The sequence below is a fragment of the Muscardinus avellanarius genome (assembly GCF_963383645.1).
Source record: "Muscardinus avellanarius genome assembly, chromosome: 3".
NCBI classification, from domain to species: Eukaryota; Metazoa; Chordata; class Mammalia; order Rodentia; family Gliridae; genus Muscardinus; species Muscardinus avellanarius.
The window spans coordinates 141,922,669-142,066,847 of record NC_137788.1 but is presented as its reverse complement, the minus strand read 5'-3'; the positions used below and the strand labels follow the sequence as shown (position 1 = coordinate 142,066,847).

At 42.6% G+C, this 144,179-nt stretch overlaps 1 protein-coding gene and 1 pseudogene across 3 annotated transcripts; one reads left to right on the top strand and one right to left on the bottom strand.

Moving 5' to 3' along the window:
* Nucleotides 1–62,917: 62,917 nt before the first annotated feature.
* Nucleotides 62,918–141,058, top strand: UBE2Q2 (ubiquitin conjugating enzyme E2 Q2; the record flags this gene model as incomplete). Of its 2 annotated transcripts, XM_080692592.1 has the most annotated exons (13): nt 62,918–63,097; nt 77,231–77,332; nt 82,518–82,622; nt 95,461–95,517; nt 101,027–101,167; nt 103,093–103,177; nt 105,331–105,391; nt 106,953–107,043; nt 119,142–119,200; nt 126,122–126,170; nt 126,592–126,687; nt 137,272–137,338; nt 141,027–141,058. In XM_080692592.1, the coding sequence occupies 13 exons, from the start codon at nt 62,918–62,920 to the stop codon at nt 141,056–141,058; spliced, it is 1,125 nt and encodes a 374-aa protein (XP_080548718.1). The 2 variants fall into 2 exon arrangements, with proteins under 2 accessions (XP_080548718.1, XP_080548719.1); XM_080692593.1 differs by lacking the exon at nt 82,518–82,622.
* LOC308261030 (MOB kinase activator 1A-like) lies at nt 72,863–76,505 on the bottom strand (annotated as a pseudogene). The gene is made up of 2 exons: nt 76,475–76,505; nt 72,863–73,494 (listed from the first exon to the last, which is right to left on the bottom strand). The product of its transcript is annotated as an MOB kinase activator 1A-like (transcript).
* Nucleotides 141,059–144,179: the final 3,121 nt, after the last annotated feature.

Below are 144,179 nucleotides of genomic sequence, written 5' to 3'. Positions count from 1 at the left end.
TAGCGACCCAGGGCAGTGCCGAGCCGCCCCTCAGCTTCCCTAGGGTGAGGGTGCAGGAGGACACAGAACCGGCACCAGGGCTCCCTGAGGCCAGAGTGGACAGTTGCTCCAGCCCGGAGAGGGTACAGAGCTGGGGGAGGTGACCGAGGAGCTCTGGCCAGCACCACTTGCCACGGCTGGCTTTCCTTTACCTGGCGGGAGCTTAGCTGTCTCTGAAACACTGTCAGATGAGTATCAGGGGGATCCTTCCTAGCCTAGGAAGCCGTGGCTCAGGACACTGGTGCTGAACCCCAGATGCACATCAAGATTCTGGGAAGCCAGGAGTGGTAGTCCACGCCTGTAATCTCAGTACTTGTGAAGCTGGACAGGAAGATGACAGGTCAAGGAGCCAACCTCGGCAACTTAGCAAGGCCCTGTTTCAAAACAAACAAAAAGGAGCTAGGGATGTGGCTCAGAGGTAGAATACCCTTGGGTTCGATCCCTAGTACTCCTCGCCCCAACTCTCCGAGGAGCTTTTAAAAAACCCCAATGTCCCGCCAGGTAGTCCCAGTACTTGGGAGGCTGAGACAGGAGGATCACAGGTTCGTAGCCAGCCGCAGCTACTTAGTGAGGCCCTCCACAACTCAGTGAGTTCTCATTTCAAAATAAATAATAAAGGACAGGGCTAGGGGTGTAGCTCAGAGGTAGAATGCTCCACCTAATATTTTATTTCTCCTACCTCAGTAGGGTGGCTGCTTGCGTGACATCAAGGACAATTTTGTGAATATCCACATGCCAGCTGATGGGAATAAGTGAGTCCAGTGGCCTCATCACACAGCTAGGAAAATATGTCCAGAGAGTCGAGGCACTAAGGCACTACTGTGCCTCCACAGTAGCTTAGCGAAGCTAAGACCAGCACCCAGCTCCCTGGCCCTGGGCATGTGTACTCTACAATGTGCACACTTGGAGGAGGTGTGTGTGAGTGTGTGTGTGTGTGTGTGTGTGTGTGTGTGTGTGTGTGTGTATGGCTGACCGCCTGGGCTACACCCGCTGGGGAAGCCAGGAGAAGTTAGCTCCAGGCCTCCCATTTCATTGATTTATTTGGCACTGGGGTTTGAACTCAGTGCCAAATAATTTGCCTCATTTTGCCTCTGAGCTACACCCCAGCTCTTTTTATTATGAAGCAGGGTCTTGCTAGGTTGCTGAAGCTATCCTCGAACCTGTGATCCTCTTGTCTCAGCCTCCCAAGTACAGTGATTGCAGGTGTGTGCCACCCTGCCGGGCTCCCTTTGAGAGCTCAGTACCAGAGGAAAAGGACGAGACAGTGGCCAAGGTCCCAAGTTCAATGCCCAGACCCTTGAGGGGAAGAGGTGGGGCAAGGTCCGGAGGGGGTGGAGGAGAAGGGCGGTCACAGCTGAGGGGGTTGGGGTGCTCCTCCAGGATGGGCCTCTGTCCTCTTGTGGGGACTCTCGTGTCTGGTCATGCTTCTCATCTGCAAGAGAACTCAGCCGTCCAAGGCTTCTGCCGTACAGCCCGAGCTGGACCTGCCAGCACCCTGCCCTGCTAAACTCATAGTTCTAGACACTGGGGAGTTCAGTGAGGAGAACAACAAGAAAATTCCTCTCTGCCACCAGGAAAAAAAGACGCTATGTCAATGAGATGAGACTGGAAACTGGTGGGCAGTTGCCTGATGTTAAAACCTTTACTTGCAGATCTTCAAGGCCCAAGTGTTATTTGAATAATGAGCAGACTGGGGAAAGAGGCTCGGGGAGAGGGGGCAGGTGCAGTGCCGATGTGGCTGGGAGGTGCGGCAGTGAGTCTGAGCCAGCGCGTCTATGGGGAGACAGGCTGGGCCAGGGGACACACCCCCACAGACCTCTTTCCTGGCAGTCACCTCACATGTTCCCCAGCACTGTACCCTTGAGTGGATCCTTACTGGTTCTGTGTGCGGTGTGTGGTTCCTCGTCTCAGACTGGGAAAGTTTCCCACAAAGGGCTGTTGAGGGATGGAAAGAGGAGAGAAGGGAAGAGCAGAACAACTCCCGGCCTCCCCACGCTACAGGGCTCATGCTTGTAGTCAAGGAGTTTTATTTATTTATATTTTCTTTTTTTTTTTAAATTGTGGCGAGTCGGGCGTAGTGGCGCACACTTGTAATCCCAGTTCTTGGGAGGCTGAGCCAGGATGATTGCTGAGGCCCTCCGCAACTTAGTGAGACCCTGTTTCAAAATAAAAAATAAAAAATAGAGCTGGGGGTATAGCTTGGAGGTGGAATGCCCCTGGGATCCATCCCTAGTAACACACACACACACACACACACACACACACACACACACACACACACTGTAGTGAAATATATATACCATAAATTTTACTGTTTGAACTACTTTAAAGTGTATGATTTGGTGTCATTAAGTGCTCATAATACTAACCAAGCATCACCATTGAGGCCCTCTGCAAAAGTTTCAGAACTTTTTTGGTCACTCCAGAAGAACCCCACACCCCCAAAATCAGCGTGCCCCCTCCCCCTCCCTGAGGCGCTGGCTGTTACTAATTTGCCTTCTGTCTCTATGGATTTGCCTCTGAGTCAAGAAGATGTGTTGATCTTTCTGTTCCACTTAAAATGCAAATAACCACAGGACCCGCAATTTGCATTTTTTAATTTCATTCAACAGCGCCCTCCCTCCTTCTCCAAGTTTAGAATTTTTTTTAATCCCTTCTTGTCGTGGGGGAAAACAATAGCCCAGAAGTTAGGAGTTCCTTCTGTCAAGCTATGCGCCATCATAAAGGTCCCTGGCTCTTGGGCTTCAACATCCATCCTGAAGTGTGGGCAGTGGGCTCTGCGGCTGGCCTCCGGGTCCCTCTGCGGCTCTGACCCTCCAGCAGTAGTGGACGCGTACTGACCAGGCCGAGTGCAGACTGGGCCTGGGGGCGGGGTGCCAGGAGGAAGCCAGGACTGAGTACACTGTTAAGGAGCCAAGGACTCAGACCTTGCCTACCTCAAGCAATGGCCTCCCTGGGCTGAGACGGAGCAGGGTGGGCCAGGGTAGAGCAGGACACAGGGTGCTTATCGGAGGGTCCCTGGGCCCCCTTGCCAGGTCTGATGGGAGCTGAGTTCTGGAATATTTCCAGGACTTGGGCTCAGTGCTGCCCATGTAAACAGGTGTGTCAGGGAAGGAAATTATAACCAAAACTGTGGCCGCCTTTCTCTTCCCCTTCTGAAAAAGGAGGGTCCCTTGCTTGTGGCCCTGTGCCCTCCTGTGTGATGAAGGGGGAGAGGTGGAGATGCCGACTGGTAGCAGCTAAGAAAGGCCAAACTGGTCCACCCGGGGAAGATGAAGGGTGATCAAAGGAGGGGCCTGGGGACGTTGGGGGCTTTCCAGGTGGGCCCGGAGTGGAGGGCGGAGTTCAGAGAGACAGGGCACACTTTTGTGCTTTGGAGAGAACAGAGAAAGAGATAACCCTGGCAGGAGATTTGGAAGGTGTTTTATTGTGTGATGTCTTGTGTAAACCTCTTCTCCACTTCCCTAAGAACCACCACTGGGGGTTTCTGTTGTAACTCAGTGCTTTTGAAGTCAGATGGATATCTTTAAAAATAATGATAATAATAATAGTGGATTGGCTTGGCTCCACTTGAATTACTGGGAGAGAAAAACAATTTAACAGGTTTTATCTGTATTCCATTAGCTAAATATTGGGTTTTCTGTTTTGTGGGCTGCCTTAACCACTTTGCGAACCCTTCTGCAGTAGAAAGAGCCTCAGAAATCGCCTCCTTGGCCTGGAGTCTCTCCTCAGTCTCCTGAATAGGAGGTGGCTCTGTTCAGAGGATAAATTCAAATTGGGTCTAGCTGAGCTGCCAGCTGGGGAGCTAGCCATCAGCAAAGGCTCTCTGCTTACCCCTCCCTCTCCCTCAGGCTCTCCCTGGCCACACTTGGGCACCTTCTCCAGCTTCCCTTGCACCTCCGGGGAAGTGTGCATGATGCCTCCCCTGCACTTTGGGCCACTGAGACAATCACACAATTCCAGCCAGGGAAAGTATTTCAGGCCCAGAAGGTAGAAGTCCTTAGTACAGCTGAGCCGTCATGGAGCGTCTCAGCGACTCCGGAGGCTAAGACAGCAAGTCCTGGATCACCAGCCTCTGTAACTTAATGAGACCCTAACTCAAAAAGTAAAAAGACAGCCAGGCGTAGTGGAGCACGCTTATAATCCCAGCATTCGGGAGGCTGAGACAGGAGGATCGCAGTTCACGGACAGCCTCAGCTACTTAGTGAGGCCCTTTGCAATTCAGTGAGACCTTGTTTCAAAATAAAGAATAAAAAATAGAGCTGGGGGTGTAGCTCAGAGGTAAAATGCCCCTGGGATCCATTCCCAGTACTGAAAAAAAAAAAAAAAAAGACAAGACAAGACTTGGGGATGTAGCTCAGTGGTAGAGCACCTTTGGGCTCAATCCCCGGTACTGCCATAAACAAAAAAACAAAAAAAGAAGTACTTGGTGCAAAAGTTCCTCCATGGATAAACTCTTCTATTCTTCCTGTAACGTGCACAACAATTCTGGGAGGTTCTGTGACTGTGTGGCCACACCTCTAGCCAGCTTGGGCCCTGCCAGAGTGGTCTCCCGAGGGGCTTATGGGGCTCATTCAGTAATGAGGGAGTGTGGGTCCTCGACTTGGCTCAGATTCAGACTCTAGGTACCTGCTTCTCTTTCCTCCAAGGCCTCTCCATGGCCCTTGACCCATCTGTGAAATGGGGCAGCAGTGTCTTCTGTGGACTGCTGGGAGCCAGAGAGAACGGATGCAAAGTGTGGCCCTAGAATAAGTGGGAACTCTCTCAATGGGACCTTGAATCCTGGCCAGAACTTGGACACGCAGAGATATTCTCCTCCTCCTCCTCCTCCCCCTCCCTCTCCCCTTCTTCCTCTCCTTCTCCTTCTCCTTCTCCTTCTCCTTCTCCTTCTCCTTCTCCTTCTCCTTCTCCTTCTCCTTCTCCTTCTCCTTCTTCTTCTTCTTCTTCTTCTTCTTCTTCTTCTCTGAGGACAGAACCCAGAGACATTCTACCACTGAGCTACACTCCAGCCCTTTTTATTTTGAGACAGGGTCTCACTAAGTTTCTGAGAATTTCTGTCAGGAAGTGATAGGTCCATTCCTCATCTCAGGAGCTCAGGATGGATGGGGTCGTTGGCTTCAGTCAAGGAAAAGAATTTCAGAATGCACCAGTCAGAGACAAAGCCAGAGACATACTTAGGAAAGGGAGTGGTACACATTCAAGGGGCACAGGGGCCATCTCAAGAGGGAGAGAGCAACTCTGACACTTTAGAGTCTTTCTTTTATAGGAGACCCTGTGAGAGGGTGGGCACAGGCAGGGATGGGGGTCCAGTGTCCTTTTATCGAATCCTCAGGTTCCTGCCATTGCGATGGTGGGTACTGGGTGATGCCTGAGCTTGACCAGACTTTTTTTGGGATCCTTTGTTTACCAAAGCCAGAGGCCACCCAAGACCCAGAACTGAAGAAACAGCATGAAACTAATGGTGCGAAACTATGGACACAAAAGAACCATTACCCTGCCTCCCAGCCAAGGACTTTACCAAATACAGCAGAAATTCAAACTTAACGATCAGCAGCTGACACAACTACTTGCATACCCTTACCCAACTTACAACTTACCAATCAGTGACTGGCATAACCACTCACACCCGCTACTTCATTCCTGACCCTATAAAAAGCCTCCAGCCTGTGCGGACTGGGCTTCTGACTCTGGCAGTTCTCTCCCCAGTCAGTCTCTCCTTCCCAGGCTTTTACCCCAAATAAAGCCTGTTCCTTGCTGTTGAAATATGTCTCTTTCCATTTTTCTCCACACCAAGCATCTCAGGAATTTCAGGTGAGGAGAGGGGCCACTGTGATTTAAAAGTGTGGGCCAACTAAGGAAGCAGGCCCTGCAAGGGTGAAAATAAAGATTATGAAGTTTCTAGATGTTAAAACTGTAATTTTTCCTTTCTTTCCAGTTTGTCTCCTTTTTACCTATTTTTAAAAAATATTTTCCTAGCCTAACTCATCGCTACATTGCTAAGGCTTTCCTCGAATCTGAAATCTTCCTGTCTCAGCCTTCCAATTACTGGGAGGACAGGTTTGCACTACCACACCCAGCCCTTGATCGTCCTAAATGCAACATTTGAGTATCTGAAACTCAAGGTCTCTCTTGCTAGGCAGTCAGCTGGGCCTTAGTTCTATGGTTTTATGCAAAATCAGGGGCTTGGGGGTGCAGGGAGACACCTAGCCCTTGGTCACCCTTCCACCTAGGTTGCTGTTGAGATGTCCATCTTTTCTGACCACCATCTCTTCTCTGATGCAGGTCGCCCTCAACACACCACGATGTTGCTGGTGAAGGGGGGAGAAAGAAGGTTTCCTTCTCCCTCAGCGGCCTCTAGTCTCCTTCTCCCCACTTTATTATACCCCACCTCCACATCAGTGAAGTGCAGAGCTATCCTGGATGAGGGAAGGGGGTGGACAGAGAACACAGAAAAACACAGGGTAACATCTCAAACTTTGCTCCTGTCACAGTGACTTATTTGTATGAATAGAAATGTCTCACTGAAGCCCGGCGTGGTGGCTCACGCTTGCAGTCCCAATACTTGGGAGGCGGAGACAGGAGGATCGCAGGTTGGAAGGCAGCCTCAGCACCTAGTGAGGCTCTCAGCAACTTAGTGAGAACTGTGTCAAAAATAAATGTTGCACTGCATGGTATCTGCACTCAGTTCTTCCTGCTGGGGTGTTCAAAGGACAGCGCAATAGGAATTCAGCATCTGGCATTGTTGGTTTTCTTCGATTTGTGCATGTTCAGCCCGGTATTCCTATTGACAGAGTATTTTTATAGTTATTAGTACTGGCTCATCTTGATATAGTCTTCAACAGTAAAAAAAAAAAAAAAAAAGCATAATTAAAAAATAAAATAAATAAATGGTTGGGGGTGTAGCTCAGAGGTATACCACACCTGGGTTCAATCCGTGGGGCGGGGGGAGGGAGGTAGAGAAGGGGAAGGATGGATTTCATGGATCCTCTGCCTCACCACAGCAGCGAGTCCTTGGGAGAGAAGGAGGGAGGCACTCAGAAAGAGATGAGCTCAGGGTTGGGAGGGGCGGGCTCTCAGAGCTTCCTTCCTGATGTGCTTCCTGTGGCCCCTTCCTAATTACTTTGCTCTTTTTAAGGCCAATTAGCTGAGAGCGGTGATGGGATCTCGCAGCAGGGCTCCCAGGCCATCTGGCTCAGAGCCTCCCGGGGTGAATGGGTTGGCAGTCGGGAAGCTCGGGGAGTGACAGATGGGTTTGGTGACATTCAGGAAGTGATGAAGGCCTGTTCAGGCCTGGGCCTGGCCGGGGCGGCAGCGTGGAGGCCAGGGGCTGGGGAGGGGTGGAAATGTGAATTAGTGACCACAGAGGTGTGTGTCGCAGCTGCTTAGGAACGTGAGGGCTCTGGAGATAAAGCCGAGAACAGATGTGTTTCCAGAAGGGCTGCTTTGTGCAGGGGGTGAAGAGGAGGAGGAGGGTCCTGGACTGCTGTGTGACGAGGCAGAGTAGAAGGAGCTCTGTTACCTGCTTGGGCACATCTCTTCTCTGAGCCTCAGGTTCCTGTCTGTGAAATGGGGTGCAGCCACCCCCCTTAAGCGTGGAGATTAAAAGACATCATGTATGTAAATTCACCCGGTCAGTGCCTGGAACAAGGTACATGCTTACCATACCGTTCCATCAGCAGGCCACTGGCCGGGGCAAGCTGAAAACCATCCAGATGGAGAGACACCAGCCTTGGGCAGGACCCTAGGGAGGAAGCAGCTCCCACACCCTCCCCTGCAGCCCTGGGAGGAAGGAAGGGGCAGAGTCGGCTTCTAAGAAGGAGGCTCCTATGGGAAAAGAGAAAAGTGCAGCAAATCATGGGTCTTGGGTATTCTGTAATGACCCAGACTATTCTTTTTTTTTTTTTTTTTGCAGTACTAGGGATGGAACCCAGGGGCATTCTACCTCCAAGCTACACCCCCAGCCCTTTTTTTTTTTTTTATTCTTTATTTTGAAACTGGGTCTCACCGAGTTGCAAAGGGCCTCACTTAGTAGCTGAGGCTGTCTGAGAACAGCAATCCTCCTGTCTCAGTCTCCCGAATGCTGGGATTACAAGCGTGCGCCACCACGCCCAGCTAGGACCCAAACTATTCTGACAGCCACGGGAGGTACTGAGAGTTTACCCTGGTGGCTGTCGCTCTGCTGCACTTCTAGTTCTTTTTACTTCTTAATTTTGAAACAGGATCTCGCTAAATTATCATGAACACGTGATCCTCTCATTTCAGCATCCCAAGAACTGGGATCACAGGCGTGAGCTACCATCGCTGATTTCTGAGGAGTTGAATAGTAAGTTATAATCTGTGTTTTAGAAGCACAGATCTGGTGATACCATAGAGAAAGGATAGGAGGGACTGAGACTAGAGCTAGAAAGGCCAGCCCTGACAAGAGGGGAAGGGGAAGGACAGGAGAGGGAAATACAGTCGGGTGTGAGGGCCCACGCCTGTGATCCCAGTACTTGAGAGGCAGAGTCAGGAGGACTATAAGTTCAAGACCAGCCTCAGCAATTTACTGAGACCCTGTTTCAAAATTTTTAAAAATAAATAAGTAAAAATAAAAAAGGGCTAGGGGTATAGCTCAGAGGTAGAATGCCCCTGAGTTCAATTCTTAGTACCAACAAAGAAAGAAAAGCTGTGATGGGTATTATGATGGGAAAGCCAGGGCTGATGGGGTCGGGGGTGGTCTGGAATGCTGCCCAAGCAGCTGGTTAGGAAGTCTGGGGTCTGGGGCTACAGAGATTGGATGTGGGGTGAGGGACCAGCGGGCCTAAACAAGGTGGCGAGTTTGCAATTGGACCTAGCGAGCCGGAGCGGGCAGGGCACCATCCAGGCCACGGCCAGCAAGATATGTCTGTCTTATCCCAGGCACATACTGTGGTTCCTCTTTGAGGCTCCCCATCCCCACCTTTCTCAGGGCACTGCTGAACGGCATCTCTCCTTGGTGCCGGCAGCACAGGTGCAGGGGTGGCCAGGCTAACTGCCCTGCGACCCAGCTCAGCCACTGTCCCTCACGCCCTGTACACCAACAGGACGGGAGTTCTCTGAAGTCCCAACTTTTCTGTCTCCTGGCCACACCCCAGAGCAGGTGTCCCCGTTGTGTCCTGATGTTGTGGCTGTGCTCCCCTCGGCCCTGCTGGGATCTTGGTGTGAGCTGTGGAGAGGACATTTAGAAATGCTACCTAGGGCTCTGTCTCACACCTTTCTGTTTTTTTTTTTTTAAAGCTCTGCCTTTTCTATTTTTGTGCGTGTGGTACTAGGAATTGAACTTGGGGAGACTCTACCTCCCAGCTACTCCCCCAGCTCTACTTTTTTTTTAGTTTTATTTTTAAACAGTCTCACTACTTGCTGAGGCTGTCTTTGAACCCGCGTTCCTCCTGTCTCATCCTCCTAACCCTTGAAATTACAAGTGTGTGCCGTCATGCCTGGCTAGGCTCTGCCTTTTCAAACTTCAATTTCTTCCTCGTTTTCATAAAAAAGCCATTTAAAGATAAATTTAGTTTTCTTTATTGTATTCCATAACTAAAATGGAACAGGATGTTTTTGATTCCCGTAATCCCTGGCTAAAGTGAGCTGTTTAAATTGAATGTGGAGACGCATGTCTATAATCCCAGTACTTGGGAAACAGCAACAGGAGGATTGCAGGTTTGATGCCAGTCTCAGCTACTTAGTGAGACCCAACAGAGCTGAGGGCCTAGCTCAGAGGTAGAATGCCCCTGGTTCAATCCCTAGAAACACACACACACACATACACACACACACACACACACACACACACACACACACAGAGCTTTGTGTGAAGACAGCGTTGGGCAGCATCAGATGCTGCCCGAGGCCTGGCAAGAGGTTATTCATGCTTTTGTTGGTGTTACTGGAAAAAACAAAAAGGCAAGCTGTTTTCTGGAAAAGGTGAAGGTCAACTAATTGGTACTCATTAAAAAGAGTATCTGGGCGCCGGGCGTGGTGGCGCACGCTTGTAATCCCCGCGCTTGGGAGGCGGAGACAGGAGGATCGCGCAGGTTCGAAGCCAGCCGCGCTGGCGTAAGAGACCCTGTTTCAAAAATATAAAATAGGTCTGGGAGTGTAGCCTGGAGGTAGAAGGGCTTTCAGGAACCCCAGTACCACCAAAAAAAAAAAAAAAAAAAAAGAGTATCTGGAAAATTACCACTAACTGGGCAACTGAATCAGAGAAAGACTAGCTGTCTTAAACACACACACACACACACACACACACACACACACACACTCATTTTCTCCTTAGTTTGTTTGTTTTACTGTACTGGGGGTTGAACTCAGGGGCATTCTACCTCCAAGCTACACCCCCAGCCCTTTTTATTTTTATTGTTTGTGGTACTGGGGATGGAACCCAGGGGCATTCTACCTCTGAGTTATACCCCCAGTCCTATTTTTTATTCTTTATTTTGAAACAGGGTCTCACAGTTTTGCAAAGAGCTTCACTAAGTAGCTGAGGCTGTCCACAAACTGCGATCCTCCTGTCTCAGCCGCCCAAATGCCGGGATTACAAGCATGTGCCACCACATCCCATTTTATTTTATTTTACTTTATTTCATTTCATTTCATTTCATTTTTATTTTTTTTGCACACCTGGGTATTGAACCCAGGGACAGTCTACCTCCAAGCTTCACCCACAGCCCTATTTGTTATTCTTTATCTTGAAACAGGGTCTCACTGAGTTGCGGAGGGCCTCGCTAAGTAGCTGAGGCTGGTCGTGAACCTGCGATCCTCCTTTCTCAGCCACCCAAGTATTGAGATTACAAGGGTGTACCACCACACCCACTTTTATTTTTTATTTGAAACAGGGTTGCTGAGGTTGGTCTTGAACCTGTGATCTGCTGTCTTGGCCTCCCAAGTACCAGGATTATAGGCATGCACCACCAAACCTGGCTTCTCTTTGGATTTTATAATCCTCATTCGACAGACATCATCCATGCCACAGGCTCCTCCTGAGCACCTTCTTGTTTATCAAACATTGTACTACCAGGCTTTGAGGACACAGAAAGGAGGACTGTATTCCACGTGGATGAGCCTGGATTTTGGGGTGTCTCAGGGTATCCAAATCCCATCTCTTTGTCACCTAGGCCTAAGCCAATCAGAGCATGGCATATCCTCCAGATTACTTCTAAACTGGTCACATGACTTTGTTCTAATTATTAGTTTATGGTTTTGACTCCAAAACATCAGGACTCCGGGACTTCTGTTCCGAAGAGCAGAGCCCTGGAATTCCAAAAGAACACAGTCAGGGCCCTGGTCAAACCCTGACTGACTGCCAGGCTTTATTGGCCAGCCTACACATTCCTTCTATTTAAACTAATTTGTAGCTAAAAGAGTTCTAACTGAAACGGGCATATATTGTGTGCCGACCGTTTATATGACACATCTCATTTAGTCCTCACAACAGCCTCTCAGTACAAAGATTGGCAGCCTCGTTTTGCAGATGCAAACACTGAAGCCATAGTTAAGTGACTTCTGTGGCTAAGCGACGTTCTTATTAATGTCATCCCATTAGTGAAGGAACTGGAGTTTGAGGAGTTTGACTCCAAAAACCATGTCCTGCCAAATAAGATTGTCTGCCACTTTGGCATGGGGGAAACTTCTTCAAATTCTTCTCTCTTAGCCAGGTGCACAGGGGCACAACTGCAATCCCAGTACTTTGGAGGCAGGGGCAGGAGGATTACAGGTTCGAGATCAGTCTCAGCAATGTCGTAAGACCCTGTTTCAAAAAAAAAGACAAAGGGCCGGAGTGTAGTTGGAAGTAGAACGTCCCTGAGTTTAAGCCCCGGTACTCTCCCCTCCGGTTCTTCTTGGGACTGGTTCTTGTTGTTATTGTTGTTTGTTCGTTTTGGGAATTGCAAAGGGGTCCAGTTGTGTCACTGGGTGGACACAGGCCTGCAGGACAGGCCATGTCATGCAGCCTTGGACTCTTGCTGATGGTTCAGGGGAGGGCCTCAGAGATGTAGAATTACAGAGCTGGGACCACAGCGTGCTAGATCCCAAGCGGCACGCGGGCCCTGGCCAGGGAAACAAAGCAGAGCCTGGGGAAAAAACATCAGCACCCTGTCCTGCAGCCAGGCTCACAGCGACGACCAACCTCCTCATCTGTGCATCCAGAGCAAGCGTGACCTTTATAAAGATTAATTCCAACCTGACATTTTGACCAAAGAAACTATTAACCCCTCCCCTACTGGGGGAAAACAGCTGGTGAGGCCTGACAGGCAGGCGACTCCATCAAGCTTCCGGCCTGTTCTCTGGCTTCACCTCCTCATCCACAACTCTGAGTTACAAACAAGGAGAAGCCGGCTGCTCTCTTCTGGGCTCATTTTTCACACTGGCTGGTTCTGCTGGAGATGTGACCAAAGCCACAGCCCCGCTGGTTGGGCGGGGGACAGGTGGTGGCCAGCCCCACGCCTGGGCTGTGAGAGAAACACCCATAGGCCCTTCGGAAGCTGATCTCACGACCTAAGAGGGAGGAACTTTATTTTGTTGACAATTGTTTTATGAGTCACTAACACGCTTTCCCTGCAGAACTAAGTGCTTACATCCCTTCACTTATCTGATCCTCTCTATAGCCCCGCAAAGAGCCAGGCGTGTGTCGCCATCCTCTCTCCACTCAGAGAGGTCAAGTCAGTGGCCTGACTCACTCAGCTGGATGGTGGTCAAGTCGATAGTTGAGCACTCTTTCCGCTACGCTTGCAAGGCTGCTTCTTTCATGAACATACAGAAAGAAATGTACAGAATCAGCTGAACTTAAAGTTTAATAGCCTGCTGGCCCGCGGGGCTGTGTGGAGGAGAGCTAGCCAGTGCTAAGGAGCCAGTGCAGCGCCTGCCCCAGCAAGTGTTAGGGACGTCCCAAGTGTCCAGGGACTCTCCCATCTGATGTGCATGGGAGTCCCCAAGGACTGGGCTCAGATGCCCACAGGCCTGGATAGATAGGTTAATATAGGTTCCTATGCGGAAATCAGGCAGCCGGATCTCAGACTTCCAGCCTCCCAAATGTCTGTTGTTCAAACCACCTCGTCTACTGCAATTTGCAAGGGCAATCTACACTGAGACACAGGCCACCAGCACAACCCCACTGCCTGCTGTCTGCCTCCGTGACCCGGAACCCTGGGGGGCCTGCGTTCTCTGAGGTCTCTCTGGCCATTCTTCCCTGGTGTGCCTTCTTCTCCCTCCATTGGTCCTCAGGCCACTGTCTTTGATTGGCTTTGCTTTTCTCTCTCTCTCTCTCTCTCTCTCTCTCTCTCTCTCTCTCTCTCTCTCTCCTCTCCTCTCCTCTCCTCTCCTCATACCTTCTGGATGAGCCTATTTCCTCCTTTGGTACCAGTTGCTATGGTAATAGTGGCTCTGTTTTTTGGGGGTAGGGGCCTCGAGGATTGAATCCAGGTGCATTCTACCTCTGAGCTACACCTCTGTGCTGAGGCTGGCCTCAAACCCGTGATCCTCCTGTTTCTGCCTCACAAGTACTAGAATTACAGGCATGCATCACCGCGCCCGACAGGCCAGACCATTTCTGAGATGGTCCTCCTTTAGCGAGTTCTAGTGAGCGCGTGTGTCTGTTGGATGCAGCTGGGGTGGTCACAGTGGGTTGGCGTCGTTGATTCCACCCCAGGGGCCATCCTGGAGCTTCTGGCCATTTAGCTTGGAATCGTTATCTCTGAAAGTCATCAAGTCCATCCTTTTGGCAGTACCGAATCTTTCTCTTCAGTTTGCAAATATGGCTACTTCTGCCTTTCTTGGGAACCTCTGCTCTGGACAGCTTGGAATCATCATTGCCCCCGAAAAGCATTTATGATCCCACTTCTGAGATATTTTTATTTTTATTTTCTTTTTGGTACTATAGACCAATCCCAAGGGCATTCTACCTCCAAACAACACCCCCCCACACCCCGGCACTTTTTGTTTTTCTTTTATTTTGAAACAGGGTCTCACTAAGTTGCTATAGCTAACCTCAAACTTGTGCTCCTCCTGTCTCAGCTTCCCAAATACTGGAATTATTGGCTGTGCCAGCACGCCTGGCATTTCTGAGATCTCTCTACTCTCTGCTCTGCCTATCCAGTCCCCTCATCCAGCAAACAGTCTGCGTGGAAGCCTGGCCTCACCGTGGCCTCCAGGGGTGGGTGCTCTCCTCTGATCCCCTATGGAATCCAGTTCCTGTTTCCCCTCATCATCCTTGTGTGCACTCCAGTCACTGAGGACCTGTGGTGTGCTGGGTGCTGGAGAGGATACGGGACTGGATAGACAGGTGGCATAAATGCAGCCTGAATGCAAAGTCCAATGTAAAAAACAAATGGCCAAGGAAAGAATGCATGGAGTCCAGGTGGGTAGGGAGCAAGAGACCTTCTCCTTCTGGAGGTGTCTTTGTTGGCTTAGGCTGCCATGGTAAAACACCATGGATGGGGTGGCTTAAATAACGGAACTTTGTTTTCTCATAGTCTGAAAGCTGGAGTAGGACTCAGGATGAAGGTGTCGGATGGGAACTCTCTCCTGGAGTTGTGGACAGCGCCTTCTCCTGTGCCCACACAGTCCTTCCTCAGCACCAAGGCCTTCTTATAAGTTGCTGAGGCTGGCCTGGAACCTGTGAGCCTCCTGTCTCAGCCTCCTAAGTACTGAGATTACAGGTGTGCGCCACCATGCCTAGCATATGTGACTTTGTGTGTGTGTGTGTGTGTGTGTGTGTGTGTGTGTGTGTGTCTGGGGATGGAACCCAGAGGCATTTGACCTCCGAGCTACACACCCTGCCCAATTTTTTATTCTTTATTTTGAAACAGGGTCTCACTGAGTTGCGGAGGGCCTAAGTAGCTGAGGCTGTCCGCGAACCACGATCCTCAGGTCTCAGCCTCCCGAATGCTGGGATTACAAGTGTGTGCCACCACGCCCGGCTCCATATGTGACTTTCATAAGGCTACAGAACTCCCTTCCTTCCTTCCTTCCTTCCTTCCTTCCTCCCTTCCTTCCTTCCTCCTCCTCCTCCTTCTCTTCCTCCTCCTCTTCTTCCTCCTCCTCCTCCTCCTTCTCTTTCTCCTCCTCTTCCTCCTCCTCCTCCTCCTTCTCCTTTTCCTCCTCCTCCTCCTTCTTCTTCTTCTTCTTCTTCTTCTTCTTCTTCTTCTTCTTCTTCTTCTTCTTCTTCTTCTTCTTCTTCTTCTTCTTCTTTACTGGGGATTGAACCCCCAGGCATTTCCACCTCTGAGCTGCACCCCTAACAGGGTCTCACTAGGTTGCTGAGAGTCTAAGTTCCTGAGGCTGGTCTTGAAACAGTGATCCTCCTGTCTCAGTCTTCCAAGAACTGGGATTACAGGTGTACACTGCCACTCCTAGTTTACAAATCCATTAATCTTATCACGTTAGAACCCACACTTTTGACTTCATTCAACTTTAATTGCTGCCTAAAAGTGCTATCTCCATATATAATCACATGAGGGATTAGGGCTTGGACATGTGAATTTGGGAGAGACATAGTTAATTTTGCGGCATTTGGACTTGGGGAGAGGAAGGAAGAGAGCTCTCAGAGGAAGGTCATGGTACAAGGAAGGATAAGCTGGGGGTGGGAGACCCTCAGGTGTGTATAAGGAAAACTGCTCCCGCTGGCTGGGGCCGAGGAGAGGTGCAGGAAGAGCGGTGCCTGTGTCAGGTGTCATGAGGTGCAAGAGGTAACGCGATACAAAGGGTCTTTGGATACAAGGACCCTCAGCGATGGGCGGGCATGAGGAGCAACCACAGCTGCAAGCCGGAGCTGGTCATGTGGCCCAGAGGAGTTCAGGCTTATGATGTTCAGAGGAGCTGTTTCCACATTGAGCTTCAAGGTAAATCCCAGAATGGGGGAGGGGGGTGCTGTGGAAAATCAAGGGCTCTCCCTCCCCACTGCCTCCCGTCCTCCAGCTGAGCCCATAACCAGAGTCCTAGAAGCGCAAGAGTCAGCCTGTTTCTGTCCCTGGCCCGAGGGGCCGTGGACAGAGTGAGCTCTGGTCCAGCTGCTCCCCAAGACCAGCGTCTGAGCAGCCGGCACCTGCTCTCCCGGCAGCCTGGTCTCCTCCTGAACTGGGGCGCGTGCCCTCAGCCTCGGGTTCAATATCTGTACAAGGGAAGCTGGACTCGTTGGACTAGGGAAAACTGGCCCAATGTCGTTAGGCACGAGCCACTAATGCCTGGCTCCAACTTTGTTCTTCAGTGTGTGGAGACTGTTTCAAAATAAGGAATGAGCTGGATAAGGTGGCACATGCCTGTGATCCCAGGACTTGGGAGACTGAGAAGGGAGGATCGCAAGTTCAAGGCCAGCCTCAGCAACTTAGTAAGGCCCTGTTTCAAAATAAAAATAGAAAGGGCCAGAGGTGTAGCTCAGAGGTAAAATGTTCCCGAGTTTAACCTCCAGCACCACTAAAGAAGAGCTGCACAAGGGCTTTCCCTGCTCTGGTCTTAACTGGCTAGAAGGGTGCACAGAACTCACTGACAGCTGTTATACTCAGAGTGAGGGTTTAGTATAGAGAAAGGACACAGAGTAAAATCAGGCAGGGGATGGAGCGTATAGAGTCCAGGAAGGTCCTAGACCTGGAGTTTCCCTGGCCCTTTCCCCAAGCAGTCAATGCCTTACTCTCCTCGCACCAATGTATGACAGTACACATGGGGTATTACCACACAGAGAGGCTTCCTTAAGCCTCAGTGTTCACAGCTTTGACTGGGACTCCATCACATAGGCCTGTGGTGCTTCAAAGTCCCCACCCTAAATCACATAGTTAGATGCCCATCATCACCCATGGCCCCCAGGAAACACAGATACTTTCTACCTCTGGGCTACACTCTCAGACCTGTTTTATATTTTATTTGGTAACAGGGTCTCACTAAGTTGCTGAGAGCCTCACTCAGTAGCTGAGGCTGGTTTTGAACCTGCGTGATCTTCTAGTCTCAGCCCCCCAAGCGCTGGGATTACAAGCGTGCGCCACCACACTCGGCTTCCGAGAGTACATCTTTCTTACACAACATGCAAGCATTCTGTGATCCTTTCTGTTTTATCTTCAAGGTAATCCTAATGGCTGGCCAGGGCTATTCTTGTTATTTTCATTTTACAGATGAGGAAACTGAGTCTCCCCTCCCCCACATGAGGTAAGACATTTGGCGAGGTTGTACACTGGATGCCTGACTTGTGTGGAAACTTTCTGCTCCCTAAGAATACTGAGTCCCAGAAGAAGTGGAAGTGAGATGTGTGTATGTGTGTGTGAATATATGTCTGGGAGTATGTGTAAGGTATATGTGGGCCTCTGTGTGTGTATAATTCTCTGTGTGTGTGTGTGTGTGTGTGTGTGTGTGTGTGTGTACCCACACTCAGGAAGAAGGTTAAAGCAAGATGGAAAATCTCAATGACTTTCTTGCTGATGGAAGGAGAAACATACCGCTTAAAGAGGGAGAGAAATGTCTAATTAAAAACAAGTGACTTATCCGGGTGTGGTGACGCACGTTTGTAATCCCAGCACTCGGGAGGCTGAGACTGGAGGATCACGGTTCGCGGACAGTCTCAGCTACTTAGTGAGGCCCTCTGCAACTTAGTGAGACCCTATTTCAAAATAAAGAATAAAATAAGGCTGGGGATGTAGCTTGAAGGTCGAATGCCCCTGGGTTCCATCCCCAGACCCACAAAAAATAAAATAAAATAAAATAAAGTGACTCGTAATTAACTAGCTCATCTATAAAGGAATATAGAATTTAAGCACAGCCGGGTGGGTGGCACATACTTGTAATCCTAGTACTTGGGAGGCTGAGACAGGAGAGTCAAAGGTTCACAGCCAGCCTCAGCTACTTAATGAGACCCTCCGCAACTTAGTGAGACCCTGTTTCCAAATAAAGAATAAAAAATAGGGGCCGGGCGTGGTGGCGCACGCTTGTAATCCCCGCGCTTGGGAGGCGGAGACAGGAGGATCTCACAGGTTTGAAGCCAGCCGCGCTGGTGTAAGAGACCCTGTTTCAAAAATATAAAATAGGCCTGGGAGTGTAGCCCTTCCAGGAACCCCAGTACCAACAACAACAACAAAAAAATAGGACTGGTGGGTAGCTCAGAGGTAGAATGCCCCTCGGCTCAATCCCCAATACTGCAAAATAGAAAACGAAGAATATAAGCAAACACAATAAAATTTGGAAAAATTTTTTTATCAGGAACCCTGATAATTTTTGTGAGAAAACCACTGATTGCAGGTAAATGGCCAAAGCTCCTGTGACCCTACGCAACAGAATTGGTGAGAAAACCCATCTTCCTTTCACTGGATATGCTACAAGCGGCACTCTCTCTCTCTTAACCAGTTAGGATTCCACGGACCTCCCTGCAGCTTCCCGATGACAAGGGAAAGCCTGGCGCGACTGTATGATAGAACGTGCCTGTCGCCAAGCCCGATGAATTGCGTCTGTCGCCGAGCCTGTCTCCTTAAACTGAAGAGAAGGAAACGGGTCTTGGCAGGTTACGGCCCTGTTTGACAAAAGCCACAAGATAAGCAAATAATTTTTATTTAAAACCAGAGAGTCCTATAATTTATTCATGAATGCCACACTTTAGATCTCCCATTTTGATTTAGTTGCCTTCTTTGAAGCAAATTTATAAGATGTGAATTATTCACACAATGTTCCCAGGCTAGTAGAAGGAGATACTTCAAATACAAAGTATCGCGCCATATACTCTAGTGAAGCGTGCAGCGCTCTAAAACCAGACCGCAGAGGCTGACGTTCTGGCTCCATCATGGAGGGCAAGCTGCTTGGCTCCTCTAATGCCTCAACTCCCCCCTCTGAAAAGCGGCGATGACAAGAATAGTCTCTGTTTCATAGAGTTCATGTGAGGATTAAATGATGTATGTAAAGCACCGTGAACACGTCGTAAGTGCCGTATACGTGCTTGATTATTGTTATTTCAACATTTCAGGTTGTAAATGTCCGCCTTGTTATTGAGCTGACAAGGATCTCTATGCTGGCGACATGTAGAAGAGCTATTGAGTCCCTTAATTTTCCATCAGTATACAGGCAAGGGTGACAGAAACAAGCATGGAGGAAACTTGGTTTTAAGACTAGATGGTTTGGGTTCTTGGGCTTTTGTCTTCAAAAAAATTTTCTAAACTCCACTGATGTGAAGATGTCTAATATCAGGTTTGGGTTTTCTGTGCTTGTGTGATGCTGGAGATTGTGCCCAGGAGCGTTTCTTCACTGTACTGTGCTCCCAGCCCTATTTCGTTTTTTTTTTTTCCTATGGAAATAGAGTCTTGCTAAGTCACTATTGCTGACCTTGAACCTGTGAACCCCCTGTCTCACTCATATCAGTTGTTTTAGTAGGCTTTTTCATCTCTGTGACCAAAATGGCCCCACAAGAACAACTCAGAGGAGGCAAGGTTCATTTGACTCACAGTTCCAGAGGTTCAGTCTATGGTTGGCCGGCTCCAAGACCACATCCCAGTGACCTACCTTCAGCCACATTCTACCTGCCCACGGTTACCACCCAGTAAGTCAATTCAAATGATGAATCCATCAATGGGTTTGTCCACCAATGTGGTTAAAGCTCTGATTCAATGATTTCACCTCTGAATATCGTTGTATTGGCAACACATGCACTTTTCTGAGGGACATTCTACATCTAAATGATACCATCTAGTTGGAAAGGACCCATGGATGCCACAAGATAGTAATTTAGACATGAGAATTAGAAGCATGAAGATAAAATATGGAATACTATACAGTGTGGAGAATAAGCTATCAGTGCAAAGGACTGTGTTGAATGAAAAGCCAGCCACTAAAGGACACACACTGTATGCATTGATTTATGTGAAAATCAGTAATAAGCAAAACTAAGGAATGTCCACACTGATCTCCATAGTGGCTGAACTACTTTGCACTCCCACCAACAGTGTAAAAGAGTTCCTCTTTCCCCACATCCTCGCCAGCAATTGTTGTTGTTTGATTTCTTTATGCTTGCCACTCTGATTGGGGTTAGATGGAATCTCAGCATAGTTTTGATTTGCATCTCCCTGATGGCTAATGATGAAGAACATCTTTTCATGTATCTATTGGCCCTTTGTATCTCTTCTTTTGTGAAATGTCTATTCATTTCAGTTGCCCATTTCTTGATTGGGTTGTTTGTTTTGCTAGTGTAGTCTTTTGAGCTCTTTGTATATTCTGGATATTAGCCCCCTATCAGAGTGGTGGCTGGTAAAGATCTTCTCCCATTCTGTAGGCTTCCTCTTTAGGTTCTTGATGGTTTCCTTGGATGTGAAGAATCTTTTTAGTTTGAAGATATTCCACTTTTTAATTCTTGCTTTAATTTCCTGCGCTTCCACCATTTAATCTGGCTATACCACTCCTGGGTATCTTTCCAAAGGGGTTGAAACCAGAGAACTATGTTAACATATGCATACCCATGTTCATAGCAGCACAGTTTGTAATAGCCAAAATATGGAACCAACCTAGATCTCCATCAACAGATGAAAGGATTGCAAAATTATGGGAAATATACACAATGGGATTCTATTTAGCTATAAAGAAAATAAAATGATAGCATTTGCAAGAAGATGGAGGGAACTGGAGAACATTATGTTAAGTGAGATTAGTCAAGCACAGAAAGAGAAGGGACATATGTTTTCTCTAATATGTTCAAGGTAGAGAGTAGTGGTAAAACCAGAGGGATTCCAGGTGATGGAGGGGAAATCTCAGCAAAGCTTGAACAGAAGGATAGGAGAGGAAGAAAGCTGAGGTTGTTCAATGGAGGAGCTACATACGAATATGTGTAAATAGCATAAATACAACATGATTAACCTGGACACTTTCTATTGGGGGGGAGGGAAAGGGAAGGAAAAGGGCATGAAGCACAATGTAAATGTACACCACTCTCAATATGTTCCACTTATAAAAAATAAAAATTAAGCCAGGCGTGGTGGCACACGCTTGTAATCCTCATGCTTGGGAGGTGGAGACAGGAGGATCACGCAGGTTCGAAGCCAGCCACGCTGGCGTAAAAGACTCTGTTTCAAAAATATAAAATAGGTCTGGGAGTGTAGCCCGGAGGTAGAAGGGCTTCCAGGAACCCCAGTACCACCAAAAAATTAAAAATTAAAAAATTAAAATTAAATAAAAAATAATAAGCAAAACTCGTCTAGGGTGATAGAAGTTAGTATAATGGTTAATTTCCAGGAGGAAGTAACTGAGAGGGGTCTGTGGAATTTTTTTGAAGATGGAAATATTTATACCTTGAGCTGGTGGTAGTTACACAAGTATGTACATATGTAAAATTACAGAGGTATGCCTAAGGTATATATGCACCTTACTTAGGTATAGTCTTAGTCCATTTGTGGTGCTGTAACGAAATACCTGAGACTGTGTGATTTATATAGAACAGACATTTATTTCTACAGTGCTGGAGGCTGGAGAATTCAAGATCAAGGTAACCTGTAGATTTGGTGTCTGATGAGGTCCCAGTCTCCGCTTCTGAGATGGTGTTTTTAAGCACCATCTGGGTAAGGGGTGAGGGAGGGGAACTGCTGCTGGGTCCTGACATAGGAGCTGGGCAGTTCCCTGTAGCCCCTTTATAAGGTGGTTAAGGCAATTCATGAGGGTTCCACCTTCAGAAATTAATCTCCCTAAGGGCCCCATCTCTTTTTTTTTTTTTTAACTAGGAATTGAACCCAAGGGTATTCTATGTCTGAGGTATATCCCTGGCCCTTTTTATTTATTTATTTATCTATTTATTTATTTATTTTGAAACAAGATCTCCCTAGATTACTGAGGGTCTCTCTAAATGGCTGAGGCTGGACTCAAGCATGTAAGTCTCCTGTCTCAGCCTCCTCCAAAAAAACCAGGATAATAGGCATGGGCCACAGTGTCCTGCTGGGTTTCACCTGTTAATGTCACACTGGGATTTAAGTATGAACGTGAATTTTATTTTTTGTTTGTTTGTTTTTGTGTGGTACTGAGCATTAAACCCAGGGTTTTATAACTTTGAGCTATGTCCCCAGCCCTTTCCATTTTCTGTTTTGAAGCAGGATCTCCCTAGCCTGCTGAGAGTCTGTCTACATCGTTGAGGCTGGCCTCAAACCTACAATATTCCTGCCTCAAGCTCCCAAGTACTGGAATTACAGGAGTGTACCACCAGGCCTTGCTCACAAACATTAATTTAGAGACACAAATATTCGATCCATAGCAAATGTACTTTACTAACAAAGAGAAGATAAACCATAGAACATCTTGTCATTTTAAGATTCTTTTAATAGTTAGAGCCCAAATTCTTCTTGATTATACACATTTTCATGAGGGTCTTTGTTAGCTGAGAAAATGTTTTAGTACTTTTTAAAAAATTTTCTCATCTGTTTCCTACAGATAAAACCAAATTTTTAACTTAGACTTTAGGTTAAGAATGAAACCCATAGCCATTTATAGCAATGTATGAATGCTATAGATACATTCATTAGCTAGCAGAATCCAACTGCAAAAATAATAATAGTAATAATAATAATAATAATAATAATAATAATTTAAGGGCACAATTTCTTCACTAACGACTTTTCCCTAAATCTGTTACTTGGACATCAATGAATCAACTAACAAGGGAAGTGCAAAAAGTCTGAGCCTTCTGTGTAATGGATGGATGTCTGTAAGGCTATTAAGTGATGTGGGCTCAGAAACGAGGAGGTAAATGGCCAGCTAATTTGAGGCTGAATGGAGTAATGAGATGATCTTGGAAATAGAAGAATCCTGCTTAATGGGACATGTCTATTTGTAATTCAATAAACCAACCGTACTTAAAGTCAAAGAGATAAAGGGCATGGGCACTCAGAACGAAATTACAGGAATGGAATTAGCAAAGAGAACTCGGAGAGGCATGGAAGTAGAGATAAGGGTCACCGCTCCCTGTCTGACATCTTTAATTCTTCATGCCTGGGCACAGTAACCCAGAGAACAGTCTTCTGACTGGAAGCTAAAGCGAGCCACCCGTGTGGGTGCAGAGATGCTGGTCAGCTCCTGAAGCGAAGGCAGATGCATGATCTAAAATATCTCTCCCGAGCCAGGCGTGGTGGGTGGCCCACGCTTGTGATCCTGGGACCTGGGAGACTGAGACAGGAGGATTGCAGTTCATGGCCACCCTCAGGTACTTAGGCCCTCTGCAACTTAGTGAGACCCTGTTTCAAAATAAAGAATTAAAAATAGGGTAAGGCTGGTGGTATAGCTCAGAGGTAGAATGCCCCTGGATTCAATCCCCAGTAATACACACAGAAAGAAAGAAAGAAAGAAAGAAAGAAAGAAAGAAAGAAAGAAAGAAAGACTGCAAACAGAGAAGAAAAAGTGAGCTGAGGGTTGGAGTTTTTCAGCCTCCCGGGTGCAGATAAGGTAAGGCCTGTTGCCCCTTTATACTTATTAACAGTGCCCTGTTTCACAGAGTGTACGGATTTGGGTACTAAATCACATGAGCACCCTACCAAAGAGAAAATTTTGCCAGAGAATCCACGTGCGGCTTTTGAGTGGATGCAGATGGCGCACCCGACGCTCCAGATGTTCTTGGACAGGGTGTCCAGGATGTCCGTTATGTCCAGGGTGCCCAGGATGTCCATGATGTCCAGCGTGGCCAGGGTGGTGGTCCAGCTGAGAAAAGCTCCGGCCTCTGGGAAGGATGGAGTGGGCTGCTCGGCTTCCGCGCTGCTCTGGTGCCACCTTCAGGTCACCTGGGGAAATACCTCTTCCCCTCCATCCAGGGCCATGGACTTGCCCAAGACATTCAGAAGCTGGGGAGCTCTGTCTGTGGGGCAGCTGGAACCCGCACTGACGCCCAGGTGTGGGCTCAGATGGAAAGCAACAAAGCCAAGTTCTTCCTCTTCCTACCCACCGCTGTCCTGCCTAATTTCATAGAAGTGAAACAGAAGCCTATTTCAGATAGAGGTTGCCGTTCTCCTCCAGTCTCTGCCTTTTCCCATCCTTAACAGATAGTTTAGGAAAATGGAGAAACAAGAGGACGTAAACTTACTAAGATCCTTACGGACTAGGCACAGGGTGTGCGCTTTACATGTTCTGCCGTCTCACACATGCGGGATGTCGATGCTCTAACATAAAGTTGAGATAAAGGATCAGAGCGGGCTGGTGCCTCTCGGTCCCTCCCCTGGTGTTGGACTGCAAGGACCTTTGGCTCTAAAGCGGGTGCCCTTTGGGGCCTCTGACTTGAGCAATGTTTGCAAAATGCAAAGAGATCCGTGCAAATCTAATATTGATTCATATAAATCGTGTCGCAAATAAAAGAATATCTTTCTCTGTTACATGGGAATTCTCCTAAGAAAACGAGTGAAGCAAGATTATGAATACAGTGTGTCTGATAAAATCTGTCAGGGCAGATAGTAGAGACCTCGTGGATCCCAGGTAGTGGAGACCAGAAACCACTACGCTGCGTAGTCCCAGGATTTGGGAGTCTGAAACAAGAGGATCGCAGATTAGCAGCCAGCTTCATCTACTTGGTGAGGCTCCTGCAACTCAGAGATACCTTGTTCCAAAATAAAGACTAAAATTGGGGCTAGGGGTGTAGCTCAAAGGTAGAATGCCCTGAGTTTAATCCCCAGTGCCACAAAAATAAATAAATGAATAAATGAAGTCCTTCACAAACATTCCCTTGAATTCCTTTGCCGCCAACACTAATTCCCAAGCCCGAGCTCCAGGAGGACTAGACTAAAGGATCTGAAAGGAACAGAAGTCGGCTCGGCTTTGAATTTTAGGACAAATTCTGCCAGTGACTTGCTGAGCACTCTTGGGCAAGTCATCTATACTGTCTGGACTAGAATGAGGATTTTCTTTAGTTCTTGCAATTGTTTGCTTGTTTTATGATGGCACTGGGGATTGTATCCAGGGACATTCTACCACTGACCTACAACCCAGCCCTTTTAAAAATTAAATGATAATTTTAAAATTATTATTATTATTATTATTATTATTATTATTAATTTATTTTTTTTGGTGGTACTGGGGTTCCTGGAAGCCCTTCTATCTCCGGGCTACACTCCCAGACCTATTTTTACATTTTTATTTGGAAACAGGGTCTCCTAAGCCAGCGCGCGCGGCTAGCTTCGAACCTGCGCGATCCTCCTGTCTCCGCCTCCCAAGCGCGGGGATTACAAGCGTGCGCCACCACGCCCGGCCTATTATTATTATTATTATTATTTTATTTTTTTAAATTTTGAGACAGGGTCTCACTAAGTTACCAAAGCTGGCCTTGAATCTGCAATCCTCCTGTTTCAGCCTCCCAAGTACTGGAATTATAGGTGTCAGAAGCAGATTATTTTAGGGAAGCCACAAATAAAGACTCATGAAATCAAAATTAACTCAGCAAGGCAACTTACTTCTGCTCAGAAGAGCGAGAAGCCACCGTAAAACCAGCCGGAGCACACACAGCACATGGGCGTTCACACTAATGCCACTGTGCCTCCCCCACCGGCTGGAGTAGGGCTTCACAAGCTAACCCTGTCGGCCGGCTTCCCCTGGGCAGATTTTACCAAAGGAGAAACATGAAACCAGTCCACCTTGGAGTGGAACCTATAAACCTGTATAAAAATTACAAAATGGATATTTAAGCCACAGGTGCAAAATGGAAGTCTGCCCGTTTCTTTGTGATCTTGTAACTTGGATAGAAAAGATTGTTTTCCTTTCTTACACAGGCATGTGCCGCCACACCCAGTTTTCTCCCTCCTCCTCCTCCTCTTCCTCCTCCTCTTCTTCTTTCTCCTGCTCCTCCTCCTCCTCCTGTTCCTCCTCTTTCTTTGGTACTGGGGATTGAACCTAGGGGCATTCTACCTTTGAGCTATACCCCATGATCCTCCTGTCATTTTTAAATTTTGAAACAGAATCTCACTAAGTTGCTAAGGGCCTGGCTCAGTTGCTGAGTATGGCCTTAAAATTTGTGATCCTCTCGGCTTCCTAAGCACGGGGATTACACCAGTAATGCCTGGTTTTGTTCTTTTACTTCCTGTTTTATTTTGTTTAGGGTTTTTTTTTTTTTTTTTTTTTTTGTACTGGGTATTTAACCCAGGGGTATTCTATGTCGGAGCTATACCCCCAACCCTTTCTGGTTTTATTTTGAAACAAGGTCTCACTGAGTTGCTGAGGGCCTTGATACATTGCTGAGGCTGGAACCTGCAATCCTCCTGTTTCAGCCTCCCAAGTGCTGAAATTACAGGGCATGCGCCGCCACACCTAGCTTTGTTCTTTGTTTTAACATTATATTTAATCCCCTCAGCTTGATTAAGGCGCAATTGATAAATAAAATGGAATTATTTCACTATTTCACAATGTATGCATTTATCAAAACATGTTTTACCCTGTAAATATTGCCAGATTGGCCTTACCACTTGTTTGTGACAAGGATATTTAAGATCTAGTTTTTTAGCAATTTTTTTTGTACTGGGAATTGAACCCAGGGGAGTTCTACTTCTGAGCTACGTCCCCAGTTCTATTTTATTTTATTTGTGGTACAGGGGATCAAACCCAGGGCCATTCGGCCTCTTAGCTATATCCCCAGCCCTATTTTACTTTTTATTTTTTTTTTATTTTGAAGCAGGGTCTCACTAAATTGCAGAGGGCTTCACAAAGTTGCTAAGGCAGGCCACGGACCAGCGATCGACTAGTCCCAGTCCCCCAGGTACTGAGATTACAAGCATGCGCCACTATGCCCGGTTTTCTTTTTCATTATAGTTGTTTTGAAACAGGATCTCAAGTAAACAATACATTGCAATTAATGATAGTAGTCATCATGCTGTACAACAGAGCTCCAGAACATATATTTAATTCCAATCAAAGTAACACACACTGTTTAAAAACAAATTGCAATAAAAGGCTTGTATCAAAAAGCATGTCCTCTGCCCTTTTCTTTTCCTTCAAGTTCTGGCTCTCAGAGGGCATCACTTTAAACTCATTTTGCTATTTTCTCTAGTATTTATATACTGTATTATTATCACTACTATTTCCTTAGTATTTATATACTATATATATTTGGGGGGGGCGTACTGGGGATGGAACTCAGGGGCATTCTACCTCCGAGCTACACCCCCAACCCTACTTTTTATTCTTTATTTTGAAACCGGGTCTCACTGAGTTGCAAAGGGCCTCACTAAGTAGCTGAGGCTGTCTGCAAACCCCAATCCTCCTGTCTCAGCCTCCCGAATGCTGAGATGACAAGCGTGCGCCACCACGCCGGGCTCCTTATGTTCCTATTTCTTTCTTTGTTTTCTCTCGTATCTGCTGGCTTTCTGTTACATCATAGTAAAGGACTTACCTCCCTATATGGTCTTGTCAATTTTCTTGCTCCTATCTTACAAATTTGGCTGGACCACAGTCTTGTGAAATCAATAGCATGTATATTCTTGAAGTTATCTAGATTGTTCCCTCCTAAGGCAAGCTGTGTGCTGAAATCGTTTCCTTTCTTTAATCACACCCCAACCCCCACCCAGAGTTGACAGCTGCCTCAGATATTTTCCGTTTTCTTCGCCTTCCTTGTACCTAGGACCATCTTATTTTCAAGTGCTCCAGAGGATCTATCAAATGTCTAGCAATAATCGTGTGAACACTAAGATACACCTGGTCATCTACCACCCTGCTATTTCCCTGAAGGAAGAGGCCTCCTCTCTTCATCCTCCATCCTCTGCTCCCCACCGGAAGGCTGCCCTCTCAGCCTGTGGCCCGGCTGGCATCCTGGGATTTCTCTGTGCTGTGCATTTCTTGCGTCTCGCTTCTGTGTGGGTTTCCTGTTCCCTGGGCCTCAGACCATCCAGCTCTTTGGTTTATCCTCCTTTTGTTGAAAGACATCTTCCAGTGGTTTTCCTAAGAAAGAAACCATGGGACCCACAGCTTCTGAGTGCTCGAATATCTGAAAATGTCAAAGTTCTACTCCCACTCTTGATTAATAGGTTGGCTGAATATAATTCTCTAATTCAAATGTCATGTGAACACAGAGCACAATGGTGCCCACCAGCCAGCCAAGAGAAGCATCGGAATGAAACCCACCTTAACAACACTGTGGTCTCGGACTTCCCAGCCCCCAGAACTGCGAGAAAGAAATATTTATTATTTAAGACACCCAGTGTGTGATATTTTGTTATAGCCTAAACTGACCGGCATGCCTCCACACCATTCCCCAAGTATCTGATACTACAGGGCCTGGCAGTCCCAGCATCCCAGCTCCCCGGCTTAGACAGCCCGCCCAGACCAGACCAGCCAGAACCCTTTCTCTGCACCTTTCAGAATAGATCTAATAGAAGGGAACCCTATCCTTTCATGGGGTAACCAGGAAGATGGAAGCCAGGTGCTGCCAAAGAGCCTGATTCCAACCTCCTAGGAAGAGTCGCTCTAATCGCACAAATCTGATATGCAGACTGAAGCAGAGACGGAGCAGAGAACGGAGCCCATGAATCCTGTGTTGGTGTCCTCGGGTCCATGGATTCCCCAGGCCTAGCTGCCCCTGGTTTACTTGCTGAACCGATGCCTAAGTATTGTCCTGCCGTGCCCAAGCTAACTCAAGGAGCAGGCTGTCGGTCATACCTAGAGAGCCCTGACTCCAGTAGCAGGACATGACAGGCTGGGCCAGCTGGAATAGGCTGCCACAGGTGGACTGGGCTGTGGCAGGACACAGGAAGCATGATTATCAATGGCTTCCATGAGAGGTCATCATGCTCACAGCCCTAGTCCAGCTTTTCCCAAGAGATTGGGAGCAGCCTGTTGGCAGTATTAGGTTCCCATCTTCTTGGTTTTGCCCCATAGAAAAGATGGGGCTCTCCTCTCTTTGTTTGTGTTCAGGACAATGTAGAAGACATTTTCTGATTGGTCAGTGACGGTTGGCATCCAGCCCATGGCCGGGGAGCTGAGACCCCAATACTGCCAGGCCCTGCAGCACCCCATATGCCATCAGAGGGCTTTGCCGTCCCAAGCAGTGTCAGTTACATCTTGGATTGACTTGATCAACTGTTATTCTCCCAATTTCAGGGTCCTCAAATCAGACTTCCCCACTGAAGTAGGAGAAAGTCATGGCATCTGGTCATCTTAAGAAGCAGGGCTCCCCACCAGCCTGCCCAGGGCTCCTGATGTCAGGACCAAGGGGTGACTGGGGGATCCCAGCCTGAGCAGACAGGTCTCTGACTTGAGTCCCACCACAGTGGGCATTGGTCCAAGCACTCAGCTCCATTAAAACTGGATGTACCAAGGGTCACCCCAAGTGCAGTGGCTTCCCAGTAGGCTCCTCCCTCCATCAGGTGGGAAGGAGCTGTTCCTGGAGAGCCCCTACCCAGCCTCCAGCCAAAGCCAGACACCCCGCCGAGCAGGATCCAGAGTTAGACTGGATGGCGTCAACCTCCTCTGAAGATCCCTTGCCAGAAATGATCAGTTCCCTGCACCCAGTATAGCCTGGCAGTTGAATTCAAATAACCCACAAGGAGGCTGCTGATTCCTTCTTGACGGTTTGGAAATTAAGCTGTGGAGAGCTTTAGTTGCTGGAAATTAAGCAGTTAGACACCGTTGCAGCTCAACCCAGTAGACAGAGCAAGTCCACATAGCTGGGGCCAGTCAAGGCCGGGTGTTCCCGTGCACCTGGGCACACAAGCACACTGTGGGAACCTAGAAGGAGGCAGTAGAGACTGAACCCAGAGCATTCCAGCTAAGCTACATCCCAGCCAGTTTTTTGGGTTCTTTTTTGGGGGGATACTGGGGATTGAACCCAGGGGCGTTTTACCTCTGAGCTATACCCCCAGCCCTATGTTTTATTCTTTATTTTGAAACAGGGTCTGGCTAAGCTGCGGAAGGCCTCACTAAGTAGCCGAGGCCAACCACAAACCTGTGATCCTCCTGTTTCAACCTCCCAAGTACTGGGATTAAAAGCGAGCGCCACCTCGCCCAGCTTTCCTAGGCAGTTTTTTTTTTTTTTTTTAATATGATCTTGCTAAGTTGCTAAGGGTCTTTCTAAGTTGCTGAGGCTGTTTATGTGTGTGTGTGTGTGTGTGTGTGTGTGTGTGTGTGTCACACTGGGGATTGAACCCAGAGGCATTCTACCTTTGAGCTATACATCCAGCCTTTTTAAAATTTTTATTTGGAAACAGGATCTTGCTAGTTTGATGAGAGTCTTACTACTTGCTGAGGCTGTCCTTGAACCTGCAATCCTTCTGTCTCAGACTCCCAAGTACTGGGATCACAGGCATGCACTACCATGCCTGGCTTGAGGCTATTCTTTTTTTTTTTTTTTTTTTTTTTTGGTGGTACTGGGGTTCCTGGAAGCCCTTCTACCTCCGGGCTACACTCCCAGACCTATTTTTACATTTTTATTTGGAAACAGGGTCTCCTAAGCCAGCGCGCGCGGCTGGCTTCGAACCTGCGCGATCCTCCTGTCTCTGCCTCCCAAGCGCGGGGATTACAAGCGTGCGCCACCGCGCCCGGCTTGAGGCTATTCTTGAACCTGCGACTCTCCTGTCTCAAACTCCTTAGTACTGAAATTATAGGTTTATTTAGAAATAAATTTTTAATTTTAGCTGACACGTAAGTTTTGTGTCATTTTTTAAAAGATATTTTATTATGTGATTTGCTCTTATTTTTATTTTGAGCTACTTAAAAGAAGGAGGGGATATAGTAATTTTTGCAGCCTCTTGGGCCTGTGAAAATCGTTTTCTTTTTTCTTTTTTCTTTTTTTGCAGGTCTGGGGATGGAGCCCAGAAAGGCATTCGACCTTCAAGCTATACCCTCTGCCCTAATTTTTATTCTTTATTTTGAAACAGGGTCTCACTAAGTTGCAGAGGGCCTCACTAAGTAGCTGAGGCTGGCAAATCCGATCCTCCAGTCTCAGCCTCCGGAAGGAATGCTGGGATTACAAGGGTGCGCCACCACGCCGGGCTTGAAAATCTTAATTATGTCTAAAGTCAGATTAGGCTGGGACCTTGGGCAGTTTGGCCCCACATACCCACGAGAGGTCTTTCTCAGACCACTCCAGCCTGCGGGGCCAAGTGAGGAGCCGATCCCCCACTGGCTCCCAATCTGACTGCCACTGGAACCCCCACAGTATGCAGTCATATCTCCTGATACTTTTTAAATGGAACAAAACTCTGATAATGAGATTTATGGTCATGTTCCCTGCTAGACTGTAAGCCCTATGACATCTATGACATGGAGAGCCAGCCTGGCTCTGTGACCATCATGGCCCTGTTGCTTGGTCCTGCACCTGGCACAAACTGGGGGCCATTTGGACCATGTTCATGGCCCGTGGGCTTGTGAACCAGTGTAAATGTGACCACAGTGCTGTTGTGAAGGAGAAAGGTGGCACAGAGTTGAATCCTAGTACTTGGGAACCCGAGACAGGAGGATTGCAGGTTTGAGGCCAGCCTCAGCAACTTAGAGAGACCCTCAGAAACTAGCAAGACCCTGTTTCAAATTAAAAAAAAAAAAAAATAAACCGGGCGTGGTGGCACATGCTTTAATCCCAGCATTTGGGAGGCTGAGACAGGAGGATTGCGGTTCGCAGCCAGCTACTCAGTGAGGCCCTCTGCAACTCAATGAGTGCCTGTTTCAAAAAATAAAAAGATTAAAAAATAGGGCTGGGAGGGTAGCATAGAGGTAGAATGTCCCTGGGTTCCATCCCCAGTACTACAAAATAAATAAATAGATTAGATAAATAAATAAGTAAGATTAGGGGTCTAGCTCGGTAGCTCAGAGACAGAACACCCCTGAGTTCATTCTGCAGTATAAAAAAAGGAGAAATGGATGACTCTTTGCCACCCTCCCTGGTAGGTGTCCAGGCTGGTGTCACGAGCTGGGTGGCATTAGAGAAGCCCCGCTTTCCCTTCATAGGAGAGGAAAAGGTTAAGAACAGAATATTCAGCTGCAGAGTCATAGACTGTCTCCTCTGCCCCACTCAGGTCGAGTCTCCTGGGCCCCAGGAGGAAGAGGGCCTTGTAGAGGGGGCTCCCGCCAGCCCCTCGCTGGCCTGGGCCGCTGCCTGCACCCTGTGGAAGGTCGGCCACCTCCCACCCTCATGCTCAGCCAGCCAGGCGCTTCTAACGTGAGCTGTGCCGGTCATGGCAGTCAACTCGAAAGAGATGAGGTCCTTGTTTGTCAACTTGGACCCACGGCAAAGGCAGGAGTGTGGTCTGAGGAGGATGAGCATTCCAAGGAAAGGTCTGGACAACTTGCAGGATGAGCATGCCCCGGACGTTGCGTGGGACATTTATTTATACAAAACACGATTTGGTGTGTATCTGACATCCTGACCTCACTGGGCATCCTGCGCTCTGCTGAATCCGGCAACCCTGATCCTGGGACTGGCTCTCTTCCCTTGGCGCTGTTGGGCTTCCTTACACCATTCTAGGCTCTCTGGGTACAAAGAGGAACAAGACAGGACTCAGTGCCCAAGGAACTCTGGCTTAGTGTAAGAATAGGAACGCAGATTGCCAAAGCAAGGCAGACTCGATTTCTGAGAATTTGGAGCCTCTTGTTGAAACAGGGATGGCTTTACAATTTAGAAGATGCTGGGCATGGAGGCTGAGAAAGGAAGATCGCAAGTTCAAGACTAGCCTCAGCAATTTAGGGAGACTGTTTCAAAACAAGAATAAAAGCTGGGTGCAGTGGCACATGCTGGAAATCCCAGTACTTGGGAGGCTGAGACAGGAAGATTGCAGGTTCGAGGCCAGTCTCAGAAACTTAGAGATACTCTCAGGAATTTAGTGACACTCTGTTTCAAAATAAAAACCAAACTTGGATGTGGTGGCACATGTCTGTAATCCCAGTACTTAGAAGTCTGAGACAGGAAAATCACAGGTTCAAGGACAGCCTCAACAAGTAGTGAGACTTTTAGTAACCTAGCTAGACCCTGTTTCAAAAAAAACAAAAAATACAAAGGGGCTGGGGGTGTGGCTTGGAGATAGACTGTCCTTGGGTTTAATTCCTGTATAAATAAATAATAAGATAGGGCAGGGGGGGTATAGCTTAAAGGTAGAATGCCTTGGGATTCAACCTCCAGTACCCCAAACAAATAAAACTATAAACTTCCAGTGCCCAAAACCAAACAAATAAAACGTTAACTAATATAAAACAAAATGAATATTTATGTAGACTTGGGGATGATAAATAACTTTCTTTCAGGATACTGGGATGGGAGGATTGTAGGTTTGGGGCCAGAAAGTTAGCAAGACCCTGTTTCACAAAAACAAATAAAATAGGTTTGGGGGATTGGGGATGTAGCTCAGAGGTAGAATGTCCCTGAATTTGATCTCCAGTATCACATAAAAAGAAAGGAAGGAAGGAAGCAAAGAAAGAAGTAAAGAAGAAAGATACTGTATATAAAAATTATTTTTCTAATCTTTTATAATATATAGAAGTATTGAGTCAGGCATGGTGATGAACACTTGTAATCCCAGTACTTGGGAGGCTGAGAAAGGAGGATCACAAGTTTGAAGATAGCTTCAACAATGTAGTGAGGCTCTTAGCAATCTAGAGAGACTCTGTTTAAAAAGAAAGTAGGGATAAGGTTGTGATTTAGAAGTAGAATGTGGCCGGGGCCGTGGTGGCGCACGCTTGTAATCCCCGCGCTTGGGAGGCGGAGACAGGAGGATCGCGCAGGTTCGAAGCCAGCAGCGCTGACTTGAGACCCTGTTTCCAAAAAAAAAAAAAAAAAAGTATAAAATAGGTCTGGGAGTGTAGCCCAGAGGTAGAAGGGCTTCCAGGAACCCCAGTACCACACACATACACACACACACACACACACATAGAATGTCCCTTGGTTCAATTCCTAGTAAAACACACGCACACACACACACACACACACACACACACACACACACACAGTAAGTAACTGGGTATGTAATTTAGTGGTAGAATGTGTCTGGGTTCAATCTCTAGTACCTGTAGCCAAAAAAAAAGAAGAAAGAAAGAAAGAAAGAAAGAAAGAAAGAAAGAAAGAAAGAAAGAAAGAAAGAAAGAGGCAAATGAGATCATAAGAGTAGGGCATTGATCTAATAGGATTAATTTCCTTATAAGAAGGAACACCGGAAGCTGGGCGTGGTGGCACACACTTGTAGTCCCAGCACTTGGGAAGCTAAGACAGGAGGATCACAGGTTCATGGCCAGCCTCAGCTACTTAGTGAGACCCTGTTTCAAAATAAAGTCTAAAAAATAGGGCTGGGGGGTGTAGCTCAGAGGTAGAATGTCCCTGGGTTCAATCCTTGGAGCGCTTCACTCACTAGAAAAAAAAAGAAAAGAAGAAAAAAAAACAAACATAAAAAAATGAGTTGGCAATTCAGAAAAGCAGAAATTCCTATAAATGGCCGATGGACATAATTTCAATTTTACCAGTAACAATAAAAGAAGGAGCAAACCCAGTGATGACGAGGGCCTGGGAGACACTTGACACGCTGGTCGCCACAACCTCTGGAGAGCGACTTGGCAGTACACACCAACGCCTTAAAGCTGACCGGTAATTGCTGCCAATTTATTATAAGGAAATAATGTATTTCAGATATGACTTCACTAGGAGATGTTTGGTACAATGGGGTTCAGAATACCTAAGAACTAAAAACAAAATAAATGTTCACAAATAAGGCAATAGTTGAGGGTATCAGGAAACATTCTCATGGTGAAACACACATGTAAAGAGCTGGCAGGAGCCCCAGGGCGAGGCCGGAGGAGCCCCTGTCTGACAGCACTTGCAGGATCCCCCGTTTCCTATACTCCTGGAATCTGTAATTGGGTAGAAATAGTATGCTTTAGCTGGAAACAAAACAAAACGATATATCAAGTATTTCATTTTAAGCATTAAATACAATGTCATTTCTTGGAAGATGTAGGCCCATAAGATGTAAATAATTCTTGGATAATTCTATAAAAAATTGCTACTGCCAAGCCGGGTGTGGTGGCGCACGCTTGTAATCACAGCATTTGGGAGGCTGAGACAGGAGGATTGAGGTTCGCTGACAGCCTCAGCTACTTAGGGAAGACCTCTGTGACTTAGTGAGACCTGGTTTCAAAAATAATAAAGGATAAAAAATAGGGCTGAGGGGTGTAGCTCGGAGGTAGAATGCCCCTGGGTTTCATCCCCAGTACAAAAAAAAAAAAAAAAAAAAATTTGCTATTGTCCCAGTAGGACACAGTGGAGCTGTAATCCCAGTACTGGGAAGCTGAGACAGGAGACAGGAGGATTTCAGGTTCAAGGCCAGCTCCAGCAACTTAGCAAGATCCTGTCTCAAAAAAAAAAAAAAAAAAAGAACTGGGTGCACACTTGTAATCCCCGTGCTTGGGAGGCGGAGACAGGAGGATCGCACAGGTTTGAAGCCAGCCTCTCTGGCTTAAGAGACCCTGTTTCCAAAAAAAAAAAAAAAAAAAAAAAATATATATATATATATATATATTAGGTCTGGGAGTGTAGCCCGGAGGTAGAAAGATTCCATCCCCAATACCACCAGAAAAAAAGAAAAGAAAAGAAGGACTGGGGGTTTAGGGTGTAACTCAAAGATAAACAAGTTTAATCCTCAGTATCAAATTTAAAAAATTTTAAAAAACTGCTGTCAAGTGGCTTGAGAATATTTTATTCTCCTAAAAGGATTAAATATTTTCCACCAAAAAAAAAAAGTCTCCCATACCTACTTCTATTTTTTTATTATTTTTGGTGGTACTGGGGATGGAACCCTTCTACCTCCGGGCTATACTTCCAGACCTATTTTATATTTTATTTGGAAACAGGGTCTCTTAAGCCTACATGATCCTCCTGTCTCAGCCTCCCAAGTGCAGGGATTATAAATGTGCGCCACCACGCCCGGCCCATACCTACTCTTAATCTCATTTGCTTACCCAGGACCTTTCTGAAGGGTCAAAATAAAGTATACTTTGCTCTGCCTCTGAGGCCCTTAAAAATCCTTGTGGCTGTGCCTTGATGTCGTGGCCCAGGGGTGGCCCTGAGTGTGTCTGACAGGAGGACCCAGGCCCTACAGGCTGGCCTGAGGTTGGGCAACACACCAACTTTTTTTTTTTTAAATAAATTTTTATTGGTGCATTGTAGTCATACATCTCAATGGGGGGGGGGAACACTTGTGAAGATATACACGCACACATCACCCCATCAGCCCCTACCCAATCTCTAACCCTTCCCTACCCTCCCACCTACCCATGCTCGGCTTCCTGATTGACTTTTTTTTTTAAAAGTACATCATGAACACCACCAACTTCTGATGCAGCCGTCTTAGGTGATGATTGCTCTTGAGCTTCGTGTCAGCCATGAAATGGGTAGAATCACAGAGTAGATTCCTGGAGAGCGTTGCAAATGTGTGCTGGGCTAAAGCACCGGGCCAGCGTGCGCCGGCGTGAATGCTAGTCCCCATCTTCCTTCTCATTCTTAGAAGGTGAGGTCCCTGATTTTATTTATTATTTGTTTGTTTGTGGTTCTGGGGATTGAACTCAGAGGCATTCTACCACCAAGCTACACCCTCAGCCCAATTTTATTTGCTATTTTGGAAATGGAATCTCACTAAGTTGCCAAGGCTGGCTTCAAACCTGCGATCTTCCTGTCCCAGCCTCCGGCCTTCAAATCGCATGTTTCTGTGCTATGGGTGCATGTCTCGCCCGGGGCACCCGAGCCAGGCCCACTGGTTATGATCCGGGCGCTGAGGAAGAGCTCTGGCTGCGAGGCAGACGCTGCCGGCTCTGGGTTAAGCTTTGACTCCTAAGCGTGACCCGTGACCAGTCTGACCTGTGCTCCACTCCAGCCGTCAAACAAGGAGGTTAGACCAGTTATCTCCAGAGCCCTCCCTCCCGTGGCTTTGACATGAGGCATGTGCTTCTCAGTTGGAAGAGGGGCTGGCAAAACCACCTAGCCTTTCATTTGAATCCAGGAGACATGGCAGAGGTTGTAAAATGTCCTCACAAAATTCAAGGAAGAAGAGATGCCCCGCCTGCCCCCAACTTCCCCCGCTGTCAGAGGGACAAGCCCTGTCTGCTATTTTGGGGCACCAAAGAGCCTCAGCTGCTGCCTGTCTTTCTCCAGTTCTGGAATAAGCATCCTAATTAAAACCAGTTTCAGAAGGCCCCAGATTCTCTTTCTCTTCTGTTTTTCTTGAGGTCCTGGGGATTGAACCCAGCAGTGTCCTACCACGGAGCTACATCCCCAGACTTAAAAAAAAAACATTTAAAAAAAATTTTGAAACAGGCTTTCACTAAATTGCTGAAGCTGGCCTCAAGCCTGTGATCCTTCTGTCTCAGCCTCCCAAGTACTACAGTTACAGACCTGCACCACAGTCCCTGGCTCCAGATTCTCTTGAATTCTGTTTCCACAGCCATTTTGGAGAGCCAGCTTACCCATTCCCTGACTGTTCATCTCCATTTCTTTTTGTCCAACAATTTGGAGCTGGTAGGTTTGCTTGAAGAGATAAGACCCAGGTCCTTTGCGTATGGGGGCGGGAGGGGTTACTGGTGGGAAGCCATGTCTGCAATGAAGTGGAACCTGTCCCAGGGCAGATGTTCTGCCTCATCACCAGCCACACGACCGCTACGCCTGCCACGGAGCTGCGGTAGTGAAGTTCTGGGTTAGGGGAGGTGCCAGAGGAACTTCTTGTCTCAGCCTCCCAAGTATTGGGATTACAAGCGTGTGTCACCATGCCCAGCTAAAATACAGCTTTCTTTCAGGAGAAAACTTTTCTCTGTGCCAGAAATCCAACAGAAGCTGCCAGCTGAGGTCTTCCTGGCTCTGATGTCTTCCGCAGTAATAATTAGGTGCTGGGGATTGAACCCAAAGCCTCACGCATCTTGAATATGGGCTTTACCACTGAGCTACACCCCCTTGTCCCTGGAAGGGTTCTTTTCTTGTGTGTGTATGGTACTTGGGATTGAACCAGGAGCACGCTACCTCTGAGATAGACCCCAGACCTATTTTATTTTTTATTTTGAAACAGTCTCACTAAGATGCTGAGGCTGGCCTGGAACCCACAATCCTCCTGTCTTGGCCTCCTAAGTACTGGGTTTGCGGGCTTGCGCCGCCGCGTCCAGCCCTGGAGGAGTCCTTTAAATCAGAACTTTAGGAAAACGACAAAAGAAAGGCATTATGGGGGATGTTCGCAGCATTGTTACAAATTTAAAAATAGTTTATAATTTCCTACAGAGAATTTTGAGATTGAATGTTTTATCCTTCTGCAAATAGAGAATTTGGTTGATCTCATCTCTGGTTCATGGCAGAATGTCATTATTGGTACATGAAGAATCATTTTAATATATTTGTCTATTTATTATAATAGTATAATAAGCTCTTTTTTGTTGTTTTGTTTTTCTGGTGTGGTACTGAGAATTGAACCTACGGGTGTTCTATCTCCCAGCACTATTTTTTTTTAAACTGGGTCATGTTAAGTTACTAAGAGCCTCACTAAGTTGCTGAGGCTGGCCCCAAACCTTCTATCCTCCAGTCCTCAGCCTCCCAAATAATGAGATTACAGGTGTGCACTATCACACCCAGCTTCATAAACTCTATTTTTTATTTTTTGAGGGAATTCAGCACTCACAATAAAAGTTTGTTGTGTTTGTGTGGTTCTGGGGATTGAACCTTGGGATTTATGCATACTAGGCAAGCACTCTACCACTAAGCAATGTCCCCAGTGACTCACCGCCAGCCACATGGGGCCATGGGCGCTTCACCACGCCACTGCCCTCTGTCATTTCCCCCCGTCACAGGTAGCCACTTCCCTGAATCTCATGTTCCTAGTTCCCTTGAATCACTCCCCCACGGTACTGGGGATTAAACCCGGGGGCACTTTACCTCTGAGCTATACCCCCAGCCCTTTTTATTTTTTATTATGAATCAGAGTCTCACTAGGTTGCTGAGGCTGTCCTTGAACCTGCCATCCTCCTGTCTCAAGGCCGGGTCACAAAGGAGAGGTAAACAGAGGCACTAGTTGTAGCCAGTATAGCAGCTTAGAATCCCTAAGACCAAGGCAGAAGACTCTTGCTATCGTTACGGCTCTGAAATGCACCAGGCAGTGTCACTGTGATCTTAGGGTTTTTAATCATCTCCACGTATGTTCAAGGCTAAAAGCTGTCCCATGGGTAAACATTAGGAGGAAGGGCAGAGGGGAAGGGGGGTTCTGAAGGGCAACAGCCACAGCTGCCGCCCCTCCCTGCCCAGCACCTGCGCAGCACCCGGCCTCTGCCTGTCTTTATATTTTTATTGGAAATCAGCACTGGAGCAATTTTCCAATGCTAGCACATTTACCATCTGCTATAGTTTGGTCTCTCCCTAAGATTCATATGTTAAAGGAAGATGGGACTTAGTGGAAGGAAGTTAGGTCATTGGGATGTGCCTTTGAAGGAGTTGTTGGGATTCTGTCTCCTCCTCTTCATCTCTTTCGGCCTCCAGCTGCCATGAGCTAAGCAGCTTCCTTAACCACACACTTCCACCGCGATAGTCTACGTAGTCACAGGCCCAAAAACAATGGGGCCAACTGACTCTGGGTTGAAACCTCCAAAATAGTGAGCCCGAATTAACTTTTCCTCTTTTTAAGTCAACCATCCTCAGATATTTTGTTACAGTAACAGAAAGATGGCTCACACACCATCATTATCATTTGTAAGTGTGCAGTTTAGTAGTGTTAACTCCGTCCAAGTTGTTGTGCAGCCAGTCTCTAGAACTCTTCATCTTGCAAAACTGAAACTGAAACTCTGTACCCATTGAGCGACTCTTTTTGACCTTCCCCTAGCTGCTGGGACCTACCCTTCTCCTTTCCATTTTTTAAAATTTGACTACTCTAGAGACAAGGGAATTGTACAGGAAGTGTCTTTTTGTGACTGGTTCAGTTCCCTTAGCATACTTTTAATGTCCATTCATGTTGTAGTACGTGTTGGTTTCCTTCTTTAGGAAACAGTTCAAATAATACTACGGCAGTGTGTGAAGCTATTAACCACCAATTTCACTAACGTGCTGGAAGGCAGGTAGGCTGAAGCAGGGTGGAATGCGGTGGGAAATACACCAAGTGCTGTAGGCAGGATTGTTCTTATCACACTGTATACATCTTATCATGATGTTTAACTTCAATGCACTAATAAAAATTTTTTTGAGGTACTGAGAATTGAACCCGGGGGCATACTATATCTGAGCTACACTCCAGGCCCTATTTTTTATTCTTTATTTTGAAACAGGGTCTCACTCAATTGCAGAGGGCCTCACTAAGTAGCTGAGGCTGGCTGAGACCCTGGGATCCTCCTATCTCAGCCTCCCAAGTACTGGGATTATAAGCATGCACCACCACACATGGCATAAAATAATTTTTAAAAGAATTTCATTCTATTTTAGGGCTGAATAATATGCCATTGAATTAACATAACACATTTTATTCATCCGTACATCTATCAGTGGGCACTTGGGTTGCTTCTATCTTTTGACTAATTTGAATTCTTCTATGACCAAGGATATGCAACTCTCTAGAGCCTGGAGCTCTTTTTGATAGTTTTATTTATTTGTTTATTTATTTATTTATTTATTTATTTATTTATTTGTTGTACTGGGGATTGAACCCCTGGGCATTCTACCTCTGAGCTACATCCTCAGCCATATACATGTACATATATTATTTTGGTAGTGGGGATTGAACCCAGGGGCATTTTGCCTCTGAGCTATACCCCCCAAGCCTTATTTTTATTTTGAATCAAGGTCTCAGTTGAGGTTGGCTGCAAATCTATGATCCTTCTGTCTCAGGAGTCCAAGTACTGAGATTACAGGCATGTGTCACCACTGCTGGCTCACTAAGTTATAGAGACCTTGCTAAGTTGTTTGAGGCTGGCCTCAAACCTTCACTCCTTCAGTCTCAGCCTCTCAAATAGTGTGATTTCAGGAGTGCACCACCACACCTGGCTCAGTTTTAGCTTTATATAATCCTAAAGTGTATATATACATATGTGTATGTGTATATACACACATACATATATACGTATACACACGTTTTCTTTGCAGCTATTTTCCAAGTTACATAAAGCACGCTGTGTGCATCCCTCTGGGTGTGCTATTTTCTCTTAGTCTTATGTTGCTAAGATGCATCCTTTCTGTTGTTTATAGCTGGTGTTCATTCTTTTAAACCGCTGTGTGAAACTACCAGAGAATATAAACTCCGAGATTGCTATGAGCTGCTGCTAGGCGTGTACATCGGTAGGATCACGCTGGAAAACAGTTTGGCTCTGTCTTTGGGCTGAATATTTGCATGCCTCACAAACCAACAATTCCGCTGTGTAACTAAGAGAAACTCATGCTTATGCAAAACTGGAGACATGCACCAGGAATGTTCTCAACAACTCTGTTAGCGATAGAAAAGAATCTATAGCCGTTTAGTTGCTCAGTTGGAGATTAGTTGGTTAAACTGGTTCAGTGTGAATGTTTTTCTGTCCCTTTGATTTCCTGTAGTTTTTGTTGTTGTTGTTTTTTGTTTTTTTATGGCAGTACTGGGGACTGAACCCAGGGACATTCTACCTCCAAGCTATACCCCCAGCCCTATTTTTTTATTCTTTATTTTGAAACAGGGTCTTACTAAGTAGCAGAGAGACTCACTAAGTAGCTGAGGCTGGCCACAAATGTGGGATTCTCCTGTCTCAGCCTCCCAAGAACTGGGATTGTAGTTTTACGATACAAGTGATTTTCCTGTGGTTAGTGTGGGGAGAGAAGCAGTTCTTGCAGCAATAAAGGTTGGGAAGGCAGACCTGTCCAGCCCTGGGGCAACTGCTACATCCAAAACAAGAATAGAGGATGAGCCCCCCACCCTCCCTGGGAAAGGCCGGGGATCTCTCGGGTAGGTAAGGAGAGGTTTACACCTGTAGGAAATAGTCACTTGGGCTGAATCCAAGGAATACCCTTTCCCAAAGCACTGTGAACTTTATTGAGGCTACCATTTATCAAGAACCTAGCAAGTACTGAGCATGGGGCAAATGCCTGTAATCTCAGTACTTGGGAGGCTGAAACAGGTGGATCACTGTTAGAGGCCAGCCCCAGCAATTTAGCAAGAGCCTCAGCAATTTGGAGAGATCCTGTTTCAAAATACAGAATAAAAAGGGCTAGGGGTATAGCCAGGTAGAGCAGCCCTGCCTTCAATCTTCAGTACTGCAAAACAACAACAAACACCTAGCTTGTGTCTGATAATGTACTATGCGCTTCAAAAGTACTACATCATCATAATCATCATCGTCATCGTCATCGTCATCATCAGACGCTCCATGCATTAGCAACATTATCTTCATTCTTGGGTGAGGAAGCCCAGACTCAGCAGTCAAGAACTTCTATCCGGCCACACAGCTGGAGAGCGGCTGAGCCAAGATGCTGAAGCTGGTGCTCCAGTACAAGGCAGAAATCTCTCAGGGCTCAGAGAGATTTACTGGCTCCCTCCCAATCTTTCTCCAAATGTTTTAAAAATAACAGATGATCTTCTTTCATATAGCAAACAAAAACTAGCAGCGCTTTCATTTCAGAGCACGAGGAGAGCATTAAACTCCCTACATCCTCTTTTAATCCTACATACTTATTAGGCAAATATTTAGGGCAGCACCCCAAATCAGAAGAACCCTCTACAGCTGTCTTTGTGGGCATGGCCTGTCTATGGACGTAAAGATTTCCCAAGGTGTGCTTCAGGGCCGACAGGGCCACCCTCAGTCACAGGTCAAGAGCAGCAGGGTTGGCCTGGCTTTCCAACTGGTTTATGCAATATTTTCAGTTAAGAAAAACCTAAGCAGCAGAGGGTGTGGGTGGCTCTGATTGAGGTCTCCTGACAAGGGTTTAATCTCCTCCCTCAGTCTCAGGAATCAGGGACTCCCCCTGTGAATGCAGACTCAAGCCAGGTCTCCTGCCCCTCTTCCAAACAGATGCTGTCCTCTGCCCCTAGCCCATAGACAACCTCATGCCTCCAGGGGCCCTTAGCGTCTGGGTCCTGGTGCCTGGCTTAGTATTCTCTCTAAAGAGCCATCTGCAGGACCAAGGACTGGCCAGCTCTGTCCTATCTCACTACTGGACCCCAATTCCTTTTCCTGACTTCTCCTGACCCCCACCTCAAGTAATTATTGTCCTGATCCCGACGTTGTCAGCTTCCTTCTTCCCCAGGTTGGACTGCTCTCTCCAGCCCATGGGAGCATGCTGTGGTCAGTGCAGATGCTTAGTGCTCAGAAAAAAAAAAAGCAAAGAAGTAAATAATAATAAAAAATAAATAGTCAGGCCTAGTAGTGCATGCCTGTAATTCCAGTACTTGGGAGGCCAAGACAAAATAAGTGCAAATTCAAGGTCAGCCTCTGCAATTTAGTGAGACCCTCAAATAAAAAAGATAAAATAAGGCTGAGAGTAAAATTCAAAGGTAGAATGCCCCTGTGTTTAATCCCCAGTACCAAAATGAATTAATTAATAATAATAAACATAGGCCAGGCATGGTGGCAAATGCCTGTAATCCCAGTACTTGGGAGGCTAAAACAGGAGAATCACGGGTTCAAGGACAGCCTCAATAACATAGCAAGGCTCTCAGCAACTTAGTGAGATTCATTTTCAAAACAAAATAAATAAATAAAAAGGGCTGAGGGTGTTGCTCAAAGGTAGAATGTTCCTGGGTTCAATCCTAGCAACACACACACACACACACACACACACACACACACACACACACACACACACACACACATAATGTCAACTGCAGTGACTGGAAGAAGTGGCTGCACTGTAAACTGCATTCTCTCTAGGCCTCTGAGTCAAGAGCCTTGTGAGATTAAGGCTCACAAGGGCTTGGAGCTAAAACAGGAGCATGCGCACACAGTCCTCCTGATGCAGAGCACGCGCACACAGTCCTCCTGGTGCAGAGCATGCGCACACAGTCCTCCTGATGCAGAGCATGCGCACACAGTCCTCCTGGTGCAGAGCATGCGCACACAGTCCTCCTGATGCGAACATGAGAAGACACAAGCCACACGCGCGCACACGCACCTCTCCTGCTGAGAAAGTGAGGATGCTCAGTGTTGTCCTCGAACACTGTCCTGCTCGGTAACGCTCACGTGGTCAGCATGACGGTAATCATAGGTAGTAACGGGCAGGGACTTCCCTGAGCTAGGAAGTGTGCTGAGAGTCATAAAATTTTCAGATAAAAAAAACTGAGGCTTTAAGCTAAATTTTGTTTGTAGCCGGACATGGTGGCGCACGCTTGTAATCCCAGTATTTGGGAGGCTGAGACAGGAGGATCACAGTTTGTGGACAGCCTCAGCTACTTAGTGAGGCCCTCTTCAACCTAGTGAGACCCTGTTTCAAAATAAAGAATAAAAAATAGGGCTGGGGGTGTAGCTCAGAGGATTGAATGCCTCTGGGTTCCATCCTCAGCACTGCAAAAGAGAAAATATTGTGTGTGCATTACCAGAGATTGACCCAAGGGCATTCTACCACGCAGCTACATCTCGAGCACCTCTGTTTTATTTATTTATTTACTTTTTATTTATTTTTAATGTTGAGACGGGGTTACTGCGCACCAGCCTTGAATCTCCTGACTCTGCCTCCTGAATACTGGGACTACAGGAGTGCACCGCCATGCCTGGCTGGTGTTAAGTATTTTACAGATTGCATGTGGCTCGGTCTAGATTTGAACCCGGGCAGTCTAGCTTCAGGACCCTGTGCCTTTAGTTTTACAGTGTCCAGCGTCAGCTACACAAAATTAATGTGCACATATTTTCCACTACATCTTACGTGGGTGACACTGAGTTTAGGGGTATTCTACTTATGCAGTCCATTGAGCTAGGTAGTAATTGAAAACAAAACGCATGAGCTTTAAAAAACATAAAAGGTGAGCAACATGACGTGCGAGAGACAGAGCAATGCCCTGTTTTCTTGTGAATGTGTTTTGCCATCAGATCATGAGCTAATAATGATCAGCAGTGCCCTGTTCTCTTGGGACACACACACACACACACACACACACACACACACACACACACATACCCAAGCTGCTTGTTTGTGCCACCTGCGGGAACTCAGCAACTGTCCTGGATTGATACATGACAAAGCATTTCATAAACAACACAGATCAACTGAAGAAAAAATGCCCACGGTCAGAGCTGGATAATAAAATCATGCAGCCATTAATCCCCAAAGTGTCCAGAATGGGAGAGAGTGTCATTAAGTTACAAAGACAACAAAGTTTGATCCGATTATGGGGCTGAGAAGGGCCGTGAGCTGAGGCCGCGATGTGAATCTGGGTCTCCCATCTCTGTGATCATGCCTGGAGCGCATGACCCAAGGTTCAAAGTGAAAATGAGAAAACTTCACCCAATGCAGACGATGGGTCTGGGAATCTTAGGGCCGGGGCAAAGACAAAAAAAGACACGAATAAACAACCTGTTTAGAAGACGGGAGTAGCCACAGTTTGGGGGTTCACTGGGTTCTCCATAAAGAAGGTTTCCACTGGCCTTAGCCTCCACCCGCATCCCTAGGCTCCCTCCTCTGGTGTGCTCCCTCGCCCCCAGCACGAGGCTAAGGGCAGAGATGGCCAGGCGCAGGTGTGCACACTTCGCATCCCAGTACTTGAGAGGCTGAGACAGGAAGATTTCAGGTTCGAGACCAGCTTCAGTAACTTAGCCAGACCCTGTTTCAAAACAACAGAAGAAAAGGATAGGGGGTGTAATTTAGAGGTAGAATGTTTCTGGGTCCAATCCCCAATACCAAAGGTGGAGGATGATGGGGAAAAAGATGTTGGAACCAAAGGGCCTGAGCTCAAATCCTAGCTTTTTACTTACTAGTGGTGTGAACTTGGACTTCCCCCTCAATTTCTGTGTCTCATTTATTCCTTTCTAACGTGGGAACAGTGACCCCATCCCTTTTGGAGTATGGAGTGAGTTGACACACTAAGAGCTCAGAGCAGCGGGCGGCACCGAGTAGGCCTCTCTAAGCCTTCGCTGTTAGTGTGGGCTCATCTCTCTTCCTTTCTGGCTTTTCCACCTAGTAAAGACCTTCTCCACGATGCCCTGGGCAGCCTGAGCCTATGCTTCCTTTATTCCAGGACAAAGACAAACTCCAGGCTCCAGAGAAGACGGCTCAGGGTCCGAGTGGCCCTCCAGCCCTGCCCACCCACTTGCCTTCTGTGTTCTTGTCATCCAGGGTCGCCATCCCCATGGGTGACATCCTTTTTCCCGGCCGCCAGCCTGGCTCCGGCTCCCAATTATTGTTCTCTGTTTCTAGCTGTCACCTCATCCCACCCTGACCGCCCGGCCGTGTAGGACGTGCTCTTCTAGAGCACCACGGTCATCTTCTGTCCAGGATTACTCTGCTTCCAAATTACCCTGCCTCTAGAGCTGCCTATTTGCTCACAAAACATTCAGCACCTCGAAACACAAACTGTGGCTTTTATCTTGGCACTCTGTGCCCCCTCAGCTGTGCCTTCTCCTAGGTGTCATCCTCTGCCCTGGAGGCTGAGCCTCCTAAAACACACGGCTTAAAGCGTGGAACCTGGACTGGCCTCCAGCCCCTCACGCAGGTACCCTGCTTGAACAATACACGCAATTTCCAGCAGCTGATGTGCCCCGAGCTAAGCAAGCTGCAAGTCACTCCGTTTCCAAAAGGCAACTGATCAAGTTGGATTCTCTGAGGAAGCCTATTGCCTCTCAGATTTTGTGGGAATGTGCTATTTTGGTCTGCAGAGCGATCTTCCCCCGTGTTTCCTTCTTAGCTTTCAAGGGTAAGAGGAGAATCCTTGCTGGCGCAGTGCAGGCTGGTGGTATAGCGATTCAAAGGGACCACAGGATCTCTGGGAGCAAATCCATCTTCAGTCCTTCTCATGGTGCTGCCCCAGAAGTCTGTAAGAACCTGGCTGCTGTGACTGAGGAGCATCCTAAAGGAGCACGTGGGGACAGTGGGTGCTGCCCACCAGCTCTCTGGCTGGAGCCGGGTCTCACTCCCAAGGGGTGCGCTGGGAGTGAGTTGGGGAGCAGGGAAGGAAGGGTTCCCAGGAGGAGGGCGGAAGCCGATGACCTGTCAGTGCCTTGTGATTCAGCCCTTCCAGTTGTAGAGGGCTGATTTTGTTTGACATGAATTCCCAGAATGCCTGACACACCCACATGCAAGCGGGCCCCAACCCATCCCAGAGCCCTCTGGGAATGAATGGAGGGCTTGTGCTGGCCTAGTCTGCCCTTAGCACTGGTCCCTGCTGTGGCCCGACAGCCTGTTCCCTGCCAGGAGAATGGGGGAGAGATGAAGGATTTGGAAAACTGTCCAGGGACTGGCATGATATTGACCACGTCATTTTTAAGCCCTAAAGGGAAATTGTTTCAGGAAAGCCAGCTTTCTGCCTTTGCTGGAAGCTTGACACTCTCCTTCCTCCCTTCCTGCTATTCTTTCTTTTATCTTTCTGGTAGTAGGTATTGAACCCAGGGGCATTCTACTTCCCAACTGCATCCCCAGCTGCCTTCCCACTTTGAATCAAGGTCTCACTAGGTTGCTGAGTCTTGCTACATTGCTGAGGCTTCTGTTATTTCTTAATCTTCCAAACAGATGGGTTGACAGTTTGGTGGTAATGACAGGAATATTTATTCTGTAATCAAATCAAAAGTGGTGGGACTGGGAGGAGGTGGGAAGGGTAAATTGGACAGCTGAGGGAGGGGGTGTTCGTTACTGCTCCTTCCCTTCTAGAATGGGGGTCTCATAGAGACATCTTTTTATGGGGCCACTGGGGTCATCATTAGAAAGGAATACTCACTGTGAGTATTCTGAAGAGATCGCAGAGACCATTATCCCCTGGTGTTAAAGACTAGGACACCGAAGCTCAATTAAATGTATTATTGTTGACCTAGGAAATGATGAAACCGGGGCTAGAATCCAGGTCTTGTGGCTGCTAGTCCAGTGTGGTTTCTATTATGCTGTGCTGCCTGTCAAGTTATCTCTTCATCCATTCATTCATTCATCAAATATCTACTAAGCATTGTTATGTATTTAGACTGACGGAGGCGCGCTAGATCTACAGTACTGAACAAGATAGACGTCATCCTCATCGAGCTAAGTATAAGGAGAAGACACATTAAACAAATACACAGTGAACAGTGATGAGCGTGATGAATACCAAGGAGAATGAGAGAGTGCTAATAATATATAAAAGCGGGCCTTGCCTGGTCCAGGCAGCAGTGACGGTGTGAGATCCAGGAAGGCTTCCTCCGATAGGCTTAGACTTGAGTAGAAGAAAGTGAAAGGCCTGGGGGCTGGGAAGAGAAACGGAGGCAGAGGGAAACCACGTACAAAGGTTCCAAAGCCGGGAAGAGATGGAGCTTTGAAATAACTGAAGACAGACCTGTGGCCCAGCGTGCAAAAGGCCCCAGGGTATGAAACGGGCCGGGGAGGTGGAGATTTGGCTCGCTGAGAAGACTGCTGTGGTGGGGAGCAAGAGAGGATGCAGGGTGTTTCTTAGGCGATTCAACAGCCCAGGCGAGAGAGGAAAGGGGCTTGGGCCAGAGCAGTGGCGCTGGAGGGAAAGGAAGAAACATTGTGGACCTGTGGAAGGCAACTCGGCCCTCGATGAATGTGAAAAATGGGGAAGAGAGCCGGGGGTGGCGGTGTGCGCCTGTGAGCCTAGTAGTACCTGGGAGGCTGGAACAGGAGGATTTCAGGTCTGGGGCCAGCCTCAGCAATTTATCAAGCCCTCAACAACTTAGTGAGACCCTGTTTCAAAATAAAAACTAAAAAGGGCTGAGGAGGAAGCTCACAGGTAGAATTCCTCAGGGTTCAGTCCCCAGTACCCCAATACCCCTGTGCCTCTGTACCCCTGTATCAAACAAAGGGAAAGATCGGCACTGTCAAGAATATCCCAAGCCGGGCGTGGTGGCGTACGCTTGTAATCCCCTCGCTTGGGAGGCGGAGACAGGAGGATCGCGCAGGTTCGAAGCCAGCCGTGCTGGCGTAAGAGACCCTGTTTCAAAAATATAAAAAATAGGTCTGGGAGTGTAGCCCGGAGGAAGAAGGGCTTCCAGGAACCCCAGTACCACCACCACCAAAAAAAAAAGAATATCCCAGTGTTGGCATCAGCTGGTGGGGAAACAGTGGTACATTCCTGAAGAGAGGAAATTCTGCCTGAGAGGCAGGCTCAGGGGAGAGGTGAAGTTTGGGCGTGTTATTTTGAGGAGCCTGGGAGATGAAGGAGAAAAGCTCCCGGAGGCGCAGTTGACATGCAGGGCACAGGGCAGACAAGAGTAATTCCCTTTGCACCAGCTTTAGAAACAGAAGCGGGGTCCTGTCATAAAGATGGTGGCTGAAGTCATGGGTTTGGAGGAACTCAATGAGGGAGAGCAATTAGGCCAAGAAGAAAAGAGACCAGTGAAAGAAGTAACAGAGTTATATGGTATTAGTAGGATACCACTGGGAAAAATAATGCACACCTAAAACACACAACGCCTGTTTATTTGTTTGTAGAACTGGGGATTGAACCTCAGGGCATCCTACCTCTGAGCTACACCCCCCAGTCCCATTTTTTTCCTTTATTTTGTTTTTTTAAATGTATATCCATTTTATTGAATTTTTCCCAGTTACAAATGAAATTTCAGTTTACATCTATAATTAGAAACAACACTTAAAATGGTACTGTACAAATTGAGGTCAAAATAAAAATATATGTGTTTTGTGGCTTCATAAAACATCATTTACTGAATCTTTAAAGAAAGCAGAAACAACAGCAATATATGTAAAAGTAATGATTTAATGACTGTAAGCAAGACAAAGCAATAGAATTTTATTCTTTATTTTGAAATGGGGTCTCCCTAAGTTGTGAAGGGCCTCACTACGTAGCTGAGGCTGGCCTTGAACCTGTGATTCTCCTGTCTCAGCCTCAGTGCCTTTGTTTTTAAGACCTGTGCTGGCTCATAAGTTATTGCTTCTCAGTTTCAAACCCACCCTTCTATTCTCAGCTCAGGTGCTGGGCTACAGGCCTGCCTATGGGGCAGGAGGGAGAGCTCAAAGGAGACCCAAAGAATAAAGGAAGGAGAAAGGGGTGCTCTTTCTCTATTCTTGCTGCCTGTTCCTGCCAGCAGTGCCCAACAGCAGGCATATCTTGATGGTGGCCTCAAGCAGTTCCATTTGCAGTATTTACAACTCACACCCCCTCAAATACAATTATGGTCACCACCATGCTGACCTGGAGAGCATCCTCCCTGAACCTGGGCTCCTCGCGTTGCTCTCTTCCACCGCCAGGTGTAGCGCAGAAACTTGGCCAGATCTCTGGCCCTCTAGCTCTAAGAGATGTTAACTGGGTGTGTTGGCATCCATCTGCAATCCCAGGTTCGAGGTCAGCCTCAGCAACTTGACAAAACCCTTTTTCCAAATAACAAAAAGGGCGGAAGTATAGCTTGGAGGTAGAATGCCCCTGGGTTCAATTTCCACTACAAAGGAAGAAGGAAGAAGGGAAGAAGAGAGAGAGAGGAAGAGGAAGAGGAGAAGGAGGAGGAGGGGGGAGGAGGAGGAGGAGGAGGAGTGGGGAAGGAGGAGGAGGAAGGGAGAGGAGGAAAAGGAGGAGGAGGAGTGGGGGGAGGAGGAGGAGAAGGAGGAGGAGAAGGAGGAGGAGTGGGGGAGGAGGAGGAGGAGGAAGAGGAGAAGTGGGGAAGGAGGAGGAGGAAGAGGAGGAGTGGGGAAGGAGGAGAAGGGGAGGAGGAGGAGGAAGAGGAGGAGTGGGGAAGGAGGAGAAGGAGGAGGAGGAGTGGGGGAGAAGGAGGAGGAGGAAGAGGAGGAGTGGGGAAGGAGGAGGAGTGGGGAAGGAGGAGGAGAAGGGGAGAGGAGGAGAAGGAGGAGAAGGAGTGGGGGGAGGAGGAGGAGAAGGAGGAGGAGGAGTGAGGGAGGAGGAGGAGAAGGAGGAGGGGGGGAGGAGGAGGAGGAAGAGGAGGAGTAGGAGGAAGAGGAGGAGTGGGGAAGGAGGAGGAGGAGTGGGGGAGGAGGATGAGAAGGAGGAGGAGGAGTGGGGGAGGAGGAGAAGGAGGAGGAGGAGTGGGGGGGGAGGAGAAGGAGGAGGAGGAGTGGGGGGAGGAGGAGGAGGAGAAGGAGGAGGGGGGGGAGGAGGAGAAGGAGGAGTGGGGGGAGGGGGGAGGAGGAGGAAGAGGAGGAGGAAAGGGGAGTTGTCCTACAGTGAGGAGGTGGGACTCATACCTGAGAGCTGAGAACTATAAACACTCTTGGCACGCACAGCCCATTCAAACCCCTCCACTAAGGCACAGCTCAGGGCTGTCAATAGCAAGCACTGTGTGTTCTAGCTTCCACCTGAGACAGGCCCTTGACCTCCCTTTCTTAGAGCATTTACTAAAAAGGATTTAGAACTGCGAATACTTTCTCTGTCTCTTTGAGATATATACAGATCTGCCACAACTAAGGAGTGCTTTTGTTCAAGGACCTGAAAGCCAGTCCTTTGAAATAAATCGTCAGGAAGGACAGGACCTCTGTCTCCCCGGCTTGGTGGAAAGGAGGACTCCCGATAATCCCAGCTAGCAGCTGGTCTAACCGCGCTCACACGCCCTAGGCCAGGGTGAGTCCCTGCCCCCTCAGCCTGCCTTTGAAAGGCACCGTCACCTCTGCACAAGCTGGAATGGAGATCAGCTCTTTCTCCTACTATCAGAAGTTACTGAGTAAAACCTGCTTTCTTTGCTTTAACTAATGGCTTTGTTTTTTAAGTTTTTTTTGGTGTGTTTTGTTTTGGTATTGGGAATTGAACCCAGGGGCATTCTACCTTCAAAATATACCCTCAGCCTTTTTAATTTTTATTATTTATTTATTTATTTATTTATTTATTTATTTTGGTGTACTGGGGGTGGAACCCAGAGGCTTTCTACCTCCGGGCTATACTCCCAGACCTTTTTTTAAAATATTTTATTTGGAAACAGGGTCTCACTAAGTTGCTGAAAGCCTCACTAAGTAGCTGAGGCTGGCTTCGAACCCGTGCGATCCTCCTGTCTCAGCCTCCCAAGCACGGGGATTACAAGCATGTGCCACCACGCCCGGCTTCTTATTTTTTTTTTTTTTTTTTGAAACAGGGTCGGGATAAATTTCTGAGGGTCTCACCAAGTTGCTGAGGCTGACCTCAAATCTGCAATCCTCCTGTCTCCGCCTCCCAAGTACCAGTATTACAGGTATGTGCTACCACACCTGGCTCTCTGGCTATTCATTTATTTATTTATGTGATGCGGGGAATTGAACCCAGGGGCATTCTGCCTCTGAGCTATACCTCCATCCCTACTTTATTTTACTTTTGTGGTACTGGGGATTGAGCCCAGGGGCATTCTACCTCTGAGCTAAAACTCCAGCTCCATTTTTTCATTTTTATTTTGAAACAGGGTCTCTCTAGGTTGGTGAGTCTCAGTACTTGCTAAGGCTGTCCTCAAACCTGTGATCCTCCTGTCTTAGCCTCCCAAGTACTGGGATTGCAGGCATAAGCTACCCCACCTGGCTTATTTCTATTTTGAAACAGGGTCTCACTAACTTGTGGAGAGCCTCGCTGAGTTTCTGAGACTGGCCATGAACCTTTAAGCCTCTTGTCTCAGCCTCCCAGGTACTGAGATTATAAGTGTGTATCACCATGCCAGCTGCCTTTGTTTATTTCTGACAGAAGTTCTCCCCAAACAGAGATGAGTCAATGCATGATTGGCAGCAATGAGTTTGACAAAGAACAGTAACAGGAGTTTAGCTGTTCTTTATTTTATTTTATTTTATTTTATTGCGGGTTTGGAGGTGGAACGCTGGGACATTTGACCTCTGAGCCATACCCCCTGCCCTATTTTTTATTCTTTATTTTGAAACAGGGTCTTATTGAGTTGCAAAGGGCCTCACTAAGTAGCTGAGGCTGTCCGCAAACCATGATCCTCCGGTCTCAGCCTCCCAAAACCTTGGGATTACAAGCGTGCACCACCACGCCTGGCTTTGTTCTATGTTTTTTAAAATCACTTGCCTATTTCCAGGAAGGATATAAGAAGTCATGCTAAAAGACAGAGTCCAGTAAGAGTAATAAAAATAAGGCTAAAAAGAAAAAATGAACAATTCCGAGAAAAAGGAACTTAGGGTACTGGCTAAGCTGATATAACAAAGAGAACCCCAAATATAGCATTTATTTGTTTGTTTGTTTGTTTGGCCTAGGAATTGAGCCCAGGGGCATTCTGTCTCTGAGCTATCACCTCAGACTTTTTTTTTTCTTTTTTCTTTTTTTTTTTTGTTGTTGTACTGGGGATGGAATCTAGAAGCATTGGACCTCCAAGCTATATCCCCAACCCTATTTTTAGTCTTTATTTTGAAACAGGGTCTCACTGAGTTGCAAAGGGCCTAAGTAGTAGCTGAGGCTGTCTGAGAACCTGGATCTTCCTGTCTCAGCCTCCCAAATGCTGGGATTATAAGCATGCATCACCACACCTGACAAGACTTTTCTTTCTTTCTTTCTTTTTTTTTTTTTTTTTTTTTGTGGGTCTGGGGGTGGAACCCAGGGGCATTTAACCTCCGAGCTACACCTCCTGCCCTGTTTTTTATTCTTTATTTTGAAACAGGGTCTCACTAAATTGTGGAGGGCCTCACTAAGTAGCTGAGGCTGTCCGTGAACCACGATCCTCTGGTTTCAGCCTTCCTAATGCTGGGATTACAAGCGTGCGCCACCACACCCGGCTAAGACTTTTCTTTTAAAACATTTTTTATTTTTTTATTTTGAAGAGTTGTTTTGCTGAATTGCTAAGGCTAGCCTCGAACTTGTGATCCTACTGTGTCAACTATCCAAGTACTAGGATTATGGGCATGTACTACTGAACCTGGCAAAAAATATAGTGTTTAAATTAGAAAAAAGGCTGGGCGCAGTGGAGCACGCTTATAATTCCAGTACTTGGGAAGCTGAGACAGGAGGATCACAGGTTCAAAGCTGACCTCAGCAACTTAACAAGGATCTCCGTAAACTAGTAAGACTCTGCTTCCAAATAAGAAAGAAAATTGGGAATGTAGCTTGGAGGTAGAGTGCCTCTGGATCTAATCCCCAGTACCAACCCCCATTTCCCACATCCCAAAGATTTCACTGCCAGTATTTGCAGCCTTCTGTTATGGGCTGTGGCGGCAGTGCAAGCTGGGTGGTCAGTGAGTGACCCCAGAAGCAGCCAAGACCAATACCGGGGAGCTGGTGCATAAATATGTCAACCTTCTCCCTCATGGTTGGGTTAACTTTGAGACATTCTAGAATGCTCCCAGAGTTCTCAGGAGGGACTGAGCTACAGTTGTCTACACGGTGAACTGTTTTCCTTTCTTGGTTTATTTCCCCAATCTAGTGCTTCCTGGAATCACCTCCAACAGGGAGAACTTACACTGGAACTGTGTTTTTTTTTTTTGTTTGTTTGTTTTTTGTTTTTTGGTACTGGGTGGGATTGAACCCAGGGGCATTCTACCTCTGAACTACACCTTGCATCCCCTGCCTTTTTTTTTTTTTTTCCCCCAGTACTGAGGAATGCCCAGGGGCATTCCACTTTCAAGCTACACCACCAGCCCTATATTTTTTTCCCTTATTTTGAAACAGGGTCTCACTAAGTTGCAAAGGACCTCACTAAGTAGCTGAGGCTGGCCACAAAACTGCAATCCTCCTGACTCAGCTTCCCAAGTACTGGGATTACAAGCGTGAGCCACCACACCCAGTTCCCAGCCCTTTGTATTTTTTATTTTGAAACAGGGTTTTGTTAAGTTGGTGAGGGTCTTGCTAAGTTGCTGAGGCTGGCCTCAAACCTGTTATCTTCCTCTCTCAGCCTTCATGTACTGAGATCATAGGCGTGTGCCACCATGCCCAGCTCTGCACTGGAATCCTTGTTTCAGAGTTTACTTTTGGGAGAGGCCAAATTATGGCCAGACCTGGGATTCTTGGAAATCCAGAGGGGAACTAAATAACGTAACTGTTATATTTAGAAAGTAGACAAGTCAGTTTCTCAACCAAGTCAAAGAATCTCTGTCTGCCCCACCTTCTCCTCTCCATTCCGAGAAGCACTCTTTGCCCACTACGGTCCCACTGTCAGGCCTTCTGTGGCAATCCTGTTTGCTCTGTCCCCAGGCCTATCAGTTCCTTGATCCTTCATTCCCTTGAGCTCAGCTGCTCCGTACACTATCGAAAAGAAACAAGTGTTTGATTGACAACATGCATTCTGCCCAACATACCTCTTGACCCACAAAGAAACCCGGGCTCAAAGGACATGTCTGCTCACGTGTTCCTTGGAGAGTGGATACTGGGAACTGGATCAGTGCTCTGCAGAGAAGAACCTCAAACTCAGTGAAAGACCCAGGGAGAAGCCAGGGCAGCCCTGGACCACTCTGGTTTTCCACCACAACATAGTTTCCTTTCCATCATCTCTGAGCAGAGCCCAAGGCAGAAAAAGCAATGCTTGCGCCTGAGTGAGTGAGGTTGTCTCCCCTTGGCCCATCAGGTCTGATGGACTATGCTTGTTATTACTTAATTTTTTAGATCTTGCAAGAAGAGACCTAAATGTAACCAGGGAGGATGACTATAGATTCCAGGCAATTCAAAATTTTACAGTGCATTAATTGATTATGGCAAACCCCAAACACAGAATCAAGTCAGCATACCCCAAAACCTAGAATATGAACAGGGGAGTGTTTCTTTTCTTTTTTATGGTACTAGGGACCTAACCCAGGACCATTGTACCTCTGAGCTACTTTCCAGCCTCAGCTACTTAGTGAGGACCTTTGCAACTCAGTGAGACTCTGTATCAAAATAAAAAATAAAAAGTAGGGCTGAAGCCGGGCATGGTGGCACACACTTGTAACACTTGTAATCCCCGTACTTGGGAGGCAGAGACAGGAGGATCCTGCAGGTTCGAAGCCAGCCTCACTGGCTTAAGAGACTCTGTTTCCAAAAATGAAAAAGTATAAAATAGGTCTGGGAGTGTAGCTCGGAGGTAGAAGGGTTTCCAGGAACCCCAGTACCACCAAAAAAAAAAAAAAAAAAAAAAAAAGTAGGGCTAAAGGTGTAGCTGAAGTTTGGCCATTGATTTAACATGAATTAAGCACTGAGTTAGTTTGTGTATGGCATTCAAGATTTAATAATTAGGAACATACAGTAACCGTAGTAAGGAGTAGGGAGAATATTAACAAAAGTTAATATTTATTTATTTAGAAAGGGCCTGTGTGTCCTGAGACTTGCTTCATAGGATATCTACCTCTGCCTATCCTAAAAAAATAAAACAAAAAACACTAAGCTGGGCATGGTGGCCCACGCCTACAATCTCAGTACTTGTGAGGCTGGGACAGGAGGATTGCAAATTTAAGGTCAGCCTCACCAATTTAAAGAGATTTTGTTTCAAAATTAAAATAAAAAGCACTGACGTTATAGCTCAGAGGTACAAATACCCTGGTTTCAATACCCAATATAAAATAAACAAAACAAATGAAAAAAAATGAAATAAAAACCACACCAAACCCAAAAGGTTTCCTTGCTTCACTATTGCAAACCACAGTTCCATCTCTCTCATGGCGATGGTTTTCTCTGAAACATCAGTGACCTCATGACTGCTAAAACCTGTGGCTTTTATTTTTATTTTTTGGTCTTTCCAGTCCATTCTACAAAAATATTTGACACAAAGGTCATCCTTTGACTTTCTTTCTTTTTTTTTTTTTTTGTACTAGGGATGGAACCTAGGAGAGTTATACCTCCGAGCTACATCCCCAACCCTACTTTTTATTCTTTCGATTTTGAAACAGGGTCTGAGTTCCAAGGGGCCTCACGAAGTAGCTGAGGCTGTCCACGAACTGCGATCCTCCTGTCTCAGCCTCCCAAATGCTGGGATTACAAGCCTCACCACTACGCCCAGCTAGCCTTTGACTTCTTAAAATGACTCCTTTCCCAAGAATGGGTCTTCATCAAGGTCCCTTCAACAGCCCAGGGCTTCTTCCTTCCTTGGACTCAATGAAGACATCTAGGCGGTGGCTTCCAGCATCACCCTGTGTGGCTGACCCTTGCTCGGCTTCCCTGATAAACTCCAGGCTAAATTTCAAAAACCTGCCTCAGGTCTCATCAGCACACCAAATTCAGTGGCCATGCGAATGGCTCCGCTCTCTCCCAGCTACTTGTTCTAGAAATTTCAGATTTAAGCTGGGTGTGGGAATCCCAGTACTTGGGAGGCTGAGCCAGGAGGATCGCAGGTTCGAAGCTAGCCTTGGCATTTAGCGAGACTCTGTTTCCAAATAAGAAATAAAAATCAGGCTGGGTATAAGTTGAAGGTAGAATGCCTCTGAGTTCAATCCCCAGTACCACAAAACAGAAAGAAAGAAAGAAAGAAAGAAAGAAAGAAAGAAAGAAAGAAATTTCAGATCCCCCCTCTTTCTTTTTTCTGGTACTAGGGATGAAACCCAGGGGTCTTCAACTTCCAGGCTACACCCCCTAGACCTATTTTATTTATTTTATGTTTTATTTGGAAACAAGGTCTCAGCCAGGCATGGTGGCACACGCTTGTAATCCTAGTACTTGGGATGCTGAGACAGAAGGATTGCAGGTGTTTGCAGCCAGCCTCAGCTACTTAGTGAGGTCTTTTGCAACTTAGTGAGACCCTGTTTCAAAATAAAGAATAAAAAAATAGGGCTGGGGGTGTAGCTCAGAAGTAGAATGCCCCTGGGTTTCATCTCTAGTACCACAAAAACAAAACCAACCAACCAACCAACAAACAACAACAAAAACATACAGGTCTCCCTAAGTTGCTGAGAGGCTCACTAAGTTGCTGAGGCTGGTTTCAAACCCGAGATCCCCTTGTATCAGCTTCCCAAGTACTGGAATTACAAGCATGCTCTACCATACCCAGCTTCTCCTTTCCTTTCCCTCCTTTCCTTCCTACCTGGGATTGAACCCAGGGTGTTCTACCTCTAAGTTATACCCACAGCCCTTTTTATTTTTTATTTTGAAACAAGGTCTCGCTCAGTTGCTGAGTGTCTTGTTAAGGTTGTAGTGCATGCTGGCCTCAAACCTATGGCCCTCCTGACTTAGTCTCTTGAGAACTGGGATTATAGGTGTGTGCCATCATGCCCAGCCAGTTTTATTTTATTTTATCTTTATTTATTTTTGGTACTGGGGATAGGACCCAGGAGCATTCTTTTTCTGAGTTATACTCCCAGTCCTTTTTATTTTTTATTGTGACACAGGGTCTCTCTAAATTGCTGAGAGTCTTACTAAATTGCTGAAGATGGCTTCAAAAGATTCAGTCCTTCTGTGTCAGCCTCCCAAGTGCTGGGATTACAGGCATGTGCCACCACGCCCAAAACTCTTTCTCTCCTTTTATGTCCTCCTCATCACTAAGATCTAGCAGTTCCATTTTAGGAACATCTCTAGTATCTTTGTGATTCTTTTCTATTCCCATGGCCACTTTTGCTACTTTAGTTTTTCTCTCTTTTGACTTGGAGTGATTCAAAGGTTTGGTGCTAGAGAACCTCACAGCTGAGTATAAATTGCCTCCTGAATTAATGGCAGGCAATATATAGACTCTGGGTTTCCTACATCTTCTTGGTGGCTGGCTATTACTTTTTTTTTTTTTCTTTTGATGGCACTGGGGATTGAACCTAGGGGCAGTCTACCTCCAAGCTATATCCCCAGCACTATTTTTTTTTCTGTTTTGGTGGTACTGGGGTTCCTGGAAACCCTCTACCTCTGGGCTACACTCCCAGACCTATTTTATACTTTTTATTTGGAAACAGGGTCTCTTAAGACAGCGAGGCTGGCTTCGAACCTGTGTGATCCTCCTGTCTCCGGCTCCCAAGTGTGGGGATTACAAGCGTGCGCCACCACGCCCGGCTTGTTTTTCATTTTGAAACAGTGTCTCACCAGGTTGCTGAGAGGCTCACAAAGTTGTCAAGGTTGATGGTGAACCTGTGATCCTCCTGTCTCAGCCTCCCGAATGCTGGGATTACAGACATGCATCAGCATGCTCGGCTGACTTCATTCTTTAAAACTCTCTGTAATCCCTTTTGTACACTAATGCCAGATTAATCTTAAAAGTAATGACTCTCACTATAGTTCTTGGAATGGTATGTCAGGGCTCTGAAAACCGGATCACAAATGGTGTTTCAACTGTCTCTTTCCTGCCCCTTGCTATATGGCATAATCCATGGGGCTTTTGGATGGTCTCTGAACATGGCTATATCCTTATGCAAGTAGTTTCTGGAATTTCTTTCTTCCTTGATATGTAGTGGTTTGGTAGTTTGAGTCTCTTATCACATTTAATCTCATGTCTTCACTTTGGTGTCTCTAATAGACGTGGTGATGATTCCCAAGCATCCACCATATCCTGGATCATCAGAAAACCAATGAATGATCCATCTCTTCACCTGTGGTTGGGTTTGGGGGCAAAGCATGTGACACATTCCTGGCCAGTGACACATGAGGGAAGTCAGCTGGGAGGATTCTTGGAAAGCTTCCCATATCTTGGAAGGAGACATGAAAGATTCCATCCTTTCTACCTCTGGATGTTAGATCTGGGTATGATCTGCAAAACCCTATAGCCAGCTTGCTTTCAAGCCTGACAAATGTGAGAAAATAATGAAGTCTTTTCTATCAAATGACTAACTTAAGTAATTACCATTTCATAACCTTGTATAAGGTCCTGTTTATGACACCCATCTCCTGAAAAGTGCAAATGCCACTCCCACTCCACTCTAGACAAACTGGCCATCCTAGTAGACTGTGAAACCATGCCCCACCAACAGGAGTATGGTGCAGAAATTCACGCTACGAATGTAAAAAGGGGGCGGGCTTCTGGCTCAATGTGATTGTATATCTGGCTTCCCTGAAGCAAGATCCTTTTTGCAAAAAGTAAAATAGACTGAGCCATTTGTGAATATGTGTCTTTTCTTACGACACCATAGACACACAGGAGACACAAAGAATCTGGGTGCTCGATGATAGTATTAAGACCTATGTCAACCAATCCTGGAGTCTGCTCTGTCTCTGGACTTCCTATTATGTGAAGTAATATATTTCTTTATTGTCTAAGCCATTTCCAATCCTTTTTCTATTATTTGCAGTCTAAAGCCCCAGGAGTGTTTTGTTTTTGGTATTATACATTAGGCTTCTTGAATTCAGACCTATATTCATCTATATCGTGTGTGTATGTGTGTGTGTGTGTGTGTGTGTGTGTGTGTGTGTGTGTTACTAGGGATCGGACCCCAGGTGCATTCGACCTTTGCGCTACACACCCCAGCCTTTTTTTTTTTTTTAAACAGGCTCTAAATTGCCGAGGCTGGTCTCAAACCTGCCATTTCCCTGTCTCAGCTTCCCCAATACTGGGATCACAAGCACGGGCCACCACACTTAGTTTATATTCATCTTTTTAGACTTAGAGCTTGGTACAAACATATTTTCAAAAATTCAGTTGTGACCCAGGAGCAGAGGCACAGCCTGTAATCCCAGTATTTGGAAGGCTGGAGGACCACAGGTTTCAGGAGAGTCTTGGCAATTTAGCAAGATCTTATTTCAAAATAAAAAAAAAAATCAAAGGGGCTGGAGGAGCAGCTCAGTTGGTAGAATATCCCCCTGGTGTCAACGCTGAGCACGCGCGCGCACACACACACACACACACATACACACACACACACACACACAGATTGTGAGATGAATATGTGTACATATTTTGAGATAACTTGTAAAATCAGTGGCAGTTTAGAAAGGTCTTTTTTGTTTTACAGCAACTTTGATTAATTTGTGTAGGGCATTTTTATATCTCAGTCATACCAACTTCTGACTTGGTTGTCTCCTTTGCATCAAATCCTCGTCTGTGACTACCTGATGTTAGGGTCCTGAGTACTGGGGACCCAAAGAAACATGATGTGACCAGCCAGCCTTGGGTTTAACCCAGAACTACTACTGCCAAAGCAGCCTGGTAGTTATTTCTGGCTCAGAGCCCAAGACCGGAACCCCTTCTCCTTCCAGTGAATAGTGCTGGAGTCATTACAAATCTTATATGTAGAAGTATTTTCCTGGGGATATGGATCACAACTTTTATTGGGTTCTCAAAGGTGTTTGTGACCCCTTAGAGGCCCCAAAGAACTGCAACATGCTATAATAGTCATAGACAAATGAAAATTAAATCTTTAAAAATGTTTCTCACTTAGTGGACTTAATGTTTCTGTGCTGTTCTGCATCTTGGTATCTGAGGGAGTCCGTAGACTGAAGACCACTTGTAGGTCACCAAGCAGGAAGCAGGAAACATCTAGGGACCAGAGGGCTGGCTGCTTCTCATCAAGACCAGTGTGAGGGCCGGGCGTGGTGGCGCACGCTTGTAATCCCTGCGCTTGGGAGGCAGAGGCAGGAGGATCGAGGCCAGCCACGCTGGCTTAAGAGACCCTGTTTCAAAAATACAGAAAATAGGTCTGGGAGTGTAGCCCAGAGGTAGAAGGGCTTCCAGGAACCCCAGTACCACAAAAAAAAAAAAAAAAAAAAAAAGACCAGTGTGAAAGGAAAATGCAAGATCCCGTGTTGAAATATTATTATGAATTTCAAGGTGTCGACAGCAGAGCATTAGAACCTTCTAAGCACCAGACCCTTCTAGGTTGGAAACCCTGTGCAGCTGCATAGGTTTTACGCCTATGAGGCTGGCATTAACTACCTGCCCAATTATGTGTGTGTTTTACGGGCTGCCATGCAATCCTTCATCCATTTTCGGAGCACGCAGATTGTACTAGGGATTGTGTTAATTGCTGGGGACTTCATAGGGCGTGTATTATATAATAGGTCTTTTCCAGATCCTGGGAATACAGAGCTGAATAAGACATTCGTGTAGGGCAGAAACAAATAGGAAAGCATACCAGATAGCAATAGAGGCTGAGCAAAACATCAGCACAGGGTAACATAGGGTAATGTGACACATATACAGGGTGACTGGGTGATGTTTTTAAAAAATTGTCTTAAGAGACTGGAGGTCAGGGAGGACCTCTGCGATAACCTGGGAGCTGAGACCTTAATGAAAATAGGGGCCAGCCAGCCCTTTCCCCGGGCGGGGGACGGGGGGAGTGAAGTTACCCGGGAAACAGAGCAAGCGCTCAGGGATAGAGAGGGGCAGACCCAGAGAGGGGAGGGAGTGCGCCAGAGTCCCAGAGTGAGCGCTGGTGGCGGGGAGGGAAAGGCTGAGGTCCTGGGGGAGCGGCCGCTTCGTCAGCTGTGATAACGGGACAGAGCTCTGCAGAGGGGGCCGCGCGCGGTGACAGGTCCGGGCAGAGAGCAGCCCAGCCTAGCGAGGGGCTAAGGGCGCGGGCCCGGGGCCCCAGGGCCTGGCGAGGAGGAGGGGCAGGCGTCCCCTGGGCCCGCGCGCCCCCGCCGCGGCAACGACGTGGCCGGCGCTGTAGGCCGCGCATGTGTCCGGGCCGGGCGCGCGGGGCCGGATCCTTGCCGTGCGCGCGCTGACGGCGGGGGGCGTGCGAGCGCGTTCAGGCGGCGGGGCGCGCGCTGAGGCAGCGGGGGCGCGCACGCTGAGGTGGCAGGGCGGTGCGTGCGCGCGCTGACGGCGGGGGCGCGCGCTGAGGCGGCGGGGCGCGCGCTGACGGCAGGGCGGGGGCGTGCGCGCGCTGAGGCGGCGGGGGCGCGCGCTGACGGCAGGGCGGGGGCGCGCGCTGGCGGGGGGGGGCGTGCGTGCGCGCGCCGAGGCGGCGCGGCGGGGCGGGGCGGGGCAGGCCGGGCGCCCTTCCCAGGCGGCAGCGGGGGCGGCGTCGCGGTCGCGCTTCTTAAGCCGCGGGGCCGCCGCCTCCGGCCGGAGCCGGTCACAGGCCTCGCGCCCTCGCCATCTTCCGGCCGCGGCGGTGGAGAGGCGGAGCCGCGAGAGCGCGGCCCGGGCCGGCCCCGCGGGGCGGTGGCGGCCGTGACGGCGGCTCCGGGCCCGGCTCCCCTTCCGCACCCCTCCCGCCGGAGATGAGGGGAAGATGTCCGTGTCAGGGCTCAAGGCCGAGCTGAAGTTCGTGGCGTCCATCTTCCACAGGAGCCACGAGCGGTTCCGCATCGTGAGCTGGAAGCTGGACGAGCTGCACTGCCAGTTCCTGGGGCCGCCGCCCGCGCCGCCCGGCAGCCCGCACCCGCCGCTCACGCTGCACTGCAACATCACGGTGAGCCGGACAAAGGGCGGCGGGCGGGCGGGCGCCGGCCTCCACGTCGGCGGCAGGGAGAGCGCGAGCGCGGACCCGGCCGGGGAAGAAGTTGAGGACCGGCCCGCGGGTGGCCCGGCCCCGGGGTCGGGCGCGGCGGGGGCCGGGGCGGCACCGTCGGAGCCCACGCTCCCTTTCAGGCCGACAGCGTGAAGCTGCAGGTGCCGAAGCTGGGCAGAATAGTAACTTCGTGGAAGCGCATCACGAAGCTGGTTCTTTGTGGAACGGATTCCAGGGTATTGGTTCAGTGTTGGCAGAATATATACTCTTAATTGTAACAGGAGTCAAGGTGGTACTTTATGGCGAAACCCCGGTCTCTTGTCTTTGGCTCCCTTGGTTAAGTCAGTGGGCACTCACGTGCCTACAGTTTGTTGGGACTTTGCAAAGGCCTCGAGCTCATAACTGACTGGCTGGGCATGGTGGCACACGCCTTTAACCCCGGGACATGGGAGGCTGAGACAGGAGGATCTCAGGTGTGCTACTGGCCAACCTCAACAACTTAATGAGATTCTCAGCAACCCAGTGAGAACTTGTTTCCAAAAAAAGAGAGCAGAGGGTATAGTTTGTAGGCAGATTGGCCCTGGGTTCAATTCTCAGTCCCCAAACAAACAAACACACACCCCAACAACGACAAACTAAGGAGATCATGAGGAGAAGGTGGGTACTGTCCACTATTCCCCCCTCCCCTCCAATGGACACAATACAATCAAGTGCCAAAGTGAGAAAATTCACTTATATCTGAGTATTGTGTTGTGGGGACTGGTGTTTAAAAAATGGGCACGGCAGTCTCAGTCTTCTTGTGGGATGAGTTTTATACAGCCTACCACTGTAATGTTATGCAAGCCAAAGAGAGCAAGCACTTTTGATTTGGAGGAGGTGCACCTTCTAGGGAGATTGAGGAGTTGCACTTACACAGGTGAGTACAGTTTTGGAAAGCCACTGGAAGGGCATTGCAGAAAGAGGAAACTCCACCCAAGCGAGACACTGAAGCTTGAGAATGTGTGGTTTGTGTAGGAGTTGGCCATATAGCTGCAGACTTAAGGATTTAGGCTGGTGAAGGAGATTTTCCACATCCGGGAAACAAGTAGTGAACATGAAGTGAGTGGTAGTGAGGAGACTGGCCTGAATGTCTTGGAGAGTGATTATTCTGGTAAAAGTTCCGGGGTGGCCAGGAGAAGGTAGGGCTGGCTTAAATGATGGGAGACTGAACTTAGAATCTGTGGGGACACAACACTAAGTTATTCAGGTAAATTGAGAAAACGTGTTTGCCATCCAGGACTAGAAGTGCTTCTCTATAGTGCATGGCCTGCAGGAAGTATATGCGTGGTTGGACATGCAGTGGGGGAGGACTGCTGTGCTGGCATTTAACACCAGGGGTGCAGAGATGCCAAAGGTTTTGTAATGTTCCTGCAGTCCACATCAAAGAATTACCCCACCAAAAAGTCAGCGGTGCCCCATGGAGACATATTGGCGGCTGTTAGGAGACTGCTACAGGCATAGATAATGAGTGATGGCCTGAATTGGATGGTGATGACAGAAATGGAAAAAGAAGAGAACTAGACCCACCCTGGGAATGTCTGATTTGGTGGAATATAGTGTAATGGTACTGTTAGTAGAAACTATTAAAATTGAGCTGCTAGTGAATTAGGACAGATATTATCAGAACATAATTATGATACTGAGTATGAGTGTGTGCTACTTCTTATGGAAAAACATGAAACAACAGTTGAGTAGTGTGGGGACACTACATACCCAGCCTCAGCAGTGATAAGCTTCCTGCCAGTCTTATGTCATCTGTACCCCACCTTGGATTATTTTGAAGCAGATTCCAGACATGTTACTTCCTCTTTCAGTATGCATCTCTTTAAATATGGGTGAGTGTTTTGATAAAATCTACATGTCTGTTCATGTTGTTGCCATTTGTGTGGAAAGAGCAATGAAAACACAGGGATCAATTTCAAATGCCAAGACCAGTCTATGGGGTTTGGGATTTGTTATTCTGTAAATATTATAGCTAAAAAGAGGGAAAAAAGAGAATTTAATGTATTCTTTAACTTTCCTTTTAGACAACTCGCCTATTTATTGCTCTCTCCTACATACCAGCCCACTCTTCCGTAATGTTGCAGTGAATGGTGTCTCACTACTTTTACATATGGGCATACCAGTTTCTGTATAATCCTCTAAAGATACTGGGCTCTTTTTTCCTCTTAGGCTTTTGTATCAGCTATTTTTTCCCATGTGGAGTGTGCTCCCGATTCTTACTTCTTACCCTACCCCAATCTGTCTTTCCAGGTCTGACTGTCCCACAAAGCTCTTCTGGGTCATGTTCAGTTTATGGCGACATTTCTCCTTCCATCTGCTTTTTAAAATTCCTACTATTTCTGCTTTGGTTATGTTATCTTATACTATTACTGTTTTGAGTGCTTAAGTCTTTTAAAATGTATGTTCTTTATGGTGACAAGCAGAATTATGCTATATTATACTCTAATTATGCTTTATATCTTCCACTGGGCAAATATTTGTTTTATTGACTATATGGCCACCATTCTAGCTATATTCTATTTGAATAGAAGTCTTAACTACTTTAAAAGTTAGCTGCCAAGAGTTTTCGAAAGTATACAGATAACATCAAGAAGGTGTCACGGATAGTACATAAATATTTAACAGGTCACTGAAGGCTAGATAGGAAATTTGTAATTTGACTACATATGAAAGTGTCAGAAACAAAAACAAAAAACATGCTAGATATTTTACTCTCTAGGCCAAAGGAATTGAATGTTTTCCCCATTTTGTAAATTTGTCCTCATCCTGAATATGAAGGGAAAAGACTACTCTTTTTCAACTTGTTTTCTCTGAACTCATGGCATGAAAGATTGGCTGTTACACAAACATAAGTATTGTTTTTCCACTTTCAGCAAACAGAGCTAATTGCCAGTCAGTGCTCACATCCAGTTGTTATGATCACACCTAAAAGAGAAGCCCCTTGTTTTAATAACTGGTGCAGCCATATATAGTTTTATTTTAGTCCTTTTGAAGTATTTAACATAACCTGACAACTCCATTACTGCTTTTATGAACTTCTTGGTATCTGGGAACTCTTGGTAGGGAATTGCTATTTTAGAATGAAAGAAACTCCCCCAGGAAGTTAAATTAGTTGATAATCAAGTGCAAATTTATTTTTTATATGTATAGCATAATAACTTTTTTTTTTTGCATGAATGGCTATTTGCCAGGCCATTTTGGTGGAGCATTTTTTTTTGTTTGTCTAATTAAATTTCTATTCATCATTACCAAAAAGCTTCTTCCCCCAACAGCAACATTCTGGAGAGTAAGTCTTTACCTAGTAACTAGGACATTAAGCAGATCACTTCTTTTACTGTATTTCTCTATAAAATAGATAATACTTTTTTTGCTCTGCAAGAAATAGGAAAGCAAGAAATAGGAAAAGCTTTTTGGCAATTTTACTGTGCAAATATGAAAGTGATGTTGTCATTTGTGGCTGAGTAACAGTTTATTCAGAAAATGCTTTATAACATTTTCTTGGGAAATAAGACAGAGCTGTTAACGTCTTTATTTTTTGCTTTTCTGTGTTTACACTGATAAAAAGTAGTTCAGCCAAAGTTGAACAAAAGAAGTAACGGACAGATCTTGACTAAGGAGCCTAAGACCTTTTCTTTAGTTTATCTTCCTAGGACAGATTACCTTTCCAAATGAAACTTGTGGAGAAGCATTAGGAAATTTCAGAACTGTCAAGTTAAGTTCCTAAGTGACAGAAACATTGTTTTAATTTATGTAACCAGTTTATAATAGAGGGTCAAAATCATAATGGCTGTTTATCCTCCATCTTCATTTTTATGTCCTTCCTTGAAAGAAAGGGATATCTGAAGAAGAGACTCAGGTTTCCCTTTTATGAATGGTGTAGCCCTTAGTAACTTGAGTTTTTTGTTGTTTATTAGACCTAGGAAAGGGTTATGCCAGGTAAGGGGCAGGGCATTGCATTGAAATACTCCCTGCCAAATGTAAAGCATTGCTAGAGAGTAATAAAAGGGGCTCCTTTTCCCCAGGGCCTTTGCAACAGCATTCTGCGATGTCTTCTAAAGACCATTCTGAAAGACATGCCTAGTCAGAACCACAGAGACCATCTATTGGGTTTCTGCAGCTTAGAAGGTTCACATCCTCTTCAGTACCATTGTTTCTCTGCCTCATTTCCTTTAGAATATTGTTCTGAATAGCTATAATTTGCTGCCTGTCTTTGAATGTTGAAGCATTTTGTAGATCACAGGGTAAGTACACATTTTTCTATTAAGTTAGTTTTTTTACTCTACTTTTGTGGGCTCTGGGTTAGCTATTTAGTTTTTACTTGTAAAATTATTAATAGGGAATTGTACACACATACATTTGGTATCTTATGTTGCCAGAAAACTTGGAATTTTATTAAGGTACTGTATAGTAATTCTGTCAGTTTTTTCTTTACCTCACATTTATTGGACAGCAAATATGAAAGTAATATGTCCCATAATTAGTCTTCAGAAGAATTACAGCTGCTGTAACTTTTAAGAAGTAAATGTAGCAGTTTTTTAAAAATTATGAAATTCCTGGAGAAGCTATGTCCTTCCATTTGTAAAGATATAAAAAAAATAGCAGAATGGAGGAGAAACAAATATCTTGAATTTATTTGTCGTTAAATTTCTCACTTTTTTTTTTTTTTTTGGGTGGTACTGGGGTTCCTGGAAGCCCTTCTACCTCCGGGATACACTCCCAGACCTATTTTATACCTTTTATTTGGAAACGGTCTTTTAAGCCAGCGAGGCTGGCTTCGAACCTGCGTGATCCTCCTGTCTCCGCCTCCCAAGCATGGGGATTACAAGCGTGCGCCACCACGCCCGGCCTAAATTTCTCACTTTAAGAAATGAAAATAAAAAAGATATGTTTAAAGCACTTATACAGTCTCAGGAAAAACTGCCTGGGAAGTTTTGGATACCATCTAATATTTAAAAACTGGCACATCACAGGTCATTTTAAAAAGGAATAGTAAGAAAACTATCTTTTCAAGATGTACATGAAATTGAAAGTATTAATGGATAGGTTTAAATATTTCTCACCATTTTACATGTCTTTTTTTTGTAGTATTGGGGTTTGAGCCCAGGGGCATTCTGCCTCCTAGCTACACCCCATCCCTAAATTTATTTTTTTTATCAGGTTCCTGAGAGTCTTGCTCTATTGCTGAGGCTGACCAAAATATCAGATTTCCTGGTTTCACCCACCTGACAACTCTCAGGAGGAGTCCTTCAGTCAGTTTTTTTGTCAGAAAAAGGAGGTAGCAAAACCAGCTTTGGGGGAACCTTGTAGGTTAACGTAGAATGGCGGAGTGATGTTTCTTTCTTTTTTTTCTTTTTTTTTTTTTTTTTTGTGGGTCTGGGGATGGAACTTAGAGGCATTTGACCTCTAAGCTTCATCCCCTGCCCTATTTTTTATTCTTTATTTTGAAACAGGGTCTCACCAAGTTGCAGAGGGCCTCACTAAGTAGCCGAGGCTGTCCGCGAACCGTAATCCTCCAGTCTCAGCCTCCCGAATGCTGGGATTACAAGTGTGCGCCACCACACCTAGCTTGTGATGTTTCTTTCAAGGAAGAAACTTTGGGGAAATTGGAGAAGGGGGTAGGAGGTGAGGGGTTAGTAGTAGCAGTTCTCAGAGTGTTCAGAGCAAGGACACCTTTACACCCTAAAAATGTATTGTGAGCCTAAGGAGCTTTTTATTTACATCACTAATATATTGATATTTATCTTGTCATTAGAATTTTTTTTGGGGGTGGTACTGGGGTTCCTGGAAACCTTTCTACCTCCAGGCTACACTCCCAGACCTATTTTTATATTTTTATTTGGAAACAGGGTATCCTAAGCAAGCAAGACTGGCTTTGAACCTGCGTGATCCTCCTGTCTCTGCCTCCCAAGCGCAGGGATTACAAGTGTGCGCCACCACGCCTGGCTTGTCATTAGAAATTTAAAGCATAAAACTCAATACATGTTATTTGTTTTATGAAAAAAGAAAATCATTTTCTAAACCAAAAGTTTTAGCAAGAATAGCAGTACAGTATATTTCTTGCATATATCTTTGCTGTTTTGTTTACTTCTGCATTCAGTTCTTTGTGTGATACATTGTTTTGGCTGAAATAATGTAAACAGAGTCCAGCCTCACACAGATGCCAGGTAGGAAAAAGAAATATTTTGTAGCCCATATTAGGTAATTGTGAATATTCTTTTATTTATGCTCTGTAGAATCTTTCTTGATCTTTCTTGAACTTTGAATGATTTTTTATTTTAATTCTTACATGCTATTATTACATACATTGGTCATTTGGAAAATATTGGTTTCCTGAGATCTTCTATATGTTGATACATTTCATGCAAGTGCTTCAAAGTTCTATTTTTTTTCCCCAAACCTTGAAGTTTATTTATTGGCAATATATACTTTCCTTTGTTTTTTTCTTGAAATATGGGATATATATATATATATATATATATATATATATATATATATATATATATATTTTTTTTTTTTTTTTTTTTTTTTTTTTTTGCGGGTCTGGGGATGGAACCCAGAGGCATTTGGCCTCCGAGTTACACCCCCTGCCCAATTTTTTATTCTTTATTTGGAAACAGGGTCTCACTGAGTTGCAGAGGGCCTCACTAAGTAGCTGAGGCTGGCCGCGAACTATGATCCTCCGGTCTCAGCCTCCTGAATGCTGGGATTACAAGCGTGCACCACCACGCCCGGCTCATTCAGTTTTGAGAAAATGCTTGCCAAAAATTTAAGTTGGAATACCATTGTTTGTCAGTCATCCTTTCAAGTAAAAATGTTATTCCATTTATGTGGTTAGCTCGCTTCACATCTCAGTCACACAAGTGCTTTTCTTCAAATATTCTGTAGGAGTGCTCATGTAAACTTTTATTTAGTCACAGTATTTAAAAAGATATACTCAAAAATCAAGATTATATATATATATATATATATATATATATATATATATATATTGCTGTTTGATCATAGACATTCTTAAACAAGACTGACCTTTCCCCCTTTCTTCCTTTTAACAAACCTGAAGTACATGACCATTACTAATTGGTGTCATTGCCATTATTTGTGCTCAGATGCCAGTGGTTTTACCCATAAATATGGTTTAAAAACAGCAATTAACATCTTAGTGTTTCTGTAGAAATAGTTTAGAGCTATGGGTCTGAGGGCCCCACTTTGAGAACAATTGAAATACATGCCTAGAGCTTAAGTGGTAATTGATTTCCATTAAGATTTTTCCAATTCTGTCTCCTCTCCCGTGTGTGTGTGTGTGTGTGTGTGTGTGTGTGTGTGTGTGTGTTTGTGTGTGTGTTGTGCTGGGGTTTGAACCCAGAGGCATTCTACCTTTGAGCTACACCACCAGCCATATCTAATTTTTTATTTTAAAACAGAGTCTCACTAAGTTGTAGAGGGTCTCACTAAGTTGCTGAAGCCCGTCTGAGAACATGTGACCCTTCTGTCTCAGCTCCCCAAGTACTGAGATTACATGCATGGGCCACTACCCCAGGTTCCAATTCTTTTTCTTTTCTTCCCCTCCCTCCCTCCCTCCCTCCCTCCCTCTCTTTCTTTTCCTCTAAGTTGGATGCAATTATATTCCTAGGTGGCTTCTAGAAACCTGCTCTCTTGTTTGCAAATGATCAAATCAAATGTGCAGAATGGCTGACTTTAGGACTTTGGATAAACTTAAAATATGGACTGTGGAATTCTACAGTTATATATACTTTTTAAAAGTATATATAAATGTGGACTGTAGAATATATACATATATACTATAGAATATATATTTCTTTATATTCTAGTAGAATAATAAAAATGAATTACAAAAAGTCTTATCAAATTTAACCTTTACCAAAGCTATCAAGGAGTTTGGTGAGTTCTCTGTAAAAATCACAGCTCTGAAACAGAATGTTGATAAACTATAGCTTTGCTGGCCTTTGAAGAACAAAATGAAAAACAGGGATTTTCTTCACTAAATGGGAAGATTCTTTTATCCCAATTGAAAGAGAGGAATTTCAAGTTTTGATACAAAAACAATTAGAATAGGATATTACTCCTGTGGGGGGGGCTCTTCACCCCCCTTCTCTTTCTCTCTCTGTGTGCGCACTTGTGCTCTTGGTCCTTATCATTTTCTATCACGATTAGGTGGCACAGCAAACTTTTATCTGTGTTATAAGATGTGTACACCTTTAAGGTTTTTTTTTCTCTTGTTTTTAATATTTGTCCTTATTGGGATAAATTTGTGGATTTCTACACTACTCTTACAAACTAGGTCTCAAGTCACAATAAAAGAAGTAATTTTTTTTAGGAAATAAAAAAGTACTCTGAGTACTTTCTTCCACTCTTATCTAGAATACCAAGGCTTCTGAGAAACAACATAAATAAAAACTAGTGTCTTTAAGACTTAAGTTTGTTGTATTTTTTGAAACTTTCTTTTTCTCAAAAGCTACACATTAAGCTGATTTTTAGTGAAGCATTTAAAAAATCTACAAGATCATCCTTAGAAGCTGTTAAAAATTATTTCTGATAACAATAATAATTCCTAACAATTTAGACAGATGTGAATACAACCCCAATAAAAATTTTAAAGTCATTTTAAAAATAACTTCAGTTAGTCCCATTCCACATATGCCATGAGATCATGTAAACTGCAGCCATGGATTCTGAAAATATAGATATTCTTATCTATAAAAACACTAGCATACAACTTGAAACTAAATTCAAAGTGACAAACATCTTAAGGGAACTTAAAAGTACCATTTATGTTTGTAAAACAAAAGCAGAATAAAACCAATCTGTGTTATTAGGAGACTTGTCCTGGAAACTTTTTTATTTTTATTTTTTTGCGGGTCTGGGGATGAAGCCTAGGGGCATTCGACCTCCGAGTTACACCCCCTGCCCTGTTTTTTATTCTTTATTTATTTTTTAATTTTTTTTTATTATTTGGGTGGTACTGGGGTTCCTGGAAGCCCTTCTACCTCCGGGCTACACTCCCAGACCTATTTTTACATTTTTATTTGGAAACAGGGTCTCCTAAGCCAGCGCGCGTGGCTGGCTTCGAACCTGCGCGATCCTCCTGTCTCTGCTTCCCAAGCGCGGGGATTACAAGCGTGCGCCATCACGCCCGGCCTTTTATTCTTTATTTTGAAACAGGGTTTCACTAAGTTACAGAGTGCCTCACTTAAGTAGCTGAGGCTGTCCATGAACCACAATCTTCCGGTCTCAGCCTCCCAAATGCTGGGATTACAAGCGTGCACCACCATGACCGGCATCCTTGAAACTTTTTAATACATTATTGGTGGGCACTCTTAATATCTTTTATGCTGTCAATTGAAAGAGAATAATTTCTTGAGTAAAAGAATAAAAAGTGAGCTAATAAACTATAGGTCAGTCACCACATGTAAAACTAAGATGACTCTGACAATGAGTGGTCCCACAGCCCCTCTGATTTTGCTATATCCTTAAGGTCTCACTCTGAAGCTCTTAGACCAATCTACCTTTGGGACAATTTTATATGTAGACCCAGATGACAAGTGATTTTCATCCTGTTTTCTTAAAATTTGTATCAGTAGTCTATAACAGATAGTAATGAGATAGCTTTAGCAGTAGATGAAGCAAGATGGTAACTTTGTTTTTGAAGAAATATTTCTCTGTCTTTTAATCTAGGCTTCTCAATTCCGGAAGCAGGGCCAATTTGAGTCTGTAGATCAGATTAAACTCTGGAACAAAGAATTTATTTTATAAAGTGCTTACAGGATGTGTTGAAGTGGGCCTCCTCTTGCAGCTCCACAGAATTAAAGTGCTGGTGATAAATATGGGTATAAACCCTGAATAGACATGCTTTTAGGATGGTCTTTGCCACAGACATCAACTTCTTGGGAAATGGGATCCCGATCTTGGAAGGAAAAAATTCATCATCAAGCTGATACTGAACCTGTCATCACGTAAATGTATGTTTTATAGGACACTTGATTGGCTTTTTAATATTAGTACCTTCTGCCCAATAATATTCATATAATTGCAGACATGACTTGACAGTTTGCTTCAGGTCAGAATTCTGTAATAGTTCCATGTAACATGTTGATCTGGTTGAATAATGCACAATATTAACAGCAGTCCACTCATTGAGGTCCTCTCCCTGTGGTAAACATCTTCTTTCAGACTCCCACTTCCTAGAGTTGCTTTGGCATGTTTTGAGAGTTCTGACTAATGAGACCCTTCTGGGATACTCTTCTTTGACAAGAATGTTTTAGAAAAGTGGCTGCTAAAGAGGAAGCTCGTCTTGGGTCCTCTGAGAGCAGGGGAGGGGCTGGGAACCTCAACCCTTACTGGGATTTGGAACTGAGAGGCAGCTGACCATTCTCAGCTTGAAAACCGCACTGCCATGGCTCCGAGCCGGGCTGGAGTGTCTATAGAGCTGTGGCGTCTGCTCACATTCTTTTATATAGTCCTGAAGAGTTTTGATCCAGAGCAACAACTCATATTTATTTTGCTCATGTATAAGCTTAGGCAAGCACTAACCTATAAATTAATAATTAAAACTAAATCTAGTTTTGTTTTTTAAAGGCTAAAGAAAATTCGGACTAAAACAGTTTTTAGTTGGTGTGTTTCCATGATAGGCAGAAGAATTTGAAAAGAGAATGCAGTACTCATCAGTGGTTTCCTTTAAGGACTATTTGGATCACTCACATAGTTGATGACACGATTCACCTTGTCCAGGTTGTTGGATTGCTCAGACGGTCTCAGGTTGCCTTGTTATAGCTCAGAGCCCTTTTCCCCTCCTTGCCGCACTGGCCTCACCATCCAGCAGCTCAATATGTATGTGGCAGCTGGTTTCCTTTGGTGGGACCAGTTGAAAGAGCAGAAGAGAAAATGAGCAAGATAGATGCTTGGTTTTTTTTTTTTTTTGTAACCTAATTTCAGAAGTGACAGCTCATTACTTTTCTATATTCTGGGTGTTAGAAGTGAGTCACTAATTCCAGGGGAGAGAATTTTACAAGGTTGTGAATACCAAGAGGTGAGAAATATTGGGGCCATTTTAGAGGTTACCTGCTATAGTTCAACGGCATCATCATCAGTGGGTGTGGGAGCCACCTGTGAGCCAGCTTGGGAGGCTGAGACAGGAGGATTGCAGGTTTGAGACAAGTCTCAGCAACTTAGAACCTGTTTCAAAATAAAATAATTTTTCAACAATAAAAAGCCGGGTGTGGTGGCGCACACTTGTAATCCCTGCGCTTGGGAGGCTGAGACAGGAGGATCGTGCAGGTTCGAAGTCAGCTGTGCTGGCTTAAGAAACCCTGTTTCCAAATAAAAAAGTATAAAAATAAAAATAGGTCTGGGAGTGTAGCTCGAAGGTAGAAGGGTTTCCAGGAACCCCAGTACCACAAAAAAAAAAAAAAAAAAAAAAGAGTTGAGAATGTAGCAAACAAGTCATTATTGTCTGTGAACAGACAACTAAGCTATACAAGAATAGCTGTCTTAAAAGCCCAACTCCTATGGTAATTGAATGCTGAATATATACTGGCAGCCCTATTCTGCTTTTTAACACCTGCCATATTTAAGAAGTAGTCTTTAATAAATCTGTTCCTTTAGAAATTATACTCTGTGTTACAATCTAAAAAGGAATGGAAAACTATTAGGAAGAAAGCAAAATTAAATGGATTTTAGATTTGTTTTCTAATGGAAGGAAAGTTTCAGTAACTTCTGTAATTACACAAGACAGAAGGCAGGAGTATAGTGAGTAAAATGTCATGAAAAGTCATTTTCAGCGTTTTTAAGGGTTTAGAGACATGTATTCCTTGGCTTTATTAATTAATTTTTTTTGTTTGTTTTGTTTTTTGTTTTGGTACTGGGGATTGAATCCAGGGGCATCCTACCTTCAAGTTACACCCCTAACCCTTTTCACTTGTTGTTTTGAAATAGGGGCTTGCTATGTTGCTGAGAGTCTCATTATGTTCCTGAGGCTGGTTTTGAAGCTGCATGTACCACCTTGCCTGGGTTCCTTGGCTTTAACTTGAGAACTCAGATTTCTTCAAGATAAAGTTTAAAAATATAGATTTATTTCCTCTTCCTCCTCTTCTTCCTCCGTGTGTGTGTGTGTGTGTGTGTGTGTGTGTGTGTGTGTGAGAGAGAGAGAGAGAGAGACAGACAGACAGACAGACAGACAGAGACAGACAGACAGAGACAGACAGACAGAGGATTGAACCCAAGGGCATTTTGCCTCTGAGCCACACCCCCAGTCTTATTTTTTATTCTTTATTTTGAAAAGTAGCTGAGGCTGGTTGCACACCTGCGATCCTCCTGTCTCAGCCTCCCAAGTACTAGGATTACAAGTGTGTGCCACCATGCTTAGCTATTTTTTATTTTAAAACAGGGTGTCTCTAAGTTGGTCAGGGCCTTGCTAAGTTGCTTAGGTGGGCCTAGAGCCTATGATACTCCTTTTTCAGCCTCCCAAGTACTAGGATTGCAGGCATGTGCCACTGTAACTGGCTAGAATTATTATATTAGAAGGCAAAAATAATATCGTTTAAGTCTGTTGATTGCCCTTAAAGACTGGGGATTGAATCCAAGAGTATTCTATCTCCCGTTTTATTTTTTATTTTGAATCAGGGTTTTACTAAGTTGCAGAGGACCTTGCTAAGTTGCTGAGGCTGTACTCCTCCTGTCTCAGCCTCCTAAGTACTGGGATTACAGATGTGTGCCACCATGCTTGTCTTGGGATATTTTTAAACTTGGATATGTTTTTTGAGAGATTTATTATGATTCCTCATGTTAAAGCGTTTGACAAAGGGGAAAACTGGAGAATATGCACAAAGATAGACCTTTTTTTTTTTTTTGAGGTGGTACTGGGGGTGGAACCCAGGGGCCGCCTACCTCCGGGCTACATTCCCAGACCTATTTTATATTTTATTTGGAAACAGGGTCTCTTAAACCAGCTGAGGCTGGCTTCGAACCTGCACGAACCTCCTGTCTCAGCCTCCCAAGAATGGGGATTACAAGCATGTGCCACCATGCCTGACTTTAGACCTTTCTTTACAAAGGAAAGATGCCTATTTTTTTTTTTATGTTGAATACTATCTTTTTCCTTTGATAAAATATAACTTTATAGTGTGCTTGCTTCAAGTCATGCTGCTTGCTGGGTAAAGTACCTCTGTTTGTTTTTAGACTTATAAATTACATGCATGGGATAGGTAAGATTATAAAATTTAGCAGCTTTGTTTTTTTTTTTTTGGTAATGGAGATTGAATCCAGAGGCATTCTGCCTCTGACCTTCATCTCCAGCCATCATCATCATCATCATTGTCGTCGTCATTATTATTATTATTATTATTATTATTATTATTATTATTCTGGGGATTGAACCTAGGGGCATTCTACCTCCGAGCTAGACCCCCAGCCCTATTTTTCATTCTTTTTTTTGAAACAGGTACTCACTTAGTAGCAAAGGGCCTCGCTAAGTAGCTGAGGCTGGCTGCAAACCACAATCCTCCTGTCTCAGCCTCCCAAATGCTGGGATTACAAGATTGTGCTACCACACCCAGCTCTCTTCTTTCTTTTCTTTTCTTTCTTTCTTTCTTTCTTTCTTTCTTTCTTTCTTTCTTTCTTTCTTTCTTTCTTTCTTTTTGCGGGTCTGGGGATTGAACCCAGGGGCATTTGACCTCCGAGCTACACCCCCTGCCCTATTTTTTATTCTTTATTTTGAAATCGGGTCTCACTGAGTTGCAAAGGGCCTCACTAAGTAGCTGAGGCTGTCCACTAACTGCAATCCTCCAGGTCTCAGCCTCCCGAATGCTGGGATTACAAGCGTGTGCCACCACGCCTGGCTTAATGTTACTTTTCTTCCCCCTGATAGTTTTACTAGAATCTATTAGTGGTATGGTTTAATTGCATATCTTGGTTAGACTGTATATAAATATGTCTATATTTATATATAGACTAACCACTTGTTACTCAGTGATATGGTTTAATTGCATGTCTCAATTAGTCTTTATATAAATGTGTTTAATACAGGTATCTCTCTAACAGGAATCTTACCCATCTTCTTCACCAATATGGTTTGTGGATTCTGATGACCCAAATCTGACATCAGTTCTAGAACGTCTAGAAGATACTAAGAACAACAATTCGGTGAGAAAATAAGCCATCCTACTTTCTTTTTTCTCATGAATGCTAAGTATAAAACTTAAGTAGGTATTGAGAGGTATTATGGCTTAAAACTATGATTAATGATTATTTGATAGTCTTAAGGGTCCAACACTAGTGTTTGGTTTTTTATTTTTTTTAATTCTTTGACTTCTATTTACTACTTGGTTTCCCTCTCTTTTAAAATTTTATTTCCCATAGGAACAGCCTTGCTTAGTTAGATCTTTAGGTTAGAGATTTGGAGTTTTCCCTCCCTGCATTCTGACCATTAAACTAAGAAAGCACTTTTGGTAGAGATTACTAGCTAAGGTGGGAAGTAGAAAAAAGCTAAGGCAGCTGTGAAGTGGATTAACGATGGAATGACACCAACATTAGTGTTAAGGATTTGCCATTTTATTTTTTAATATATAGTAGCCCCCCCCCCCATCTGTGGGCAGTATGTCCCAAGACATACTCCAAGTGGATACTACTACTTTATGTTCTGTATACATACATGTGATAACTTATAAATTAGGTACAGTAAGAGATTAACATCAATAATAAGATGGAACAATTATAGCAACATACTGAAATAAGTATTTGAATTGTTTTTCTCTTAAAACTTTTAATTTAATGTTTTTTTGGACTGTGGTTGATCTGGAGTAACTGGAACTGCAGAATGCAAAACTGGGGATAAAGGAGGACTACTGTGTAAAAGAAATGTATCTTTTTCCATTTTCTAGAAATTTAAAAATTATTTTTTGTTGATTATAAACTTCTAAGTGCCCATGGTGAGGAAAGTATTATACACTAACCAAAACAGGAAAATTAAAATCTCCCTACTGAACATGACTACTAGTGATATGATGGCTATTTTTACCAGATTTTTTTTCTTTGCTGGTAAAATATATGCATCTTTATACATGTGTTTAAATAGTTAAAGTCACATTCTATATAGACTTATCTCTCTCTATATATGTGTGTGTGTGTGTGTGTGTGTGTGTGTGTGTGTGTGTGTATATATATATATTTTTTTTTTTTTTTTTGTGGTACTGGGAATTGAACCCAGAAAATAGCTTTTACCTCCAAGCTATTCTTCCAGGCCAGTTTTATTTATTTGGAAACAGGGTCTTGCCAAGTTGCTGAGGCTGGCTTCAAACCTGCTATCCTCCTGTTTCAGCCTCCCAAGTACTGTGCTTATAGGCATGGACCACCATTCCCGCATCTTATATCTTTTTAAATATTATCATTGTATTTTCCTATGATGTCATAAAGTCCTTATAGAAAAGGAACGGTCAGTTGGTGTGGTGGGCACAGTGTTCCTGGATGGACAAATTCCATGTTAAAAATATGTCAGTTATTTCCATATGGTCTGTTAATTTGTAAATCTAATGTAGTGTCAGCAAAAATCCAGCAGATTTTTCTTTGGAACTTGACAATGATTCTAGAGTTTGTTTTGAAGAGAAAATAATAAAAGTTTAAAAATAATAATTAGATACTTGCCTAGCCAGCTGTTAAATAAAGTGCTGTGTACTGGCTTTGGACCAGACTGATAAAGGCAGTAGAAGTTTGGAAAAAGTCATGCAAATAAAAATTTTTTTTGGTACAAGGGATTGAACCTAGGAGCATTCTACTTCTAAGCCACATACTCAACCCTGTTTTTATTTTTATTTTTTTTAGTTTTGAAACAGGATCTTAGTAAGTTGCAGTGGGACTCACCAAATTGTAAGGCTGGTCTTGAATCTTCAGTTCTCCTGTCTCAACCTCCCAAATACTGGATTACAAGTGTGTGCCACCATGCGCATCTGCAAATGAGAATTTAAAACAAAGTAAAGATGCGCTTTTAATTCAGTAACGAAGGGATAGGTTTTCAATAAGTAGTTTTCAGTAAGTAGTTTTTGGAGAATTGACCATTTGGGGAAATCAGAGTCTTTAACCCAAGTTTTTGTCAAAATGAATTATAGATGATTTAAACACATCTGTTCTTAAAACTAAGAACAGAAGAACATCAGTTTGAAGATACCTTAAGAGTTAAAGTTGACATGGAGAACTATGACCATAGGGATAAAATTAGAAGTTAAAGGCATGTTCACATCTGTAGTGGGGTGGTTTACACCTGGGAGAGGGGTGGGCACAGTCCTGTCACTGCCCCTCCTGTTAGAGTTGCCTTTGGAAACCTCTATAAGAGAAGACATGAGTGGAGCTACTTTTCATTGTCTAAAATGTTCCATCAGAGATGCTTATGAAGTTAAATATGATATAAAATTGAGCCAAATTATATTTAAAAAGTAAACATATTTCAATGAAAAAAAAAACCTTACAGCTTCTGCCAATATCTCATGGCCTAGTTTCTAGAGAGAATATGCGGTAGTTTTTCACTTTAAATTCATTTAACTCATCACAATCTGGATTCTGTCTTCATTGTTGCACTAATACGTATCTCCTAGTTGTCCAATCCAGTGGCTCCTTTTTTAGTTCCCAAATTGGCCTCTGCAGCATATCAATACTGCTTATTATTCCCTTGTTGAAATGTTCTTCCACTTGATAAAGATTTATTTAGTGTTCACCAATAAAGAGTTGGCTAAATAAAAGTTTGGTATATAATTGCATAATAGAATATTCTGTTGCAGTTAAAAAGAATGCAGTTAATCCTTCCATAAGAGCACATTAAGATACTAAGATACGTTAAGTGAAAAAGTAAAGATGAATACTGTCTGTTATCAGGCTCCTTTAGTGTATAATGTTGTCAGGGTCTATATTCTGGTTGTTTCATACTTTTTTTCTTGGATGGATACAGAAAACTTAGTAGAACACAGAAAAATATCTTTTATTGTACATGCCTGTAACCTCAATACTTAGAGGCTGAGACAGGAGGATCGCAGGTTCAAGACCAGCCTTAGCAACTTAGTAAGTCCCTCAGCAACTTAGCAAGACCCTGCTTCAACTATAAAAAATTAGGGCTGGGGTGTAGCCTGGAGTTACCCCCCAACCCCAGGTGCAGTCCTAAGTACAAGAGGAGTGGGGAGAGGTTGAGAATTCTCTTAAAAATATTGATTGGCTTCTGTGCAAGACTGTATGATAAATGGTGGGTGTAAAAAGACAAGGCATTTTTCTCTCTGAGAATTGATCATCTAATGGGGACTCTCACCAGATCACTGTCTCCTGTTTTTATCTATTTCCTTGTCTTGATCTTCTCTGAGCTCATCTACCTGGGTATGTCTCTTCTACTTTTACTCTGTGCTTTCTCTGAATAACCTCTTCTATTTTTATTACTTAAGTCATGGCCTGCAATGCAGGGATTCCCAAGTTTATGCTTTTAGCTAAACTTTTATCTCCAGAGTTTCAAACCCATGCATGTGTCTGTATATCATATATGTCTTAGGAGTCTCAATTCAGTGTGCCACAGGTGTTTCAGGTCCTTACATCTCAGTTTACCCTCACCTGCCTTCCAGCACTCTACCACCTCATCGTGTTCTACTCTCCGTGACTGTGAGTGGGACAGAATGAAATAATGAAACTTGTCTTCTGTACCTGAACCTGGGAATGATCTTAGAGTTTTAGTGTTTTTTATTTTGTTTTTGTTTTTTGTTTTTTACACATATATCTGTTCCTAAATCTCCAAATGAATAAGTTTCAAAGACCTGCTCATCTGCCTTCTGAATTTTTCCTAAGTCCTTTCCTGTGATCTTAGTTTCTTCTCCCATGCTTCAGAAACCATTTTTGGGGGTGGAGTATAAATTTGAAATTCCTGGGCGATGTACCGCCCTGTGCTCCTGCTGCAGGCCAGACTCCACTGTGCTGCTGCTCTCCCGCAGCGCTCCTGCTGCTCTGCCTGTGCCAGGCCCAAGTGTCCAGGCCTGTGTTCCCATCACCTGCCTCCTCCTCCTGTACCTAGCACAGACCAGACATTGGAGAGAGAACAGACCCGCAGTGGAGCATTTGCTTCCTTTTCATGTGAGGGTTTTGTGTGATTCTAAGTTGCTGTCCCGCCTTCCTCAGCTCCTCTTGCTCCTTTGTCCACTTTGGAAAGTCTCGTTCTTTGCTTGGTTTAACCCATTCTAACTCTGTGTCTGATTTCATAGTCCTTTATAAGCCTGCATCTTCCTCTTCATCTTTTTTCTTGGTCAGAGACATCCAGGAAACGTCCTGAAGTGAGACTGACCATTCTTAAATTGAAGTTGCTAAACAAATACTTAAAAAAGTAAACAATGAAAAAACACAATTGTGTCCATAATTCAGCTCACTTACTTGCTTAAAATAAATGTGCTTATAATTCAATTTGGATTTAAACATGGAAGGCGCTTTTTCTTGGTGAAATTTTTTTTCTTCCTGATAGGCACTTAAGAGCCCACTAAGCATCAAATATTTTCACAGAAAGTTTCACTTAGTCTTTACCATTCTGAGAAAGCTTTAATTTCTATGTTTTACAGATGGGGAGATTCAAACTTGGGGGTTGGGAGGTGGATAACATGTCTCAGGTGATCTGTATCCCAGGGCTGTCTAGTAGGGCACGTTTGCCTCTGTACTTTTAAATGACTATGACTGTGGTATATATAATTTTATTTCATATGTATAACAACATGCTCCTATTTTTTTTTTTTTTTTGCGGGTCTGGGGATGGAACCCAGGGGCATTTGACCTCCAAGCTACACCCCCTGCCCTATATTTTTTTATTCTTTATTTTGAAACCGGGTCTCACTGAGTTGCAGAGGGCCTCACTAAGTAGCTGAGGCTGTCCACGAACCGCGATCCTCCAGCTCTCAGCCTCCTGAATGCTGGGATTACAAGCGTGCGCCACCACACCCGGCCCATGCTCCTATTTTTTGAGGCCTCATTGGTGCATTAATGTTCTTTTGATTGAAGTTTTAAGTTTCTAAGGAAAGAAGTTAGCAACCACCTCGAAATTGGGCAGTGTCTGAAGCTCTGTCCTCTGCCTTTTGTAGGTATTCTGCTAGGGATCAGAGAACAATGAGACCTGAGCCATAGCAAGTTTTGTTTTGTTTTTTAATGATAACTTTATTATACTAACAGTCCTTAAAATATTTTAAAGTCTATATTCTGTCCATAGGTTGCAGTTGAGCAGTAACAAACTTTTTCATTTCCTTCTGGATTGATTACCGTAGTTGTAGCATTTTTCATGTCTTCTAAGGGCTCTTTAACATAATGCTTGTTTACTGAATGTGTTTTGTAGCTTCGTCAGCAATTGAAGTGGTTGATATGTGAACTCTGCAGATTATATAACCTTCCTAAGCACCTGGATGTTGAGATGCTAGATCAACCACTACCCACGGGTCAGGTAAAGTAAAAATTCTCTAGTGTTCAAGAGCTGAAATAAATTGTCTCAATCAAAAGTAAAATTAGGATTATTTTCTTTTTACTATTATAAAACTTATTTAGAATTAGTTTTTATGTTCCTATTGAATTGCTTTGTTTTGTTTTAGGTATTAAAAATAATCTTTTTATTCTTTGCAACTGCTTGTATTCCTCTGGTAGGCAAACAACTGCTTTCCCAGCCCATAGTTTGTTGTTAATATTTCTGGTTTCATAAATTTTCCTTGCTTCATTGATTATTTGCCTTTGCTATTCCATTTCCTTCACCTGGAATGCGGTCTCCTTAAGTCCGTGTGTACTGCTTAAGGCCTAACACAAGTGTCATTTCCTCTAAACAACAGCCTGTTTAGGCATCAGTTACTGACTTCTCTGATAAGTGAGGATTTAGCTCTTATACCATTATTTATTTACCCACTTTTCCTAAAATATTGCTTCCTAAAACATCTGAACAGTTACTAGCTTATCTTTAGGACTTTGTAGTGCAAAGTTTATTATTTTACACCAAAAATTACACTATTATTGTACAGCCTCTTGTTTTGCAATTTCTTCTATAATAATGATTTTTAGTTTAAAATGTTTAGTGGGGCATGGTGGCGCACCCTTGAAATCCCAGTACTTGGGAGGCTGAGACAAGGATCATAGGGATGGCCAGCCTTAGCAACTTAGGCCTTCTACAACTTAGTGCGAGTCTGTTTCAAAAACAAAAAAATAAAATAAGGCTGGGATGGAGCTCAGAAGTAGAGTACCCCTGGATTTAATCTTTTAATCTTTAGCACGCATGCACACACACACACACACACACACACACACACACAATGTTCAAGTCAGGTGCTATGTTCCATGTCTGTAATCCTAGCTTCTCGGGAGACTGATGCAGGAGGATTGCAAGTTTGAGACTGGCCTCTGCAACTTAAAGGGGGTTGGGAATGTGCCTCAGTGTTAAAGCCCCCTGGATTCAATCCTCAGTACTGCAAAATTGAATGAATTAATGACTGACCCCTTTCTGTGATCCCTTTCTTCTGGGACCTTTGGCTCTTCTGTACCAGCCATGGTGAGTTGCCCTTTGGGCTGGCTGCACAGCATCACCTTAAGGTTTTTTATGTCTCCTGTCCTAGAGTAGGTCTGTTGTTTTGTATCTTATGCCACCTATCTTGGCACACCTACTCTTTTGCATTTTGCCTGAGTACATCCTCAAGTAAAAGCCTGAGAAAGAATGAATCAGTGGGGCATTTTCTGAGTTCTACTTTCTGAAAAAGTATGGTCCAGAGTTGGCTTTTGGAGCCAGACCACAGTGGGTTTGATCCTTCTGCTCGCTAGCTTATACCTTGGGGTGATCATATAACCCTTCTGTACATTTACAAAATGGGGGAAACAGTAGTGCCTATATTATAATGGGGGGAGCTATGAGGACTAAATAAGTCAGTATGTGTAATCTTTTTTATTTTTTTATTTTGGTACTGTGAATTGTACTCAGAAGCATTCTTCCTCTAAGAACTCAGCTTGATTTTATTTATTTGGAAACAGGGTCTCACTATGTTGCTTGAGAGCCTCACTAAGTTGCTGAGGCTATTTTTTTTTTTTTTTTTTTTTGGTATGGTACTGGGGATGGAACCCAGGGGCTTTCTACCCCCAGGCTACACTCCCAGACCTATTTTATATTTTATTTGGAAACAGGGTCTCACCAAGCTACTGAGAGCTTCACTAAGTAGCTGAGGCTGGCTTCAAACCTGAACTATCTGCCTGTCTCAGCCTCCCAAGCTTGGGGATTATAAGCGTGACCCACCATGTGGGGCTCTGAGGCTAGCTTTTATTTATTTATTTATTTATTTATTTATTTATTTATTTTTATTTTTATTTTTGGTGGTACTGGGGTTCCTGAAGCCCTTCTACCTTCAGGCTACACTCCCAGACCTATTTTATATTTTTTTTATTTGGAAACAGGGTCTCTTAAGCCAGCGAGGCTGGCTCCGAACCAGCGGGATCCTCCTGTCTCTGCCTCCCAAGCACGGGGATTAAAAGTCAGCTGGAGCTGGGCGTAGTGGCGCACGTTTGTAATCCCAGTTTTGGGAGACTGACAGCGGTTTGTGAACAGCCTCAGCTACTTAGGCCCTCTGCAACTCAGTGAGACCCTGTTTCAAAATAAAGAATAAAAAATTGGGCAGGAGGTATAGCTCGGAGGTCAAATGTCTCTGGGTTCCAGCCCCAGACCCTCCAAAAAAAAATAAATAAAGTCAGCTGGGCATGGTGGCGCACGCTTGTAATCTCCGCGATGGGAGGCGGAGACAGGAGGATCACGCAGGTTCGAAGCCAGCCACACTGGTTTACGACACCGTTTCAAAATATAAAATAGGTCTGGGAATGTAGTCGTCTGGAGGTAGAAGGGCTTCCAGGAACCCCAGTACCACCAAAAAAAAAAAAAAAAAAAAAATCTATCTATCTATAGATAGATAGATAGATAAAATAGTTCTGGGAGTGTAGCCTGGAGGTAGAAGGGTTCCATCCCCAGTACCACCAAAAAAAAAAAAAAAAAAAAGAAAAAGAAAAAGCATGCATCACCACACTTGGCATTATATAAATCATTTAGAACAATATCTGGTGCACAGTAAATCACTAATAATTTTTAAGTACTATTATTTTCTGCCCTTATACTTAATTAATGATTCAGTTGATTTTTAAAATTCTTTGTTGAACATAATTTTACCTTAGAATTTCTAAAATTGTGCTGTTGTCTTCTAGCCAGTGATGGTTTTAAAGGCTGAAACTTTTCAGAGTTTTAATCATTTATACATTATACATGACTTTCTTTCTGGGAGCTTTTTGGAGTTTGTGTTTTCCTTGATGTACTGAAATGTCATAGTGGTGTACTTAGTTATTTTTTCATTCATTGTTCTGAGTCCTCAGAATGGATACGTTTTTTTTTTTTTCTCTCTGTCACACACAAATTTTTTGTGTTAACTTTTTTTCCCATTTGTGTCTTTTGGAATGCTTACTATTTTTATTTTTTATTTTTGTGGTATTGGGGATGAAACCCAGGGCATTCTACCTCCATTGCTGCACCCCCCACCCCCCCAGCTCTCTCTTTTTTTTTTAAGTTGCTGAGAGTTTCACTATTTGCTGAGTCTATCTTTGAACCTGGGATCTTTCTGTCTCAACCTTCCAAGTATTGGGATTACAGGTGTGCCCGCCATGCCTGGCTCTAAATTAGGTGTGCCCGCCATGCCTGGCTCTAAATTAACTTTTGGTTTGAGTCTTTGTACCTCATATATTATCTCTATTTTCTTTTAGTTTTAAATTCTGGAATATTGCCAGGCTTGGTGGTGCACACTTGTAATCCCAGCATTCGGGAGGCTGAGACTGGAGGATGGTGGTTCGCAGACAGCCTCAGCTACTTACTGAGGCCCTCCGCAACTTAGTGAGACCCTGTTTCAAATTAAAGAATAAAAAAATAGGGCAAGGGGTGTAGCTTGGAGGTCGAATGCCCCTGGGTTTCATCCCCATACCCGCCCAAAAAAAAAAAAAAAAAAAGAAAAAGAAGAAGAAGCACAGGGCGTGGTGGCGCATGCTTGTAATCCCCACGCTTGGGAGGCAGAGACAGGAGGATAGCGCTGGTTCGAAGCTAGCTGTGCTGGCTTAAGAGACCCTGTTTCCAAATAAAAAATATAAAATAGGTCTGGGAGTGTAGCCCGGAGGTAGAAGGGTTTCCAGGAACCCTAGTACTATAAAAATAAATAAATAAATAAATAAAGGAGGAGGAGGAGGAGGGGGAGGGGGAGGGGGAGGGGGAGGAGTTCTGGAATTTTTTTTTCTCCAAATTTTGAAAATTTTACTTGGCCAGTAATAACTTTAAGTTTTGTTTTGGTTATTTATCATTGCTTACCCTGTTACCTGAAGACTTAATGCCATACAACATCAGTTCTGTGTCTCACAATTGGATGAGTTACCCAGGCTGAGCTGGGTAGCTTTTCTGTTGGTCTCATTGGCGGCTCTCGACGTGTGGTGACTTGAGTGGAACTGGTGGATGGCACTGGAACATCCAGGATGGCTTCTTCACCCGCGTGTCTGGCACCTTGCTGTTTCTGTGCTTTGCCTTTCTCCTAATGTGGCATCTCATCCAGGGCTTCTTCATGAGGCCTCTCTTCCTTCTTCAGGAGCATAGTGAGAATTGTAATTTTGAGTGGAAGCTGCCAGATACCTGGAGTGTCAGTTCTATGTTCTGTTGGTTAAAGCAAGTCACAGGGCAACCTCTGTCTACTATGGGATGGGACTGCAGGAGTCTGTGCAAGCCAGGAGATGTAGTTCATTTGGGGCCATCTTCAAGGTGGAACCATAGCTCTAAGAACCTTTTCTTTTGATTATTCCTTATTCTAGCACTCCATTTTGGTTTTAGAAATGTGATATATTCCCAAGTATCTTCAAGGAATTATTTTGATACTCTTTTGTCTTCTCCCTAGCATCTCTATTTTCTCTTTAATATTTTTTGGTTTATCTTGTCTTGTTTTCCTTCTTAAAGACAAATACCTTTCTTAATATACCCTTCCTCTTTGGTTCACTCAGAGAGAGGTGCTGAATGACTGATTTGGAGTTCCTTGTGGTCGAGATTTGTCACCTAATAGTTTTTAGTGTGAATTTGTGCTGATTTCCAGTCTCTTTTCCCTCTCCTCTATTTCTTGGTATAGAAATAAATGATGTCTGGAAAGACTCAGTATCTCTTAAAATCCTAGTGATCTTTTGTGTGGGGGTAGATTTTTCCTGAGTTCTGTTGGCGAGGGGAAAACAAGGTGTGTCAGGGCTGGGCAATGTGTTCTGCATATAGGCTTTTGATTAGTCTCTCTGGTTTTCAGCCCTACCTGTCACCCTTCCTCCTGTAATATCTCCTCTGTGAGATATTACACAGTATCTCAGTCCTGCAGGGTGAGAGCTCCTGCAGGGTGCTGTGGGACAAATTAGCCTCCTTATTACTGGTATCCCACTAACTAGTTCCTTTATTTCATTCCATTAATTGTTTTTTCTCTGTTTACTGTAATCTTCTAATGTAGGTGATTTTGGGGGTGGTACTGAGGATTGAACTCAGAGGCATTCTATCTCCGAGCTGCACTCCCAGCTCGCGCGCGCGCTCTCTCTCTCTGTCTGTCTGTCTGTCTGTCTCTCTCTCTCTCTCTCTCTCTCTCTCTCTCTCTCTCTCTCTTTTTTAACTTTGAAACGGTATTGCTAAGTTGCTAAGGCTAGCCTCAAAGCTATGATCCTCCTGTCTCAACGTCCCAAGTACTGGGACTATCAGCATGCAGCACACCACCTGGCTTTATTCTTTTTTATTGTTATGTGTTCATATACTGTTTATTCTTTTTTTTTTTTTTTTTTTTTTTTTGGTGGTACTGGGGTTCCTGGAAGCCCTCCTTTCTCCGGGCTACACTCCCAGACCTATTTTATATTTTTGAAACAGGGTCTCTTACGCCAGCACGGCTGGCTTCGAACCTGCGCGATCCTCCTGTCTCCGCCTCCCAAGCGCGGGGATTACAAGCGTGCGCCACCACGCCCGGCTTGTTTATTCTTAACTGTAATTTTAGTGGAGCCTCAAGAAAAAGAGAAGATAGGAGAAATATAAATTCTTCAGATTTCCTTTTCTGAGATATCTGAAACTTACGTTTTTCACTTAATGATATTTCGTAGACATAGTACATGTAGGGGAACTTGGTTTTCATGATTGTGCATATGTTCTATATAGGGATATAACATAATTTGTAAATTATATAACAAAATGTCCTAATCTTGTTACATAATAAACACTGTTAGAATGATATTGTAACACTTTTATTTTTGGATTTTTACTTTCACTCTAAATATAATCCAGTTCTGTTTGTTTCCTTTCAGATTGTTTCATTTCTGTGTCAGGGCTATGACTTGGAAGCCTTACCTCCTCTTTCTATGATCTAGGAGTTTAGACCAGTAATTTTCAACTTTGCCTCTAGGACAGTTGAAACTATCTGGAGACATTTTGGGTTGTCATCGCTGGCCGAGGTAGAGGTGTGCTGTTGGCATTTCCTGGGTAGATGAATATTAGTAAACATCTTCCAGTGCACATCATTACAACAGAGAAACATCTGGCCTGATATGTACTATGTACTAATGCGGTGGAGAAGCCCTGGTTTAAACAAACCTTGAGTCTGATATGCTTCTGACATTGTTTTTTCTATCTTGATATTGTCAGAGGCTTTTCTGTTTTAATGGCCTTTTGAAAGAATCAGCTCTTAGTTTTGTTTTCTGAATGTAGTGTGTTTTCTTTTTAGTTTTTTGCCCATATTTTTCTTCTTTTTTGTTTTGCTTTTTCTACTTAAGTAGACCAGTGTGACTTAAATTGCTTTTTATTTTTTTATTATTTTTTATTTTTTATTTTTTTTTGGTGGTACTGGGGTTCCTGGAAACCCTTCTACCTCTGGGCTACACTCCCAGACCTATTTTGTACTTTTTTTTTTTAATTTGGAAACAGGGTCTCTTAAGCCAGTGTGGCTGGCTTCGAACCTGTGTGATCCTCCTGTCTCCGTCTCCCAAGCCCGGGGATTACAAGCGTGCGCCACCACGCCTGGCTTAAATTGATTTTTAAATAAATATATGTAAGAGTTTACTTTTCTTTGAGTACTCTGACTTCATTGCACAAGTTTAACATTTTAGTATAGTTTTGAACAGTTTGTATTTTCTCAGTACTTTTATTTCATTTTTTTACATTAGTCTGATTAATAAAGCTTTATGTGAGCTGGGTGTGTTGGGACACACCTGTATTCCAAATATTTGGGAATCTGAGACAGAAGAATTGCAGATTAGAAGCTAGCCTCAGCAACTTAGAGAGACCCTGTTTCAAAATAAGAAAAATAAATTAAGTTGGCTTGAGGGTGTAGCTTAGAGATAGAATGCTCCTGTGTTCTATACCTAGCACCACCAAACAAAACAAAGCAACAACAACAAAAAACTTTTTTTTTTTTTTTTTTTTTTTTTTGGTGGTGCTGGGGGTGGAACCCAGAGGATTTCTACCTCCGGGCTATACTCCCAGACCTATTTTTTATATATATTTTATTTGGAAACAGGGTCTCACTAAGTTGCTGAGAGCCTCACTAAGTAGCTGAGGCTGGCTTCGAACCTGTGCGATCCTCCTGTCTCAGCTTCCCAAGCGCAGGGATTACAAGCGTGCGCCACCACGCCCGGCTACAACAAAAAACTTTATTGTGGAACATAACATGTATAAAAATACCTAAAACCTAAGCTTTGTATAGCATGTAACACAGTGAATACCTGGAAGCTACTACCTAGCACCAGCCAGGAGAAACAGGACATTGCTGGCACAGGGAGCCTTGTGCAGGCTCCGGCCAGTCGCCATTTCCCAGGCAGCAGTTCTCACTTTTCTCCAGTTTCATCACTCACATGTGCAATCCGTGTACAGTAGAACTGAAAGTTGCCTTGTATTTGAGCTTTATATTAAGAGTCATACCATCTGTATTCATGTATTTTTCTCAACATTGTGTGTGAAATTCATTTATATTCATATGTAGCTGAGTTCTTTTCATTGTTCTGTTTATTTCATTGTTTGGTCATACCATAAAATTTATCTTTTTTTTTTTTTTTTTTTTGGATCTGGGGATGGAATGAACCCAGGGTATTCTACCTCTGAGCTACACCCTTACCATTTATTTATTTATTTATTTATTTATTTATTTATTTATTTATTTATTTATTTTCAGGTCTGGGGATGGACCCAGGGGCATTCTACCTCAGAGCTACACCCCCAGCCCTATTTTCTTATTCTTTATTTTGTAACAGCATCTCACTGAGTTGCAAAGGGCCTCGCTAAGTAGCTGAGGCTGGCTGTGAACTGCGATCCTCCTGTCTCAGCCTCCCATATGCTGTGATTACAAGCGTGTGCCGCCACACCCGGCTAACATTTATCTTTTTGATCATAGATATTTGGGCTTCCAGTTTTTGCTATTAGGAAGAACAAAAGAAGACTATAAGTCTTCTTGTTTTTATTTCTTGGTACTTATGTACAATCATTTCTCTGGGGCATGTACTTAGGAGTTGGTTTACTAGGGCACAGGGGTCAACTTTTTTTGGGGGGCGGTCTGAGGATGGAACCCAGGGGCAGTCTACCTCCAAGCTACACTCCCTGCCCTATTTTTTATTTCGAAATTGGGTCTCACTGAGTTTCAGGGCCTCACTAAGTAGCTGAGGCTGTCCGCGAACTGTGATCCTCCGGTCTCAGCCTCCTGTATGCTGGGATTACAAGGGTATGCCACCACGCCTGGCTCACAAGGGTCAACTTTAAGACAGTAACTATCTAGAGAAAGAACTTCAAACAAACAAAGCCCAAACATTTTCAGGTGACTTTTGGATTACTTCTAGCTTGTTAGTATGGTTGGAGAACATGACCTGTGACTCTCAGCTGCATTATTAGCATTTTCTTAGACTTAGCTTTTAGTGTTATTGTTTACTTTGATTATTGCTATTTCTTGTGTTATATGCCTTCCCACTCTCTAAGTATATTCCTGAATAATATCCTTTATTTTTTGAAAGGGTTTGGTTTGTGGGGATGTTTATGGCAGGTTTGAAGAGTGTTCCTTGAATACTTGTTTTCAAGTTTTAGCATTCACTTAACAAACATCTGACTCTATAAAGCAGATGTTTCTCCTATGTTGTGGAGGGTCCAGTGGTGAATGCACTGAGTTATGGCTTCTATCTTGAAGGAGCTAGTTATAGAATTCTAAGATTTTTATTTGAATTGCTTTCCAGTTTTTACACTTTGTGTGTGTGTGTGTGGGGGGGGGGGTCTGGGGATGGAACCCAGGGCATTCGACCTCTGAGCTATAGCCCCAGCCCTATTTTTTATTCTTTATTTTGAAACAGGGTCTCACTAAGTTGCAGAGGACCTCACTAAGTAAGTAGCAGAGGCTGTCCGCGAACCATGATCCTCTGGTCTCAGCCTCCTGAATGCTGGGATTACAAGTGTACGCCACCATGCCTGGCTCAGTTTTTACACTTTTATTACTAGTACTTATTGTTACAGATGAAGAGCCTGGTACATGTCTGATTTTTCTTTCTGTATATATATATATATATATATTTTTATTTTCTGGCAGTTGATATGGTTTTCTTGTTAATTGCAAAGTTGGGGTTTTATGTTTCAGTATTTTAGACCATTCAGAGCACTTAATACTCTGCAGTCTAGCTTGGCAGCAGTTGTCTCTTATTGCTTTTTATTTCTTTACCTGTAGCCTCTGGAGGAACATCATATCTCCATATTTCTATCTTGCATGTTTCTTACTGTTCTTTATTTCCATTTCTTCTGCCCCCCCATACTTTTCCCCCCCATATTCTAAATGAGTGTCACAGTTTGGTTTTCCTAATCTTCAGTTTAGTTTAGTCAAGTCCACTGTTCTCTCTGGACCTTAATAGTTCTCTTTTCCTCTCCTTAAAATCTTATTTTTATTTATTATAACTGTCTTGTCCTTTGCATACTAATCTGTTTATTTAGTAGATATAATAGCTTCTCAATTGCTGCTGAAGATTCTCATTATATGTTTTTGTTTGGTTTTGTTTCCTTCACTAGTAATGTGTCATTTGTTTGGCTTGTTTGACACGGCACCTTTCATGGTGTCAGTTTTTTCAAGTATCTGGTGATATTTGGTTGTCTGCTAATTGGCCAGTATCAGTTGTTGATCTCGGTGTCCTCAGAATTGTCACTCTTCAGTGGGGAGATGCTAGCTCCCTACTGAAAGGAAGAGGCAGTTTGTTAGGAGGTTTTGCTGCTGTGTTGTGTTATCAACATTCTGTCTTCTCTGGTCTGACACCATGGTACGAGGCTATCAAGGTAGGCATTCAATAGAAGGGAGTGGTCCTTACCAACTGTAGTTGGGACAGGTATGGCGAAGAATATGTGACTGTCTGAAAAACCGTCCTATCCCAGCTGCCCCTCCACTACCTGGGTTCGGTGGACTTTCTCAAGAACAGCTGTCTGTTCTATGTCTTCTAATGTGTTCCTGTACTTTTGGTTCACGGATGGCATCTTTCTTGTGTTTTTCTAGTACAGCAGTGAACTTAATTCTTTATTGTAAAATTCCTTTGTCGTTTCATTGGGGTTTTGAAGAGAAGGCCAGGCCACATCTTGAAATGAAATTCATCTTAGGATTTTGCAGCCCAAAGGGATTTGTGCTTTTGTTAAATTATTTATACTTTTGGAGGACTGTTGCCCAACTTTCTCATTTGTAAGATGAAGGACAGAGACTAGATTGATGGTCACAGACGAGGCTACACGTCAGTCAACTTAAAGAGCTTTTTTTTTTTTTGGTGGTACTAGGGGTGGAACCCAGAGGCTTTCTACCTCCGGGCTATACTCACAGACCTATTTTATATTTTATTTGGAAACAGGGTCTCACTAAGTTGCTGAGAGCCTCACTAAGTAGCTGAGGCTGGCTTTGAACCTGCGTAGTCCTCCTGACTCAGCCTCCCAAGTGCGGGGATTACAAGTGTGCGCCACCACGCCCGGATTAAAGAGCTTTTTAAAAACAGATTCTCTGGAGTAGGCTCTCAAATTAGTATTTCAGAAATGCTTTCTCGCTCATTTAATGCACTCAAACTAATGGGTGGGACTTTTAGGCTAGATATCCAAAATAGTCTGGTACAGGACGTATAATTTAGGAAAACGAAGAAAGTGTGAATCATGACATTTTGGGAGCTGCTGTTTGCTTCCTTTTCTAATTCTGTTTCTAGGCAATAAATAAATGTCTAAAGAGATGCAGATTTAAAACAAATATAATTCTATTCTGAATGGGTGTGTGTGTACATGAAACTTTCCAGCCCACTAATCCAGCGGCTATATCCTCTGAGAGGATGGTTTTCTTTTCTTAGGAATTATGCTATCAGAGTAACTAAGAACAGATGTTTAGATACTGCTGAGATCTTTGTTGATCTGACTTGTCTCTGGAACCCAAGTTTCTTGATGTTTTAGATATCTGTTTAGATATTCTGCTTAGAGTACTAACAGAAGCCCACCTTTATGTTAGAGATGCATGTCTACACTGTATCCTGAAGATTTATGGTATGGCTTTAGAAATTTGTCTCGTGTTTTTTGAACTTTGTCAAAACTGGTATGAAAGCCCTTCCTAAAACACCTTCAGATTAATTTGTGAATTTTGTCTTATAGTGTTCAGTAGTAAATAGCATATTTTTAAAAAGAAAACTGGCTTTTTAAAAGTGAAGTAGTGATTATAAGGTTTAGTTTTTTTTTTTTTTTTTTTTTTTTTTTTTTTTTTTTTGGTGGTACTGGGGTTCCTGGAAGCCCTTCTACCTCCGGGCTACACTCCCAGACCTATTTTATATTTTTGAAACAGGGTCTCTTACGCCAGCGCGGCTGGCTTCGAACCTGCGCGATCCTCCTGTCTCCGCCTCCCAAGCACGGGGATTACAAGCGTGCGCCACCACGCCCGGCTAAGGTTTAGTTTTTTGAAGTGTCCATTTATAGCACATCTGACCTTTTTTTAGTTTTTTTTTAATTTTTTGTGGTACTGAGAATGGAACCTAGGGGCATTCTACCTCTGAGCTACACCTCCTGTCCTATTTTTTGTTTTTTATTTTTTTGAAACAGGGTCTCACTAAGTTGTGGAGGACTTCACTAAGTAGCTGAAAATGTCCACGAACCATGATCCTCCAGTCTCAGCCTCCCAAATGCTGGGATTACAAGTGTGCACCACCACACCTGGCTATATCTGACCTTTTTAAATGTGTAAGATAGTTGAATAAATATGAAGATTCAGGCTTTTCAAGTTAAAAAGGAAGACTTTTAAGGAACCAATTGTTCAGAATACTTATAAACAAAAGGCACTGAATTCATATATATGGCTACATAAGTAAAATTTTTTTAATTTTAAATTAGATTATGTTTAAGCATCCTTACAGCTGCCCTGCCTAGGTGACTGCCATTACCTGTCCTGGCTGGAAAGCCACATGGACAAAATGAGTTCAGTTTACCCTGGGACTATTTGGGAAATTTTCAGGAGAAGCCCCTCAAAACGTTGGTTAATAAGTGGTCATTGTAGATAAGAAAGGAAATGAGGGGCATCAACACACAAAAGGCAGTATAAAAATAATTAAAAGAAACTTTGTATTTTGGAAGGGCAAAAGAAGCCTTTTGCTACTTACTTACAAGAAAATTGAAGCCGGGCATGGTGGTGCACACTTGTAATCCCAGCATTTGGGAGGCTGAGACTGGAGGATCGCAGTCTGAGGACAGCCTCAGCTACTTAGGCCCTTTGCAATTCATTGAGACCCTGTTTGAAAATAAAGAATAAAAAATAGGGCTGGGGTGTAGCTCAGACGTAGAATGCCCCTGGGTTCCACCTCCAGTACCACAAAGAAAAAAAAATGGTTTTATGGAATTCAAACTGAATAAATTCTGCATAAGTAAGAAATGCAATTCGTAATTGCTACTCTTATTTGTATATCTTAGCATGCCTTTAAATTGAAAACAATATGTTTTCTTCTTAGAACAATATATTTCTAAGTAAAGTTTTTTTAGTACCAAGAAATAAATAGATTAGATTTTGTTCAAGATTTTTTAGTTTTATTTTATATTTGATTACTTTTGTTTCTAAGGCATCTGTTAAACAGGACGTAAAGATAAATGTTTAAATTTAATAAGATGTCTGTGAATAGAACTGCAGTGACAGCTGATTGATAGTTTGTTCCTGAATTGTGGTGTCAGTGTCCTGATGTACAAGGCATGTGTCTGTTCTGTGTAGCACTGGCCAACTGTTCCTCTCTTTCAGAATGGGACAACAGAAGAAGTGACTTCAGAGGAGGAGGAGGAAGAAGAGATGGCTGAAGTAGGTTTTTTTTTTATGGAAGAATAGCATTTCATAAGTGTCTGTGTGGGGGGTACTGAGGGGCTGAACCCCTCCCCACACATCTCCTGTCATTCTACCTCCAAAGTACACCCATAGCCCTTTTAATTAATGAATATTTTGGTACTGGAGATTGAATTCAGGGACATTCTACCTCCAGGTAATGCTGGCAACCCTTTTTACTTTATGTTGAAATAGGATCTTGCTAAGTTACTGAGCCTCCTGTCTCAGCCTCCCAAGTACTAGGACTATAGGCATGCATCACCAGGCCTAGCCTTTATAGTTTTTATTTTTAAACAGGATCTAAGTCGCTGAGAGTCTTGCTAAGTTGCTGAAGCTGGCTATGAACCGGCAGTACACTTGTCTTAGCTGATGGAGGCCAGAGAGGGAGAGAGCAGGAGGAGCGGAGACCCACATATGATCCCTAGGGCCCCTTCATAGCAGGAGCCCCTTCTTTCAACATTGCTACCTTGTTTATGTGAGGGCTAGGGGGACATTCTAAATTCAAACCATTAAAACCTGCTAGAAGCAAATTATACTGTCTCTTGTTGAAAAATCACCAAGAACTTTAGTCTGTTTAGTGCTGCTACAATTAGAATACTGGCTACTGGGTAGTCTCTAAAATCAGAATTTTATTTTCTCATAGTTCTGAAGGCTGGAAAGGCCAAGTTCAAGATGCTAGCTTTTTATTTTTTGTGTGTGTCACACACATACTGAGGATTGAACCCAGGGGCATTCTATCTCTGAGCTACATCACCAATCCCATTTTATTTTTTACTTTGAAACAAGGCCTCAGTTGAGGCTGGCCTTGAACCTGTGATTTTTCAGTCTCAGCTTCCTAAGCACTGGGACTCTAGGCCTGTGCCAGCGTGTCTAGCTAGGTGCTAGCATTTGATATCTGTTGCAGGTCTTCTGTATCCTCACAGGGAAGAAGGCAGAAAGGAGTGAGAGCAAGCTAGCCAGAGGCATGTGAAGCCTATTTTATCTTAATCCCATTAATGAAGAAAAGACCCTGTGCCTTAGTCACTTCTTTTTTTCTTCTTCTTTTTTAATTTTTTGTTCTGGTGGTACTGGAGATTTAACTACCAAGCAACATCCAGCCCCTCCCCACCCCCTTTTGTCTTAAAACAGGGTCTTGATAGGTTGCTGAGAGTCTCAACTACATTGCTAAGACTGGCCCTACTGTCTCAGCCTCCCAAGTACTGGGATTACAGGCTTAATCTCCTCTTAGAGGCCCCTGCCTCTTTTATCATCCTACTGTTGGTGATTTTTGGAGAAGACATATTTAACCATAGAAAATTTAGTAGTGCAAATTCTAAAGACATTTGTGTTAGGTTGAAAATAGAGTTAGGGGGCTTAGGAGGGAGGCAAAAACACCAATCGGGTTATCAGAGACTGCTGATTCGGACCCGGCACCCTCCGGAGAGTCAGCCATCTGGGACCGATGGGCCACGAGTCTGGAGAGTTTCGCATAGTCCTGATCAGCCGGCTGAGTCACGTGGTGGATCGGAGGTATGCTGTTTTATAGGCATGCCGATTCTCTAGCAACATCCAGAGTCTTACGATGTTTGGAGTCTTGAGGAACCTGGAATCTCGTGATATGTCTACTTCTGGTTCCGGGGTTGCAAGATCACGCGGGGGAGGGACCCAACTTATCAATTTAGTTGTTAGTCACTGACATAATTTTAGAGGTTTTTTAGACTCTGAAGTTTTGGGTTTAATTTTAATTCAAACTTTCAAAGGACAGTCTCTTTACTGATCAGAGAAAAAGTATATGGATCTGATGGTCTTGATTTTAAAACTTTTTTTTTCCTATTTTGCTCTTATTATTTCATTCTTTTGACTTATTTGTAAGATTTTCATCTAAAATATACTTTTACTCAAAGCTAAAGAAATAGTTGTAGGCTTATTTTGTGAGTCTAGGAGTAAAATAATTCTTAAACAACTTATCTAGTTAAGCCAGATATAGTGGTACATGCCTGTTATCCTGTACTTGGGAGGCTGAGACAGGAGGACCACAGATTTGAGACCAGCTTCCACAGTTTTGCAAGATTCTCAGCAACTTAGTGAAGCCCTGTTTTAAAACAAAAATTAAAAAAGGGCGTGGGGCCTAGCTCAGAGGTTGAATGCTCTGGGTTCAATCCCTAGTGTCCCCCTACACCCCCCTAAATTTTTCAGTTAGAATGATTTTTTGGGGGGTAGAGAGTTTGTTTTAATGTTTTATGCAATTTAACTTAGGTGGAATAAACTGCATGAAAATATTAAACCTTTTCCTTGGGTCTAGTGTACAGTGAAATAGACATTGTACTTGGGAGTTCCATGTCCTTTTCCATTTTTCTCACAAAATAAAAAGGGACAGTAACATTTACGGAACTCTAAAAGGTAGGAGACGGCTTTAGAGACATCATGTTAGGGTAGGTAAAAAGAAGATAGCCCAGGTTACTAAAATAAGGCTGTGGGAAAGGCCCAGAATGCCTTGGGTGTGGTGTGTCTGGGGCACTGATGGCAGCCCTTTTTGGAAAGAAAGGTTAATGTGTTTGTGTCATGGAAAGCAAGATTGGCCAGAAAAGACAGAGGGTTAAAAGTTTTGAATTGGCCGGGCGTGGTGGCGCACACTTGTAATCCCCGCGCTTGGGAGGCGGAGACAGGAGGATCACGCAGGTTCGAAGCCAGCCGTGCGCGCTGGCTTAGGAGACCCTGTTTCCAAAAATGAAAATGTAAAAATAGGTCTGGGAGTGTAGCCCGGAGGTAGAAGGGCTTCCAGGAACCCCAGTACCACCAAAAAAATAAAAATAAAAAAAATTAAAAAAATAAAACGTTTTGAATTGAAGACAAACATTTATATTTGGTATGATTATTGTAGAAAAGCCAAAAAGTAGGGAATAGTGTGTGTGTGTGTGTGTGTGTGTGTGTGTGTGGGTACTAGAGATTGAGCCCAGGGGCATTCTGCCTCTGAGCTACACTCCCTAACCCTATTTTTTTTTTTTTTTTTTGAAACAGAGTTTTACTAACTTGCTGAGAGACTCAATAAGTTTCTGAGCCTGGCTTCAAGCCTATAGTTCTCCTGTCTCAGCCTCCCAAGTATTGCTGGGATTATAGGTCTGCGTCATCATGCCTACCTGAGAATATTTATTTATTTATTTATTTATTTATTTATTTATTTATTTATTTATATTTTTGTGTGGTACTGGGGATTGAACCCAGGGGCATTCTACCTCTGAGCTATACCCCTGGTTCTATATTTTAGTCTTATTTATTTATTTATTTATTTTTTTATGGTACTGGGGGTGGAACCCAGAGGCTTTCTACTTCCGGGCTATACTCCCAGACCTTTTTTATATTTTATTTGGAAACAGGGTCTCACTAAGTTGCTGAAAGCCTCACTAAGTAGCTGAGGCTGTCTTTGAACTCATGCAATCCTCCTTTCTCAGCCTCCCAAGCGCGGGGACTACAAGCATGCGCCACCACGCCCGGCTAGTCTTTTTTATTTTTTGAAATGGGGTCTCACTGAATTGCAAAGGGCCTTGCTAAGTAAGTAGTTGAGGCTGGGAGAATCGCAATCCTCTGGTCTCCGCCTCTCAAATGCTGGGATTACAAGCTGCGTCACCATACCCTGTGAGAATAATGTTTTAGAATATTGTTTTAGAAGGATAATAATTCTATTTTCTATGTACTGATTGGATTAAGGTGGAGTTTTTGCAGATAAGAATTGATTTAGGTTGAGGTATATGAGGAAGAGATAGAGGATTAAGGGCATTCACAAGAGCTCTGAAGGAAGTTAAGGATAGGAAGGAAGATCAGAGCTGGAGTTATAAACTGATCTGAATAAGAACAGAATGTAAAAGGGGCTGAAGATAAAGCATTCCAAGAAGGAGACCCATTGAATCTGGGTAAAAGGTGATCATTAACCGGGTAGAGGTAATCCTCAGCCTGGCCCAGAAATCACAGTGAATTAGTCTGCTTGACAAAATGGAGATTGTATGTCTGAAGTATTCTATTTTAGAGATTTTGGCAGTTGAAGTAGAGAACAGTAAGATACTTAAAAAACTACAGTTAAAAGATTCTGCTTAGATTTGTGTCTGTGTAAGAGCAGATGATCTGAGAAAGGAGGGAACAAAATGGCATGGTAAAGATGTGGTTTAGGTGCAGTGTTAGAATTCTTTTTCTCGTTTTTTCCCTAGTGATAAAAGTTAGTAGATGCTTATTACTCCAGAACACTTGGAAAAACACTGCCTCCAGACATGACAGCTATTAATATTTCAGCTTAAGGCATTCTTTTTTATGCTTGTTTTGGTATAATTCAGATTCTACATACTCTTTATTCTGTATTTTTCACTTCAAAGTTTTTATTGATACAGATGACATAATTATGTTGGTATTTTAATGGCCTCCTAGTATTGTATTTTATTTTTTATTTTTATTTTTTGCGGGTCTGGGATGGAACCCAGGGGCATTCATACCTCCAAGCCCCCCCCCCCCCATTTTGTTCTTTATTTTGAAACTGGGTCTCATTGAGTTACAGAGGGCCTCACTAAGTAGCTGAGGCTGTCCGTGAACCACGATCCTCCGGTCTCAGCCTCAGCCTCCGGAATGCTGGGATTACAAGCATGCACCACCACGCCCAGCTTCCTAGTATTCTTTTGAATTAACTGATTTGCTATTTTTTCATTTGCAGATTTTGTGTTTGCTTTTGTGGTTATTAGAATGAAATAAGCATCATTATACCTAAATCGGTGTTAACATTTTAGTCTAGTCTTAGAATAGAATTCTAGAGCTGGGTGTGATTGTGCCCGGTACTTAAGGAGGCTGACGTAGGAGGATTGCAGGTTTATAGCCAGCCTCAGCAACTAAATGAGACTCTGTTTAAAAAGAAAATTTGTCTAGGGATGTATCTCAGAGTTAGAATGCCCCTGAGTTCAGTCCCCAGTAAACACACACACACACACACACACACACACACACACACACACACACACACACAGATACACGGATAGAATTCTAGAAGTCAAGTTTTGGAACAAAGTATGAATAGTTAATATTCTTGATACCTACTACTAAACTGTTTCAAAAGTTCCTCTTGTGCATGCTGTGGTAACAAACACCTGTAGTCCCAGGTACTTGGGAGGCTGAGGCAGGAGGATTGCTTGAATTTACAAGTTCAAGACCAGCCTGGGCAACCTAACTAGACTATTGTCCCTGCCCCCCAAACACACACATAAAAGATTCTTGGTAATGGGAGATTTCTACGATAGTGTACTTGGTAATAGTCATGACTTTATAACTGTCAGATCTGCTTATGCACTGTCCAGCTTTTAAACAAAATATAGGATATATAGGAGGAGTTTTTGAAATGAATATTGAGCCTTCTCCCCTTTCCCATAGAATGGATAAGTCTCTTTTCTCATCCCATTTTATTCTAGTCAAGAATAATTGGCATAAGAAACCACTGAAGAAAATTAATTTGAATAAACAAGTTTCCCCTTTTTTGTAGGATATAGAAGACTTGGATCACTATGAGATGAAGGAAGAAGAGCCTATTAATGGGAAAAAGTCAGAGGATGAAGGAATTGAAAAAGAAAATTTGGCAATATTAGAGAAAATTAGGAAGACTCAAAGGCAAGACCATTTAAATGTAAGTGTGTAAATAGAACCTGGACTTGGGTGGGCGAGTAATTACAGTAATGTCGGGCAATTGGTTGAGATTCTCACCTCAGTGCCCTCCTCCTCTCCTGCCTTCGTGGTGGTGCGTCTATCAGCAGCCACTTTCTACCCAATTTATCTGCTCTTCACATCCTGGAGCCACCCGCAGGCCTGGCGTATGTCTCCTTTCCAGACCGCGCATGCTTCTTTTCTTATCCTCCTCCTGTGGGATCTATATATTTAGATTTAGTTTCTCCCACAAAGTACTATTTATATTTTTTTTCTCTTTCGTGAATCTGACCTTTGATTCATCCTGTTCTGACCAAACTAAAATAAACTTTTCTCTTTTGACTTTACATTTCTTTATGTGAAACAGGATAGGAGTGTGAAGTGAATATAGTTTGGTGACATACATGCCTTTGTGGCTTCTGTTTCTTCAACTCTAAAGTGTGGACAGACAAGACATACTTTTTGGATGACTATTCTGAAAATGAGAATGTGTGAATATGTGTATGTGCATATATAAATGTGTGTGTGTGCGTGCGTGCATGCGTGCGTGTGTGTGTCTGGGTGTTCACGTACTGTGCACAGAGAAGGGAAACATCAAATGATGATCACTGACTACCTCCTGCCTTGTGTTAGAGATATTTATCATTTCGTGAAATCTGAGGACTTTGTCTTGGGCAAACATAGGAAATGTATTTTTATGTAAGCAAATGCCAAGAGTTGTAAACTGATAGATTACTCTCCCTCCTTCAATCCTACTTAATATAATAATTGGTACTTTTTTTTTCAGTACTGGGGATGGAACCCCAGGGGTATTCTACATCTGAGCTAGACCCCCAGCCCTATTTTTTATTCTTTATTTTGATTTATTTATTATTATTTTGCAGTACTGAATATTGAACCCAGGGACATATTACCTCTGAGCTACATCCCCAGCCCGATTTTATTCTTTATTTTGAAACAGGGTCTCACTGAGTTGCAAAGGGCCTCACTAAGTAGCTGAGGCTGTCCATGAACCTCAGTCCTTCTGTCTCAGTCTCCCAAATGCTGAGATTACAAAATAAGTTTGTGTGTCTTATGATTGACTCCAGTTAGTATGAGTTGTAGTCAGGACAGCTATAAATTAGTGAACACTCTCACATGGTGGTAAACACAATATTAAGTACTTTATGTTTTCTATATCTTCTCAGTTAGTTTTTATATCTTCAGTATGAAATAGGTACTTTTCATATTTTATAGATGTGAAAACTAGGGCCTAAACCAGTTCAAGATCACATAGCTAGGTAGTAATACCTTTGTAAACTATTTTTTCCCTCAAAGTGTAGTGCTATCTTTAAAATTTTTAAATTTTACCTGAATGCAATTTTATATGATCAAAGAATAATTTCATTCCTATTCAGACTTAGGGTGAGATATTGGTGCATTTTGATCTTTAGAGAAGTCCTGTAGCTGAACAGAATGGGAACCAGTTGCATGTAAGCACACATGTTCACTTGCTTAAGATGTCAGCTAGACCATCAGTGCAGTCGTTTTATGTGCCGTCCTATGAATGGCACTTTTAATTTATAATGTGTTATGGTGAAGATCTAGTATTTTCTAAAATTGGAGTTTGGAAAGGACAGGCTAAATTCTACAGTATCGTGGAGTCCATGGTGATCTGGAGATGTTGGCTACACTTTTTAATTTTTTCCCCAGAACAGATGATAATACTAAATCAACCAGACTTGTTCCCAATTTTTATATTCCTTTGAAACTTCATAATCCTGCATTTAATTGAGCTTTGTTTGACTTCTAAAGGAGTGGTGATTCTTTTTTATAATCTAATTGTAACTTTTATATCAGGTTAAAATACCTTCAGTCTCTAATTACTTGACTCCACAGGCCCTGTAAACAGTGAGTTTTATGTTTCAGGGTGCGGTGTCCGGGTCAGTGCAAGCTTCAGATAGACTTATGAAAGAGCTCAGGGACATTTACAGATCACAGAGTTATAAAACAGGTAAGGACTTCTGGATCTTTGTTACTCTGTGGTTCTTTTGCTCTTGTTTTCAGATAATGGCGTTTCTTATGATTAAACTGGATAGAAATGGAAGTACTTATTAACTTTATTTTAGAGATGTGAAACTCAATTTTAATCCAAGTTCCAAAAGATGTAGGAGGAAAAATAGAATGAGTTAGTTTTTTTGGATTCAAATAAAACTGTTTTATGGTGCACATCTGTAATCTCAGTACTTGGGAGGCTGAGACAAGAGGATTGCAAGTTTGAGGCCAGCCTCAGCAAGTTAGCAAGATCCTGTTTTAAAATAAAAAGGGCAAGGTGATGTAGCTTAGAGATAGAACACCTGTGGGTTTAATCCTACCATTACTACCACAAAAAAATACACACACATATAAACATATATGTAAATATCTTTTTGTTCCTTCTTCTTGATGTTTAACTGATGCTTTTTATTTTTTGGCAAAAATATGAGTAATGTTGCATTATAAAGTAAATAAGATTAAAAACATATTTCATTATACAAAGAAAGGACTTTTGCCAAGTTCATTTTAATTTTTTTTATAAACAACATAATCAGCTCTTACGATAGGGGTAGTCATTACTTTTTATATAGGTAGATCTTTTTTTTTTTTTTTTGGTGGTATTGGGGTTCCTGGAAGCCCTTCTACGTCCGGGCTACACTCCCAGACCTATTTTATACTTTTTTTTTAATTTTTGGAAACAGGGTCTCTAAGGCAGCACGGCTGGCTTCGAACCTGCGCGATCCTCCTGTCTCTGCCTCCCAAGCGCGGGGATTACAAGCGTGCGCCACCACGCCTGGTGTTAGGTGGATTTTTTAAGGGAAGCATTCTGAGTTGAGTGTGTTCTTACTCAGTAAAATTTGAATATTGTGGAATCTCTCTAAAGTAAACTTCTATTATATTGATAGAGTATTGAAGAAATAAAGGAACTAAACTTTAATTTGTTTGAAAAGATAGTATTATGATCCATCCAAGAATTCTCAGTGATCAAATAAAAATTATTAGAATTGCTTAAATCAAATACCCTTTTTCTTTATAAGTACAAAATAAGCCAAACTCATTTCTGAGTTATTAGAAGTTTGGATATCCTAATAGCTTTTCTTGTAAGAAGTCTGAAAGTTTTATCTGTAGAAACTTAGACAGTTAAATATTTGAGTGATCATTTTTAACCTTTATTTTTGTACTGAGGATTGAACCCAGAAGCATTCTACCCCTGAGTTATACCCCTAGCCTGATTTTATTTGGAAACAGGGTCTCACTAGGTTGCTGAGACCCTTGCTAAATTGCTGGGGCTGGCTTTAAACCTGTGATCCTCCTATCTCAGCCTTCCAAATACTGGATTATAAATGTGTGCCATCATGCCTGCCTGGTTTTTATCTTTAAAGGTTAAGTAATCACTTAACTTGTTTTTAGCATTTTTTAATACTTGCTAAAACTCTAACAGTCAGACATTAGGTAGAATTGGTTGAATTAAGGTAAGTCTATAGACTACTAGAGTTATTAAAATATTGACAACAGAATTATCTCTTTACTTGGAAAGATGTCCTAGATAGTTGAAGGAATATTTTTTATAAAATAAGGATTCTATTTTTATTATTATTTTTTTGTACTGAGGATTGAACCCAGGGGCATTCTACCTCCAAGTCACATCACAGCCCTATTTTTTATTTTTTTTATTTTTGAAACAAGGTCTCACTAGGTTGATAAGAATCTCAGTACATGGCTGAGGTGGTCCTCAAAACTGCGATCCTCCTGTCTCAGCCTCCCAAGTACTGGTATTACAGGTGTGAACCACCATGCCTGTCTGAATTTCATTTTATAGAAATGCTGCTATATACATAGAAGAAAAGTTTTAAGAAAATATGATTTTGTGTAGTCTATTTTTTTCCTGAGAGTTAACATTAAGCACTTCCTGAATTCATTAAGGAATCCTTTAATTGATGGCTCTAATGATCTGTTAATGGAGTAAGATGCTCAGTCCAGTGGTCAGTCGTTTACAGTTTGGCGTAAGTACTCCATGTTAGTAGCAAAATTTCTACATTTATTGGTTATTTAATGCATATATATAGTTACACCAAAGCAATAGGTACATGGCTAATTGAAGAGTAACCAACATGTTTTATATCTCTTCAGGGATTTATTCAGTGGAACTCATAAATGACAGTTTATATGACTGGCATGTTAAACTGCACAAGTAAGTGGCTTTTTGATGGCAACTGTGTTAAGAGTATCACAAAAGTTGTTTTTCCTCCCTTCTAATTGGATCCCGTTGTATTATGGCTTTTATTTAAAACTTTAGACCATATTTCTATGGCAGTAGTTCTTAGATTGCTAAAATCGGCTAATTTGGAGATTTAGAAAGCAAAATGAAGAGAAAGAGGATCAATTGTGGGAGTTCATGAGAATAACTATTTATTTTTTAATTTTAATTTTTTTTTGTTTTGGTGGTACTGGGGTTCCTGGAAGGCCTTCTACCTCCGGGCTACACTCCCAGACCTATTTTTTATACTATTTTATTTGGAAACAGGGTCTCCTAAACCAGCGCGCGGCTGGCTTCGAACCTGCGCGATCCTCCTGTCTCCGCCTCCCAAGAGTGGATATTACAAGCGTGCGCCACCACGCCCGGCCGAGAATGACAATTTAGAAACATAAGTATATCTAATACTCTGGTGAGACTGTGATAACCCATATATGTTTGAAATAGGGGATTTAAGCAGAATATGTTTGTGTAGGACTGTTGTAGATTTTTATTATAGTGATTGGACTTTTTTTAGTTTTGTCAGTGGCAGATTTCTCTCCTTGAACAAATTTCTCCCCCAGCTAATAATATAATTGATAAACATAACTTTTTAGCTTTTTGACTAAGATCAAGTGTAGTATTCATTCTTATCAGTTTAGTATATTAAATGGATTTTTGGAGCTAATACCCTCAGCCATACTTGAAGGGGGAGCTTCCTGGAGGATTGGATTTTGTTGAGGAATTGAAGAATAAATGGTGAATTGCTGCCTATACTGAAGGGAGAAAACTAATAAATGTTCAATGTGGTGCCCAACCTTTATATGAAATATTTAACTACAGTGGAGCAGTTTATGATTTAGTCCTCAGAAAGGGACTAGGAATAGAAAAGTGCTTCCTACCCACTTATACTTTGCGCATTTTACAAGGTTGTGCTAAATAAATGTATAATGTATGTTACATGTCTTTTTCCCACCAAAAATAGAATGCAATAAACATCTTTAAATTAAAAAAAAATATTGAGAAAGCATGTTAGTTTTTTTAGGGTTTTTTTTTTTTTTTTGGTGGTACTGGGGATGGAACCCTTCTCTGGGCTACACTCCCAGACCTATTTTATATTTTATTTGGAAACAGGGTCTCCTAAAAACAGCGAGGCTGGCTTTGAACCTGCATGATCCTCTTGTCTCCACCTCCCAAGCGTGGGAATTATAAGCGTGCCCCACCACGCCCGGCAGTTTTTTTTAGTTTTTGAGGACACTGTGCCTATGAGTGCTTTTCAATTAGAATGACCCAACTTTGAATCTTTTTATTAGAATATATTTAGAGTTCCATGATCTCTTTTTGGACATTTATTTTCAAGGAACTAGAGACTATGGTGATCTATTTTTCCTGGGGATGCAAGGCAACTTTAAAACTTTTCTGTGTGAATTTTAGTTCTTGGACTGGTTCATATTTCAGTTTAGTGAGAACAACTAGCCTAACTTTCTGTTTGAACTGACTTTTGTTTTATTATTCTTAGAGTTGATCCTGATAGTCCTTTGCACAGTGATCTTCAGATCTTAAAAGAAAAAGAAGGGATAGAATATATTTTGCTTAACTTCTCTTTTAAGGTAAGAAAATAGTAATGGAGCTTCATATTTAATGGGATTTTATATTTGTACAGCTCTCTTGGAAAACTATTTGGTATTATTTGGTATAATAGATACTCATACCTTAGAGTTTAGGATTCTCTAGGTATATACTGTGCAAGAAATGAGTGCTTAGACACACCAGGAGACATGTACAAGAATGTTCAGAGCAGCATTGTTCTTAATAGCCCCAAACAGAAAATAACCCGAGTGCCAATGCAATGAATTGTGGTATTCATAAAATGGAATACAGCTATATGCAGCAAGAAGGATGACTTCTAAGTACAGTATTGAGCAAGAGGAATCAGACCTCAACCTTGTTTTATATGATTCCACATATAGAGAGTTCAAAAATAGATTAAAGATAGTCATGCTTAGCCGGGCGTGGTGGCGCACGCTTGTAATTCCAGCATTCGGGAGGCTGAGACTGGAGGATCATGGTTCGCAGATAGCCTCAGCTACTTAGTGAGGCCCTCTGCAACTCAGTGAGACCTTGTTTCAAAATAAAGACTAAAAAATAGGGCAGGGAGTGTAGCTCGGAAGTCGAATGCCCCTGGGTTCCATCCCCAGTCCTGCAAAAAAACAAAAAAAACAAAAAGTCATTCTTAGTGATGCAACAGTGCCCCAAGTGAGGTGAAAATAAAACAACCAAAACCAAAATAACTTAGCTAATCACAGTGGTACAAAGCAGAAACAAATACACAGTTTTGTGATATTAAAATTCCATGAAGCATAGTAGGGTAAAGTTAGAGAAACAATTTCTAAAAAGACTTCTGAGGGCCGGGCATGGTGGCGCACAATTGTAATCCCCGCGCTTGGGAGACGGAGACAGAAGGATCGCGCAGGTTCGAAGCCAGCCATGCTGGCTTAAGAGACCCTGTTTCCAAATAAAAAAGTATAAAAGTAGGTCTGGGAGAGTAGCCTGGAGGTAGAAGGGTTTCCAGGAACCCAGTACCACCTACCACCAAAAAAAAAAAAAAAAAAAAAAAAAGACTTCTGAGGGGGGCAAAAATTTTAAAAAGGCTAAGAAATACTGACATGGATTCATACCTGGACAGTGAAACTATCAAGAACAAAGACATGATTGCCATACAAGTTAAGGAGTCCATCTAGGATTTGTGAGCTTAGAGATACCTGCAGGCTTCTTGGATATTGGTTGCAGTTGTTTCTTGAACTGGGTGTTGGTTTCATGGGCACATACTGTTTGGTAACTTGTTGAGGTGTACCTCTATATTTTATGCATTTTCTGTAATTTTATCTTATATTTAAGTTATATAAAAGTTAAAAAAGAATAGCAATGGAATCCAGGTGTAAAATGTTAGGATTTAGTATGGAATATGGATAAAACATAATAGTTTAAAAACCCTTAATATATTGAATCTTTTGTTTGAAAAAACCAACAACTAGGAAAGATTCTTAGGAAGTTGTATTTGAATTATATGGCGCTTTTTTTTTTACCTTTTTTTTTTTTTTCAGTGCTGGGATGGAACCCAGAGGCATTCTACCTCTGAGCTACACCCCAGGCCTATTTTTTTATTCTTTAATTTGAAACAGGGTCTTACTGAGTTGAAAAGGGCCACACTGAGTAGCTGAGGCTATCCGCAAACTGCGATCCTCCTGTCTCAGCCTCCCAAATGCTGGGATTACAAGTGTGCGCCACAATGCTGGGCTCTTACCTGTTCTTTTAAATTGAAAACAAAACTTGATGCAACAGTTGTCTTGCAGGTGTATATATTTTTTTCCTCTACTTCAGTTAGGTAGATTTTGATGCCTTAGGCTTTGGATCTGGAGATGTTTAAAATATCCCTATTCTTCAAAGCCTGAGGGTTTTCCGGGGGAAATCAGTTTGATGAAGGCTGTGAGCCTTTGGAGGTCATACTGAGATCTTGCTTTTATGCTGTAAAAAGCCATTAGAGGGTTTTACATAAGGGCACGGTTGATTTCTTACACTTTTCCTTTTGTATTTAATGGTCATTATATCTTTGGCAGAAGAGCAGAATTTGGATAGGATAGAGTAGATTTCTCTGAGACAATTTGGGGACTTCAATCTTAGCAAGAAAGTGATACAGACCTGGTATAGGATTTTGTAGTAGGAGTAGGTGAGAGTTAGGTAGATATGAGATGTTTTGAAACAAGAAAAAAAAGACATGAAAGGATACTTCTTTGTTTGGTACTGGGGACTGAACCAGGGGCAACTATCTCTGAGCTATGCCCCTAGCCTGTTTTATTTTTTTATTAGGAAACAGGTTGTGAAGGCCTTATTAAGTTGCTGAGGTTGGCCATGAACCTGTGATCCTCCTGTCTCAGCCTCCCAAGTACTGGGATTATAGGCATATGCCACCACAACTGGCTAAAAGAATACTTTTTTTTTTTTTTTTTTTTTTTTTAATTTGGTGATACTTGGAATGGAACTCAGGGGACTTCTACCTCCATGTACACCCCAGGCCTATTTTATATTTGGAAAGAGGGTCTCACTAAGTTGCTGAGAGCCTCACTAAATTGCTGAGGCTGGCTTGAAACCCGTGATCCTTCTGTCTCAGCTTCCCCAAGTACTGGGGTTACAGGCATGTGCCACCATGCCTGGTGAAAGAATATTCTTTTACTTATAAAAAGTGTCATGATTTTTTTTTTTTGAGAGCTTCTTACCTCAGTTGTATGTATGTATATTCTTGTTGGGGAATATATCTTATGATTGTACTTTCTTGAAATAGCTCAAAAGTCAGTATTTTCCCCTAGTTTTGTTATTGTAGAAATGATCTCAGTTATCAACTGGGTTGTCTTCCTAGAATATGAATCTGGTATATTTATGGAAGTTGCTAATGATTTTATTTTTTACTGGTTCTTGTGGGGCAATAAATGAAGTGCCCAAGCAAAATAAACAAACACAAAAACCCAGGCAAAATATTTTGCCTGATAAAGATGATAATAAATCATACATACATCAAAATGTGGCCAATACCAAGCTTAAGAAATGGAACCTTATCAGTACCTTAAAGCCACCCCTGTGTGTGCTGCTCCTATCAGTTTCTGGGAGGTTGATTGGTTGACTTATTTCAGTGCTGAGGGTTGAACTCAAAGTCTCAGGCATGCTAGGCAAGTACTGTACCACTGAGCCCTTTTTACTTTATTTTGAGACAGGATCTCATTAAGCTCCCTAGGCTGGCTTGGAACTTTTGATCCTCCTGGCTCACTTCCTGAGTAGCTGGCATTATCCAGGTGTGGGAGGTATTTTTAAAGGAATATGAAATTGTGGCCAGGAGGATTTGTGACTGCAGGAAGTGTTTCATTATGTTTTCCTGCTCTAGGTAGAACTTCAGGGAGGGGACGATCTGGGAGGTAAATGGCTGGAATTCTATTGGATTTATGTTACTGGACCATGGCTCCTGACAGCAGAAAGAAGGGCCTTTTCTAGGGTTGGCGTATTTAAGAGGCCTGGGAAGAATGTGATTGTCCTGAACTAACTGACCTTATGAAGAGGACCTTAAACTGAATTGCCAAGTTATTAGTATCGGGAGTTCAAGACTTTGGAGGATAGCAGGTATGACTCAGAAAGAAAGATTCACAGAAAGGAGCCAGAACTACGTATATTTATGGCCTCAGATGTCCACAGTGACAACTTGAGAGTCATGAATAATAAAAATAAAACTTGAAGTACATCGTAAGATGGAATGGGACCTGGTTAGCCACTTGTTAAATCTGTTGTTCTTTACGTTTAGGAAAGTGATTTTTCTTTTTTTTTTTTTTTTTTTTTTTTTTTTTTTTTTTAATTTTATTTTATTGGTGCACTGTATTCATACATCATAGTGGGATACAAACTTTTGTAGACATACATGCACACATCGCCCAGTCAGCCCCCACCCGATCCCCACCCCATTCTCTCCCCATCCCTCCCTCCCATGCTTGGCTTAGTGGTTGACATCTAGTATTATAGCAATTTATCCAAAATTAAAAATGATAATCTCACATAACAGTTTCATTTGTCTGATACCAAGCTTTTGATGACTTAAAGATAACATTTCAATATTTCTTTTTGCTTTCTTTCTTACCAGAGAATATTTTTTTCTTTTTTTTTAGGTGAAACTATCATATATTTATTTTTCAGAAAAAAATCTATCCTGATATGGAATATGGACTCTAGATACCCAAAACAATCTCGAAGCAAAAACAAAGCTAGAAGATGTATATTTTCTGATTTCAAACCATATAAAGCTACAATAATTGAAACAGTGTAGTACTGTTCTAAAGGCAGATATATAGACCATTGGAGTTAAATACAAGCCTAGAGCTAACTTCTTCCCTATATTGTCAAGTTATTTTTGACAAGGTTTCCACGAAGATTTGGTGGTGGAAATAATAATCTTTTAACTAAATATTGTTGAAAAATAATAATTACATGGAAAAGAATAAAATTGGACCCTTACCTAATCCCACATACAAGTATTAACTCAAACTAGATAAAAGACCTAAATATAAATCTTAAGACTATAAACTTTTAGGAGAAAATCTGGGTCATAAAACCTCACAACATTGAAATTGGCAGTGATTTCTTGGATATGATTTCAATGGCACAGGCAACAGAAGAATATACAAACTCCATAAATAATGAATCTCCACAGATAACCAATCTTAGTTGTCTGTTGGATGGAAACTCTTGTTTCTCTGGTTCTGGTGAGTGTTACCTATTTCTTCTTTGTAGTTAATCTCTTTGAGTATTTTCTCTAGCGCTGGTTTTGAAGACATAAATTCCTTCAGTTTCTGTTTGTCATGGAAGCTTCTTATTTCTCCATCTAATTTGATAGAAAGTTTTGTTGGATAGGAAATTTTTGGCTGGAAGTTGTTTTCTTTCAGAGTTTGGAATATGTTACTCCAAGCCCTTCTGGCTCTCATGACTTGGTTTGGGAAGTCTGGAGTGATTCTAATTGGCTTGCCTCTGAATGTCACTTGGCCCTTTGTTTTTGTTGCCTTTAAGATTCTCTGCTTGGCTTCCACATTGGTCATTTTGACAATTATATGGCGTGGGGATCCTCTTCTCGGATCCTGTCTAAAGGGAGTTCTATAAGTTTCCTGGATCTGTGTATCAACCTCTTGCTCTATATTTGGAAAATTTTCTGCTATTACTTCCTTGAAGAGATTGTTGATCCCTTTGGTATCACTTTCTTTTCCCTCCTCTATTCCAATTATTCTTAGGTTAGCTCTCTTAAGATGGGCCCATATTTCTTCAATGTCAGATTCCTGCTGTTGGATATCTTTTTCTAGATTAGAAACTATGCATTCATTTTTGGATTGCTCATCTTCTAAGAGCGAGATTCTGTTCTCCATGTGGTCTAATCGGTTGTTTGTGCTTTGAATTGAGGCCTTTACTTCATTAATTGCATCCTTTATCTCTTTTTGGCTCTCTCTGAGTTCTTTTCGAAGCACCTCTATTATTTCTACAGTTATTTTCCTGATTTGATCTTCTAGAAATCTCTGATTTTCTGTTTTATCAGGTTCTGATGTTGTGGGGTTGTGCACATTCATTACTTCAGTGTTATTCCTCTTTCCCATGATTTCGGAGGTTTGTGCCTTCTCTGGGTTCTTCCCTTGGGTCACTATGGCTTCACTTAAGGTGCTCTGGATCTCGAGTCTGTATTATCTCAGACCCTACTACTCCTTTACTGGGTTGTATCACAGAGTCTCCGACCCAGGGAGTCGATAGAGGCTGCTTTAAACTATGGGGGGTGCCAGGTTGCACGCTCTCCTATGGTGTGATATCTCTGCCACCACCACTCCCTCACTGGGTCAAGTGCCAGGAGGCACAATACTGGGATTTCTCCTCTGTGGCCCGCAATTTGACTCACTGTTCTTGAGTACGTAGATGTAGCTGTACTGGACTCGGTGAATTCACTGCTGCTGCCGCCGCCGGTGGCAATATGGCGCCTCTGCCACGCCCTCGGCCATGAGGCTGGCGTATTTTTTCTTCTCTGGTTTTGATTTCCACGCTGAATCCCTGCAGCGTGTGCTGAGCTCAGCCACTGGGAGCTTTAAATGCTGTCTGCGCCGAAAGATCCCGCCTGGCTGTTCCGCATCGGCTCACCTCGACTTGCTGTAGCCGTCCGCTGAGTTCGCCGCTGCCGCCGGCAGTATGGCGCTGCTGCCGCGTCCTCGGGCGCGTGTGTCTCCTCTGTGGCCCTGAGCTCTGTTCTCAGTTCGCTTTCTCTCTGGAGCCTGGTGGTTTTTTTGTTTTTCTGGTGATGGTGTTTTCTGGCTATGAAAGGCGCTCTTTTTGTGGTAATGGAGATTGGTTGTTAGCGGGACTCTTAAGCCCCGCTTTTCTCGGTCGCCATCTTCCCGGAAGTCGGAAAGTGATTTTTCTATATTCAGGCCACAACTGAATTACTGAAGTGAATTTTGAGGTAATTCTTTAAGAATGGTATATTTAGACAAATTTAGGCCTCTTTAAAGAATAGTAGCCAGGATTGGGAAGAGATTATATTCCATGTCTTAACTACTTAGATGTAGACTTAGGAGAACACTGAGGGTTCATGATAACTTGTATTCAACTGTTTGAAGGACTATATATTTGAAGGCATTATTTCATATTTTTTAAATGAACAATGGGCATAAAATTAGAACTAAAATCAAATTATAAAGAGGCAGTTTTCAACTCAGTGTAAGGAAATGATTTGGAACTGTTTCGAGCCATCTGATGACATAGTTTTTCAAAAACAGAATGTACGCCGGGCGTGGTGGCGCACACTTGTAATCCCTCTGCTTGGGAGGCGGAGACCGGAGGATCGCACAGGTTCAAAGCCAGCCATGCTGGCTTAAGAGACTCTCTCTCCAAATAAAAAAGTATAAAAATGGGTCTGGGAGTGTAGCCCGGAGGTAGAAGGGTTTCCAAGAACCCCAGTACCACAAAAAAAAAAAAAAAAAAAAAAAAACAGAATGTACTTCATGCTTAAGAATAGCTTAGAAGCTGGGCGTTGGTGGCTCACGCTTGTAATCCCAGCATTTGGGAGGCTGAGACGGGAGGACTGCGCAGATGCAAAGCCAGCCTCAGCTACTTAGTGAGGCCCTTTGCAACTCAGTGAGACCCTGTTTCAAAATAAAGAATAAAAAATAGGGCTGGGGTGTCATTCGGAGGTGGAATGCCCCTGGTTCCATCCCTAGTAACACACACACACACACACACACACACACACACACACACACACACACACACAGAATAGTTTAGAAGTCCAGGATGTTAAATTGGAAATGGAAATCGGGTAACTTTAGGAGATCTTTATAAGTCTGAGATTTTCAGTTTCTTTGAGTATACTGAGGCTACTCAAACTTCCATTTAACAGCCATCCTCAAGTATTTTTTTTCCCTCTCTGAACAACTTCTTTGTAATTTCTGTAAAATCTTGATTTAGTTGAGTTCCAGGGTATAGAGTTTATGTTGTAGAGATCCTAGGTTTTGATATAGAATACTTATTCTGAAGAACTACTCAAAATAAGGGTCATTCTCAGTTAATTTTTTTTTTTTTTTTTGGTGGTACTGGGGGTGGAACCCAGAGGCTTTCTACCTCCAGGCTATGCTCCCAGACCTATTTTATATTTTATTTGGAAACAGGGTCTCACTAAGTTGCTGAGAGCCTCACTAAGTAGCTGAGGCTGGCTTCGAACCTGTGCGATCCTCCTGTTTCAGCCTCCCAAGCATGGGGATTACAGGCGTGCGCCACTATGCCCGGCTTCAGTTAAAATTTTTTTAATCACTCATTTGGGATCACATATTGAAATATCTGAATAAAAGAAGATTAAATGAAGTTGTACTTTACTAAGCTTTGCATCTGTGCCTTTCATTATGTTGTTAATTATAGATAATAATGAGCTGTTTACTTGAAAGTAGATTATGTTATTACGTTGGTAACTTCTATAAGTAATTTCTTCTTTCTAACCTGGCAATAGAAATCTAAGGTTATCCATTTTAACCATCAGAATTGAGCTTTCTCCTCCTCTCCCAGTAGGATTGAATTTTCATAATTTGTACGTTCCTCATACTCTTAATTGAAGGAGACAAAGGGAGCCAGTTAAAGTAAGTTACTGAGGTTGTACTGCCACTTTGTCTCCTCCCAGTTAAACTTGTATTTATGTGCTCCTTGGAAATAACTGGATGAGACAAATGTTTGTTTCAACCACTTAATCTCAGTTTTTAAAATATTTTTTTCAGGGGGATTCAACCCAGGGCCATTCTACCTCTGAGGTACATCCCCAGCCCTATTTTATTTTTATTTTGAAACAGGTCTCACTAGGTTGGTGAGAATCTCACTCCTTGGTAAGGCTGCCCTCAAACCTGTGATCTTCTTGCCTCAGCTTCTCAAGTACTGGAATTATAAGCTTGTGTCACCATGCCAAGTTTTCAAACATTTTTTTAAAAGGCATTAGTTTCCTTTTGTTGGAACACAGAAATTAGAGATAACTTGATTTAGACTTGATGACATGTGTTCATGAGAGGTGGTATGCCATTTCACTGTCTGTGTGTCTGTAGGAGAGTGAGGGGCAGCCTTTGCGCCCTCCTGGCCATCAAGGGACTGACCTCTCACACTCTTGCCAGTTCACCTACTGTCTTTGTTCAGTTCATTAAGCAAAAAAAAAAAAAAAAAAAAAATCCTTGCTCTTCCGGAAATAATTTCCAGAACTGAGAATTTGAAAAGGAGAATTGTGCTTGTTAGCCTGAAAAGTTGCTGAGGTTTCTTTCTTCTCATTTTTTGCCTGCTTCTCCTCACTTCCTATATTTTTATCAATCTGATAATCTTTTAACTTTTTTTTCAGGTACTAGGATAGAACCCAGAGGTAGTTTACCCGTAAGTTGGGCTATGTTGACTGGGCTGGCCTAGAACTCACTGAGATTATAGACGTGCACCACTGTGCCTGGTGGCCTTTGTGCTTAGTGTGGTTTCTAATATTTGGAGTTAGGGTTTTTGTTTTTGGCTTCAGTGCAGGGGATTGAACCCCGGATTTCACACAGGCTAGGCAAGCTCTTGGTATTGGGGTTTAATCTACCACCTTGTGGGTGATTTTCCCTTTGTATTTCATGCACTGTGTTCCCTTTTTCTTTTGAATTATTTTTCTTTTCATTATTCCTGTTTTCTGTCTCTATTAATTTGGTAGTTACAGGTTCTCTTGTTCTTCATTCCTATCTTATAGCTACAATACATACCTTTGCTTTGTCAAAGTATAAGAAATTGTTAATTTGTATTTTTCCTTTGTCAATAGAGCCTTGTCATGAATTTTAGTTCTGTACCTAATTTAAAATACACCTTTGTGCATGTGAGGTTTACTGGGGATTGAATCCAGGGCACTCTACCACTGAGCCCACTGAGCCACATTCTCAGCCATTTACAAAAAAAAATTTTTTTTAAGTCGAGTCTTAAGTTGCCAAGGCTGATCTTGAACTTGCAATTCTCTTGTCTCATCCTCTCAAGTACTGGAATTATAGGCATGCCCATTATGACTAGTTAAAAACCTATGACTTCTGAGTAATTAATATTAACTAGGATTTATCGGTATTTTAAATTTTTTTATTTTTTGCCCTTAAATTTTCATCTGGGATATTTTTCTTTCTCCTACCTGAAAAATATCCTTTAGGCCGGGCGTGGTGGCGCACGCTTGTCATCCCCGCGCTTGGGAGGCAGAGACAGGAGAATCGCACAGGTTTGAAGCCAGTCACACGCGCTGGCTTAGGAAGCCCTGTTTCCAAATAAAAATGTAAAAAATAGGTCTGGTAGTGTAGCCCGGAGGTAGAAGGGCTTCCAGGAACCCCAGTACCACAAAAAAATTAAAAAAAAATTATATATATATCCTTTAGTATTTCCTTCAGGGTGGGTCTTTGGATAGGAAGATAGGTCGATATTTATTTCATTATGAACAGTATCTTCACTGAGTATAGATTTCTAGGTTGGCAATTCTTTCAGCACTTCAAATAATATCATTCTCAGTCATATTCTCTTTGTTTCTCTCTCTCTGGTACTGAGGCTTGAATCCATAGGCCTTTTACCTCTGAGTTATACTCCCAGCCCTTTTTATTGAGACTGGATCTTGCAAAGTTGCTGAGGCTGAACTTGAACTTGGGATCCTCCTGCTTCAGCCTGTGCCACTATGCCCTTAAGATGCTTACCCTCTTTATTGCAGTCTCTATTCTTTCTCTTGAAATACTTTATAGTGATCATGAAGTCTTTAATTGGTTTGGAAAATTCTCATCTAGTTTTTCTGTTCTATTTTCTCTTTGCCTTCTAGGTAAACCTTTTCATTATATTATCTTATGTCTTATTATTTTCCACAATTTCTTCGATTTATTCTGGAAAATAATCTGACTAGTTTTACAATTTATTGAATCTCTTATCTGCTAAGTTTTTGCTGTGAACTCATCCACTGAGTCATTAATTTCAGTGTGCCTCTAAATTTTGGAGTTTCCATGTGTTATAGTTTTAGAATTTGAAGTTCTTCCCCAGGTTTTCAAGCTTTTCTTTCTTTGCAAAAATTCAACAGAGTATTTGTTTATTCATTTTGTGGTATTAAGGATTCAGCCAAGGAACATTCTACCTCTGAGCTATACCCTAATCCCTCTTTTTACTTTTTGTTTTGAAACAATCTAAGTTGTGGAGGGCCTTGCTAAATTGCTGAGGCTGGCCATGAACCTGTGATCCTCAACAGTTATTCTATTTTATTTTATTATTATTTTATTTGGTGGTGGTACTGGGGGTGGAACTCAGGGGCTTTTTACCTCTGGGCTATACTCCCAGCCCTTTTTAAATATTTTACTTGGAAACAGGGTCTCACAAAGTTGCTGAGAGCCTCACTAGGTATCTGAGGCTGGCTTCAAACTTGCGCGGTCCTCCTGTCTCAGCCTCCCAAGCGCGCGTGCGCCACCATGCCCGGCTTCTCAACAGTTATTTTAAAGTGTGTCTGCTAACTCTTGTCTCTCTTGTTTTGTGTTTGTTGTTTTCTGATTATGTTCTAAGTTCTATGTGTAGAGCTGACTAAACGTCTCGGGTGCAGTGTTTACACTAGCCTGTGTTAGGTGATTGGCCAGTAGCAACCCAGGGTTGCCTGATCAAATTAGGGACTGGGATGTTAAAAAGCTGGACTTGATTCCTATCAGGGCAATGTGTCCTTTGTCCTTCATTGTCCCAAACTCCAGTGTAACAGATTTATCAGCACCTGTCCTTGGTGCACTTAGCTTTGGTTTTTATCTCCCTAACCCTGAGTCTATGAGTATTACTCAGTTTGTTAACCTTTTATCTTTCTCTCCTGTAGTTGGAAGAAAATCCAAGGGGAAAAGTCCCACCTCTCTAGAGTTCACTCTTCCCCTGTCCTAAGCCCATATCTAATCATCAAACAGAAGATTGATCTCTTATTATTGGAATGATATACTTGTGTATATAGGTCTATTGAAAATGGAGCCGGGCGTGGTGGCGCACGCTTGTAATCCCCGCGCTTGGGAGGCAGAGACAGGAGGATCGCGCAGGTTCGAAGCCAGCCGCACGTGCTGGCTTAGGAGACCCTGTTTCCAAAAATGAAAATGTAAAAAATAGGTCTGGGAGTGTAGCCCGGAGGTAGAAGGGCTTCCAGGAACCCCAGTACCACCAAAAAAAAAAAAAAAAAAAAAAGAAAGAAAATGGAACCACTTTCTTTTTTTTTTTTTTTTTTTGCAGGTCTGGGGATGGAAGCCAGAGGCATTTGACCTCTGAGCTATACCCCCTGCCCAATTTTTTATTCTTTATTTTGAAACAGGGTCTCACTGAGTTACAGAGAGCCTCACTAAGTAGCTGAGGCTGTCCGCGAACCATGATCCTCCAGTCTCAGCCTCCCAAATGCTGGGATTACAAGTGTGCGCCACCACGCCCGGCTCAAAAATGGAACCACTTTAAATACTTCATAAGTTTGCCAAAACATGTGTCTTGGGCCTGATCTTAAAATTTATTTGCTTTATATTTGTTTCATTTTATTTCTTGGTCATAGTTTATGACCCTCATTATCAGATACCAAATGTATCTTTTAATAATATGGTATTAAAGCTGTTCTTAAAATGAGCTAAACTTGCATGTTTGTTTTTAGGATAACTTTCCATTTGATCCTCCATTTGTTCGAGTGGTGTTACCTGTTCTCTCAGGAGGGTGAGTTTTATTATTTTTTTTGATTTTGTGTCATTTGGAGAAGTAGTTAAATGGGAGCAGGCCTCGGTTGGAGGCTTTGTCCCAAGGTTTCTGATTCAGCATGTGTGGGACAGGGCCTGAGAATTCACATTTCTAAGAAGTTCCCAGGTGAAGCTGCTGCTGCTGATTTGGGATCCCCATTCAGAACCAGTGGTATAAATCATTATAGGTAGGGTTTTTTTATGGTTTCTATTTTTTACAAATTTACCATAAAAACCAAGTGTTTTCAAATATAAATTGTGATTGAGGCTATGAATGACTAGAGAGTAATCTCTGTGTGTCTGTAATCCTAAGTGGTCTTTTAGGAATAATCACATGCCATCTCCTGGCCTGTGGAGCTGATTGGCTCTCCTTCAGGAGGTAGTATTTGCAGTTTAGTACAATAGTTGAAGTTTGTATCGCTTCTCTTGTAGCTATGGAGGGTGGGGGAAAATAAGAATTGATATCTAACAGCCGGACGTGGTGGCATATGCTTGTTGTAATCCCAGTACTTGGGAGGCTGAGACAGGCAGATCACAGGTTCATGGCCAGCCTCAGCTACTTAATGAGGCCCTCCACAACTTAGTGAGGCCCTGTTTCAAATTAAAGCATAAAAAATAGGGCTGGGGGTCGGGTGTGGTGGTACACACTTGTAATCCCAGCCGGTTCACAGACAACCTCAACTACTTAGTGAGGCTTTTTGCAATTCAGTGAGACCCTGTTTCAAAAAAAAAAAAAAAAAAGGAATAAAAAAGGCTGGGGGTGTAGCTCAGAGGTAGAATGACCCTGGGTTCCATCCTCAGTACATCCAAAAAAAAGTATTGATTTCTAGGTTATTTATAAAATGTTCTATAACCACCCCCCCAGTAGAAGCAATTAAAATGATTTGTGAATTTTTAAATGTTAAAAATAAGGGGAACTGCCATGCATGGTGGCACACGCTTGTAATCCCCGTGCTTGGGAGGCAGAGACAGGAGGATCATGTAGGTTTGAAGCCAGCCACGCTGGCTTAAGAGACCCTGTTTCCAAATAAAAAGGATAAAAAATAGGTCTGGGAGTGTAGCCCAGAGGTAGAAGGGTTTCTAGGAACCCCAGTACCACCCCCCCCCCAAAAAAATAGGGGGAACTGCCAGGCGTGGTGGTGCAGGCTTGTAATCCCTGCTTGGGAGGTGGAGACAAGAGGATTGTGTAGGTTTGAAGCCAGCCTTGCTGGCTTAAGAGACCCTGTTTCCAAATTAAAAAAAAATATAAAAATAGGTCTGGGAGTGCAGCCTGGAGGTAGAAGGGTTTTATCCCCAATACCACCAAATAAATAAATAAATAAATAAATAGATAAATAAATAAATAAAATAAGAGGAACTGACTTATGATCTTTCTCAGAAGTGGTCTGTTTCAAAGCCGGGTGTGGTGGTGTATGCCTCTAATCTCATTACTTGGGAGGCAGAGACAGAAGGATAATAGGTTTGTGGCCAGCCTTAGCAACCTAGGGAGACTGTTTCAAAAATAAAAAGAGCTGGGCATGGTGGCTTACACTTGTAATCCCAGTACTTGGAAGGCTGAGACAGGATGATCAAAGGTTCTAGACCTACCTCAGCAACTTTATTAGATTGTCAGCAACTTAGTGAGACTCTGTTTCCAAATAAAAAATATATAAAATAGGTCTAGGAGTGTAGCCCAGAGGTAGAAGGACCCTGGGTTCCATCTCCAGTACCACAAAACAACAACAACAAAACACCTTCTCCTAAATGTGTTTAACTAATATGTAATTTACCCATGGTGTCCCAGAGAATGCTCCCAAGTGTTTTCTGCTTGAGAGCAAGAAAAACTGAAGTAATTCATTAGTGAATGAATAGACCTTAGGGATCTGCAAATCCTCAATATAAAAGCTTGCTTCTTTTATATAGATTGTTACCAAATTGACCACAAATACACTCTCAGGATGAGTGGAGATCTCAGGATAACTAAGCATTAAAAAAGATGTTTAGAAGTGTGTAAAATTTCATTTTGTTAACCTTTAAAGATTCCCTAGACTTAGGAAGTAAAAAATGCTTTCCTCATGATCAAGTTTGGAAGTTAAATGTTATGATAACCCAGCCAAGTATTTAACATATGCAAAATAAACACAGGGCTCAAATATGATGAATTTTCTACCTTTGTGTCTCTTGTTCATAAAAATCAGCATTTTTCTAGCTAACAAGCTATAATTATTTTCTGTTGTTTAAATAGTGCTGATGTAATAACTTGTACTTACACAGTTCCATAGATAAGTGACAATTTTTTTTCTCTTCTTTTGATAAGTAAACTTAACTATGAGTATTGGATTCTCTCTCTCTCTCTCTCTCTCTCTCTCTCTCTCTCTCTCTCTTTCTCTCTTTCTCTCTTTCTCTTCTGTACTGGGGTTGAACCCAGGGACATTCTACCTTCAAGGTAAACCCCCAGCCCTATATTTTATTCTTTATTTTGAAACAGGGTCTCACTGAGTTGCAAAGGGTCTCACCAAGTAGCTGAGACTGTCCTTGAGCCTCAATCCTTCCATCTCAGTCTCCCAAATGCTGGGATTACAAGCCTGCGCCGCCATGCCCAGCGGATTCATCTTTCTTTACCTGGCCCATGAAAAGGGAAATAACAGTTTGGGAAGATGAATCTGCTGACAGTGGAAATGGCACTTAAAAAGCTGGGAGGATGTGAACCTCCTCACTGAGCTCACTGAGCATGCGTGCTGTCTGCGGAGTAAGAGCCTGAGTTGGCGCAGGCATCAGGGCGTGGGGAGAGGATGAAATGTGAAAGCTCATTGAGGCAGAATCAAAATGATTTGGTCTTCGCAGTCGACTACAAGTAGTAAGTGAGGAGGAATTACTGATTGACTCAAGCTGGCCGAAAAAATTGGAATGCTAATAAAACATAGAACTTGAATTTGCAGAATCAGGGTATAGCTTAAACATTGGATTCTGGATGGATTATTAAGATTTTTTCCCCCCTGGTACTGGGGATTGAGCCCAGGGGCATTCTACCTCTGAGCTATACCTCCAGCCCTATTTTATTTTTACTTTGAAACAGGGTCTTGCTAGGTTGATGAGAGTCTCACTACTTGCTGAGGCTATCCTTGAGCCTGTGATCTTCCTGTCTCAGCCTCCTAAGTACTGGGATTACAGGAATATGCCACCATGTCTAGCTGAGAAGTTTTTGTTCTTGTATTTTATTTTATTTATTTATTTTTGCAGTACTGGGGATGCAACTCAGGGTTATTCTACCTTTGAGCTACACTCTCAGCCCAACTTTTTAGTCTCTATTTTTGAAACAGGGTCTCAATGAGTTGCAAAGGGCCTTGCTAAGTAGCTGAGGCTGTTTGCAAACTGCAATCCTGTCTCTGCCTCCCAAATGCTGGGATTATGAGCTTGTGCCACCATGCCCAGCCTCTGTTCCATGTATTTTATATCTCACATCTTTTATGTACTACTCTATTTCTTGTCATCGCCAAACTTTAAATAAAATAAGTGTTACTGTTATACAGTTGACCTATGGTAAAACTCACCCTTTTAAAGTATACAGGTTAGAGTTTTATACTATGCTGAGTTGTGCAACCATTACCAACTGCTACCTCACTTCAGAACATTTTCATCACTCCAGAAAAGAAGCCCCGTGCCCCGTAGCAGTCACCCTTGTGCCCTTCTCTTCTCCATTAATCTTGGTAGTCACAAGCTACTTTCTTTCTCGTAGATTTGCCTGTCTTGGCTACTTTATACAAATAGAATCATATGAAATGTGGCCTTTGTGACAGGCTTCTTTTATAACAATTATAAGCTAAATGCCTAAAGAGGCTGACCTTAGGATAGTATTTACTATAAAACTTGAGCAACTTTTAAAGTCACACTATTACTCTGCCCATTTAGGTGACATATTCCTTAAATGACCCTCGTATTAATTTTTTTCTAGTGTCCTTGAAAATCACAATATTTAGCAGTAACCCTTTGGAGGCCAAGAGCAGCAGAGTTTATAATACATGATGATAAAGTGAATGCAGTGCAGTACAGAAGTAGACTTGACATTTCGTCTAGGAAGAAATGTTACTATGTGTGTAATGGAAAAGTTTCCTTACCTCGATTTTGTAATGGTACTAGAATTACTTCGATCTTGTGTTCAGACATACAGTAAATATTTGTGTAGCTCTTACGTGATGCTTGTAAAATCACATTTTTTCTTGACCCACAAATGGGAAAACTTACTTTCTTCTCACTGATGTGCCTACATCCCTCAAAGGAAGAGTGGGGCACTAAACGGAAAGGCAGTGGTTGGAGAATGGGTATTTTATTTTATTTTATTTTATTTTTGTGGTACAGAAGATTGATCCCAGAGACATTCTTCCTTAAAGCTACACCTCTAGCACAATTTTATTCCTTATTTGGAAACAGGTTTCACACTGGGTTGATAAGAGTCTCACTACTTGCTGAGGCTGTCCTTGAACCTGTGATCTTCCTGACTCAGCCTTCCAAGCATAGGGATTACAGGTATGCACTTCCACACCTGGTTTGATAATGGGTAATGTAATGTCCATTGCATACCTCCTTGTCGTAAAGTAAGTCCTCATCTACTTTTAGTATTTCTGAAATACATAGATCAAATATGATATGTATCTCATTAACAGAGTACTTGACTTTGAGGAGTCTTGGAGAGACCAAAATTAATTAATTAATTTGCAGTACTGGGGATTAAACCCAGGGGCAGTCTACGTCCAAGCTATACCTCCAAACCTAATTTTTATTCTTTATTTTGAAACAGGGCCTTACTAAGTTGTTAAAGGCCAAGTAGCTGAGGCTGGCTGTGAACCCACAATCCTCCTGTCTCAGCCTCCTAGGTACTAGGATTATAAGTGCAAGTCACCATGCCCGGCTTAGACCAAAATTTAAATGAAAACCTGTATCTTCTAATTCTGCTAAATCAGCAAATGTTCATTTATATACAAGATACTCTTTTTAGCCCGGGGTGGGTTAAGAGAATTGGAGATTTTTGTGTTTCAGAAATATAAGAGAATGTAACAGTTTTTAAAAATCCCACCCAAATTTCTATTTTTAGATTGTTTTTCTTTTAGGTTTTCCTTTTTCCTATTAAACTTTGTCTTTGAAAGGTACTGGGTTTTTGAAGAGGTAAGTAGGAGAGAGACCTGCTTGAGTTTTTCAGGATGGAAGAGTTGATGAGTCCTTCCTTTCCATACCTTATTATCAAATAGTTTCACTTTAGCAACTATTATTAATGTGATTGGTCTACACAGTAGAAGCTTTTAGTTTCCCTACCTCCACTTGGGTTAATCAACATGAGAATACATGTGGCCAGCGAAATGGGAAGATTTGCAGGATTAAATGGTGTCTGCACGTTTTACAGGGGAAATACATCACTGGGAAGGCCAGGAGGTGGAAGGGCTCCCAGGACAGCTCAGCAGAGGACAAGATGGTAGTGACGGGCTCAGGGTTCACGAAGACCTACTCAGTGGTCTTAACTTGTGTGTTTTTAAGATTACCACTGTTTAGCCGGGTGTAGTGGTGCATGCTTGTAATACCCGCGCTTGGGAGGCTGAGACAGGAGGATCGTGCAGGTTCAAAGCCAGCCTCAGCTGGCTTAAGAGACCCTGTCTCCAAATAAAATATAAAATAGGTCTGAGAGTGTAGCCCAGAGGTAGAAGGCCCCTGGGTTCCATCCCCAGTACCATAAAAAAAACCCAAAAAAAGATTACCACTGTTTTTATTCTAAAATTATAATTCTCCTGATTTTCATCTTTATACATGATATTTAATGTGGTTTGAAATTTATTAAGGGAGGAATAGAATTATTTATGTGAGGAAGAGTAAAAAAGTTGAAGAATCATGATCTAAATGACGATTTCCTAAAAAGTGATCTGGGAAATTCTCAGAAATTGTCCTTGGTTCAGAGACTCTCAACCTAGAAAGAAATCGAGAGAGGCTCCATGCTCCGAATCATTTGCGGTTTTACAACAGAACTAATAAATGCAACTTACTGTATGAAGTACCATGCTGTTGTTCATTATTATGGATAGGGTGACGTCAGTGGCCTTGTCAGAGGCAAAACTCTGTGCTGTGCAACATGATGTAGAGAAACTTTTGAGAGGCAGAGAACACGTGAATGCCAGTTAAGGAAACTGAGTCTTCTCACATTTTCTGGGATGTTTAGGCCTAAGTTCTTAGTTTTTGACATCTTAGAGGTTGGAAAGTATTCTGTTACTAGGAGCTGCCATCCTTCCCCTCCTCTTCCTCCTCCCTCCTCCTCCTCATCATTTGGTACTAAGGATTGAACCCAGAGGCATTTTGCCTACAAGCCACACCCCCAGCCCTATTTTATTTTTTTATTTTGAAACAGGGTCCCACTAAGTTGCCGAGGCTGCCCTTGAGCCTGTGATCTTCCTGTCTCAGCTTCCCAAGTAATTGGATCACAGGTGTTTGCTACCATGCCTGACCATTATTTTATTTTTTAATTAACTATCAGAAGAATAACATTAAAAATTCTGAAATACCATAGTCCTAAACTGTTTTTGTTTTTTTTGTGTTATTATCTTATCTTGTGTGCATACTTTTTTTTAATAACTACCTTAACAATCTATTAAGGAATATTGAAGCTGGGTATGGTGGCACACACTTGTAATCCCAGCACTTGGGAGGTTGAGACAGGAGGATCACACAGGTTTGAAGCCAGCCTCAGCTACTTAGGCTCCCAGCAACTTAGTGAGACCCTGTTTTTAAATAAATTATAAAATAGGGCTGGGGGTATAGCCCAGAGGTAGAAAGCCCCTGAGTTTCACCCCCTAGTACCACAAAAAAAAAAAAAGAAAAAGGAAAAAAAAGGAATATTTGAGGTATAGAGAAGTATAATTCGTTTTTTTTTTCTCTCTCTTCTAAGGTATGTGTTGGGTGGAGGAGCATTATGTATGGAACTTCTCACAAAACAGGTGATGTTTTCTTGTGGTACTCTATTTTCAGCCTCAATAGAGTGTTTTGATAATATAGATTCTAAGTAGAAAAGTTCTTATGTAATAAGATCTGCTTTTCTAAAAAATTGTTTTGATAGCATCGACTAATAATGAAAAGCACTCTAAAGGAAACCAGTAAAATGATGTTGCACCTTGTGCTCAGTCTATGTGGCAAGAATGATGCTTATTAGTTAAGGTTATAATTTGCTCATGTTAGGCACTTGGAAGTAAGTTTTATTATTTGTGAGATTCTGGAAGTGGCTTAGCTTTACTTTTTCCCCTTTACTACAAACTTCTTAACACTGATTTGTTGTTGAGTTCTAGTAGGCTTTTTTAGGCTTTCTTGAGTAGGAATTGGGAACACCACTCTGTTTCAGAGCCATGTTTTCTTCTTCTGCAGGGCTGGAGCAGTGCCTATTCAATAGAATCCGTCATCATGCAAATAAATGCCACGTTAGTCAAAGGCAAAGCCAGAGTGCAGTTCGGAGCAAATAAGGTACTTGAAGTAAGAATTTCACACAAACTGTCTGATACATTTCATGCTACCTCATGAAGCTTCTTTCTGTCTTAATTCTTTTTGAGACATTTTATTTCATTTTCTTTTGGTTGATTTTCTTGTTAAAAAAGCAAACTATAAAAAACACAGAAGTATGAGAATATTAAGATGCTTAAATTATCTAGTCTCTATTCTTGTAGTTTTGTTATATTCACATAGGCAAAAATATTTAGAGTTTTCATTTATTATTACTGGTACAGATATCCTAATAAGTAAAAACTTAGATGTATGTGCAGGTTTCTCCAAACTGAGATCATGTTGTAGTAGTTAATTCTTATCAACTTTACTTGTATGGCCTAGACTCCAATCTAAATTTATAGTAATTCTTTCAACCCTCTTAATCTAAAAGGGCTAGGGTAGGGAGGGTAGCACATGCCTGTAATTCCAGTAGTTGGAAAGCTGAGACAGGAGGATCACAGAGTCAGGTCAGCTCCAGTAATTTAGTGTTTCAAATAAAATAAAATACAGCTGGGGTGTAGTTGGGATGTAGAGTGCCTCTGGGTCAACCTCCAGTACCAAATATGAAATAACCTGAAAAGTGTGTACTGTTGTTCTCATTTTGTTGAGGAGGAAATGGAAACACACAGAGATTGAGTAACTTGTCTATGGTCAGAGGTGTCAGAACAATGATTGGAACCAGAGAATATGACTTTATTTTGATCTTAACCACCGAGTTCTGTACTTTATTTATTTATAATATAGCGGAAACATCTTTCCAAGTGGAATTAACAATAAATTAAGTGATCTAAAGATATACTTTGAAGTTAGAGTTTTTTGGGGAAATTTAATCATCGTGATCTAATATCTTAAAATTAGAATGCTTCCTTAATATTCTTTTTGAATTTTCCATTAAATATATTCAAATAGTATAAAATTTAAATACATACTTATGACCATATTACATCTCAAATCATGAGTGTACTAGATTCTTAATTCATACAAGCAAAAAAATTGAAAAGGCTATTTAAACTATTTATTTGAGATTATACTGTTAATTTTTTTTTTAAACTGGAAGCCCTTCGACCTCCAGGCTACACTCCCAGACCTATTTAATATTTTATATTTTTATTTGGAAACAGGGTCTCTTAAGCCAGCACAGCTGGCTTCAAACCTGCGCGATCCTCCTGTCTCCACCTCCCAAGCACGGGGATTACAAACGTGCGCCACCACGCCTAGCTTATCCTGTTAATTTTAACTTGTAAGCAGCTGTTTCTTTACATTGAAACTTATTTTGAATAAAATCCAGAAGTTAGGCAATTTACTAGTGTTTAGTAACTACATTTGGATAGTATTTCTTAATCGCATATATACTTACATATTACTGTTTTAATGTTTGAATGTGGCTAGCGGGATGATTATGTACTAGAATATGAAGTTTTATTATGATTACATGAGACAGAGTTTCAATATGCTGCCCAGGCTGGCTACAAACTCATGATCTTCTAGCCTCAGGCTCCCACTCAGCTAGAATTATAGGCTAAGTTTTTACTTAGAAAACCTTTTTAAATTGAGAATATGTATGCTTCCTAGATGCAGTTTGTCAAGTAGACAAAAATACAGAAAACTAAAAATCATTTGTAATTTGATTAGAACTATACCATAATGTTAAGTGTTTCTAATCTTTTCAATAATTTCTTCCTGGCATCTGTTTGTATGTAGAATCTGATGTTAAATTTTAATCTTTTTTTGATAGCATAGAGGATTAAACACAGAGCATTCTACTTTTGAGCTGTACCCTAACCCTTTTAAATCAATTAATTAGTTAATTAATTGTTTATTTTGAGAAAAGGTCTTGCTCAGTTAACTTGCTCACCCTCAAACCTGCTATCCTTTTGTCTCAGCCTCCCAAGTACTGGGATGATAGGAATATGCTTGGCTAATTTTAGCGCGCGTGTGTGTGTGTGTGAGAGAGAGAGAGAGAGAGAGAGAGAGAGAGAGAGAGAGAGAGAGAGACAGACAGACAGACAGACAGACAGACAGACAGACAGACAGACAGACACCGAGGATTCAACCCAGGGGCATTCTACTTCTAAGCTATACCTTCAGCCCTATTTTATCTTGGCCACAAATCTGTGATCATCCTGTGTCAGCCTCTCAAGTACTAGGATTATGACATGTGCCACTATGCCCAGTTTTTAGTTATTATTTAAAAAATATTTAGCATATTTTTCTTTAAAAATTTTTTGAGACGGTAGGACCGCATAGTTTGAAGCCAGCCTCAGCTACTTAGTGAGGCTCTCAGCAACTTAGTGATACCCTGTTTCCAAATAAAATAGAAAAATAGATCTGGGAGTATAGTCCAGAGGTAGAAAGCCTCTGGGTTCCACCCCCAGTACCACCAAAAAAAAAAAAAAAAAAAATGAAAGGCTTAAACCAGTGTTCTTTTTGAGCAATTCAAAGAAAATTTTGCCAGTAACTCACCATAGAAACTTTCTTCTTTAGGGCTTTAGATTTGTATCTAAAGTACAATTGGATAGGGTATTTTATTTTATTTTATTTGGGTATTTTGGGGGGGGGGTCTGGGGATGGAACCCAGGGGCAGTCGACCTACGAGCTACACCCCCTGCCCTATTTTTTATTCTTTATTTTGAAACAGGGTGTCACTTGAGGCTGTCTGCGAACCGTGATCCTCCTGTCTCAGCCTCCTAAATGCTGGGATTACAAGTGTGCACCACCACGCCCAGCTGGATAGGGTATTTTAATTCTCTTCCAGTTTTAAAATTCTGTAATACCAGTAATTCATCTTTGATCTATGTCATTGCCCTCCTGAGTCAGTATACTGGCTTTAAACTTGAATTTTTTATGATTTTTGTTTTCTTGGCAAGTAAATATAGCCATTTTATGTAGAATGCTAATAAGTCAGGCTATTAAATACACAAGTTTATTAAAGTATAGTGACATATTGCTTAAAGACAGCTGCTTTTTTTGTGTGTGTGTGGTACTGGGGATAGAACTCATTGGCATTCTACCCTCAAGATACACCCCCAGCCCTATTTTCTCCTCCTCCTCCTCTTCCTCCTCCTCCTCCTCCTCCTCCTCCACTTCCTCCTCCTTCTCCTCCTCCTCTTCTTCTTCTTCTTCTTTTCTTTTCTTTTTTTTATTTTTTTTTTAATTTTATTGGTGCACTGTATTCATACATCATAGTGGGATACAAACTTTTGTGGACATACATGCACACATCGCCCAGTCAGCCCCCACCCGATCCCCACCCCATTCCCTCCCTATCCCTCCTTCCCATGCTTGGCTTAGTGGTTGACATCTAGTATTATAGCAATTTATCCAACATTAAAAATGATAATCTCACATAACAGTTTCTTTTGTCTGATACCAAGCTTTTGATGACCTAAAGATAACATTTCAATACTTCGTTTTGCTTCCTTTCTTGCCAGAGGATATTTTTTTTCTGTTTTTTTAGGTGAAACTATCATATATTTATATATTTCTTTTTCAGAAAAAAAAATCTATCCTAATATGGAATATGGACTCTAGATACCCAAAACGATCTTGAAAAAGAACAAAGCTAGAAGATGTATATTTTCTGATTTCAAACCATATAAAGCTACAATAATTGAAACAGTGTAGTACTGTTCTAAAGGCATATATATAAACCATTGGAGTTAAATACAAGCCTAGAGCTAAATTCTTTCCTATATTGTCAAGTTATTTTTGACAAGGTTTCCACAAACATTTGGTGGTGGAAATAATAATATTTTAACTAAATATTGTTGAAAAATAATAATTACATGGAAAAGAATAAAATTGGACCCTTACCTAATCCCACATACAAGTATTAACTCAAAATAGATAAAAGGCCTAAATATAAATCTTAAGACTATAAACTTTTAGAAGAAAATCTGGGTCATAAAATCTCACAACATTGAAATTGGCAGTGATTTCTTGGATATGATTTCAATGGCACAGGCAACAGAAGAATATAAAAACTCCCTAAAAAATAAAAAAATATTGTATATCCAAAGACAATGTAAACAGAGTTAAAAGTTACTAATGGAATTGGATAAAATATTTCCAAATGCTATATCTGAAGGTATATTAATATTCCAACTAGAAATCCTAAAAATTAACAACAATAAAGGCAAACAATACAATTTAGAGATAGGTAAAAGACTAACATAAATAATGAATCTCCACAGATAACCAATCTTAGTTGTCTGTTGGATAGAAAGTCTTGTTTTTCTGGTTCTGGTGTGTGTTACCTATTTCTTCTTTGTAGTTAATCTCTTTGAGTATTTTCTCTAGCGCTGGTTTTGAAGACATAAATTCCTTCAGTTTCTGTTTGTCATGGAAGCTTCTTATTTCTCCATCTAATTTGATAGAAAGTTTTGCTGGATAGGAAATTTTTGGCTGGAAGTTGTTTTCTTTCAGAGTTTGGAATATGTGACTCCAAGCCCTTCTGGCTCTCATGACTTGGTTTGGGAAGTCTGGAGTGATTCTAATTGGTTTGCCTCTGAATGTCACTTGGCCCTTTGTTTTTGTTGCCTTTAAGATTCTCTGCTTGGCTTCCACATTGGTCATTTTGACAATTATGTGGCGTGGGGATCCTCTTCTCCGATCCTGTCTAAAGGGAGTTCTATAAATTTCCTGGATCTGTGTATCAACCTCTTGCTCTATGTTTGGAAAATTTTCTGCTATTACTTCCTTGAAGAGATTGTTGATCCCTTTGGTTTCACTTTCTTTTCCCTCCTCTATTCCAATTATTCTTAGGTTAGCTCTCTTAAAATGGGCCCATATTTCTTCAATGTCAGATTCCTGCTGTTGGATATTTTTTTCTAGATTAGAAACTATGCGTTCATTTTTGGATTGCTCATCTTCTAAGAGCGAGATTCTGTTCTCTATGTGGTCTAATCGGTTGTTTGTGCTTTGAATTGAGGCCTTTACTTCATTAATTGCATCCTTTATCTCTTTTTGGCTCTCTCTGAGTTCTTTTCGAAGCACCTCTATTATTTCTACAGTTATTTTCCTGATTTGATCTTCTAGAAATCTCTGATTTTCTGTTTTGTCGGGTTCTGATGTTGTGGGATTGTGGGCATTCATTGCTCCAGTGTTATTCCTCTTTCCCATGATTTCGGAGGTTTGTGCCTTCTCTGGGTTCTTCCCTTGGGTCACTATGACTTCACTAAAGCTGCTCTGGATCTCGAGTCTGTAGTATCTCAGACCCCACTACTCCTTTACTGGGTTGTATCACAGAGTCTCTGACCCTGGGAGTCGATAGAGGCTGCTTTAAACTATGGGGGGTGCCAGGTTGCACGTTCTCCTATGGTGTGATATCTCTGCCACCGCCACTCCCTCACTGGGTCAAGTCCCAGGGAGTACAGTACTGGGATTTCTCCTCTGTGGCCCGCAATTTGACTCACTGTTCTTGAGTACGCAGATGTAGCTGTACTGGCCTCACTGAATTCGCTGCTGCTGCCGCCGGTGGCAATATGGCGCCGTTGTCACGCCCTCGGCCGTGAGGCTGGCATATTTTTTCTTCTCTGGTTTTGAGTTCCACTTTGAGTCCCTGCAGCGTGTGCTGAGCTCAGCCACTGGGAGCTTTAAATGCTTTCTGCGCCGAAAGATCCCGCCTGGCTGTTCCGCAGCGGCTCACCTTGGCTTGCTGTAGCCGCCCGGAGAGTTCGCTGCTGCCGCCGGCAGTATGGCGCTGCTGCCGCGTCCTCGGGCGCGTGTATCTCCTCTGTGGCTCTGAGCTCTGTTCTCAGTCAGCTTTCTCTCTGGAGCCTGGTGGTTTTTTTGTTTTTCTGGTGATGGTGTTTTCTGGCTATGAAAGGCGCTAATTTTGTGGTAATGGAGATTGGTTGTTAGCGGGGCTCTTAAGCCCCACTTTTCTCGGTCGCCATCTTCCCGGAAGTGCCTTTTCTTTTCTTTTCTTTTCTTTTCTTTTCTTTTCTTTTCTTTTCTTTTCTTTTCTTGTGTGTGTGTGGTACTAGGGATGGAACTCAGGGGCATTTTACCCCTGAGCTACAACCTCAGCCCTACTCTTTAGTCTTTATTTTGAAACAGGGTCTTACTGAGTTACAGAGGGCCTTACTAAGTAGCTGAGTCTGTCTGTAAACCGCGATCCTCCTGTCTCAGCCTCCCAAATGCTGGGATTACAAGCTTGTGCCACCACGCCAAGCTCTTTTAATCTTTTTGAAACAGGGTCTTGCTGAGTTGTATAGGGCTTCACTAAGTAGCTAAGGCTTTCTGTAAATCGCGATCCTCCTGTCTCAGCCTCCCAAATACTGGGATTACAAGCTTGTGCCATCATGCCCAATTTAAGACAAGTGCTTTCTAAGAAACGTGCAATTTCATTGTTATGTGGAGATCATAGAGTGTGCCTACATAAACTAAGGTGCTTATGATATCACCAGATGACGGGACCCCTGTCCCTGAGCCAGCCTTCGTCATTGGTTGACTCAAATGTCGTGCTGCGCCTGACTGTATCTTAGAAAGTGAATTTGTTTAGAGAACTATTAGGATGAAACTTTTCCTTTTTTTCTTAAGAAATATGTCTCTATCAGGAACATAGAAACTTTTTATGATATGGATTTTACCTTCCTGGATTCTAACTATGCAGAGAATTGTCTAAATGTTAACTTTAAGAATACTATAAAAAAGCAAAATAAATAAAAGCCTTTGGTGCTGGTCGTGTACCTCAGTGGCAGAGTATTTTCCAAACATGCATGAAGTCCTGGGTGTGATCCCTAGTACCACACATAGCAAGAACAACAAATGAGCCTAGGATAGTGCATCTGAAAAATAGTATCAAAAATGTAAAGTGCTAAATGGTGTTAAAAATACACTACCATGCGCGGGAGCATGTGCGCGTGTATGTGTAATAGAGACAGACAAGTATTTATATAGATGTGTTATATAAGCATAGATTTTCTTTGGAAGAACATTCATGAAGTGCTGATAAGGGTTAACCCAGGGGCATTCTGTCTTTGAGCTACACCCCCAGCCCTATTATATTCTTTGTTTTGAAACTGTCTCACTAAGTTGTGAAGGGCCTCACTAATTTGCTGAGTTTGACTGAGGACCTGTGATCCTTCTGTCTCAAACTCCCCAACACTGGGGTTACAGGTGTGTGCTACCACACACAGCAAATAAGGGGTTTTCAAAATATTGGTAGGTAGGAACTTTAAATTGTCTTGTGCTTGAATTTCTTTTTTCCTTATAACTATTATTTCAAAATATTAAAAAGTTACTGTCAAGCTGGGTGTGGTGGCTCGTGTCTGTAATCCCAGTACTCAGGAGGCTGAGACAGGAAGATCACAAATTTACTACCAGCAGGAGCAATTTATTAAGACCCTATTTAAAAATAAAAAAAAATAGTGCTGAGGCTTTAGCTGAGGTATAATGCCTCATACCACTAAATAAATACATAAATACATAAGTAAATAAAGCAAAAATAGTTGTTACAAAGTATATTTTAGTATTTGGGAGGTTGATACAGGAGGATCACAGATTCGCCTACAGACTCAGCAACTTGTGAGGTCCTCTGCAACTTAGTGAATGAGACTGTTGCAAAATAAAAAAATAAATCAGGCTGGGGGTGTAGCTTAGAGGTAGAATACCCCTGGGTTTAATCCTCAGTACCACAAAAAAAAAAAAAAAAACGGAAAAGAAGTATATATAAAATATGAGAATACAAAAAAAGATTAAGCAAGTTTTAAATGATGGAGGATGATAAAGATATATCAGTATATGCTAACGAAAAACAAGTGATATATTTTAATATCAAGTAAAACAGAATTTTGGAGTAGAAAGCATTAGTGACTTTTACTTAATATTAAAAGTCATATTTAAAAGGATATAGCAACTTTTGTACTTTATGTACCAATAAAAATAGCTTCAGAAAACAGAAAGAAACTGATGAAACTACAGAGAGAAATTGACAAATCTGCCAACAAAACTGGAGATTCTGACGTACCCTGCTAATATTAAAATAAACAAAATGTCAAAACTTAGGCTTACATAACCAATTAATAGGGTTGGTCTCTTAAGTGGACAAATAGAAAACTCTGCACCCAATAATTAGATATTCCCAGTATATATGGAATACAGAAAAAAAGACATCTATATTAATCTATAAAGCATGTCAGAAGATTTTAAAATAGTTGGTACCATACAAACCATGTAATTTGGGGGTCATAGGTAGGTACTGGGGCTTGAACCTAGGGGTATTCTACCTCTGAACTATACTCCCAGCCCAATTTTATTTGAACAGGATCTCACTAATTTACTGCATGCTGGCCTCCAACTTGTGATCCTCCTTTCTCAGCCTCTCAAGTACTTGGATTATAAGCATGTGCCACTGTGCCCAGTTACAAACCATATAATTTAAATATGCAGTTAAAGTTAGAATACTGTAATGAAGATTAATAGGAAATCTAAATGAGCTTGAAGCTTAAATACACTTCTAGTTCATGGTGAAAAAAATCAAAGTTAGAAATAATTTTGAACCTTAATATTAAGATATTTTCATTCCCACCCCCTCCTGAATGTGTTCAGTGAAAAGGGCCTCTAATTCTGAAAAGTGGAAAAAGAACAGATATCTTTCTGATGCTAAGTAAAACTACAAATTAATAGCAAAGCCAGAAAGTACATTCTCTTTTGTGAAATTTTCAAATGGGGATTTGAAGTTGAAACTTTAGAACATCTTTAATAGCAATGATGTCAGCACTAGAGCTCAGCACGCTGCTCGTTGTCTGGGGAGTCCGCATCACTTGTGGGGAGGGGAAGTGAAGAGGAGCCAGCTCTCCAGCTCCAGTTAGAACAAGTGGGATGAAAGCAGAGTAGAGAAATTAAAAGTATAAGCAGAAGTCCACGAGTTAGAGACACAGAAAGGCTCTGTTCCCACTCGGAAGAGCCTCTGCACAACTTTGCCTTCAGACGGGGATTCCAGCACCTGCCTTTGATGGTTGAGGAGGGAGAGGTGCTTACAGTCTCGTTTGCTCCCTGTGTCTTGGGGTAACCATGTGCAGGAAGTCACTGCTCCGTGATCAATGGGAGTTTCTGGTGTATGTGTATATCTTGTTATATTCAGTCTGTCTCTATATCTTTTATTTTGGTCTTTATTGTAAAAATATAGATAGGGTAGAAAACACTTTTTTTCTTTTTTGTGGTACTGAAGATTGAACCCAGGGGCATATTACCTCTGCGCTACATCCCCAATCCAATTTTTTTTTTTAATTCTTTCTTTTGAAACAGGGTCTCACTGAGCTGCGGAGGGCCTCACTAAGTAGCTGAGGCTGGCTGCGAACCCAGATCCTCCTATCTCAGCCTCTCAGATACTGGAACTACAAGTGTGCGCCACCACGCCTGGCGAAAACACTTTTAAATTATCTTTGAGATGATACTACTTTGTGTTTTAGTCTTTTAGATGCCTAATGGCAGAGCATTATTATTTAGAAAGAGAAAATGACTACCCTGTAGAAAAATGGGAAAAGGATATAACAAGTCTGTTTATAGAAATAGAAATAAATGGCTCATGAACATATGGAAGAATAGTCAGTCTCATGCAGTAATGGAAATGCAAATCAAAACCGCATTGAGAGTCCAGCTGTCACTGTTGTTGAAAACAACACTGCCTGTTGGTGAGTCCTGCAGACGCTCTCCTGGATGGCTGTGGTGGGGCAGTGCCTTCAGCAGCACCTCAGAATGGCAGGCACACTCGCCTTTCACTCTCAGAGACAAGTTAGATATTTTTACCAGTGCTTTGCACATACTTAATTTACTCTGCACAGAAGCGTGCTCTTGCATCAACGAGCTGCATGCGAATATTCTTGCAAAATCCTGAAGGACATACAGAAAGCTAGTGATAAAGGTTAGCTTGGGAGGAGGAAGGGAGATGGGAGAACTAGGTGTTTGGGGCAGGAAGGAAGGAGAGTTTTCACCTAGAATGTCTACATTTTCAAATTCTTCTGTTGTTAAATTCTTTAGTCGGAAGTTAAAATGTAGGTCAGTTACACTCATTCTAAAATTACAAAATTTATTCTAAACTTGGCTTTAGATTCTGTATTTTTAACTTTTAGTAATGGCTTGGTTTCAATTATGGATATTTAGATTTTTAACTCAAAACACCATTCACATGCATACATAGCGCTTGAAGCTTAATGTTTGTTTGAAAGTAGTATTTTGTAGTTAGTCTTTTAATATAAAAGTTAATGAGGAAGAGAGTTTGGTTTTACTCAGGTCCAAATGAAAATTCTTTAACGTGATCTCTCAGTATGGAGAGGGGCGCTGGAACTATAAAGCTTTGTACTTGTCAAGCGGTAGGAGGACTTAGAAAAATGAACTCTGAAGCTTGTAGTTTGTCATTGGAGTACAGTTTTGCATTTTCTATTCTTACAAAAAGTTGGGGAATAATAAAATTGAGAAGTGAGAGTGTTAAGTTAAAATCATTTTGGAAATGGAAATGTTCACTTACGTTCTTTTAAGCACAGACATGATATGTCCATAAATTTATTGTAACAGTTTGCATCAAGCTACACATTTGATTTAAAATGTGTAATTTTCTTTCAGAACCAATATAATCTAGCAAGAGCCCAACAGTCCTATAATTCCATTGTACAGATACATGAGAAAAATGGTACGTTTAATTCAGTAAGTGTTTATTGCCATTTAAGTTTTATATAATGTTTTATTTTTCTGTTTTGCTTTAATTGCTGCTTAAGTGCTGTTAGCACAATGAAAAAACTTAACTTGTGCTGCATCCAAACTGTGAATCTTTAACACTCCTTTTTTAAAATCTTTACATCCTAAGCCGGGCGTGGTGGCACACGCTTGTAATCCCCGCGCTTGGGAGGCTGACAGGAGGATCGTACAGGTTCAAAGCCAGCCTCAGCTACTTAGTGAGGCTCTCAGCAACTTAGTGAGACCCTGTTTCCAAATAAAATATATATATATATATGGTCTGGGAGTATAGCCCGGAGGTAGAAAGCCTCTGGGTTCCACCCCCAGTACCAATAATAATAATAATAATAATAATAATAATAATAATAATAAATAAAATCTTTACATCCTAGCTGGGCGTGGTGGCGCATGCTTGTAATCCCCGCTCTTGGGAGGCGGAGACAGGAGGATCGCGCAGGTTCGAAGCCAGCCTCGCTGACTTAAGAGACCCTGTTTCCAAATAAAAATAAAAAAAGGTCTGGGAGTGTAGCCTGGAGGTAGAAGGCCCCTGGGTTCCATCCCCAGTACCACCAAAAAACAAAAGAAAAGAAAAGAAAGAAAACAAAACTTTATATCCTGAATTCTTGGTGTGGATACCTCTGAGTCAGTCAAGATTTTCGAGCAAATTAATGAGTTAATTATTTTGCTCAGTTAAAATGTGTTTTGTTGCCGGTGTGGTGGCGCATGCTTGTAATCCCTGCGCTTGGGAGGCAGAGACGGGCGGGGGGGGGGGGGGATATCATGCAGGTTTGAAGCCAGCCGTGCTGGCTTAAGAGATCCTGTTTCCAAATTTAAAAGTATAAAAATAAGTCTGGGAGTGTAGCCTGGAAGTAGAAGGGTTTCCAGGAACCACAGTACCACACACAAAAAAAAGTTAGGCTAAGAATTTAGAGGCAATTTTTTTTGGGGGGGGGGTATTGGGGATGGAAACTAGGAGCATTCTACTTCCGAGCTACACCTCCAGCCCTATTTTTTATTCTTTATTTTGAAACATGGTGTCACTGAGTTGCAAAGGGCCTCACTAAGTAGCTGAGGCTGTCCACGAACCACAGTTCTCCTGTCTCAGCCTCCCAAATGCTGGGATTACAAGTGTGTACCACCACGCCCGGCAATTCTTTATAGATGGAGTTCACTTATAATTGAGTAAATGCAGTAAGAATTATGACCAGCTATTTCTGAAACATCATCAGATTACTTAGTGTTCTTAACAGTTATTCAAGTAAGAAGAATTCTAACTTCAGTATGTACTTGTATGTATTTCTTAAAATTCCTTGCATTAACTTTATTTATATTTTGCTAGTATTCACAATGCTTATCTTTTGTAAGATAAAAAGAACAACAAAGCTAGGCATAGTGGTGCACCCCTGTCATCTCAGCACTGAGGAGGCCGAGACAGAAGGATCACAGATTCAAGGCAAGCCTCAACAACTTAGCAAAATACTGCTTCGAAATAAAAAGGGATCGGCGGTGTAGCCCAGATGCAGAACACCCCTGGTTTCAAACAGAAGGAAGAGAGAGAGGGAGGACAAGCTAGACTGCAAGTCGCTTTTGTCCTTAGTTACTGCATCTCTGAAGTTGGCAGTGTCTGTCTTGCCACACTTATGAGAAGAGTAGTGCATATACCTAGCCAGGTGCAGATGATTAGATATTCTTGGTAGCAGTAAGAATGAGACTGATGCCTTTTGGTGCCAAGTATATATTAGGAAGTAGGTTTTTTTTGGGGGGTGGTGGTAATGGGGATTGAACTCTCCAAGCTATACCCCCAGCCCTTTTTATTTTTCTTATATTTTGCAGTACTAGGAATGGCGCCCAAGGGCATTCTACCTCTGGGCTACACCCCAGCCCTATTTTTTAGTTTGAAACAGGTTCTCACTGAATTGCAAAGGGCCTCACTAAGTAGTAGCTGAGGCTGTCCACAAACTGCGATTCTTCTGTTTCAGTGTCCCAAATGCTGGGATTACAAGTGTGTGCCACCACGCCTGGCCTTTATTTTTATATTTTTTATTTTGAAATAGGATCTTGCTAGGTTGCTGAGAGTCTTTCTAAAATGCTGAGTATAAGCCGGGTGTGGTGGCGCACGCTTGTAATCCCAGCATTTGGGAGGCTGAGACCGTAGGAGCATGGTTCGTGAACAGCCTCGGCTACTTAGTGAGAGGCCCTTTGCAACTCATTGAGACCCTGTTTCAAAATAAAGAATAAAAAATAGGGCAGGGGGTGTAGTTCAGAGGTCAGATGTCCCTGGGTTCATCCCCAAACCTGCAAAAAATAAATAAATAAATAAATAAATAAATAAATAAATAAATAAATAAAATAAAATGCTGAAGATAGTTTCTTAGCCTTCCAAGTACTGGGATTACAGGCATGCACCACCGTGCCTGGCCAGGAAGTAGTTTTCTTTAAGGGCAGTATTTGCAATAGTGTTATTTACTTTGTTAGAAGTGTGTCAGTTTGTAACCTAAGATTTGTATTTTGCATTCACTTTCATCTTAATGACAAGGCAGTTTTGTCACTTTTTCAGTGATTGCTTACTTTCAGAAATATTAAAAACCATATTTTCAAGCTTATAAAGATGATGATGAAATTGAGGACAAGAACAGGTTTTCATGATAATTATTTGTAGTATCCACAATGAGTAGATACAAAGAAGCCTGCATACTGCAGATCATGTGGCTTCTCTACCAGTATTCATACTGTCCCAGTGAACTTTCACACCAAACTGTACTTAGTCTAATTGCCTTTCTACAGAGAACTTAGATTTTTGTGGAGTCTGGAAAGCCATGTGTTTTCTTTTTTATTTTTTCCTTAAAGCAAACATCATAACAGGCATCCAAACATGCATACAGAAAGTATTGTATTTGGGTAGTGTGTGGATGTGTATAAACTTAGCCATGATGAAAGAGAAATAGATTCGAATCAGAAGAGATGGATTCTAGTTTTGTTCATTTGTTTGTTAAGCATCTTTTTAATTTTTACATGTATTTGTGTGTAACCTGATGTTTTGACTCACGTATATATATTGTCAAATCTAATGTATGTATTACCTCACATAGTTATCTCTTTTGTAGTGATAACACTTTACCTCCACTCCCAGTATTTTTCAAGGATACTATCATTCACTCTTGTCACCATTTTGTGTAATCTATAAAAATGGATCTGACTCTGGCTTCTTCGATCTGTTACTTGGTCACTGCACCTGCTTGAATGGCTTCCTCACTGGTAGAACGACATCACTACACTGATTACAATCAAACTTCTCTTATTTTAAAATGATTTTGTTTGGGGAATGGTTGTTTTCAGTGAAGTTTACTTTCAAATTTAAAATTGAAATGGAAACCTAACATGTAGCCTCATATTCCACACTGTTATAGCTGGGAATGCCATTAAAAGTTTGAATGTTGAAACGCAAGTACAGTTCATTCATAGAAAATAACTTTATGTTAGAAACACATTAAAATGCTGTGTTAACTCCAGGTGTAAGTTTAATTTTTACAGTAGGTTTAAACGTCACAATTATAAATAGAGACTGTATCTGATTAACAAATGTCAGCTTTTCTAGTTGATTTAAGGACTAAAATATTTTAACTCCCCCCCCCATTCTATTTCAGGCTGGTACACTCCTCCAAAGGAAGATGGCTAAATATGTTGACTGTCATATATTTGGACCAATATTGCTTTAAAGAAACTTGTTCAACATGCAGACACAAGCTTTGAGTGCCCCTATAACAGCAGTACCGAAGACGTTAGCTAATAGATATTTTAGTGGATAATCTGTCAACTGACATCCAGTATAAGTTACAGCCTTTTCATTTTGCTCACTTTAGGTATCTTGGACTGAGCAGTGGGGCCTTTACTGTATTTTTCCTGATCAATACACATACTCCTAAATCTCTTTTTCTTGAAAAGTGAAATCTTTTGAGCAGGTAGGTCAGCATGCGGTTACTGCAGTTGCAACTTGGAAGTAACTTTGCTATATTGAGCCCACGGGTTATGAGAATTTGCAAAATCTTATTTAAAGCCAATAAAAGCTTAATCAATGTTCCGTATTGGTTTAGAAAATTTTAGGGCTTCTAAACTATAGCTTTTTTTTTGGGGGGGGGCCCAAAACCATCTTATCTTATGATATTGCCAAAATAATGACAGGAAACCTACTGATTAAATTGTTAAATGTTTTTATGGCTATATAAGGATATGAATTATTTCCCAAAGATATGCTCTTAGTTGAGTTGTATTGTACTTTTAGGCAAAGTAAGGCAGTGCCACTTAAGTCTCAGGAGTAGTAATTTCCACTGGGGCAGCAGAGTTTTGTTGGGCTGAATCTACTTCTTGTTGGTTCAGTTAATGAAAAAGAGCTACTGCATGGAGCTTGGAATTATTTAAAATTATAAATCATTTTACTTTCCATTTTATTGACGGGATGTTGCAATTATTTGTAAACTAATAAACTGAAGTGATTGGCATGAAGACAGACTCCTTGAGCAAAAGATACACAGATAAGTACAGAAAAGATAGCTAATTTGCAGACTCTAAAAACTTTTGTTATAGTCACAACAATGGCTTTTACACCTAAAGACTAATAAGAACTCTCTGTATGTTAGTTCTTTTTAAAAAACGGACTCAAATCAATGTACTCTCCATTTTGTTGCCTTACTTGAATCAGTCCTGTTTGGTTGGTAATAGATGTTTTTGTAAACCCAAGTTTGATTTAAAAACAAATTCTAGTTATTAAGCACTTTTAAAAAGAAACCCAAAAGCACATTTTTCTGCACAAGCCAGTTACAGAGTTTAAAAGTGTTTCTTAGGCATTTGCTTTAAGATTCAGTTTTTAACTTTGTAAACCACATCTAAGAGACTTGGCACTTCTGCATCATTATGTGTGATTTATTTTGATTCTGTTTTGGGTAGGAGGACAGTAGATAAAGATTTTCTTGCATTCTTGCTCACTTAATTAAATTTTTATAAAGTTCTGATTGCCAGTTGTTCAGATTACAAGTGACAAGGCAGAATTCTTTAAAGCATTAAACTTCCTTAAGCCTAAGGCTAAATCTTGAATACATTATTGAATTCTAATATCTGATGGCTAACAGATTGACAGCTGCACATTTGGCATGCTTTGTTTATTGCATTTTATTTTTCATTGCAGATTTATTTGGCAATGTACAGTAAATTTTGTAAACTTGCATCAAGTTTATGAATAAAGAACCATTTAAAAATTACTTTGTCACTTTTCCCTCATAAAAGGTACTGTGTTTCAGGCATCTGTCAGCTCTTTGAATTGCTGGAAGATGGTTTTTAAGGAGAGATGGGATATCCATGCTTAAGAGGAAGAGAGGCAGATTGGCTTAGCAAAAGGAAACTAGAAAACTTGGAGTGGTGTGTACACACCTGATGCATTCAGCTTTTCCTCAGCCCTTCCTTCCTTCATACACATTCTGTAATGTAAGTCAGCTGCCGTTTTTTCTTGGCTGTACCTGCTTCCCTCAGCCACACTAATCTCCTTCCTGCTTACATATGGCCTCCTGGCACACAGTCGTAAGGTTATCTCATAAGAAGTCCAGGGGTGAAACATTTCTAGGCTCAGTACATCTGGGCAATAACTGCTTTTTTAAATTTTTTTATTTTGGTTCTGGGGATTGAACCCAGGAGCATTCTACTTCCAGGCTACAACCCCAGACCTTTTTATTTTTTATTTTGAAACAAAGTCTTGCTGAAGCTGGCCTTGAACCTGCGGTCCTCCTGTCTCAGGAGGACCAGGAACTGAGATTACAGATGTGTGCCGTGGCACCCGACTGATACTTTGCTTTGAATTTTTTACCTGCCAGTTTCATCTTTGGGGTGAATGTCACATCTTGATGTACAGCCACCTTTGTCCAGAGGTAAATAGTGGCCTTTGCTCTAAGTGTCGCCTTAGGAGGTGAGGAAATCTCTAAGGACCCATTCCACCAAGAATACTGCCCCTTGTTTTTCCTAGTGCCCACCCTTAAACCAATATATGGTGAAAGAATGAAGCCATCCTGAGTTGTTTAGACCAGTGGTTCTCGAAGTATGGTTTTGGGAGCTCTGGGAACCCCTGAGGCCCTTTCAGGAGGTTCTTGGGTTCAAACTATTTTCCAAACACAAACATTTGTCATCTTCACACATTCTCTTATTGGGTGTATAGTGGCTTCATGACACATGATATTGGAACAGATTGAATTTAGAAGCAGATGTGAGAATTCGGTATTTTTGTGCAAAGCCAGAGATTAGATTTTCAAGTGTAAAATGATGTCACACTCTCTACTCTGGGGGAAGGGAGATTTGGGAGTTATTTTTCCATAAACATATTACCTTGTTAATTTGTATGGAATTATTTTAATTTTTGTTGTTGTTGTTTGCGGGTCTGGGGATGGAACCCAGGGGCATTCGACCTCCGAGCTACACCCCCTGCCCTATTTTTTTTAATTTCTTTATTTTGAAACAGGGTCTTACTGAGTTGCAGAGGGCCTAAGTACTTAGCTGAGGCTGTCCACGACCGCGATCCTCCAGTCTCAGCCTCCCGAATGCTGGGATTACAAGCATGCATGGCTCTATGCACTATACACTATGCCTGGCTCTATTTTAATGTTTTAATATATATTTTGTGTGTGGTACTGGGGATTGAACCCTGGAGTATTCTATCTTTGAGCTGCAGCTCCAGCCCCATTGTATTATTTGGAAACAGAACAGTCTTAACTTAGTTGCTCGGTCTGACCTGGAAGCTGCAATCCTGCTGTCTCAGCCTC